The sequence below is a fragment of the Microcaecilia unicolor genome, chromosome 3 (assembly GCF_901765095.1).
Source record: "Microcaecilia unicolor chromosome 3, aMicUni1.1, whole genome shotgun sequence".
NCBI lineage: Eukaryota > Metazoa > Chordata > Amphibia > Gymnophiona > Siphonopidae > Microcaecilia > Microcaecilia unicolor.
Window position 1 is genome coordinate 196,074,196 of NC_044033.1, and position 142,147 is coordinate 196,216,342.

Below are 142,147 nucleotides of genomic sequence, written 5' to 3' on the forward strand. Positions count from 1 at the left end.
TTGGTGAGCTCTGGAATGGGGTATGTGCTGTTGGCTTTAGTGCAGGTGGTCTGAGCATCACCCCTTAAGTTTTTTTTTTTTTTTTAACCTGAGGCAATGGAGTATGAAGTGACTTGACCAAGGTCAAAGGGAACTGTGTGGGGCTTCTCTGGTTCCCAGCCCAATACTTTAACCATTAGGCTACTGGTCCCTTCCTGAGTGGAAATGATACTGAAGAGTAAATCAAAACATGTCTGATGGTGTATTTCTGTAGGGTGCAGTGAATCCCAGTCCCAATTTACACCTGCCTTGCAGATTGACACTTTCACATTCTGGGTTCGGAGACCTGAAGGTTTCTATAGTGGGCTACCATGAGGAATGTCACTTTCTCAGCTTGTTAGAAGAATAAAATATAATTAACATCCTTTTACTATTCTGCAGAGCTGGCATGCTCATTTCCTGTTTGATTTATATATCTCTGTGGTATTCTTAATCTTTAGCCTTTTCCTCCCCATCCCTAGAGTCCTTCACACGTTCTCTGCATTATTTCACCATTTACAAACCCATCCTTGCTTGCCTCCCAAACTTATGGTAGCCCACTATAGAAACCTTCAGGTCTCCGAACCCAGGATGTGAAAGTGTCAATCTGCAAGGCAGGTGTAAATTGGGGCTGGGATTCACTGCACCCTACAGAAATACACCATCACATCATCTTAGCTGCAGACTGAAGATAGCATCGGCAGGGTACCAGGGAGCAGCTGATAGACAAACTCCCCCCCCCCCCCACTAAGGTTTAGGGGAGGGAGTGGTTGATACAAAACTCCCTGCAATCTCCCTGCATGGCCATCCCCAAGGACAGGAGTCTCCCTGCCCCACCTTCCCTCTCAGGGAGGTGGAAAGGAAGCAGGAACCAGTTCGGACCCCCTCTCAGCAGGAAAGCATTATACCTCCAAAGCTTTAGGGGAGGGGAAAGGATCTTCACGCTGTGCAGGGGGCCAATCCATTAACTGGGGAACACAAGTGGCGTCCCCCCCCCCCCCCCCATTCAAACACGTGGTACAGAAGCACAAGCCCATCGCACTAGCCTAATCTTTTGCAAAAATCCTATCATCTACTCCCCCGAGATACTGAGAAAGCCTGTGAGTGAGGTCAGTTAACGGGGTTCAGCGAGCCTACGAGCCCCCACTTTCCTCCCTACAACGCAAAACTCACCGTTGCTTCGGCAAAGGCAACACCTATCTCTGTCCGTCTATCCGTCCGACCAGGATCAGAACCAGGGACTGAGGTGAGTGAGAACAGCTGCGCCCCAGACCGCCCTTTAAATAGATGCGCGTCTCCGCTTGGCAGGAGCACGTGCCCGAGGCACGGACCGCCCCCTCTCGAAGTCCTGCTCCGGGGAAAGGGAGGGGGTAAGCGTGTCCCGAGGGAGCAGAAGAGCTCGGGCTCGGAAAATATACACCCCCCACACCAAGTACATGAACCCAACTACATGAATCCAAACACCAAACTATATGAACCCAATGCCCCTCCCCAATTACAGGAACCCAAACCCCAAACGAAAAGAACCCAATCCTCCAACTACATGAATCCAAACCCCAAACTATATGAACCCAGTGCTCCCCCCCCCCAAGTACATGCACACAATCCCACAACTACACGAACCCAAACTCCAAGCTCAATGAACCCAGTCTCCCAACTCCAAGAACCAAATCCCCCAACTATGGGTGCACAACTTCTCAACTAAAGCTAAGATTCTGAAACATTTCCCACGTGTATTATAAAAGCAGATTACACAAGGAAAATGTCCCATATACAGTCGGTTGCATGGAGTCTACAGATGTACAGAATGACCACCTGCTTCTATGTGAAGTACCTGTAGTGTGGACCAAGGATGGAGCTGAGATATGTGTGTGCTTTTAAATGCACATATTGGCATTTGCTCTACAGGAACTGGATTTGGGATCCTATTTCATAAAGGAATAGAAATGCTAATGTTGTGTTAATAAAAGAAGTGTGTTTTTTTGGACATTTCCATAGGAATCCTGTTATGAAATTAACATGTACTCAATGCCTTCATCTATAGGTACCCAATACTCCTAACTACATTTTAATAAAACAAAATAAGGAGGGAAGAGAATCAAGATGGCGTCAGTAGCGGTTGTGGTTCCCGGAGCTCCTGAGACTTAACGATGCCGCCGACAGAGAAATTCTATCCCCAACTTTTAGATGGGGAAAAGAAAGGGAAAGACGCAGGCACCTACCTCCAAGGTACCAGCGCCATCCCTAGCTTCTCGTCAGACGACGCTGGAAACCTTTGGAATCGGGACCCATGGCGAGCAGGACCTTACTTTGACGGGCTCGCCCCATTTGGGGGCAGAGCACAGTGTTGAGGGTGCGACGTTGAGCCCTCCTTCTCTCACCGCTCCTCCACAACCCGGAAGCGCAGTTGAACTGGTGCAGCCACAACAGCTAGAAACGCTGATTGTGGAAGGAGGACCATTGTGTACTTCTACTCCAGGGAAGGAGATAATATCTCAGGGAGAAACCCTGGTCGGGCTCCCTGCTTCTCATGGATTCGCTCCGGAGAAAGGTCGAGGAATGATAAGACCTACCCAGGTGACTATGAATACGTTATGGGAGGCAATCCAGCAGGTAAATAACACTTTGCTTCAAATAAATACTTCTATAAAAGGCAAAATTGTAGAACTGAAACAATTTACTCAGAACCTATCTACAAAAGCTCAGGAACAAAATGAAAAGATTCTGAAGATGGAAACTGAGATTAAACAATTACAGGATTTAACTATGATTTTAGTCAAAGATAAAGAGATTCAGGAAAGAAGGATGGAGTATTTGGAGAACTGTGGAAGAAGAAATAACCTGAGGTTGTTGAATTTTCTCAAATCCCCTTTAATTTCATCTATGGACATGCTTAGAAAATACTTTAGTGATATACTAGGGATCCCTGTAGAGGGTTATCCCCCTATAACAAGGGCCCATTATATCTCTGGAGTAGTGAGAACTTCAAAAGAACAGCCTCAGGTTACTCCAAATTTAAATTTGACTGAATTTCTTGAAAATTCTTTGGATGTGGTCACAGAGAGAACAACTTTAATAGTGACATTTGCTCTTGAACTTGATAGAAATAATATTCTCAGACTGTACTTTCGCCATTTAAATGACTGTTTCTTGGGACAAAAAATTCAGATTTTCCCCGATATGGCAAGGAGCACACAAAAAAGGAGAAAGGAATTTCTGTTGTATAAATCTAGGACAATTAATTTAGGAGCTACTTTTTTGTTGAAGTTCCCTTGTAAATGCCATGTAACTTTTGAAGCAGTTAATTACATATTTTTTACTCCCTCGAAACTATTGGAATTTCTTGTATTGAAGGAAGGTGTTAAACCTCCTGAAGATTTGCCTCCCTGATTGAGAACGCTGATACATACGTTGGCTGTAATATCCTGTTCTGACCAACCGCTTTGAATTTTGTTAACAACTATGTTTAGTTGTATTTTCATTCTCCTTTTCCTAGTATCTTGATTCACTAATTGTGGACAAATTTAAAATAGTTTTCCTTTTTATTTTCTTAGGAATGGCTGTAAGCAGTTATTTCTTTGTGTTGTATTTTCTGATATTGCCATTTATGTCTATGGATGTAAATGAAAAAAAAAATTAATAAAGAAAAGAAAATGAAAAAAAAAACCCAAAACAAAACAAAAGAAGGAAAATGAGATGATCCTTTTTATTGGATTAACTTTATACATTTTTTGACCAGCTATCAAAGGCCCAAATCTTCATCATACATACAGAGGTCTATATATGAACACAATGGTTCGAGTTTGCTTTTTGGGTTACAAATATGAAGATTATGCAATAAGTGACGTCAGATAAAGACCTGAATGGTCCAACCAGTCTGCCCAGTTCAAGATTTAACTCGACAATGAAAGTGATATTTTTTTCTTGATCTGGGATTATTTACTATCTGATGATTCTGGGCTACTTGTCTGTCTGTATTAGACAGGAACCTGTCCTTACTCATCTCTTCTCCCTTGCTTTTGGCGCCTAACCACCTTCCCCATTCCTGTTACCTACACTGACTACGTAGTCTGTTACCGTTAGATTGTAAGCTCTCTTGAGCAGGGACTGTCCCTCCCCGTGTTTAAACTTGTACAGCGCTGCGTAACCCTGGCAGCGCTATAGAAATGTTAAGAAGTAGTAGTAGTAGTAACCTTGAAGACGTGAGTGGGGGGGGGGGGGGGTCTCTACTATGTCTGTCTGTAAAGTGCTGCACATATCTGATAGTGCTATATGATTACTTATCTTTCATCATGATAGTGGGTTTATAAAATGACGCCTGTGAACTCTGCTTGAGAAGACCTGTGACTTTGCACGGTATTGCCCCTTAGCTCCTCCCCCAGCAGATCTCCTAGTCACTTACTACATCGCCCACCATCCTCTGCGCCCGCGCTCCGGTTTGCTACCTTCCTTTGGTTCCGGCGTGCGGTATGCCGTACAGACTCAGATCCTGCCCGCTCCGATTGGCTGGAAGTCGGGTCACGCAGTGTGACGTCCCTTGGATGCCGGGTTCGGATTGGCTGAATGGTAGATGATGGTGGTGGCACAAAGAATGACGCGTCTGGTTCTGGCCCCCGATTGGTTGTGGGGTCGCAGGAGCGGTAATCATGGAGCTGGAGAAGTTTGAACGGAATAACTGGGGCAGCTGCAGGCTCAGCTCCCTGGTGCCGCCTCTGTGCCGGAATCAGCACTGCTGCCTGGGCATCGACGAGGCGGGCAGGGGCCCCGTGCTGGGTGAGAGGGTGGGGAAATGGGAGGGGAGGGCAGGAGGAGCCGCTGGATGTAGAGGGAAAGGGATGGGGGGTGTTGATGGGGGGGGGGGACATGCATGGTGAGGAGGGGATAGATCGGGAGCTGCTGAATGAAGGTGGTGTTGAGAAAAGGATAGGGGGTAGGGATGGGGTGTCTTGAATGAAGGGAGTTGATGGGATGAGCAGGGGGAGGAGGTGGAATGGGGGTGTGTTAATGAATATAGTTGATGGGGGGATATGCAGGGTGAGGAGGCGAGAGGGGGTAGATCGGGGGCTGCTGGATGAGTGGGGTGTGTTGAATGAAGGGAGTTGAAGGGGGGACATGCAGGGTGAGGAGGGGTAGATTGGGGGCTGCTGGATGAATGGGGTGATGAGAAGGGGAGGAATGGGATGTGTTGAATGAAGGGAGGGGGGACATGCAGGTTGAGGAGCAGAGAAGAGAGGGGAGAGCTATGAAGAGAGAGAAGAGCAAAGGAGATATAAAGAAGGTGGCAGTGCTGGGTAAAGGGAGGGAGGAGAGGGCACATCATTGGGTGGGTCTCTGATAGGATGTTGAAAGGATGGTTGTGGGCCTGGTTGGTACGTTTGCATGAAGTCTCTTTGGGAAGCGACTGTTCTTAGACTTGCCCTACTATATCTGCTTGTTATACTACTATCATGCTTTATCATTATCATGTTGCCCAAGATCCTTCTGTAACACTAAATGTCTATTTCTAATGTATTTCCACTATTCATGATGTATTGTAAGCCACATTGAGCCTGCAAAGAGGTGGGAAAATGTGGGATACAAGTGCAATAAATAAATTAGCTGAGTAATGCTGTTTCTCCTGCTGCCTTTCATAGGTCCTATGGTTTATGGAATTTGTTTCTGTCCATTGTCCAATAAGCAGGACTTGGAAGAGCTGAAGGTGGCTGGTAAGTTGTTCCTTCCCCCTCTTTGCTTAGTGATTCCTACCTAATTACACAGAGCAATATAATCTGGAGACCCATCTTCCAATTTCACCCCAGCTACTTCCCTGTGAGTCATTTCATTTCCTTGGGTTATGATCTCTTTATAAAAGGGAAAGCCAGTCTGAGAGCAGTGCTGTGTCATACCAGTAACACTGTGCTCCTTATTGTTGTGGACCTGCTGAGCACCACATTCCTGCCAGCCCACTGTTCCCCAGTTGGGTGCTATCGGAGAGCTGTTTAGAACCACGGAGCACGTGCCAAACGCTCTCTGGGGTTTAATATTCCTCAGAAGGGTTCTCCTATTTCTAAGTACATTCGCCCAGATTGTTTTTTCTTCTTCTCCTATTTCTAAAGCATGCTTTATTTCTTGTCTCCTCCAAGACTCTAAGACACTGTCAGAAGCGGAGCGTGAACGACTGTTTGAAAAGCTGGACAGCTTGAAGGAGTACCTTGGCTGGGCACTGCAGATTCTCTCTCCTAATGTCATCTCCACAAGCATGCAGCAGAGGTGTGAGCCTGGCAATGGCGGTAACTGTAAGCAGAGACTATGGGTTCGGGATTAGCAGTATGTGGAAGGGCTCGACGCGTGCAAGAGCAGCCTAATGGTTAGAACACTGGGCTGAGAACCAGGGAAGCCTGGGTTCAGATCCCATTGTGGGTTCCTTGTGATCTTGGGCAAGTCGCTTAACTTTCTGTTTCCTGAGGTACAGGGGAATACCTCCTATATTTTAATGAAACTTGCCTTGATCCACTGACATTGAAAGGAGGGGAGGTTAGGGAGAGTGTCATGTTGTTGTATTTGGCTTCTTTCTGTTTTTTTTTTTCCAGAGTCAAGTATAACCTGAATGCCTTGTCCCATGATACCGCTATTGCACTAATTCAGTATGCACTGGATTCTGGCGTACAGCTCAGAGAAGTAAGAAAATGGCAGAGGGAGGGGCTGTTCTTCCCAGACATATTTAAGCATTTGGCACTTTCTCCTACTTTTCTTCTCATATCCAGGTTTTTGTGGATACAGTGGGACCTGCAGAGAAATACCAGGAGAAGCTGAAGCAGCGGTTTCCCGAGCTGGAGATCACAGTGAAACCCAAAGCAGATTCTCTCTTCCCGATTGTCAGTGCTGCCAGTATTTGTGCCAAGGCGAGTACCTTCCCGGTGGCAGTGCCTTAACTCTCTGCCCTGTAACCCAGTGTGTATATGGGGTATGTTATTGGGGGATGGGTGGGGGAGCTCCTCTCTCCTGGCTGGGTGACTCTACTGAACTCAAAGTTATGGCACTCTGTATGTGACCTGGTGACTTTTGTGGTTTAGATGCTTTGGGAGGGGGGTGGGTGGATGGCTGTAGGGCAGGCAGAAATTGTCCTCTATTACGGATTATGCTGGTCTAACAGGTGGCCCGGGACCGTGCTGTGAAGAGTTGGAAGTTCTTGGAAGATTTGGGCGATGTGAACTTGGACTATGGCTCTGGATACCCGAATGGTAAGTTATAGAATTGACATTTTTCTTCTGATCCTCGGTCAGAACCAGAGCCGGGATTCGATTCTATGAGCCTTTCTTTACAGCCATGTGGGGATTGGTTCTCTCTGTTTCATATCTCATCCAAAATTTAATGTAGTTCAGTCATCACAGGGTTTAGAGCCCTGCTGCTTCCTGAAAATACCCAGGGAGTGGAAGACCGAAGCTGGGAATTGAGTTTGCACCAACCCAAAATAATCATTCTGTGCTCAGCATCTGTATTTACTCCCCGCTGTAACATTTAAATGAACATGTAAGAAGGCTTAGAATTGAGATTTCATCCTACAGCTCTCGGGTTAAGCAGATGAAAAAGGCTTCTCTATTACTTTAGCAGTGAATTTTCTCCTTGTGCCTCTGGGTTTTTCACTCTGGTTGGAGGGATGAATGTTGTGTAATTCTGAGCTGTTCATACTGTTGTAGACCCTAAGACGAAGGAGTGGCTGGCCAGGAATTTGGATCCTGTTTTTGGCTATCCTCAGTTTGTGCGTTTCAGCTGGAGCACAGCCCAGACTATTGTAGACAGCAGAGCTGTTCCAGTGCGTTGGTAAGTCCCGGAGCCCTGCTAGTGTTCCCTTCTCCTCTGCGGGGGTGTCCACTGCTTATGCAGAAATACTTTTCCTGGGGAGCTAGAACCTGGTCTGGTATTGTTGCCTGTGGTATGGACTTGGACCTGTCATAGCAGAACCGGGATAGACCATGAGATTCACCGAAAGGGCCTGTCTGTGTCTTAATGCTGAAAATTAAAAAAAAAAAAAAATGACCCTTAAGCACTGTCTTACAAAAAGTGTGTTGGGGAGGAAGCAACTGCAAGACACTAGAAAACACTGGTAATCAATGTATAGCATTTTACTGCTGCTCTGCAGCGCCCACTGCTGTTCTTGCCAGTAATTACCGAAGTTGTAATGGTTTCATTCCATAGCATTCCCCCCACCCCCATTGTGGCACAACTGGGATGTGAACTCTGACCAGCAGGTGGGGACTGAGAACCACAGGCTTCTTAGAATACCTGTAACTATTCTGTGTAGTTCCCCCCCCCCCCCCCCCCAAGAGTCAGTAGTTCTCAGTCTCTAGCAGATGGTGGATGTTCCGTTCTGAGGTTGGTGTGTGAGCCTCTTCGGGCTGCTGGGTCTTTCCCTCCCCATCCCCGTTGGGGATGGTTTCTGAGTTTGCCTCAGCCGTACTCCTCTGCTTCGGTTCAGACACACACACTCACAATCAGGATGTGATGCAGCAGTGCCTTTGCTGGTTGGTGAATGGGACCTAGTGGGGTTTGTTTCCCCGAGTTTGTGGCGTGTGCTCAGTTGCAATGAATTTGGACCGGCTGTGCTGTTGGGGGGGGGGGGGGGGGGGGTTCTTGCTCAGTGTGTTAATTTTTTTGTGGGTTTTTAAGTCTGTTCCCATACGATTTATGATGAAGACCACTGACCATTTTAGTAGTCAGTTTCCACCAACAAACACTAGTCCTCCCAGGATAATCCTGAACCATGCATAATGGAATAATATTTACACGTGCACATATAATTCAATTGTGCACGTCACAGGATCATTCTGGGAGGCCGGTATTGGGGTGATTGTGATTGTTGAAGTGCTGAGAAGCTGTGAGGTGACACTGAGAACAGAAAAAGTTAGTGCTGTTTAATTTGTGGCTGCTGGATTTCCGGTGAAACTGGCAGAGAGCTTTCATTCCACATCTCTGCTTTTTTTGTTTCTACCCCCTCCCAGGGATGACTGTGATGGGGACGAGAAGTCATCTTCCAAAGGCTCCCAGTCCATGCTGTCTTTCTTCGCCCGGAAAAAGGATGACACGAAGCACCAGCCCCATCGTTTCTTCCAGGAGAGGAAGCTGGAGACTGTAAAGGACCTGTAGCACAGTCTGCCGGACCCAGCCTCCGGGGGGGGGGGGGGGGGGCAGTGGAAAGACGTGTGAGTGGGGCCAGGCACACGCAGCAGGGCACTAGCATTGCTGTGTTATAGGTGCTTGCTTCTCTTGTCTCTAACCCACAGGCACTGTCCTCATTAGCAGGCACCCTGTTGACTCTGCCCAGCATGAGATGTCTTGCACTGTGGAGAGATCGCCACCTGCACCGTCTGGACACGATGTGGTTTGGAAGCATCACCTGTAGGTGTTCAATGAGCTTCGCATTCCCGACAACCTGGCTGAGAACTCGGACATAGTCTGATAGTAAAAGTATTATCTGATGTCTGGTTGATAAGCTTTTGTTGTTTTTATTTACTGAAATAAACTTGAGGTTGACAATCCTAATGGCTGTAATGGTTCTTTGGGAGGTAAAATGCTGCTGAACAGCTGCACATGGAGGGGGTGGAGCTTGCCTTGAAAGATTCTGGGCTATATGTACAAAAATGCAGGAGGGAGAGGTGCATTGGCAGAGCTGAGTGTGTGTGTGTGAGGGATTCATACTGGAATAGCAGGGGTGCTGCAGGGAAGGAATGAGGTGCATTGGCAGACCTGTGTGTGAGGGTCTCGGTACTGGAATAGCAAGGGGCTCTGCAGGGCAGGAGTGAGGTGCACTGGCAGAGCTATGTGTGAGAGTTTCATACTGGAATAGCAGGGGTGCTGCAGGGAAGGAATGAGGTGCATTGGCAGACCTCTGTGTGAGGGTCTCAGTACTGGAACAGGGGGTCCTGCAGAGAAGGAGTGAAGTACATTGGCAGAGCTGTGTATATGTGAGGGATTCATACTGGAGTAGCAGGGGTGCTGCAGCAGAGTGAGGTGCATTGACAGCTGTGTGTGAGGATCTCAGTACTGGAACGGGGTGCTGCAGGGAAGGAGTGAGAGGCATCGGTAGAGCTATATGTGAGGGTCTCGGTACTGGAATAGCAAGGGGGTCTGCAGGGCAGGAGTGAGGTGCATTGGCAGAGCTGTGTGTGAGTCTCATACTGGAATAGCAGGGGTGCTGCAGGGAAGGATTGCATCTGTTAGCATCCATGTCTTATATTTAGTGTTTCCTTCACTGTGCATCGCACACATGCTGTATAACAAACATGTTGAAGGCCTGGAAGGAAGCAGGCGTGTGTGTCAGTGATGAGCATACACTGGGGGTTTTAGCACTCTTCCTGTGAGGTCAGCACTAATGCAGAGGAAGAGAAAAGTGAAATTGGTGGTATGAAAGATGGGAGGCAGAGTCTCGGCTCCTTTTACAGCCAGGTACTTTCTAAGTCACAGGGCAAACCTTGTAATGCAGCATCTGTTCATGTACTAAATCCATTTCTGTGTGAGCACGGGGGCTGTAGGGATACCAGAGTCCCTCCAGGTCTGCAGAGTTACTTACAAACTCCTGTCTCAGGAAAATTGCCAGCCCTTGTGCATTGTACTGTAATTTCTTGAGGTGCTTCCTCAGTTCTGCAGATGCAGGCTGCTCTCGGCTTCATCCTGTCTATCACGTACAATAATGTCATGATACTAGATAAGAGCGTTTTTCGGTTTTATTCTTGTGCTTTCTTCCAGTGCATAGATCACAAACATTGGGTTTTCAGCAAGAAGAATGCAAGTTTTCTTTTTATTTGGGGCTCGGAAGGGGAAGAGAAGGAGGTATAGGGAGGATTGAAGTTAGAACCCACTTCCGCTGCCCTCTACGTCCTCCATAAACACTGAACGCTTGTGGATGAAGGCCTTGAGCTTCTGAAAGAGCGAGTAGCGCTTCACTGGGCAGGGTCTCCCTGGTTTAGCCACTAGCTTAGTGCTGGCTGCTGTTTCTGAACTGTCTCCCTCCTCAGAGTGAGGACCTGGCAGCTCCAGGTCAGAGGCCGTGAGGGTCAGGCACTGGCAGGGATCTGGCATGGCTACGAAGGAATCTCCCCAGATGTTCTCGCACAGTTCCTGCCCATCTTTGTACATCTGGAAAAGAGAAACAAAAGCTATTTTTGTGAATTACTACTACTTATCATTTCTATAGCACTACTAGCCGTACACAGCGCTGTACATTGGACATGAAGAGACAGTCCCTGCTTGACAGAGCTTACAGTCTAATTAGGACAGACAAACAGAACAAATAAGAGATAAGGTGGGAATGATAAAACGGGTACTGAACAAGTGAATAAGGGTTAGGAGTTAAAAGCAACATCAAAATGGTGGGCTTTTAACCTAGATTTGAAGATGGGGAGAGATGGAGATTGACATACTGACTCAGGAAGTTTATTCCAGGCATATGATGCAGCAAGATAAAAAGAACGGAATCTGGAATTGGCAGTGGAGGAGAAGGGTAGAGATAAGACACATTTATCCAGTGAACGGAGCTCCGGGGGGGGGGGGGGGGACTGTGACTGTGTAATAAGGGGCGAGAGATGAGCAACTAGATTAGACAGGTATCTCCTAATGGTTCCGCTGGGAGAATGACTCCTTTAGCTCAGAGGGAGGGACTTTGACTCAGCTGTGATCAAACAGTAAAAAATACCTGGTGGCACAGCAGCGCTGTCCAACCTCCTCTATTTTCTCTCTTTGATTGGATTTTTAAATTCTTTGTATTTTGATTTCCCACCTCTCCCCCGAACCCCTGTGTTCTCAGGTTAGATCTGAATGATAACTGCAAGTGGCAAGAAGCCGGAGTCGATTTTGGTGGTTTGTGCTTCATGGCTTGTATACGTAGGAATAGGAGGTGGTGGGGTTCACCAGTTAAATATTAGGTGTGGATACCATGAGGGTTGGCTGGGCAGCTGTAGGTCCTTTCTGGTCCCTGTGTTACTGTGTTGAATGTGGAGGTCGTGAGGGGCTCCGGTGGGTACGTACTGGGCAGCCGTAGGTTCTGTCTGAATTGAAAATGCATCGCTGTTCTGGCTGCACTGTCCATTTGTTCCTCAGCCCAGGATTTCAGAGGTAGAATGGGTTCAGCTCTTGCTGAGTGCTTTAAGTCGTTATGACTGGGTATACGTTTGCATTTTAGGTGAGGGCAGAGAGTCTGTCCTTTGGTTCCTGCTTCCATGAGCTGTGAGCATCTTTACCTGGCCATATGTAATGCAGTCTCTGGTACAGTTGTTGCCATCCGGGCCCCACTGCCAGTCTGTCAGCCAGTTCCGGGCACACGTCAAGTCGTCTTTGCATACATCGTACCTGCAAATGGAAGAGAGAGACCGTCCAGTTTTACACATGGATTTCAAAGGCTGCAGACACAGCTGAGGGCTAGGCAACCAGCTTCACCGATTGAGGAACGGACTCCCGTTCCAAAAAATCTCACTTTCATTTCAGTTTCCTTTTTCAGGATAGTATTTATTGTATTTATTTATTTACTTTGACATTTTCCCAATATGTTTGGTTTCAATGTGGCTTCCAATAAAATCAGAGGAGAAATTACAATTAAATTAGAAAGTTTAGAGCGTAAGAACTACTATTGATGGAGGCAAGCGAGAGAGAGCAGAGCTTTGCATTGTCCATCTCGTACCTGTGTCCCAGCCCTGCGTCACTAGCATCCATGTCCAGTCTGATTCCAGCGGTGCCTGGGTACGATGGCGGAAGCCCAGAGACTTACCATTGGTGACAGAATCGTAGACACAGAGGGACACCCTGGATAGCAGTGGGGTGCTCAGGGTGGGACCAGAGGGCGGCAGTTGGGGAGCAGCGATAGAAGCATTCGATGCGTTTCAGGTATTCTTCACACCTGAGGGCCCAGAGAGAGAGAGAGAGATTCCATCAGACTTTTACTGTGATGTAGAAGCTGAAGTAGGCTGGACTCGGGTCTAGGATAACGAAAGCCAGCTGAACCATAAGGACAGACTTCATCTCCCTCCCCTCTCTAGATTCCAAGCATTGCACTGGTTAATGTTGTCACTTACTTGGGGCTGAAACTTCCACAGCGATTCCAGAGAATGTCATTGACCCTGGACATGGGGGATGAGGAGAGGTCTTCGGCCACATCTTCTGAGCAGCAAGCGTCTGGGGGAAATTCACAGGTAAGAAGAATGGGAGAGAAGTAATTATCCCCGCTGAAGGCCACCATCTAACAGGCCTTGCTGTGTTTTTGGACAGATGGTCTCTGCCACTGCTCAGCTAAGCAGGATTTAAACCTTAATCCCTGAGCTAAATCAGGCTGGACCTTCTGGGTCATTGTCAGTGTCACTTAGGTGTGATACTTAGAGGGGCCGCATTAAATTAATCCCCTTGGCACACACACTCGCTGCTTGTCCCCACTCACTGCACATGAAGGGTAAAGGCTCAAGGGTTTAAGAAGTGCCAGGCTGTGTGCGACCAATGGTTCATTGATGCCAAATTGTACTGAACGCTGTCTGGCTAAATAGCAGTTAATCAGCTTGGCCTTCAGAAACATACCCAACCCTTTTCGTGCTCAATCTCTGGCACCAGATTCTGTTCTTTAATTGTGTCTTGACTGAAAAATTCCTTTCTAGTCTTTGTTTTAAATCTGTGGCCAATTATAGCCAGTGCTTTTGAACCTCAGGCCCTGCTCACAAAATCTACCTGTCTCCCCCCCCCCCCCACCTCTCAGTTTTCAACTCACTGTCCGCATAGAGCTGGCACTCCCAGAGCTGAATCTCGGGGCTGGGGGAAGTCTTGTGCTTGCCACCTGAGAGGCATCTTCCAGCCAGGTCACCATTGATTCTGTAGAGCGAAACCAAAATGCAAGCTGATGCCAGTGCCAGGGATAGGGTGTTCATGGCAGCCTGGGATGGAGAGAGACAGACGGGAGGTTTACATTACAGGTGGGGATGGGGACAGCTGGAAATCCACAATATTGGTGATGAAAGATCCTTTTATACCCGGGATGGAGTGGGGATGGATCCAAACTGATGGTGGTGGGGGGGGGGGGGGGGGGGGAGAGGGGCAAGATTACACCCCTGTGCACATCTCTAGGCTGCCTGTATTTACTTTGGCTCCTGCAAAATTCAAAATCTTCCTTGAGAAAAAAGAATGTCATGAAACCATGACAGCTATGTATGCCTGGAATAGACCTCTTCAAGCCCCTTTGTGGATCTGTTTAAATCCAGCCCCCAAATCCACCTTGTTGAGCAGGGCTGTTGTGTCAGAGTTGGTAAAGATGTACTGACTCCAGCTTCAAAATAAAAACTTACATTATAACATATGGTAAATTTATCATTTTATATATATCTATCTATATTTTTGCCTTGAATTTAAAGTACTGGTAAATATAACAAAAAAAAAAATTAAAGCGTAATATCAGAATGAGTCAGACAGAGTCGAAGGCTTGGTGTACTGACTCCACAGCCCTGTTGAGGCCATCTTCAAATGGTTAATCCTATTTCTCCATTCACACCAGTTTTTCCATAGTACATTTGCCAAACTTTTTTTTTTTTTTGCAAGTAAAGCTCAGGATAGCTTATAGCATTTTAGATGGTTAGCTCCACGGGGCAGGGACCCTGGCATGTCTGTGTAGGTTGAGTGGTGGCCCCATTCTCTAGATGTCACTGCTGTTTTAGTGGGACAAATGATTTCTGTCCATGTTTTTGAAAAGGGTGTTGCCCTCATTCCCTCGCCAACCTGCCTGGCCTTATGAATACATGTATGAGCATTTTCTCTTGAATTCCCCTCCCTCCTGATCCCTGCCCCCACCCCACCCCACCCCCTCTCATTTTTAAATTCCAGAGCAACGTGCGTTTGAAAATCCCATTCGCCAGTTCTTTCATTCCTAGCTATGGGGCGCCAGATGTATAGGGAACACACTGCAGCCTGTGGCCCCTTCTGCCTTCACCTGGGATGCTTCCTTAATTCTAGGAGGGTAGGAACCTTCACTCCAGGGCAGTGGTCCTATGTGAGACAGCAGCTGACTCCTGCAGGTGCCAGATTAGGGACCTTGTCTTCTTACCTGCAGTCCACCTCTGGAAAATGGGGGTAATTGAGCCTCCTGCTGCTGGTTTTCTGGGATGGTCCGATGGTGCTACCAGTAGCTTCTGCTCCTCTCTCACACGCTTTGCCTTTGCTAGTCTGAATGCTGGGGATGCTGGGAGGGAGACTCAGCACTCCTCTCCTCCCACCCCTCCCTCCCCACTGCATCAGTCCACATCCACCCCTCCATGACACATCCATGAGCTGCTCTGCAGAAGCCATACAGCAGTGAGCAGCTTGTGTCTCCTTCAGATCTCTCTGAAAAAGGAAAAGTCAGGCTGGAGTGGTGATGCTTAATTCTCATCTGGTTGAGAAAAGCAAACTTCTGCTCCCAGTATTGTGACATGATTTGTAATCATTTATCAGCTCAGTCATAGGGACACACCCAGCCAGTCAGGTTTTCAGGATAACCACAGTGAAGATGCATGAGATATTCCCAGTAGGCAGTGCATGTATCTTCATTGTGGATATCCTGAAAACCTGACTGGCTGGGTGGGTTCCGAGGGCTGAGTTGAGGAGCAGAGATTTATAGAATAACATAAGAACATAAGCATTGCCATACTGGGACAGACTAAAGGTCCATCAAGCCCGGTATCCTGTTTCCAAGAGTGGCCAGGTTTTCCAGGTCACAAGTACCTGGCAAGATCCCAGAACAGTAAAACAGATTTTATGCTATTTTAGGCTGTTTATCCTAGAAATAAGCAGTGGATTTTCCCAAGTCCATTTTAATACCTGCTAAGCTAACTGCTTTTACCACATTCTGTGGCAATGAATTCCAAAGTTTAATTACACACGGGAAGAAATATTTTTTCCAGTTTGTTTTAAATTTACTACTTAGTAGCTTCATTGCATACCCCCTAGTCCTAGTATTTTTGAAAAGAGTAAACAAGCGATTCATATCTACCCATTCCACTCCACTCATTATTTTATAAACCTCTATCACATCACCCTTCAGCCATCTTTTCTCCAAGCTGAAGAGCCCTAACCGCTTCAGCCTTTTCTCATAGGAAAGTTGTCCCATCCCCTTTATCATTTTCATTACCGTTCTCTGTACCTTTTCTAATTCCAATATATATTTTTCCAGATGCTGTGACCAGAATTGCACTCACTATTCATGGAGCGATACAAAGGCATCATTTTGTTTTCCATTCCTGTCTAACAATTTATTTGCTTTCTTAGATGTGCTGCAAACTGAGCTGAGGGTTTCAATGTATCATCAACAACGACACTGAGATCCCTTTCTTGGTCAGTGACTCCTAACTTGGAACCTTGCATTACGTAGCTATAGTTTGGGTTCCTCTTTCCCACATGCATCACTTTGCACTTGCTCACATTAAACGTCATCTGCCATTTAGACACCCAGTCTTGTAAGGTCCTCTTGTAATTTTTCACAATCCTCCTGCGATTTAACAACTTTGAATAACTTTGTGTCGTCAGCAAATTTAATTACCTTGCTAGTTATCCCATCTCTAGATTTATACATATGTTAAAAAACAGTGGTCCCAGCACAGACCTCTGGGGAACCCCACTAACTACCCTTCTCCATTGAGAATATTGACAATTTAACCCTACTCTCTGTTTTCTATCTTTTAACCTATTACTGCGATATAATTTGTACCGTGGTATGACAGTGTCCCACTGGTTATCCTGCTTCCACCAGGTCTCAGAGAGGTGCCTATTATATCTATCTTATCATAAATTCTAACTCTCCCTTCTTATTTCTTAGGCTTCTGGCATTTGCATACAGACATTTCAAACAATGTTTGTTGTTCCTGTGTACAACTTGCTCAGCAGTTCACAGTGATAATTTGCCATCTTTAAAATTTAAAGACACCTGGAGGTGTATTTTCAAAGTACTTAGACGTCATATCAAAAATGCCCCTCCACATAACTTTGTAAGTCTAAGTTGGACTTTGGATGTTTTGCGCTAATGTAACCATGTTTGAAAAAAGAAAAACATCTATTTTTTTTATAAAAAATACCATTTCAAACAAAGTTTCATGCTTTGTGCATTTATCTTTTTAGGCCATTTTTGAAAACAATGCACAAAATCAAGCCACTGGGATGTAGGAGGGGCAGCATTTTTAGTAGACTGGTCCCCCAAACTTCCCAGGAGAGCAATGGGGCACCCTAGGGGCCACTGCTGTGGACTTCATATTAAAATGCTCACCGTTGTTCCTTTATCTTGTGCGCTGAGCCCTCCAAAACCCAGAATGCTCAGCTGTACATCACTACAATAACCCTTATGGGTGAAGGGGACACCTAAATGTGGGTATAGTGGGTTTCTGGTGGGCTCAAAGTTTCCACCACAAGTGTAACAGGTAGGGGGAGGTATGGGCCTGGGTCCACATGTCTACAGTGCACTGCACCTGCCACTAGACTACTCCAGAGACCTGCATGCTACTCTAATGGACCTGGGTGGCTATAACATCCGAGGCTGTGACAGAGGCTGGTGAGTACTATTTTTATTTACATTTTTGTGCGGTGGGGTGGGGGTTAGCAACCACTGGGGGAGTAAGGGAGGGGGGTCATCCCTGAATCCCTCCAGTGGTAATTTAGGGCACCTTTATGTGTCTTATTTGTTAGAAAAATAGGTCTAGACCAAAACATTGAAGTTTTCACCCTACACGTTTTGGCTTTGTTCCATTATGGCTGTAAATGTCCACGTGTTAGGCACACCCTAATCCCACCTTTGAAACATCCCCAAAATGCCCCCTTGTGATTTGGATGCACTGCAGACGAATTGCATAGATAAATGTCTGCAAAATAGGTTTTGAAAATACCAATTTGGATGTTTTGAGAAGAAACTCATCCAAAAAGTGTCATAAAGCACCAGTTGGATGTTTTTCTCTTAGCTGTGTTATTCTGGGGTAACAAAATTGACGAAGTGGCCTCAATAAATCGTTTAGTTAATAAGGTGCTACCTGCTTCTGTCAGTTTGAGGTACAATAGGTATTTCCCCAAATTCTACCTGAGGAAGCAGAAAAAGGGGCTTTCCTGAGATCCTAAAGAGGGTCAGTGGGAGCAGTGGGGTCTGTCTGATCCCTGGTTTTCTGCTTCTCTAACCACTAAGCTACCCTTCCATGCCTAGTCTTAGGAAGTCAAGAAGAATCACAGCCCCTCCTAATGAGGAAGAAGGAGGACACGGCACTGGCATGCAATGATTTTTGTAATTAGGGTAAGGGCTATTTGTTATCCCAACTGCTATCTCCAAAGCTGAGGTGCCTATTTCAGGAATATCTAGGTTTTATGGCCCCTGGAATCTTAGGTCCCATTTGTAAAATAGGTAAAAGTGAATCGATTTTTCACTCTTTCAAAAAGTAGAAAGACCGGGGGACGCTAAATGAAATTACATGGAAATATTTTTTTATTCAAAAAATAGTTAAGCTCTGGATCTTGTTGCCAGATGATATGGTAACAGCGGTTAGTGTATCTGGGTTTAAAAACAGTTTGTTCAAGTTCCTGGAGGAAAATACCATAGTCTGTTATTGAGATGGACATGGGAGAAGCCAATGCTTGCACAGGATTGGTAGCATGGATTGGTGCTACTAATTGGGTTTCTGCCAGGTACTTGTGACCTGGATTGACCACCGTTGGAAATAGGATATTGGGCTAGACGGACCATTGGTCTGACCCAGTATGGCTATTCTTATGTTCTAATGAGGGCTACAGTGAGTTAAGGATGCCATACTGTTGTGCACTATCCCTTTTTAAATGACTGAAAAAAATGTGGTACAAGTAAAGCATTTTTCTCCTATACATCTGGTTGTGGTTAATATTTAATTGGTTTGAATGACATTTCAGTACTGCTTTAAATCAGCCTGCTCTAGACTGGTGAACAGTATGCAGACACAGGTTTCTCAGTAATGATATCTCTTTAGTGTGTTATTCAGGAGTCACATGTATGGGTTTTAAGGTGAGTTTTAAAAAAATATATCCTTGTAGAATCAAAATTAGTATTTAAGACGTGTAAGCCTAAATCTTTTGGTGGCATCTGGAGCTTTCTCAAGTTCACTTTGTAGCCCTTTACATGAAAAAGGTTGGAGACCCCTGATCTAAACTATTGTAGTCAGCACCAGGAAGCAGAAAAAGTTGCGAGTTTGTATTGGGACAGTCAGATTCAGTACCACCAAAAGCTCACCCCAGGCATAGTCAGCTGTAGATAGTGTTCAGTACCTTGGAAAGCTCCTTTGACACTGCCTGATTAGGGTTAGTTTTGTCCACCATTATAAAGCTTTTCTTTCTTTAGCCCATTTCTGAACAGAAAGTTTGATATGACAGACACATGGAACTTAATGGCAGATAAAGATCATGTTGCCTATCCACACCACCTGCTGAGTTCTACTGTCCCTTTCTACTCAGAGATCCTTTTGTGCTTGGTTCATGCTGCCTTGATTTCAGTGCTGTCTCAGCCTGCACTGCCTTCTCTAGAAGGCTGTTCCAGCAGTCACTCCCTTTCCGTAAAAGAATATTTCTTATATTGTATCTGTCTATCCTCTTCCCTGTGTTTTTCAACTCCTATTTCTTCCAGAATCAGGCTGTGCTGTGGTTCTATGATACTTCATTTGCATTATGTGGAGATCTGCCCCTATATTTTGTATCCCCCCCTCTCTCTCTCATACACACACACACTCATAATCTCTCTCTGTAATTCGGCCACTGTAGCAATAATCGTGGGCTGTAGGACATGTAACCCAACAACCCTAATAATAACTGCTGCCTCCAGCCCCAACTGAAGATGTTGCAGGTCTGCTGTCCATAGATTCTGTTTGCTATGTAGTTTCTGAGTAGATTTTGCAGGGTTTTGTGTTGCTTCACAGTGTCTGGCAGTGGAGGGATTTTGTGTTACTGTTACTGAGGTGACACCAGAATTTGAATATATATTTGCTTTGTTGCAGAACAAGTGAAAAATATGGAATTGATGTGTTGCATACAGCGTTTTGATATGGTATATGCAAATTCATACTAATCTTATGTTATGGTATCAGTTTAATTGTCAGGATTATTGAAATATATGTAGCATAATTATTGATTATGCTAAATCAGATATACCAATATAAAAATACAACTTTAAAAACGTATTGAAACTGCAGCAATGAAACTGGCTTTCATGTCAAGCCCCTCTTTCCCCTCCCTTTTCCTGGGAACTTCTGATAGCAGGGCTAGTCAATTACAAACACTTAACAGAGACAAAAGGCACTGCTCCAAAGAGATATAAAACTTCCTTCTCCTCCCACCTGAAGGACTGGTAACAAAAACTGACTAGGTGGATACTTGAAGGCTCATCAAGACTTCTGCAGAAATTAAACACAACTGCAGACAGAGGGTCTGGAAAAATGTAAATCCAGGTACTGAAGACAGAGGAAAACCATAAACAAAACATTTGCCTGTCATCAGATGTATACCTGCCCCCTCCCATCAGCTATCAGACAAGAAGACGCCAGGACATCTGCAGAAAGGAAAGACTTATAATGTGATCATATGAATAGACTACATTAACCATAATGCCTTGCAAATTGTCCAGTGCAAACCAGGAAGCAAGTGCTGAGGTTCATGTGATCACATCCTCCTGCAACTTGCAATGTATAAAAGACAGAAACTGTTCCAGACACAGGGCTCTTCTTCTTGGGATCTGCTGCTCTGGGGACCTACAGCTCAACCCTTCTCTCCTGTGACCATGTGCCATGTGCTCATCACTCAGCTTTGTAACAAAGACTTTTCTGTAAGTTAATAATTCATATTTAAACCGGCTACCTTACTTTAAGCACAGATTCTCTGTAAGACTCTCACCTCTCACTGCAATTGTATTAAATAAACTCCTTTTGAAGCTAAATATATGGTCTGTTTTTTACATATGTTCTTAAACCTGGTAATGCAGGTTAATGTAATCCAATAAATATACTTAATTTCTTTTATTCATTGCAATTGTGGATCGTGTTGCCTTAAAGGGCAACTGGTGGAGAATTATTCAATATATATCTTAAAACTTATAAATATCAGCTAGTGCTCAGGGAGCAATTCCCCCAAGATAAATTAATTCTTGTTACATTTTAAATTAATTCTTGTAACACTTATAGTTAAACAATAAAATATATAGGCATGATTTATTCAGCTGTGAATTGTAGTGTTTGATGTGTCACATACATGAGCGTTGTCTGTCAGGTGTGTCACAAGAGAAGAAAAGTTGAGAACCAATGTTCCAGAGTAAGGTTCTCAACACAATCCTTGGGACACACCCAGACAGGTTTTTAGGATATCCAAAATGAATATGCATGAGAGAGATTAATTGGCCACCTTAAGATCAAATACGATTGCCCCCAGGTCCCAGTCTATGTGTACAGAAATTCTTCACCCCCCGTACTGAAGTACTTCCTTGGGTTTTGTAGTTCAAATGTGTGATTCTGCCTTTTTTAGCATTAAAATTTAGCTTCTGAATTCTGGACCATTTGTTAAATCCTTGCTATTGTTATTCACATCTTCAAAGCCTCTACTTTATGCCATATTTTGTCTACAAGGAAGCAAACCTTGCTCAACAGCTCTTCTGCAATATCACTCAGAAAAATGTGAAAAAGAAATGCACCAAGGACTGATACCTGTGGCACACCACCAGTAGCGTCCCTATCCTGAGAGTAAACTCCATTTACCACTATCCTTTGTCATTTCCTATTCAACCACTTTCTAACCTAGTCAGTCATGTTAGGCCCATATCTAGGGCACTCCGTTCCACAAAAGTAACTTCTAAATAAACTGTGTCAGAAGCTATGCCATCCCTTGGCAAAAGCAAGCTACCTTGCATCCTGCAGTCCATTGAATTCCAGAAACTTACTCTTCTCTTTTTTTTTTTTTTTTAAGCCATGACAAGTCTGCCTGGTTTGGGTCAGTTTCTAGCCCAGTGAGGCTCAGCCTTGGCTAGATGAATTCCAGTGGTGGCTATTCTGCACTGAGTCAGTTTTTAGCACTGTGGAGAGTTCTTGTAACACTTTCCCTAGTTCCCTTAATTTTAATCTCCATGGAGAGTACCTGTGAAATTTAGCCTAGGTTGCTCAGTTTCCAGAGCAATGGAAATTTCTTGCATAGCACAGTCCAGCAGGAATTAGTTTTCAGAAGGATGAAAGGCTTCTATGATGTCCAGCCTGGGGTCCCACAGTTTTTTCTTTCATTTTGGAAAATTCTTCTGAAGGTCAGGCATTACTGGTTTAGTTTTCAGCACTGTGGACAGCTCCCTGAAGGTAGGCCTAGTGCAGCTAGGTTCGAAGCTCAACATCCTCAGCCTTATGCAGATCTTGTTTGAAACTATGCTCGTGCTGTACATTTAGGCAGCTTCCATGGCCTGGCCAGGACACTTTCAGCTCTGTGGAGAGAGGTCCTGCTAAGTGCTGCGGTTTCCCAGGCATCATCCATGTGGTTTTCTGCAGAAATGGACACAAAGTAAACCTATCATTCATGAACAGGGAACACAAGGTTCTTGCTGACTCTTTTTTATGGCTGTAAGGTCTGAAAAAGCAAGTGTGGGGTGAGGGAAAGTTTTGCTTCATTCCTTCAAGTACAGCAGGGATCACCTCTGTGTATTAATTCCTTGTTGGTTTCTTTACAAACCTAATCTCACTGTACTTGTGGAAGTGAGTCCTTCAATGAACTTCCTTGCAATAATATAAGGATTACTTCTACTTTGTCTCTGATTCATGGATAGTTGGGGAAAAGTAAAGCAGAGGGGGAGGGGACCAGGGGAGAGGGATTAGTCTGGAAGTTAGTGGTCTGGGCTCTGCGTTGCCTACAGAGAACATGTGCTGGAAAAGCCTTTCACATGTTGCCTCCCAGGGTTTGCTACAGTCTCTTTTTATTGATTGATGTACATTACAAACGTCCCACCTTCCTCTACATCTTCCAGTTCCTTTGTTAGTGGGGAGCCACTGAGGGCCAGATGCACAAAATGGTCTGTGCTACCAACATGCAATTTTGACCGGTTCTGGCCAATTTGGTGAGCACGGCATTCAGTGAGAAATGCACAAAGGGGTTCTGAATGCTTTTCACCATTCACGGTAGCAGACAACGGAAATCATATGCAAATATATTACAATTAGCTAATTACTATTCAAATGCACATTCCGAGCGATGAACAGCCATTTCTGAGTTATACACGGAATGCAACCACTACTTTTTATGAGGAAAATTTAACGAGAGGTCAGGATCTGTCATAGCATGACAGTGGCTTCTCATTGGAGCAGTCTGCTGTGAGTATTTCCATTAGTATTTTAAAAGGCAGAGAACTGTGACCTAACACAAGTGAATTCTTTTGAAATGAAGAGAGTGATGTAGACAACCCATTTTTGAAAATGAAAAAGTGCAAATAACTGGTAGAGCAAAACCAAAGCCAGGCAACCACGATCAATATTCTCTCTCAAAAAAAAAAAAGCACATAGTTTTGAAAAAGAAAAAAAAGCTACACACGGCTTTCATACATTCACATTATTGCTTGTTTGCGTATATGAAAGCGGTTTGTAGCAGTGAAATGCTGTGGAGGCACGTCCATAGCACAGGTTCCCGTTCTATGATTGACCATTCTACGCAAGTACTGCTTAGCAGGTGACTGTTCTACGCATGTGCTGGTGCTTTATCTACCGAGCTGCTTGTTGAAATTGCGTGCAGCTCATTTGCATGTGATTTCCTTCTAGCATCGCTTGTTTTTTTGAACCTGGATCGAAAACCCATGGTTTCTTGCAGGGGCTTTGGCCCTGAGTGTTCATTAATGGTTATCCACCTGTTGTACACTGCCTTGGGTGAATCTTTTCATAAAGGTGGTTAATATGCTGATCTTGAGAATGAGAAAGAGAGAGAATATGAAAGCTCCCATGTTTTTGAAGCAGAGCTAACAAGTTGTAACATGCACAAAGCATCCTGTAGCTCCCGCTCACATCCCAGCATGCTGGGGATCTAGGGAAACTAAGGGACAACTCAGAGGAGGGTAGGACAGGAGGAATAATGGAGAAGGGATGTGGCGTTACCGCCTCTCACTGCCCACACATCCGATACCTAAGGCAGAGAGTCTGTCTCAGCACAGGAACCGATTACAGCTGGACAGACAGATGCTGCATTTGTGGGAAATGTAAAAACAATCTGTTGCCCTCTCACTGCCTGCGCTGAGCTAGAGGATCTCTAGACTGGAAAAAGCTTCCCAGGGCATTTGAGGTATGAATCGTTTGTGTGTGTGTGTATTTTCATGTGCCTTCTTCTGAGCTGGCATCTGCTGCCCTCTTCCCTGGGCATTGCCAGAGCTCAGATAAGGAGTTGAGAGATCTTATCCTGTTGCTACAGCAACACCTGTGATGTGAAAACAAGCAAAGCTCCTGAGACCCTCAGGCTGAAGCAGCACCTTCCTCCTTCCACTGCCTGCTGCTTTACTCCTATTCTAATTTTTCTGGGATTACTGTTGCTGGTGTCTCTTTCCTTATCCCTTCTGCTGTGAATCTCCAGCAATCCTGGCTTTGCTGGAGTGAAGATGGAGCCCATGCTTTCCTTTCACAGCCGTAGACCTTCTTGCTGTCTGTCAGTCTCCAGGCTGAAAGGATAAACTTAAAGCTTCCCCCTCCAAGCCAAGGAAGGATGTTTCTTTTGCCATGTAATGCAGGTTTCTGGGACACAGCATTCATCTATTTTGGCCTGGTTTCATTTCAGTTTGTAATCACGCTGTTACACTGCAGGCTGTGGGCTTCTGAGTGCACTGAATGCTGACTTCAGGGAAAACCCTCCTTAGTGGGTTCTTGATGTCAGCAGTCAGAAGCAGGCACTCATTTGAACTGAACTGAAGAACTGCAACCAGATTAAAGCTGTGCCCAAGATCTTATTTCGGGGTTAAGCATGAGGCTTTTTTTCTGAGCCCCATCACTGAGAATTAAATACAATTTAAACACCTCCCATACACCCAGACTCCAGTCAGCCTAAGGTGATCAGAGAGTCCACTAGGCTAAAAGGGATGGGCTGATCTTGTTGTGGATTTAACCCCACTCATTGTTGCATCCATGGACTTGTAGTTCCAGTTTCCCAAGGGAAAATATCAGGAGCTATGAAGTCCCAGCATCATGCAGACTGGCTCAGCTTGTCCTGCTGCCATACAGCTGTGTGACCAGTGCACTGTGCAATGATCTGGCACAGGTGACAACAGCTTTAATGCTTCACAGGATCTTCCAGCAGAATTTGTGTTTACTGCTCATATGGAGCAAAGAGAGACTTGGTCTGAGATCATCACATCCTGATGTCCCTAAACTTCTCTCTGATCACGTATTGGACACATAGCACGGGGTTACGCTTCCCATAGGTCCAGGGTGTAGGAGGTGGGGGAGGGGAAAAGGTCATTACTTTCCTTGAAGAAGGGATAGGGTCAGTCCTTTCCCTGGGAATGGGGTGGCTCGGAGGGTTATTGCTTCTCTTCTCAGTACTCCACTCCTGTGGATGTCTCTTGGGTTCTTGTTACTGGTCTCTCTCTCTCTCTTTTTCCCAGCAGTCTGGCCTTTACTGGAGAGAAGATGGAGCTGAGTGCTCAGATGAAATATGGGGCAGACAAGGTGAGAAAGAGACTGTTCCCTGGTACTAGGCGACTTCCTACTTTCTATCTGCCCATCCATCTTGTGTCATAAGAATCGAAAGACCCCCCCCCCCCCCCATTAACCTAGGCCTGATGTTTCTTGTGCTATGAAAGTAGGCAGCTGGTTTCTTTTCAAAGCAGGGGTTATTACTTGATGGTGGGATCAGGGCATCCCTTTCCCCTGGGTGCAAGAAGGGTGGGGGTTGCAGCACTGCTGGTGCAGGCTCAGCAGACTGGCTTAATTCTCCTATCTGTGCGGTCTGGCTGATGCCAACTTCCATGTAGCTGCATAGAAGGAGGCTTGCATCTTCCCTCCTCCCTCCTCCTCCTCCCTCTCATTCACCAGGGGCCGGAGGAGCTGCCGGTCCCTGCTACAAGCGATGGATGATTCAGGGATCATCAGACGCAGACGAATGCAGGTACCAGAACAACACTGTCTGTCCCTGTCTCTCTGTCTGTCTGCTCCCGTTCTCTTTGTGTCTCTGTGTGTGTCTTGTTTGTCTCCTGTGGTGTCTGTTTCATTCTCTCTCTGTATTTCCTTTCCCTCTAGTCATGCAGTCTAGCCCCTGAAGCGTTAACATGATTGTATTCATGTACCAAGGGTGGATACTGATGGATTTGTCTATTACCAGCAGCACTTAGCAAGCTTGCCTGGGTGTGTGTATATCAGCAGACCATATCTAGCCACATTCCCTGCTCTATATGCTGCAGCACTGTAAAATGCGCAGGAGCAGTGCTGTATACATTGCAGCCCTGATAAAGACAGGCAAGTCCTGCCACACTAACTCCAACACACCCGAGCACTGATAAACACTTGCACGGAAATTCCTGCTGTAAACCCTGTATATGCTCTTGCATTGATTTTCCTGCTCTAGAACTTATCTATAGAAACAGAGCAAAATGAAGGCAGATAAAGACCATATGGCCTATCCATTCTGCCCATTCACGCCAGCTACTCTCCCTTCCTCTCTGTCCAAACTTTTCCTGAATTCAGATACTGTTTTAATCTCTAGCAGTTCCACTGGGAGGCCGTTCCATGAATTCACCACCCTTTCTGTGAAGAAGTATTTTCTCAGGTTACTTCTGAGTCTATCCCCTTTCACCTTCATCTTATGCCCCCTCGTTCTAGAGCTTCCTTTCAGTTGAAAGAGACTGCCTCCTGTGCATTTATGCCACATAGGTATTTAAATGTCTCTTTTTATATCTCCCCTCTCCCGCCTTTCTTCCAAAGTATACATATGGGGATCTTTAAATCTGTCCCCATATGATTTATGACAGAGGCCACTGCCCATTTTAGTATCTGCCCTCTGGACCGACTCTATCCTGTTTATATCATTTTGAAGCTGCATCTCAATTATACACAATATTCTAAATGAGATCTCGTCAGAGTCACCCAAGCATCCTTCTAGCTTTCACCATCACCTTTTTTCCCTGTTTTGGCCACCTTAAGATGATCAGTTCTTCACCCCCTAAACTGTACCCTTCCCTCGGGTTTTTGCAGCCCAAATGCATGACCCTGCATTTTTTAGCATTAAATCTAAGCTGCCAAATTCCAGATCATTCCTCTAGCTAAGTCCTTCCTCATGTTATCCACACCATCAGGGGTATCTACCCTATTACAGATTTTGGTATCATCTGCAAAGAGACAAATCTTACCAGACAGCCCTTCAGCAATATCGCTTACAAAAATGTTAAAAAGAACTGACCCTTGCGGCACACCACTAGTAACGTCCTTTTCCTTAGAATAAGCACTCTTTCGCCTTCCACTCAACAATTCCTATCCCAGTCAGTCAATTTAGTGCTCATACCGAAGATACACAATTTATTTATTAGTCGTCTATGTGGAACTGTGTCAAAGGCTTTGCTAAAATCTAAATACACTACATCTAGTGCTATCCCTTGATCCAACTCTCTGGTCACCAGGTCAAAGAAATGAATCAGATTTGTCTGACAAGACCTGCCTCTAGTGAAGTCATGTTGCCTCATGTCCCCATAATCCATTAGATTCCAAAAACTTTGCTATTCTCTGTTTTAAAAGCATTTCCATTAATTTGCTTACCACAGAAGTCAGACTTACTGGCCTGTAGTTCCCAACCTCTTCCTTACATCTGCTTTTGTGGAGAGGGACCACATCTGCTCTTCTCCAGTCCTCCGGGACCACTCCTCACTCTAGAGAAGCATTGACAAGCTCAGCCAGCGGAGCCACTAGAAATTCCCTGAGTTCCTGCAGTACCCTCGGATGAATGCCATCCGGTCCCATCACTTTGTCCACCTTTAGTTTAGCCAAATCCTCATGAACACAGTCCTCTGAAGGTTGTTCAGGGACCACCGCCCCTCCATTCCTATTTGTCTTTGTCTTCTGCGGTCCTGCTCCAGCCCTTCAGCTGTGAACATAGAACATAAATATTTGTTAAGCAATTCTGCCTTATCTTTATCAGCTTCTACATATTCCTCCCCTTCACTTTTGAGTCTCACAATGACACTTTTGCACTTCCTCCTATCACTAGCAGATCTAAAAAAAAAATGACTTGTTCCCCCACTTTACAGTATTGATTGTTTTTTTCTTCCATTTGCATCTTTGCTTTCCTGACACAAGTACCTGAGAGAATCCCCAAATAGTAGCAACATTCCGTGCTACCAAACCCAGGGCAAGCAGTGGTTTTCCCATGTTTGTCTGAATAGTAGACTATGGACTTTTCCTCCAGGATTTTGTCCAAACTTCTTTTAAACCCAGATAAGCTAACTGCTGTTACTACATTCTCTGGCAATGAATTCCAGAGATTAACTATTCATTGAGTGAAAAAAATATTTCCTCCTATTTGTTATAAAAGTATTTCCATTTCTGCTGTAGAATCCATACATACTCTGTAACATTGATATACATGGGCATTAACATTTCTGCTCTAGAGCCTGTATATATACTGGACCACTGGTATATACTGGTATTGTTATTCCTGTTCTTGAACCTGTCTAAAGATGGTTTTACTTGTGTACAGTTGCCTGGACCTACATGAGCATAGAAATAGTGTTGATGCGAGACTGAGTACCTGTACCTTCCTGGAGGTACAGTTTGGGTGCAGCAGGAGTGGATTTTTGGCGTCTGATTATTTTACAAAATTGCAAGTACTCATGGACAGTACTGCATGCATTTACATCTGCCTTAAAGTGTGCAGTGTCATTTTGCTTGCTCCAGGGGCTGAATCTGGGAGTCTCACCTTTGTTGTTCTAAGGTAGGCGTGGACTCTTTACACTGGCGTTTTGTAATACAATCAGGCCCTTATCTGCTGGTTGTGTTTTGAGCTGAGGAAGAAGGAGCTGGTTCTGGAAAGCCACTCCAGAAATGGATTAAATCCAAGGAAAAGGTCTCACTATACGTATTCTTGCATTTTATTTAGTAACTTGACTTTGTGGTATATCCACTATAAACACTGTTGGGCTATTAAAAACAGTGCAATGTTAATGTATGTTATAGTGCTCAAATATATATGTAAGATAGTTAAATATGACAGATGTGAATATATTGATATGTATTTACTATAGAGCACAGATATGATCACTGGTTTACACACTGTAGCACTGATATATCCACTCTATCACTGCTTTGTACACTGTAGCACTGACGCTATCACTAGTATACACACTGTGACACTGATAACACTAGTAAACACACTGGAGCACTGATATTATCACTAGTACACACAATGGAGCACTCTGTGTAAAACTGCCATGTTTCAGTCTTCTGATCAGTTGGAATTTTGACCACCTTTCTCAGAACCTCCCCCCACCCTCTTTTGCTCTATCCCTTGTACCACCAACATAAGAAGTGGGTTATTTTCTACAGCATGAAGCATGTGTCTGTGTGAGGAGGAATCCATGAGGTGTACCTGCACTGCGCGTTTCTATTTCGATATCTGTCTGTCTCCGTAGGAAGTCACACAGGAAGCTGGATATTTGTATTTCAGGAAGGATTCTGTTATCAGGTGTGAGGACAATAATAGGTCAATATTTATGTAGATGCTGATAACTCCTGTGTGAGATGGATTCCAAAGCCAGGTTTCCTCTGGGCTTCTCTTATCCTGTGGGATTTAGGAAATCTGTGTGCAGAATGGATGACTCCTATAGTCCTCAGGCTATGATTGCATTTGAAATTCTTTTAATCCCCTTCTCCCATCCTGGAGAAAGAGCTTTGCTAGTGAGCAAGGTACAAATAATCTGTTACAGACTGGAGACCAGTGGCTCATGCTGGCATCTCACACAAACTGCATGAACCCATCCATCGCCATTGTGTGTGAGATCCCAGGGGCTGAGAGCATGAGCTCTGCAAAGATGAAAGGTCAGCTGTGTCTCTTGTTCTATCAGGACAGAGCTGGTTTTCCATTAAAAGAGGATGTCAGGCTATGATTCCATCCTGTGTCACTGTAGCACCAGGGCAGAAAAAGGCCAGTTCTACCTGTGCACACTGTGAGGACATATCTGCACTGGCACCTGCAGGATGTCTCTGCTTCCCTATTTAAACTCCATCATCTTGAGCAGAAGCGCTTGTAAGATCCGCCAGCTCCCCTCCCTTAACCTGTTTAGTTACCAGTGTTGTATCGGTGGTGCCGGTGCTCCCCCCCGGTTCCAAAGAGCGATATGTGTGAGGGCTTCGACTCTTAAATCTGGTTCTGATTTTGATCTGGCCTTCAGATCTAGGAATCATTCATTTCTACATGAAACACATCCCGCTTAACCTCTCTGCCAGAATTGGGTTGCTACTGTGCATGTGGAGTGGGTGATGACAGAAAAGGGAAATGTTTGGAGCTCTAGCTGCAGTTTGCACTACGTCTCTCTTTGGTCATGTGCCCCAAAAGGTTGGTATTAGGGACCCCCCCCCCCCCCCCGTTCATTCTTTTCCAGTTGTGTGACAGGTGCTCAGGCTCTTTTTTCTGTCCTGCCACCTTTCAAATGTGAGTTTTGCTGTGGGGAGCTCACATCTCCTGCAGTCTCAGGCTCTCCCAGGTGGAGGTGCTGTAGTCAATGGTAGAAGAGCACTGGCTGTGTGGAGCTCGCCTCTCTTGCAGTCCCAGTCTTTCCCAGGAGGAGGCGCTGTAGGGAATAGTGCAGAAGCTCTGTGAGTGCGCCTGGGTGTGGGGGAATGCTCACATCTCCTGCAGTCCTAGTCTCTCCTGGGAGGAGGTGCTGTAGTTAATGCTGGAAGAGCACTGGCTGTGAGGAACTCGCATCTCCTACAGTCCCAGCCTTTCCCAGGAGGGGGTGCTATAGGGACTAGTGCAACAGCACTTTGAGTATGAGGGAGGGGGAATGCTCAGAGCTCCTGCAGTTGCAACCTCTCCCAGCAGGAGCATTGGATGTACGGGTAGTTCACATTGTTGCTAACATTTGAGAAAAGAAGATAACATCACTGTAAGAATGGCAGTTAATGGAGAGTCTAAAAACTGCTGGTTTGGAAGCTGTGCCTCAATCCACCATGAGCATGGTAGGGAGATTGGCCTACCTGAGCTCAGCTGGACCTGGCATTACCTTCATAAGGGACTTCAAATGCTAATGGGACTTCCTGCCAGAAATTCCTAAGGAGGCAAACTAGGGTCATAATTCCTGGAAATATGGAAAGCAATACTAGGCTGCATCATTAGCTACCTACACCCCCCCCCCCCCTTTAAAAGCTTCAGGAACAGCAGTGACTTCACGGGTTCTAGGGAGACGCTTTTCCTTCTTTTTGTTGCTAGATTCATCAGCGCCTGTGAGATAAACTCAGATAATGTCATGGATGCCTTTTATCCCCCGCTCTTTCATCTGACAGGTGATTTCAAAAGCTTTTCACAAAGGATTCTAAACTGTTTCCTCTGTCAATGCACCTCACACCTGCACCCTAACCCCCTTCTCCTATCCCAGTACTGAGACCCCCCCTACTCACACACACAGAGCACTGCCAATGCACCTCACCCCTGCCAGATAGTGTGAATCCAGAGACCAAAATGGTGCCTGTGACCTTAACAGTAGTCTTACAATACTACCATCGGAGGTCAGCCTTTCAAATAAGGGCTAATGGTACTTATTTAACCATAGGTACCCCAGTCATATTGAAGTGCTGTATCACTGATGTTTAGCGTTGTATCCACAACTTTCTGCAGCTTAGCCCAGTGCTGTTAGAGTTGTATAACCATGGTCACCCCCTCAGGTTACCCCAGTCATGCTTCTTCATCATTTGGGAGGTACACTTTTGGTCTTAGGGATGTGCATTTGTTCATTAATACACATTCAAGAGCCCTTTTAAAAAGATGCCCATATATTCCTATGGCCGTCTCTAGAATTTAGCACACGCTAATCATTAGCTCACACTAAAAAAGACCCCCCTTGCTTTGTTGGTGCACCTAAAAACTTACTGATTGCTAAATTGATCTAATGAACATTAACCTATGAATTAGTTCATGTTAACATGCATTAAAATTCTGTTTATTAAAACAATTGTATGAAATTATCTGAAATAATGGTAAAAAAAACATTTTTTGGTAAAAAGTCTGAGAATCAACAGAAAACAACAAATGTTTTTTCGTGCACAGCCCTAGTTGGCAGAAGCTTTTCCTTGTAACGTCATGGCATGCTAGTAAGAATGTGAAGGTGTGATAGTAATGTTTTTCCTTGTAGTACTCTTTAGTAATTGTCTTGTCCACAAGGAAGGTGAGCCCTTAGGTCCCATAAGGCCCCGAAGGCCCTCAAAGGACAGCCATGCAACCCCAAGTCTTCACCCGCGGCGACCGCCGTTCACCAAGGGTTGAGCCCCCAGCTGCAGGCGGTCAATGGGACTTCAGGAACCGCGGGGTTGACGAACTGACCCGGACTGGGACCAGGAGAGAAGAGGGCAGATGGAAAATGGAGACGTCCAATAACAGGCAACAGTTCAGGGCAGGCGGCTAACAGCGTAGTCAGAATCAGGCAAGAGGTCAAGGCAGGCGGCTAGCAGAGTAAACCAGGAACAGTCCAAAAGTCAAAACCAGAAGCACTAGGAAACCAACGGAGCACAGGAACAAATGGAGACTGGCCTCGGGAAACAGAACCTGAAGCAATGTCCTATCTCAGGCCCGCTCCTTAAATACTGTTCAGCATTCAACCGCCCAGCCCCCATAGGCATAGCCGGTCAATCAGAACCTGGTTATCGACAGAACCCTTCTGATTGGCTCTGTCCGACCTCCCAGGCGGGACTACCGTACTGGCCTCCCAATCTAACTCCTCTGAGGCTGAGCTTCGGGTTCCCGCGCCCGAGAGTGAAGGAGACGCCGGCCATAGCGCCTCGGCGCCATTTCCCCTACTGGCGCAAACACAGCCCCCATAGCCGGTGATCGAGAGACCGGCAGCTGCGATCGCTGGCCTCCGGCCTCAGCCCCGGACTGGGCGGCCATCACCATGGCGAGCCCCAGCTCCTCGCCGTGGCCTCAAGAAAGCCGGCCTTCGTTGTGGCGGACGCCGGCTCCTGCTTCCCGCGGAGGAGCAGCCGGAGGGAGCGACGGATGTGACAGTAACGTCATGATGCACCAGTAACAATGTGAATATGCTCAGATAGTAATGCAGAGGTACTGTAGTAATAATGCAATACCACCGTTATAGCAGTGTGATGATTCTCTGCTTGTAATGTATTGTGATGGCACTCTAGTTGTAATGTGATACTGCTCTTATAACAATGTGGTAGTATTCCAGTAGTAATGTGGGGGGTGCTCTGATACTAATTATTGCTACTCTAGTAGTAATGTATGGTGCTCTAATAATAATGTGTTGGTACTCCAAATATAATATCATGATGCTTTCAATGAGTGGTACTCCAGTAGCAGTATGCTAATGCTCTGATAGTAACTAGTGGTACTCCAATAGTAATGTGATGCTGCTCTAATTGTAGTATGGTAGTACACCGGTAGTAATATATGGTGGTCTGATAATATTGTGATGGTATTCCAGCTGTAATGTGATTATGCTCTGAATGAGTGACATTCACGTTGAAATGTGATGGTGCTCTGGTAGTAATGTACAGGTACTACCACAGAAAGGTGGAATATCAAAAGCATGACACTTACCCTTACTCCAGTAGAAACATACTGGTACTCCAGTAATAATGTGATGGTACTGTGCTGGTGTTGTGTTAGTAATGTGTTGGTACTCTGGTAGTAATATGTTGTGCTACTCCAATAGTAATGTGGTATGATGTGATGGTACTCTGATAGTAATGTGATGATGCTTTGATAGTAATGTACTGGTACTCCAGTAGTATTGTAGTTGTACTCTGGCAGTAATATGTGGTGGTACTCTAATCATAATGTGGTATACTGTGATGGTACTCTGGTAGTACTGTCATGGTGTTCTGGTAGTAATATGTGATGGTCCATCAGTATTAGTAAGAGAATAAGAATAGTCATACTGGGTCAGACCAATGGAACATCCATCCCAGTATCTTGCTTCCAACAATGGCCAATCCAGGTCACAAGTACCTGGCAGAAACCCAAATAGTAGCAACATTCAATGCTACCAATTTCAGGGTAAGCAGTGGCTTCCCCCATGTCCATCTCAATAATAGACTATGGACGTTTCCTCCAGGAACTTGTCCAAACCTTTTCTAAACCTAGAAATGCTAACTGCTGTTACCACATCTTCCAGCAATGAATTCCAGAGCTTAACTATTCTTTGAGTGAAAAAATATTTCCTCCTATTAGTTTTTTTAAAGTATTTCCATGTAACTTCTTTGAATGTCCCCTAGTCTTAGTACTTTTTGAAAGAGTGAAAAATTGATTCACTTCTACTGCTTCTACACCACTCAGGATTTTGTAGACCTTAATCATATCTCCCCTCATCTGTCTCTTTTCCAAGCTGAAGAGTCCTAACATATTTAGCCTTTCCTCATACAGGAGGAGTTCCATCCCCTTTATCATTTTGGTTGCCCTTCTTTGAACCTTTTCTAATTCCACTATATCTTTTTTTGAGATACAGTGATCAGAATTGAATGCAATACTCAAGGTGAGATTACGCCATGAAGAGATAGAGAGGCATTATAATATTCTCGGTCTTATTTTTCCATCCCTTTCCTAATAATTCCTAGTAAACTGTTTGCTTTTTTGGCCACTGCTGCAGAGTGGGCTGAAGATTTCAGCGTATCATCTACAATGACACCTAGATCTTTTTCTTGTGTGCTGACTCCTAAGATGGACCCTAGCATCAAGTAACTATGATTCAGATTATTCTTCCCAATGTGCATCACTTTGCATTTGTCCACATTAAATTTCATCTGCTATTTGATGCCCAGTCTTCCAGTTTCCTAAGGTCTTCCTGCAATTATTCACAGTCTGCGTGTGTTTTGACAACTTTGAATAGTTTTTATCTGCAAATTTAATCATTCCAATTTCCAGAAAATTGATAAATATGTTAAATAGCACTGGTCTGAGAACAGATCCCTGTGGTGCTCCACTATTCACCCTCCTCCATTGAGAAAAATGGCCATTTAACCCTACTCTCTGTTTTCTGTCTTATGATAGTACTCTGGTAGTAATGTGATTATGCTCTGATAGTAATGCACTGGTACTACAGTAGTAATGTGATGGTACCCTGGCAGTAATTTGTGGTGGTACTCCAGTAGTAATGTATGATGTGATGGAACTCTGGTAATAATAATAAATAATTTAAAAAATATTTTATAACCTGCAGTGTTGTTGTGGTACTTTTGCAGCAATATGTGGTGGCACTCCAATAGTAATATGATGGTGTACTGTGATGGTATTTTGATAATAATATGATTGTACTCTGGCAGTAATATGTGATGGCACTCTAGTCATGATGGTACTTTGGTAGTAATATGTGCTGGTACTCCAGAAGTAACGTGGCATACTGTGATGATATTTTGTTAGTAATGCAGTAGTAATGTGATGGTACTCTGGCAGTGGCAATGTGGTAGTAGTCCAGTAGTAATGCAGTATAATGTGATGGTACTTCAGTAGTATTCTGATGGTACACTGGCAGTGGTATGCAGTGGTACTGCAGTAGTAATGTGCTAATGCTGAGGTGGTGTTCCTGTAGTAACCTAGTGATAGTATGTAGTAACGTGCTGAAATTCTTTCTCATTCAGACTGTACTGCATTGTACACTAAGCTTTTCCTTCTCTTGGGTTTCAGAAAGATCTACCCTTGCCGAGGAAAAGCAGTGGGTAAGTACTCTGCACTTTCTTTTCCAGCTTTTTGAGACCCCAAGCCCCGAGGAAGGGTACAATACTGAGTGTGTGAGATGCTTATTTGAACTGGGTAAGCAGTATATAAGAATTTTGTAAAGAAATACATCCATTTTAAAAACTCAAATGGAAATAACTTTATTGTCATGTCCATGTTTATGTCAGCTTTTTTGCTGGCAGCTTGCTCTGTAAATCAGTTTTCCCGAGAGCAGGCTAAATTGTCAGGTTCTGGTGCTAGTACTATTGTCTCTGCCTTCCAGGGCTGGTCCATTCCCAGGGCTAAGGCGGGCATGCTGCTCCTTCTCTCCCTCCCTCCCTCCCTCCCCTCCTCCCTTCCCTCTCTGCCATTGGCAGTGAGCAGTGCAGGAATCCTGCCTGTCTCCGATCTCCATGCCTCTGCCCCTGCCCATAGGCACAGCTTGAGCCCCTCTGGGTGGCTTCTTCCCTTGCTTTTCCAGCAGCATGTTTCGACGCACCAAAAGGTAAAAAAGGGGCGACTGCAGCTCCTCTGCAGCTGGTGGAGGGGAGGGAGTGGACATGGGAGGGGGGGGGGTGGCAGTGCTGCTGCAGTGTGTGAGAGGAGCACAGGCCGGGCTTTGTAGCATGCTTGCAGCGACCCTGCAGCAGACTGTCTGTCTGTCGGTCCATTCATATGTACCTGCAGTGAGGCGTGTGCTGTATGTATGTTCACATCTCTTCTGGCAAAAGACAAAGTGCTGCTCTGCTTTCACTGGATCTGTACAAAGAAGCTGCATTTGAAGGGCACAAGCAGTGCCAGATGTTCCCCCCACCCACACACACCATTGGGTGTCTCTCTCGCTCTCTCTCTCTTTTTGTTTCTGTTTTTCTGTCTCCTTCTCTTTGTTTCATGTCCATCTCTGTCTCTTTTTCTAGGTGTATCTCTTTCTACCTCTTTGTTTCTGTCTCTATCAGTTCTTGTATGCTCTGTTTCTTGCTTTTTTTTTCTCTGTTCCTCTTTCTCTGTATTTCTCACTGTCTTTTCTGTTTCTCTTCCTGTGTCTCTCTTTCTCTTTTGTCTCTCTGTTTTATTTCTGTTTCTCGTCTCCCTCCCTCTGTCTTTCTTCCCCCTCATCCCATCTGTCTGTTTCTTTCTCTTCTTGTCTACCTGTGTTTCTGGATGAACTGCTACTTTTACTGGCATAGTGTCTAGATCGTCTCCCATCTGCAGGAAGGAGAAGAAATGTTTAGGATAAGAGTGAGACCATCCAAAGGGATTTAAAAGAATCTCTGCTCCCTCTGTCAGACTGAGAAAACTTTACTGGCATTACAACCTGTATATATGTTTCCTAAGTAATACATGAAGAGGGTCATTTTCAAAGCTGTTTACCCATCGGAAAACCTCTCTGAAAATGGCTTTCCCTCACCAGGAGACTGGTGTGGGGTAAGGTTGAGTTGGAAGATGGACAGGACGCATGGGGCTTTTAACGCCGATGCATGTATTTATTGGAATACTGGATTCCCTGTCCACAGCCAGCAGAATTTTCAAAGGTAAATTCCAAACGGGTTTCTATTTGAAAATGAACTTTCCTTGCACCATGTTTGCAAGTCCCAAGCGGGGAGAAAATATTATCACTATTGTCTATGTATATTATACCGTCACTACTAGAGATGTAGTGATAGTATGATGTACCTAGACAATATAAAATAGCAGCAGATAAAGACTGGCCCATCCATTCTCCCTATCACTCCAATAGAGATCCTTTGGACTTGTCCCAAGCTCTCCTGAATTCAGATAGTCTTTGTCTCCACTACCTCCACCGGGAGACTGTTCCATGCATCCAATACTCCTTCCATGAAGACCTATTTCCATAGGTTACTCCTGAGCCTGTCCCCTTTCACCTTCATCCTATGATCTCTCGTTCCAGAGCTTCCTTTCAATTGAAGGAGATTCGCCTCCTGTACATTTAAATGTCTGTATCATATCTCCCCTCTCCTGCCTTTCTTTAAAAGTATACATATTGAGATCTTTAACTCTGTCGCCATACGCTTTATGACGAAGACCACTGACCGTTTTAGTAGCCGCCCTCTGGACCGACTCCATCCTGTTTATATCTTTTTGAAGGTCTCAAGAATTGTACACAATATTCTAAATGAGGTCTCATCAGAGTCTTACACAGGGGCATCATCACCTCCTTTTTCTTATGGGCCATTCCTCTCCTTGTGCTCCCAAACATCCTTCTAGCTTCCTCTGTTGCCTTTTCTACCTGTTTGGCCACCTTAAGACCATCACATACGATCACACCCAAATCCCACTCTTTCATGCACGGAAATTCTTCACCCCCTAAACTGTACCATTCCCATGGGCTTTTGCAGCCCAAATCCATGACCCTGTATTTTTTAGCATTAAATCTAAGCTGCCAAATTCCAGACCATTCCTCTAGCTAAGTCCTTCCTCATGTTATCCACACCATCAGGGGTATCTACCCTATTACAGATTTTGGTATCATCTGCAAAGAGACAAACCTTACCAGACAGCCCTTCAGCAATATTGCTTACAAAAATGTTAAAAAGAACCAAACCTTGTGGCACACCATGGTAACATCCGTTTCCTCAGAACGAGCTCCATTTGCAACTGCCCTCTGTCACCTTCCGCTCAACCAATTCCTAACCCATCTGCTAGCCCAAAAGCTACAAAAACAATGCACTTTCAGGTAGTTTTCTGTCCCTGGAGGGCTCACAATCTGTACCAGAGGCAAGTGACATGTCCAAGATCAGAAGGGATTTGAACTGGGCTTCCCTGATTCTCTAACCATTAGACTGTTCTGCCCAAGCTGTACCCTCGGGAATGGCTCCTTTTTAGTTTTATCAACACATATAGCTGGACAATCTCACTGAGTGAAAACTCTGTGTGCACAAGAGATTGTCCAGCTGTGTGTTGATAAAACTACTACTAATTAATTATGGACAACGGAAACATTATACACTACAGTTACATCTTATAAGAGACTCCTGAGGCAGGCCTTTTGGCCGAAACACAGGCCTGTGTTGAGTCTGTGGATGTGAATAAAAGACTCTTACTTTCAGTATCATCCGTGTGATCTTTTTCTCCTTCGCTGTGGTTGTGTTGCTGTTGCTGTTTGCGAGGGATTTTTCTCTGTTTTGGTCAGTTTGCATGTAAGACAGGCATATCGTGTACAGGCAAGGTAAATTGTATATGGGGCAAGTGTATTCCATGTGGGGTTAGAATACTATATGCAGGGCAAATATATTGTAAGCAGGGCTGTGTGTTATGTGCAGGGCTTGTGTATTGCATGTAGGAATAGCATGTCGCATGCGGGACAGGCATATTCTAAGGCAGATATTATCATTGCAGATATGCAGTGTACAGGTCTGGTGTGCCGTGTGTTATGTGCAGGGCTTGTGCATTGCAACATGTTGCATGCAAGACAGGTGTAGTGCTTACAGGGATGGGAGGTCTGTGAGCAATGCAGGTGAACTTTGTGCTGATCTACAAGTGAACATCTGGCCACAACTGACCTGTAACCCCCACTCTGTCTCCTGCAGCTGCCGAACCAGTAACCGCAAAAGCCTGATTCTGACAAGCACATCACCGACCCTTCCCCGGCCACACTCCCCACTCCCGGGACACCTTGGTAAGTAGCAGGAGCAGCTGTGCGAGCCTGGTGGGCTCTGCCTGTGATCTTCAGCTGATGTGATGGTTTGGTGTTCTGATTTCTTCTGAAGGTAGCAGCCCCTTGGACAGTCCCCGCAATTTCTCGCCAAGCACCCCGGCGCACTTTTCCTTTGCCTCTTCTCGCAGGTAAGACTTAAAATTTCTCTCCTGACCTACTTGTCACATCTGCGTCCTGTCATGCAAAGGTGCAGGGCGGTGACGTATGTTGGAACTAGAACCCACAGTTGTGGTGCCTCAGCCAGGACTGGAACCCATAACAGAGCATAAGAATGAATGCATCAGCTAGGACTGGAACCTACAGTAGAACTTAAGGAAAAGGGCCTCAGCTGGGTCTGGAACCCCTGACAGAGCATAAGAGTAAGTGAATCAGACAGGACTGGACCCTATTTTATAACTTAAGGATAAGGACCCCAGCCAGGATTGGAACCCATGATAGGGCATAAGAATGAATGCATCAGCTAGGACTGGAACCTACAGTAGAATATAAGGATAAGGGCTTCATCTGGATCTGGAACCTCTGGATCTTTCTACCTGTGCAGATATTGACTCCACCCCTTTCTTTTCACCTGTACCTATGGCAGGATATAAGGATAAGTACCTCAGAGGGGACTGGAACCTGTAGATCTTCTTCCCTGGGTACCTGTGAAGATGTTGCTTCCTCTCTTTTTGCTGTTACTTGTGTATTGCTGACCCCTCCCCTTTTACAGCTACTTGTGTATTGCTGACTCCTCCCATTTTGCTCTTACCTGTGCACTGCTGACTCCTCCCCTTTTGCTGTTATTTGTGCAGTTACTGACTCCTCTCCTTTCGCTGTTATCTCTGTGTATTGCTGACTCCTCCCCTTTTGCAGGTACTTGTGTATTGCTTCCTGTTACCTGTGTCCTGCTGACTCCTCCCCTTTTACTGTTATTTGAGTATTGCTGACTGCTCCCCTTTTGCATTACTTGTGTATTGCTGACCCCCTTTTGCTGTTACCTGTGCACTGCTGACTCCTCCCCTTTTGCTGTTATTTGTGCAGTTACTGACTCCTTCCCTTTTCCTGTTATCTCTGTGTATTGCTGACTCCTCCCCTTTTGCAGGTACTTGTGTATTGCTGACTCCTCCCCTTTTGCTGTTATTTGTGCAGTTACTGACTCCTCTCCTTTCGCTCTTATCTGTGTATTGCTGTCTCCTCCCCTTTATGTAACTATTGCTACTACTATTTATCATTTCTGTAGGGCTACTAGATGTACACAGCACTGTACCCAAACGGAGCTTACTTGGGATGATGGAGGGGATACACTCACCCTTTCTGGGTCTAGCTGCCCCAGCTGGAAGGCCACCCTGCCCTCTTCTTATCCCAGTAACAGTGCTATTTCTTTCTTCCACCAGGTTGTAGTTCTAAGCGCCTCCATTAATTCACATGGGTTCCTCTCCAGGTCGGTTTGGACTGACTTGGCTGTACATTATGTACATGTGAACTTCTAAGACAGGCTTGTGTCCTCTTGTTTTAGGGCCGATGGACGCAGGTGGTCTCTGGCCTCCCTCCCTTCATCTGGGTATGGAACAAATACACCCAGCTCCACTGTTTCTGTGAGTACTGTGGGGAGTCCGCTGCAGAAGAGCAGCGGCTTAGGGGGAGACGGGGCGGAGAGCTGACTGTGAGTTTGTGTGGGGTGCCTGTGTGATTCAGGGGAGCAGGCTCACCCCAGCCCCCCCTCCTGTGATTGGGCCACTGCCTGACTGGTCTCCTCTCTAATTCTGCAGTCCTCCTGTTCGTCGCAGGAGCGGCTGCACCAGCTCCCGTTCCAGCCCACCATGGACGAGCTTCACTTTCTGTCCAAACACTTTGGGAGTAGCGAGAGCATCACAGATGATGACGGAGGTCGTCGGTCTCCTGCGGTGCGACCCCGCTCTCGCAGCCTCAGGTAAGGAAGAGATAAGCCCTCTAATTAATCTGAGCTGGTGTCTCGGGAAGATTTGGGTCCCCTTTTCAGCCTGGCCTAGTGTCATGGGGGGATACTGGGCCTCTTTTCTGGTGCTTTCTGCTGATATGAGCCCTTTCCTGAGCTGGGCTGATATAGAATTTCTCTCTGGCTTGGACTGGAATGGGAAATTAAAGTGCCTCTTCTTAGCCGAAGCTGGTTTCACAGGTTAATTAAGGACTTTGGCCTGGACTGGTGTCATGAGGTGATTTTTTTTTTGTTGTTGTTACATTTGTACCCCGCGCTTTCCCACTCATGGCAGGCTCAATGCAGTGGGCAATGGAGGGATAAGTGACTTGCCCAGAGTCACAAGGAGCTGCCTGTGCCGGGAATCGAACTCAGTTCCTCAGTTCCCCAGGACCAAAGTCCACCACCCTAACCACTAGGCCACTCCTCCACATCTGTCCAGGCTGAGGTCTTACATCAGCCTGGACAGATGTGGTTCAGGGGAGATGGAAGCTTCTCCTTGGCTTGTCCTGGTATCAGGTGGTGTGATTCGGATAGGGGTAGATGGCAGCTTCTCCATGGACTGTGCTGATGTCAGTCCTTACCTTGACAGGGGGAGATGGCAGCTTCTCCTTGGTCTGTCCTGGGGGAGATGGGAGCTTCTCCATCTGTGCTGGTGTCAAGTGGTGGCATTCAGGTCTCCTCAACATGGGGAGATGGGAGCTGCTTCTTGGCCTCAGCTGATGTTAGGTGATTCAGACCTCTCCTTGACCAGGGGAGGTGGTCTGGGCTGATATCAGGTGATATGATTCAGATCTCACTTTGATAGGGGTAGATAAGAGTTTCTTCTTGGTCTGGGCTGGTGTCAGCTGGTGTGATTTGGGCTTCTTAACAGGAGGAGATGGGAGCTTCTCCTGGGTCTGTGCTGGCATTAGGTGGTGTGGTTCAGGTCTCTCTTGGCCACAGAATCTACATGAGGAGGATACAACTGACTCAGCAATCTTCCTGTCTCTCCACAGCCCTGGACGATCCCCTTCGTCATACGATAATGAGATTGTGATGATGAATCATGTGTACAAAGAACGTTTCCCAAAGGTAAGGAAACCCTTGGGGAGGTTCAGGTCTAGAGCCCAGGGTCTAGTATATGCCGTAGCACTTGTTTCCTATACACCTACCTCCCTCACCAGTGTCCCCTATACCCAGTGCTCCGAGTTCCTTCCCCCATCCTGTGTCTCATATACCCAGTCCTTGGAGATGCTTCCTCACCATTGAATTATGTGTTGTTCCTGGCAGGCCACAGCACAGATGGAGGAGAAGCTGAGGGACTTTGTGGCAACCTTTGCACCTGAAAGTGTGCTGCCTCTGGCAGATGGTGTACTGAGCTTCATTCATCATCAAGTGATTGAGCTGGCCCGGGACTGCCTGGCCAAATCCCGCGAGGGGCTGATAACCTCAGTCTACTTCCTGGAGCTGCAGGAGAACCTTGAGAAATTATTGCAAGATGTGAGTTCCATGAGAAAGAATGGGATGATAGGAGTGAGTGCCCCAGTGGAAAAAGAGGAGCACAGGGTTTTTTTTTTTTGGGGGGGGGGGGTGAGTTCCCTGGGGGAGAAAATCAGGGTGATGGGAGTGAGTACTCCAGAGGAGAGCAGCATAGGGGGATGAGGGGGCACACTCATCGGGAGAGAGAGAAACACAGGGAGAATAAGAGATGAGTGTGCTCCCTTGAGAAGAAAGGTATAGAAAAAGGAGTTGGGGAGTGTGGCAAAATGCAGGGTTATGGGGTGAGAGAGTGTGTGTACACTTGCCAGTCATCTATCCTCATCTGATCTGTATTGCAGGCTTTTGAGCGCTCTGAGAGTTTAGAAGTTGCTTTCGTGACTCAGCTGATGAAGAAACTCCTTATCATCATCTCGCGGCCAGCAAGACTCCTCGAATGTCTGGTGAGTGTTGGGGAAAGGCCCTCAGAGAGGGCAAGGATAGAGTCCCAAGGGGTCTTCTGAGTATTCAGTGAGTGTTAGAAGAGGTCCTTCTGTGTTGGGTGGATGGGGGCAATGTCACCAACCTCAGTCCTAATCCAAGGCATGAGGCGTCTAATCCTAGTCTCAGATTTACTGGGAAAGCTCGTTGTAGTACCATTCATAAATGTATAGGTAATCTATCCAGGTGAGCTTGAAAATACCTTTCAATCAAGCCTGTAGCACTCGAATAATGGGAAATCTTTCTACCACATTTTCTTGGTCTTGGACTGCATTTCTCGGTACTATCTCCTCTCTCTACATGATTCAGAGAGTACTACGATTGATGCCATTTTGGAGATTTCTTTTATTGGTCAGAATGGGGATGTCCCAGGTGATCACAACTTCTTCGTTCTCCATAATTGTCTCCGAGTCGTGATTCCAGCGCTTTTCTGGTACAGCCCTGGTGTAAGTTTCCAATGGATGAGACCTGCCACCTTACTGTGCCTTTCTGTAGAGAGATTTTCTGCCATTAGAACTTCGGTCAGTTACGAGATGAGCCACTGTTTCCAGTTCTATCTTACAGAGTTTTTTTTTATACTTGCTGTGAACCCTTGCTGTATGGTCATCTGCAATTCACTGTGCTGGGCTGCAACTATCAATCGCTCATCCTTAGGTTTCAATTCACCTCTTCTTAACCATTTATGTGTCAGATTTTGATAATTGAGTGGTTCCTGGAGAAACACTTTCCGACTGATATTTAAAACCATTTAACCAGCCAGGAATGACTCTCAGCCAGTTAAATGGTACTTACCAGTGATATTCAATGGGAGATATAACTGGCTATCTACCAATATTCAGCTGGTCACCAGAAATGGCCTGGCATTGAATATTCGGGCTTGGTGCCGGTGCTCCATCCTGTGGTCTGAATATCGACCCCTTTGTATTTCCTGCTATATTTATGCATTTCCTACCTGTTTTTCCTAATTTTATTTATTTATTTATTTATTGCATTTGTATCCCACATTTTCCCACCTATTTGCAGGTTCAGTGTGGCTTACAATACATTGTATTGATGGAAGTACAATTTGTTACAACTCGATTATGGTTACATTGTGAGGAGTAAAGTAAAAACAAAATCTACGTATCGCAAGAGGGATAAAACAATGGAACAGAACAATGGAATAGTGAAGAAACAATGGATACTGATAGGATTACAGGACAATAGCTAAAGAACGTTTGGTTATAACATTTTACTTGTAGGTTAAGGTTTGAGTGTGTTAGAATTTCGGGGGATGGGAGTATAAATGAGTATGTATTGATGCAGTACTAACAGTGTGCATGGACTTCATGTGTTTTAATCCTTTCAATAGATTTTTTCGAAGAGATAAGTCTTCAATGACTTGCGGAAGTCGGTCAGCTTGTAAGTCGTCTTCAGGTTACATGGTAGTTTATTCCAGAATTGCGTGCTCATATAAGAGAAGGTTGATGCATGTAGCACTTTGTATTTTATGCCTTTGCAATTTGGGAAGTGGAGGTTAAGGAAAGTTCGGGATGATCTTTTAGCGTTTCTGGGTGGTAAGTCTATTAAGTCAGACATGTAGGTTGGGGCTTCACCGTGAATAATTTTGTGAACTAGTGTGCACAATTTAAAAGTGATTCGTTCCTTGAGTGGGAGCCAGTGTAGCTTCTCTCGTAAGGGTTTCGCACTTTCGTATTTTGGTTTCCCGAAGATGAGTCTGGCAGCAGTGTTCTGGGCTGTTTGAAGTTTCCTCAGTATTTGCTCTTTACAACTTGTGTACAGTGAGTTGCAGTAATCCAGATGACTGAGTACGAGTGATTGCACTAGGCTGCGGAAGACGGATCTTGGGAAGAATGGTCTTATTCTTTTCAATTTCCACATGCTGTAGAACATCTTTTTGGTTGTGTTGTTTGCGTGAGTTTCGAGTGTTAGGTGGCGGTCAACAGTGACTCCAAGGATTTTTAAAGTATCTGAAATAGGAAGATTTAGTTTTGGTGTGTTTATAGCGGTGAATTCATTCTTGTTGTTTTGGGAGGTGAGTATCAGACATTGAGTTTTTTCTGCATTGAGTTTCAATCAAAATGCATCTGCCCAGGTGTTCATGATGTGTAAGCTTTGGTTGATTTCGTTGAAGATTTCTTTAATGTCTTGTTTAAACGGGATATATATTGTTACATCGTCGGCGTATATATAAGGGTTGAAGTTATGGCTTGATAAAAGTTTTGCCAAAGGAATCATCATTAGGTTGAAAATGGTTGGTGATAGGGGTGATCCTTGCAGTACTCCACATTCTGGTGTCCATGCTGTAGACATAGTTGAATTTGATGTAACCTGGTAGGAGCGCAGGGTTAGGAACCCCTTGAACCAGTTTAGGACATTGCCTCCGATGCCAAAGTATTCAAGTATGTGTAGTAGGATTCTGTGGTCAACCATGTCAAAGGCACTTGACATGTCAAATTGTAGGAGGAGTATATTGTTGCCGGTTGCAATCATTTGTTTAAATTTGGTCATTAAAGTGATTAGTACTGTTTCGGTGCTGTGATTCGATCGGAATCCTGATTGGGCATCATGCAGTATTGAGAACTTGTCTAGGTAGTTTGTAAGTTGTTTTGTTACCATCCCTTCAGTTATTTTGGTTATTAGTGGTATGTGTGCTACTGGTCTGTAATTAGTTATTTCACTTGCATTTTTCTTTGCGTCTTTGGGTATTGGGGTGAGTAAAATTTTCCTTTTTCTTTTGGGAAAAGTCCATTTTGTAGCATGGAGTTTACATGGTTCGTTAGGTCTGTTATGAATTGTTGAGGGGCTGATTTCATAAGGTTGTTTGAGCATATGTCTAGTTTGCAGTAGGATTTGGCGAATCTTTTGAGGTTTCAGAGATGTGGTCTTCTGATAGTAGTTCGAATTCGGTCCAGGTTCTGTCTGCTGGGTATATTCCGTCTGCCGGGTCTAGACAGTCGAGGAGTGTGGCGTATTCAGTAGGGCTGGTGGGTATTTTAAGTCGTAGTTGTATAATTTTCTCTTTGAAGTATTTTGCGAGGTCGTTGACACTTGGTATGTCTTTGCTGTTGTTTGTAACTGGTGTGGTGTCTAGCAATTTGTTCACAAGGTAGAAAAGTTTGTGTGTGTCTTTGTAGTTTGGTCCAATTATTGTTTTGTAGTGTAATCTTTTAGTCTGTTTTATAGTGTATTTGTATTTCCTCCGAAGTAATTTCCAAGCATTTAGTGTTTGTTCATCCTTCTTTTTGTTCCATGCGCGTTCTAGTTTCCTGACTTGTGTTTTGAGTTCTTTCAGTTCTTCGGTAAACCATGGATTCGATTTTTTCCTGATCTAATTCCTTGAAGAATGTATTTCCCTTCCCTGGCACATTCTGTACCTTCCTTCCCTTTCGGTACTGGTGGATTCTCTTTCAATTCTTCTACTCATCAGAGCACTTGTCCAAGTTTAATGAGGGAGATGGATTTTGGATGTTTTACTTTCATATTTCAACACCTTTCATGCATTTGAATCTGATGATGGTGTTATGTAAGCCTTTAGATCTTTGACAGTACTGTAATTTACTTCCATTTCTCCTTCAGACTGGGGAATGTACTGTACAGTCTTGGCATACTCTGATCTTTATACATGACCTCTCATTGGCACATCCAGTTTTTCAAGGTTTTTAAGAGACCAGTCTACAATTCCAAAGTTATATGACAGTGAGGGGATTGCCAGCTGATTAATGGCCTGTACCTTATTCTGCGATGTTAATGCACTCTTCAGTATGAATTTTAGTCTCCTATAATATTCTTTACCGATCTTTTCTCTCAGTGATTTATGCTTGATTGTAGCTCCTTCCTCCACGCCTAGATATTTATAGATACCTTCATGTTCCTTTATCTCATCAGTGAGAGGGATGTTTTCAGTTTTGCTCAACTTTCCTGTAAGAAAAGTTGCCTTAGCACATTTGTTCAGACCAAAAGTTGTCACTGCCTTCAAGAAATCACTCAAAACTTACCTATTTTTTTAAAAAATCATTTTCCTCCTCTACGCCAATAACCTCTTTGCTTTACTCTTTTCCCATCAATTTGATTTTATGTAACTCTGCTTGTTTCTTTAACTACAGATCATTTTATTTCGTAATGCGCTTAGATGCCTAAGTTTAGGCCCAGGCGGTATATCAAATGTAATATAATAAAAAGAAAAAAAATATATATTGATGTAGCTTGAGAAGCTTTTTCACTACTTGGAGTTGGTTCATTAATTGTTGGCCACTAGAATTGTAGAGGTTCGAATCATCTAGAAAAAGTATGTGTGATGTAACCTCTGGATCATTACCATCTTTAGGAAGAAGGCTAAATCCGTAGCCCAAAGTGTTAATGACAGCACTCAGGCCCAGATGCACAAAACTTTAACGACCCTTTAACGAAGAAATTTTCAACTGTAGCATGCATTAAAAGCCATTTTCCGACGACGCTAGCAGCTAACGAAAACGGAATGCAAACGAGTCACTTCCAATTGAAATGTGAACAATTTGCAATGCACTAACCATACCGACGATTGCAACGAATCATTTACCGTGATATATTTAACGTGAGGTCAGAGCTGTCGTTAAGGCCTGAGCTGTCATACAGACACTGCTCCCCGCTTCTCCCTGCAGCATAAAAATCCAAGCTGGCATGTTTGAAAATAAAAAAAACCCACACAAACACGTGACTCCCCGCTTCCCCCTGCATAAAATTGAAAAAACCCCCCAAAAAGCAAAAAAGGATCGGGAGGGGGCAAAGGCGCTCGTCAGGAGCGTCCTGTATGGACGTCCTTGCCCCCCCCCGCCTGAGGTTGACGCTGCTCCCCGCTTCCCCCTGTATTAAATAAAAATCAAAACAAAACTCAAAACTGTAGCACCCATGGCCCCCCCTCCCTTCCTCTCTCTCTATTTCTCCTTCTACTACACAGCTCCGCCTCCTGCCATCCTCTGCCCCCGTGCCCCACCCCCCTGAGGTCGTCACCGCCGCTCCCCCCCTCCACCGGACCCCCCCCTCCGCCTTACTGGGCTCGCGCAGCGCCTCTCACCTCTGTGTGAAGGCGCTGCACGGGCAAGAACAGCTGATCGGCGATCAGTGATGCCTCCTCCGACGTCCCTCCATTCTTCCTGGGCCCGCCCTCCTCTGACGTTACATACAGGATGGTCCTGACGAGCGCCTTTGCCCCCTCCCGATCCTCAGCTTCTTTGACGTTTTTTGGCATGCGCAGAGCAGCCAGCATAACGCTTGGCTGCTCTGCGCATGCTTTACGGGCACATTAACGACGGGGATTACACTTCTTTAATGCATTCGACTTTCGTTTACCAAACCGAACATGTGGGACTTGTTTTTTTACTGCATTCTTCGTTTTTTCAACTTCGGTAAGGACTTTTACGCTTTTGATTTTTTTACGTATGGTTGATGCATCTGGGCCTCAGAGGAGTAAGTGCCAAACAAAATAGAAGTGGTGACAGGGAGTCTCCCTGAAATGTGCCTTCCTGGATCTTGATGTTGGGAATGACAAACTATCTATCTGCATATTGCAGGTGGAGTGTGGTTTGCTGTATTTTTATGCTGAACTTAATGTACTTGATCAATCCAGAGTTTATTTTGTACATTTCAAGGCAATTTATTATTCAGTAATGTGGAATGCTGTCAAAGGCTTTCTTATAATCAATACACAGTACACTGAGATTTCTGCTTTTCTTAACACTGGTTATGTTGGCTTTATTCAGCATTAACTGGTCCTTGGTTCCATATTCTCCCTTCTTATTGCTCCTTTGTTCTACTGCCATGATGTTATTAGAGTGATATGATCACATCTTCTGTCGGCATCTGTTGTAGTGAACAGCTTATAGACTCTAGACAGACAAGTCTTGGGTCTGTATTAATTTTGGGGAATGTTATTCGGATCTCCCTTTGGAAGAAGTGTTCTATTCATTCTTAGCCACAGTTGGGTTTTCTAGCTGCCTGTCCAAATAATTTTTGCAGTCTCCCAGGTCTTGGTGTAAGGATGTTAACTGAGCCAAAAATTGGTGACTCCATCTTGGGCCAGTGCTCTTCCAGTTTGATGCTCTTCTTAACCTGTTTTCCAGCTCATTTGTTGTTACATCAGGCCATTCCATAACCTTAATGTTTGCTTTTTCCAGATTCTCCTGTTTGCTGGCTAAACACTCTGCTTCTTGGTTGTGCTCTACAGGATCCTTGTAAACTTCTCTAGAACATTTCTTTTTCATCTTTAGTCAGTTGTAATTATGTTGTACTTATGCTCTTTCCCAGTTCCAGATAAAATTGTTTTGGGTTCTCTCTATACAGTTTATTTTGATATCTCCTTTCCTGTTCTCTTCATATCTCTGCAGGTTTGCTCTTCAGCTGTGAATTTTAATTTATTCTTGGAGCATATACATTTAAAGTCTTCCTCTGTTAATGCAACATGCCTCAGTTTGATGTTTTGGATTTTTCTCATTATCTTTATTGATCTTGATCCTATCAGGGACACCTCTGCTTGCAATGGTTTAATTCTTCCTTCAATATGTTTTTTCCAAGAGTTATTTATTTATTTATTTGTTGCATTTGTATCCCACATTTTCTCACCTCTTTGCAGGCTCTATGTGGCTTACAATACATCATGAGTAGTGGAAGAGTGCTAGAAAATAAACATTTAGTTCTCTTGCTCTGCTTCCTCTGCTCCTGTGTCCTTGTTGGTAAAATTGTCCCAGTAATAATTTTTGCTCCAAAGTATTGTATTCTGTTAATTTCTGTGATATCAATAGATTGCCTCTTTATAGAAGTTATGGTCTTATTCATTTTATTTATCACACTGTTCACTCTAGGTGTTAAAATTCAACTTGTGTAATCTTGGCATATTTATCTATTTCCAAATAGACCAAGAGCTCAGTTTTTAATTCCTCCACCTCTGTCTTTCTCCTTCCTCTTCAGTTGACATCTTAACTTGTCTTTCATTTATGTCAGTCTCTTGCAGTTCTTCAATCTCCTCTCTACTTCATCCTTCCTGGTCTCCATTACGAGCCTCCTCCTTACATAAGTACCCTGTTTCCCCGAAAATAAGACAGTGTCTTATATTAATTTTTGCTCCCAAAGATGTGCTAGGTCTTATTTTCAGGGGATGTCTTATTTTGGGGGAAACACGGTAACATGATTGGATTATTGCAGTTCTTTACTCCAAGGCTTACCTCAATATCAGCTGCAGAGGCTACAAGCTGTTCAAAATACCGTACTACAGTAAAATTGCAGCTTCTTAGAGAAAATGGCCACTGCAACTTTTAGCAGTAGCTTCCTAGAATTTCAGCAGCCTTTTTAATTTCACAGCAGCAGGACAAGAAGTCAGCATTAAGAAAATTAAGGGGAAGCCTTGATTACAGCTTGGTGAAACTTGAGGCGGCAGAACAATCCCCCTACAACGAAAAAGAAGGAGACTGAGCAATACAGTGCACAGAATCTCCATTTACCTACCGTAAGATAAGTACAGCATTCTAAGTAAGCTTAGTCCTTAGGGTTCCTAATACCCCCTTCTCCCCCTTCCCCCCCCGTACCTTCTGTTGGGACACTCACCCAGTTTTAAAGATGTCAGGAGGCCGCCGAACGTCTGTGGGGAAGGGCAGTGGCGGCTCGACTTCAGCCTTTCCCTTCAATGTCCCGCCCTCGTGGAAACAGGAAATACCTCATCAGAGGAAGGCGGGACACTGACGGGAGAGACTGGACTCAAGCTGCTGCAGCGACTTAAAATAACAGCTGAGCTTTAAACGCAGGGCGGCGTGTCTGGAACGGAATGGAAGGTAATATGTCGAGGAGTTGAGGGCGGGCTCAACCAGGGGGCGGGAGGCGGAAGATACAACTTGGAGCTAGGTCTTACTTTCGGGGGAGGCCTTATATTTAGCAATTCAGCAAAACCTCTACTAGGTCTTATTTTCAGGGGATGTCTTATTTTCGGGGAAACAGGGTACATAAGTATTGCCATACTGGGAAAGACCAAAGGTCCATCGAACCCAGCATCCTGTTTCCAACAGTGGCCAATCCAGGTCACAAATACCCGGCAAGATCCCAAAAATGTACAAAACATTTTATACTGCTTATCCCAGAAGTAGTGGATTTTCCCCAAGTCCATTTAATAACGGTCTATGGACTTTTCCTTTAAGAGGCCGTCCAAACCTTTTTTAAACTCTGCTAAGCTAACTGCCTTTACCACATTCTCTGGCAACGAATTCCAGAGTTTAATTACACGTTGAGTGAAGAAATATTTCTCCAATTCATTTTAAATTTACTACAGTGTAGCTTCATCGCATGCCCCCTAGTCCTAGTATTTTTGGAAAGCGTGAACAGACACTTCACATCTACCCATTCAACTCCACTCATTATTTTATAGACCTCTATCATATCTCCCCTCAGCCGCCTTTTCTCCAAGCTGAACAGCCCTAGCTGCTTTAGCCTTTCCTCATAGGGGAGTCGTCCAATCCCCTTTATCATTTTCGTCGCCCTTCTCTACACCTTTTCCAATTCCACTATATCTTTTTTGAGATGAGGTGACCAGAATTGAATACAATATTCGAGGTGCGGTCGCACCATGGACTGATACAAAGGCATTATAACATCCTCATTTTTGTTTTCCATTCCTTAATAATACCTAACATTCTATTTGCTTTCTTAGCCGCAGCAGCACACTGAGCAGAAGGTTTCAATATATCATCAACGACAACACCTAGATCCCTTTCTTGGTCCGTGACTCCTAACGTGGAATCTTCTCTTTTAACAATATCAGATTTCTTAACCATTTTCTTTTGCTGCATATACCTTTCCTCTGATGCTCTTGCCAAGCTCTCCTCTTTCTCTCTCTGTTTCTTTTTCTACAGAAGCCCTCAACTGTCACTTTCACATTCTTCTTTTCATTGATCTGTGAAATGTGCATGGGTTGCTTTTTGCAGCTTTTCCTGAGATAATGCTCCTCCTTCCTACAGTTTTTGATGCATAAAGGTAATGCGACATTTCCTTCCAACCATACTTCAGCTGTAGTGCTGTAGGGGGGGCCCATCATGGTTCTTGTATGGTCACTGGCAGCCTCTTTCCCAGAGATGGGGCACTGTGGATATATGATCTCACCCCTGTCCATTCTTTATCCCTTTTTCTCAGGAGTTTAACCCAGAAGAGTTCTACCACCTGCTCGAAGCTGCTGAGGACCATGCGAAAGAAGGCCACCTGCTGAAGTCTGACATCCCCCGCTACATCCTGAGGCAACTGGGATTGACCAGAGACCCTTTCCCAGGTAACCCCCTCCCCCAGCAGACAGCTCCTCAAATGTAACCACAGCACCTCCTCATCTAGACAACACAGCTCTGCCAATGCACCTCACTCCCGTGCTGCAGCAGCCCCTGCTGTTCTAATACTGAGACCCTCACACACACACAGAAGTCTGCCAATGCACCCCACTCCATTCTGGGAGCAGTAGATGCCCTCCCTGACCATGACTGTCTCTCTCTGCCTCTCTTCTTGATGCTTCCCAGATGTGTTGCACTTAGAGGAGCAGGACAGTGGAGGGTCCAACACACCTGAGACCGAAGACTACACTCAGGTAAGGTTGTATGTCATGTCCTCAGGAATTAAGCCAGGGGTGATGCCCATCCTGATGATGTCAGATTTCCATTCAGCCCCTCTTGCTCAGCGTATACAGACATGTGCCATCTTGCTGGTGTCCCTGCATGGAACTTTTTTTCTATTAAAGGAACCTACAACATGACCCTGGACTGAAGGTGGTATCCTCACCATGTCCTTTCCTTCCTCTAGGATCGTGCAGTGAAAAAACCCCCAGGAGAAGGTGACTTTGACACTATCAAACTGATAAGCAATGGGGCATACGGGTGAGTGACTCTTCTCAGAATGTGACCCTGTGCTTTTGAAGAATGCTTTGCTTGGGAAAAATGGACAGGTTCAGGATCCTTCTACTCCCTCAATCCCATTCTCTTAATTTTATTTTGCCCCTTGTTGCCTGGGATGGTAATACCCCCTTCCATCTCCCCATCCACCCCCCACTCTGATCCCTGCTGCCTGGGATAGTAATGCCCCACCCATCTCCCTATCCCTGCTTCCTGCGGTGGTAACACCTTCCTATCTTCCTCTCCCTTTGGTCTTATCCTGCTGACAGGGGTAGTAATGCCTCTTCCTCCCCCATCTCTCACTCGGCACAGGGCTGTGTATCTGGTGAGGCACAAGGAGACCCGGCAGCGCTTCGCCATGAAGAAGGTTAATAAGCAGAACCTTATCCTGAGGAACCAGATTCAGCAGGCCTTCGTGGAGAGGGACATCCTCACCTTTGCTGAAAATCCTTTTGTGGTCAGCATGTTCTGCTCCTTCGAGACCAAGAGACACCTGTGCATGGTGATGGAGTATGTGGAAGGTAAGCAGAGACCACAGCAAAGAGCTTGTAACTAGGGTATATCACGTATAACTGTTGTATCACTGGTAACCTGTGCCTGTCGGCTGGTGTAAATGCCCGTCATGCCCCCCTATCTCTGTGCTCTATTCTCTTCCTTCCTTTGGTAGGTGGCGACTGTGCCACACTTTTGAAGAACATTGGCGCCCTGCCTGTAGAGCTGGCACAGATGTATTTTGCGGAGACGGTTCTGGCCCTGGAATACCTGCATAATTATGGCATTGTCCACAGAGACCTGAAACCAGACAAGTATGGGCCAACTCTTGTCACTCTCTTCCTAGGTTCAGAAAGTACCTCTTGCCCCCAACTTCCCTCGGCAGTGTTATTGGGAGGCATGGGTTTCTGTGGCTGAGCTGGGAAGCTGCTCCCTTTCCTTGGGAGACTATATGTTCAAATACTTAAGGATTGTATGGGGTGTGTGTGTGTGTGTGTGGGGGGGGGGGGGGGTGATGAACATCCTGTTGTGTACAAGCTACAGGGCCTAGCTGTCTGGTCGGCGACCATTCACATTTTCTTTCTTCATCCTTCAGTTTTTTATCCTCTGGTAATATACGAGCAGGGAATATGGATAGAGCAGGATATTCGACTGATGCTGAGAGGATTATAAAGGGCCTTCTAATTCCATGATCGAGAGGTCTAGATAGTTGCTCTCTCTAGGAGTGTGTTTCTGCAGAAAGGTCTCACTAAATCCCTCCTGACCCTCTTCCAGCCTCCTTATCACCTCTATGGGTCACATCAAGTTGACAGACTTTGGTCTGTCGAAGATGGGGCTCATGAGTTTGACCACCAACCTGTATGAAGGACACATTGAGAAGGACGCCCGTGAGTTCCTGGACAAGCAGGTGGGTCTCTTTTGAAAGGGGTTGAGTAAATCCTGAAATCCACAGGAAAGGATGGGAAGCAGAGATGAGAGGGGTCTCAGATTGTTTGGCTTAGTTATAAACTCATATGAGTGGGGTCAAAGGTGCAGCCAGCTGTGGATGGGGTGGAAGTCAAATGGGGTTGCTGCGGATGGATAGGATATGGTGGAGATGGGATGGATGGTTATGGATAGAAGGGAGGTGCAGTGGTGGGTTGAAGACTGGGTGGGGAAAGATGTCTTTTAGAAAGCAGTGGAAGACTTGGGGTTTTCTCTGTGGCATCTGGTTGATAGGTCTGAATAAGTTCCCTGTTCTTTCAGTTAAACTGTGAAGCTGTAGGGTTTGGAGCAGGTGAGGGTAATTTTAGGAAGGTATTCTTTCATGTAAAGGGGTTTTTATAAAATTACCCTGGGGTTACCAGCATAGAAGTACACATAGTGACAAGAAGGCATTTACGTGACACGCGTGTAGGCGTGCTCTGGAGCCGCGTTTGTGTGCAGTGTGGGTGAACTTACGATTTCTGCACGTTGCTTATGAAACATGCACAAACACTTATACCAATCCCAAGCACAAGTCAATGTACATGGGGACAGTCTAGCCATGATTCGTGCTGCGTGGCCCCTTGTAGATTGTCTGGACCCGATATTTAAACTGCGGGAAGCAGTCCTCATAAGTCCCACCGAGTCCAGATAATCAATGCCAGCATTGACCAGCATTGAATATCTGTGTTTTTTTTGGCCTTTATAAACTTAGTATTCAGTGCTGTTTGGTTAAGTTTATAGTGGCCAAAGCTAGGACTTCTATTTGCGCTTTCCGATATGACTGCATAACTTAGTTAGCAAAGCATTGAATATTTGTGGATAGCCGGTTATGTCGGGAACTGTTCCTGACCAGTTAAATAGTGCTGAAAGTTGGCCGGTGTCTTTATAAACTAGGCTGGAAGTGGGTGCCCCATTATAAAATTATCCCCTTAGGTCACGTAAGCTTTGCTTCACTTTAATCAGGATTTCTCTTTTTTCGTTTATTTTAGTTTATGCCTGAATTTTATTTTAACGTGGGATATTGAAGCTGTATTTTAATTAGCATTTTCTGTCTGGTCGTTTGTTTTAGATTGCTTAATGTATTGGTTGTATGTTGTATCGAGTTGTTTTAATGTGTGAAATTATACATAGAAAACAAGAAACTGAATAAAGTTGCTGGCAGGAGCGATGGAGATGAGCTTAGATTGGGGTGGGATTGAGTGTTGATGTCTTAAGGTGGGGTTGGATGGTATGGGGAGGGTGTGCGGTGAGATTGTAATGGGGTGGGTTAGAGTTGGAAGAGGGGTCATGGAATGGAATGGAAAGTGGTAGGGTTGGGTGATATGGAAAGAGCATAGGGTAAAGTTGGTGTGGCACAGGATTGGATGAAATTTGGATAGTGTTGGGATGGAAAGTGCAGACAGGGAGAGGGTTAGGAGTGGGCTAAGTGATTGGAAGATGCTTTCCATGCAGGTGTGTGGGACCCCGGAGTATATCGCCCCTGAGGTCATCCTTCGACAAGGCTACGGGAAACCAGTGGACTGGTGGGCTATGGGCATCATCCTCTATGAATTCCTGGTGGGCTGTGTGCCCTTCTTTGGAGACACACCTGAGGAACTCTTTGGACAGGTCATCAGTGGTGTGTAACTTCCTCCTAACACCTTGAATCATGAGCTCATGGGGTCCTGCTACAGTGCACAGGGGTGGGGGGAAGCAGTAGCAATAAACTCTTGTTAAGAACGGGTTTTACAGATGAAGAAAGCTGAGGTCCTTCACCAAGTGCCTTCTGCAACATGTAACTGGCATAACTGTGGCATGTATCATGATCAGTTAATGTATGTACCGAACACTTTTCATTGTCTGCTTGTTCCAGATGAGATCTTGTGGCCGGAAGGGGAGGAGGCCCTGCCCGCCGATGCACAGCATTTAATCTCGAGCCTTCTGCAGACCAACCCACTTCTCAGACTGGGTACAGGTAGGGAAGCATCTGGCACTGGTGCCACATGCCCCTGCTGTCTCTCTCTGACACTCTCTTTACCTCTTCTGTGTCAGGTGGAGCCTACGAGGTGAAAGCTCACAGCTTCTTTAAGGATTTGAACTGGAACAGTGTCCTGAGGCAGAAGGCAGAATTTATTCCTCACCTGGAATCGGAGGAGGACACCAGCTACTTTGACAGCAAGTGACACTTAGTGACTTTCACTTCCCTGTAACTTCCTCAGTGATATCACGATTGCATCACCCTACTCCTTCAGTAATATATCGTAATACAGTAATATTACACAGCCGTATCACCCTGCTCCCTCATTTGGCACAAGATTATATCACCCTGCTCCTTCATTAATATGATATAATACAACATTATCACACATGGCCAGATCACCCCGATGACTGAAGAATTCATGTTTTAAGCAGCCACAGAGCACATCCTCTCAGAGGAGAGGGCTGGTATGAGCTACTTTCAGCTCTACAGAGGCTCAGTGGAGGGAAGGTCAGTCTCACAAAGGTCAGGAACTTGACCTTATGCTCAGTGTTACATTCCAGGAACAAGCAAGGGAGTAGGGTGGAAAAGTGTCTATAATATATAGAAAAAAGGAATCTTTTGGCCAACAAGATAATTCAGTACTTGTTTGTGATGGAGGTGAGGAGCCAGATAACTTATTCTCAGCTTCTTTCCTCAGCTCGCTCGGACAGATACCATCACATTAATTCATATGATGAGGATGATACGAATGAAGATGAACCTGTGGAGATCCGACATTTCTCCTCTTGCTCCCCAAGATTCAGCAAGGTGACGTCATTCATCACAGATCACTTACTACGGACATGGGTGGAATAGCAGTGGGGTGGGGTGGATTGCAGGGCAGGTGTGAGATGTATTGGTAGAGGTATGTGTGGAGAGGGGCGCATCTCAGGACTGGAATAACAGGGGATTGCAGAAGAGCAAGAATGAGGTGCAGTGGCAGAGCTGTACATACGAAAGGTGGCACTGATCCACCCCTCTCTGCACCTTTTCTCCAATTTGGCTTCTAGGTCTACAGCAGCATGGAACACCTCTCCCAGCACGAGCCCAGGGCAGCCACAGTGACCAAACGTGAGCATAGCAACAGGAACCGGGAAGAGAAGGCGAGGAAACGGGAGAGCCTGGGTAGCTTCAGCATGCGAGAGGAAAAGCTGGAGGAGTAGCTCCCCGAGCTGTGAGTACTTTGCACCGAGAGTCTGTGGGCGACTGTGTGTGTGAGGAGAAACTGTGGCCTGGGCCTGGGGAAGAGCTTTGAAGTCATGAGAACACTGGGTTCTGTGTCGAAGGCTGAGTGGGTCCTTGGGCACTGTTCTTCCTCTCCTTTGTTTCTGAAGATCCTGGGCTCCTCCTGGGAGATTTTAAAAGCCTTCTCTTACAGGGTAGTGTACTCATGTCTCGGCAGGAAGCGTTTCTCGGCCTCCGAGTCCTCCTACACGGAAAGTGACTCCAGCCCCCCACTTGCTGCCCGCCGCCGATTCTCTGCTCTCATGGATGCCAACCGTTTTGCCATACCACTGGAGGATGCTGTAGAGAACAGGAGCGGAGTGAAGAATGTTCCAGACAGTGGGGTCTCCACTGGGCCTCATCTACCAGAGTCCAAAATTTCAAAGGATCAGGAGGCCCTGGAGATCGCTGAGGGGAGTACAGAGACTGGTGCGTCGGAGCACTGGGCATGGATTTAATGTTGGGGTAGTTCAGGATGCCAGTCACAGGAGCTGGAAGACAGATCTCTTCCCCTCAGACACCTGCTGCCCTCACCCCTCCACCCCCAAAACTGGAAGGGGGAGGAATGATAATGAGGTGGTGTTTTTCTTTCCTTAATGAGAGGAGGGCACTGATCTGTGTACGCTAAGAATCTGCACCACATTTCATTAGATTCTGTAAAATGATTTTTTTAATGGGGGGGAGGTGGAGAAGAGCAGTACAGAAGTCCACATGAAATGGAATAAGAGGGGAGAGGACCACGGGAGAAGGCGAGAGGGTGGAAAGGGGATGGGAGGCTGGGGTGGGGAGAGAGAGAGACCAGGCAGTGGCGTTCCTAGGGGGGGGGCGGTGGGTGCGGTCCGCCCCAGGTGAACGCCGCTGGGGGGGGGGGGTGCCACGCGCCTGTCGGTGCCGCTCGTTCCGTGCTCCCTCTGCCCCAAAACAGGTTACTTCCTATTCCGGGGCAGAGGGAGCATGGAACGAGCGACGCCGACAGGCGCGCGGCAGCCCCCCAGCAGGTAAAAATGCACCCGGGGGGGGGGGGGCGCTTCGCCGGGGGGGGGAGGGGAGAAGGTATTGTTTCGCCGGGGGGGGAGGGGCGCTGCACCCAGGGGGGGGGGGGTGCATCGCCGATCCACCCCGGGTGTCAGCTGCCCTAGGAACGCCACTGAGACCAGGAAGGGGAACTAGGAAAGGAAAGAGCAAGTGAGAGACAGACCAGAGGGGGGATGAGGGGGGGACACAGAGGGAGTCTCTGACTGTTGTTTACATTGCATCTGCTGCAGAGAGAGGGGGAACTGTGGAGACCCAGCCCACGCGGGAGTCAGATGCCACAGCACCCAGAGCCACCAATGACCTGGTACTGAGACGAGTCCGCCACCAGCAGCAGCTCAGCGGGGACACGGCAGAGAAACGGGCCCCCAGAGCGGGAGGAAAGGTCATCAAATCTGCATCCACCACTGCGCTGTCTGTCATCATCCCCGCAGGTAACACCCCAACCCTGTCTGTCATCATCCCTGCTCCACCCTCTCCCCTCCATCCTGTCTGTCATCAACCCGCAGGTAATGCTCACATCCCTGTTCCCCTTATTTTCTCCATTACACCCTGTCCTCCGCTGCTTTCATTTATCCTCCGGGGTTTCTTATATATTTCATATTTTCTACATGTTGCTCCCTGAGGAGCCTGTGCTATCCATCTTGAACGTTTGAGAGTTTGCCTGACTACAGATGAACACAAGTGAGAGATGTGACCAGTCTGGGGGCAGGTAACGAGATGGTAAAATTATGTATCATACCTGATAATTTTCTTTCCATTAATCATAGCTGATCAATCCATAGACTGGTGGGTTGTGTCCATCTACCAGCAGGTGGAGATAGAGAGCAAACTTTTGCCTCCCTATATGTGGTCATGTGCTGCCGGAAACTCCTCAGTATGTCAATATCAAAGCTCCATCCGCAGGACTCAGCACTTAGAGAATTACACCCACAAAGGGACACTCTGCCCAGCTCACCACCGCCGAAACGGGGGAGGGGAATTAACCCAGCTCATCCCCACACAAGTGGGGGAGGGGAATCCGTCCAGCTCATCCCCGCGGAGCGGGGGAGGGACACCACCCCGCCGATGCGGGGGGATCTGGCTTATCCTGCAACCGCAACCGCGGGAGGAGCTGACTGACCCTAACACCGCCGAAGCGGGAGGGGTACAAAGCTGCCCTACAGCCGCACGAAGCGGGAGGGAGTGCCGGCAGAATTTAAGTCTCAATTCAGCCCCGTAAAACGGAGGGGAGAGGAATGCAGCAGCTCACTGTAACACAAACTCGTCTCAACTCTTGAAGGATCCAAGTGAAAAACTTGAACACGAAGTCCTCCTGAAGTAACTGAAGACTAAACTTGAACCTAAAATTCAACCAGAATATAAACAGTACAGATATCTGGGAGGGGCTATGGATTGATCAGCTATGATTAATGGAAAGAAAATTATCAGGTATGATACATAATTTTACCTTCCATATCATCATGCTGATCAATCCATAGACTGGTGGGATGTACCGAAGCAGTACTCACCCAGGGCGGGACATTGAAATCCCTGACCTCAACACTGAGGCTCCAAACCGGGCCTCCGCCCGAGCAGCCACAGTCAAGCGGTAATGCTTGGAGAATGTATGGGCCGAAGCCCAAGTTGCCGCCTTGCATATCTCTGCCAAGGAGATGGACCCGGCCTCTGCCATCGAGGCCGCCTGAGCTCTAGTGGAGTGAACCTTCAGCTGGATAGGCGGCACCTTCCCCGCGGCCACATAAGCCGCTGCAATGGCTTCCTTGACCCATCTTGCCACTGTAGGCTTAGCAGCCTGCAGACCCTTACGAGGACCTGCAAACAGGACAAACAGATGATCCGATTTCCGGAAATCATTGGTCACTTCCAAGTATCTGATGATAACTCGTCTCACATCCAGATATTTGAGAGCAGAGAATTCCTCTGGGTAGTCCTCCCTACGAAAGGAAGGGAGACAGAGCTGCTGATTCACATGGAAGCGAGAAACAATCTTGGGCAGGAAGGAAGGCACTGTGCGAATAGTCACTCCTGCCTCAGTGAACTGCAGAAAAGGCTCTCGACATGAGAGTGCCTGGAGCTCGGAAACTCTTCTGGCTGAAGTGATAGCCACCAAAAAGACTGCTTTCAACGTCAGGTCTTTCAGAGATGCCCTCGACAAGGGTTCAAAAGGCGGCTTTCTGCAATGCTCTTAGCACCAGGTTGAGATTCCACGCAGGCACCACTGAGTGCAGAGGAGGGCGCAGGTGATTAACTCCCTTGAGAAAGCGCACCACATCTGGCTGCGAAGCCAGGGAACACCCTTCAGAGCGGCCCCTGAAGCAAGCCAGGGCCGCTACCCTGGACTTTAAGGGAACTGAGCGACAGGCCTTTCTCCAGACCTTCTTGCAGGAACGCCAACACTGAAGAAATTGGAGCAGTGAAGGGAGAAAGTGAGCCTGCTTCACACCACGCTGCAAAGATACGCCAAACCCTGGCGTAAGCAGTAGAAGTAGAGCGCTTCCTCGCTCTCAGCATAGTGGCGATGACCTTGTCTGAGAAGCCCTTCTTTCTCAGACGCTGCCGCTCAATAGCCAGGCCGTAAGACCAAAGGGGGAGGGATCCTCCATCACCACGGACCCTGATGTAACAGGCCCTGCTCCACTGGCAGCCGCAGAGGATCGTCGACTGAGAGCCTGATCAAGTCCGCATACCAGGGACGTCTGGGCCAATCCGGACCCACCAGGATTATCCGGCCCGGATGCTTTGCCACCCGGTCTAGCACCCTGCCCAACATGGGCCAGGGCGGGAACACTTAGAGAAGCTCTTGTGTCGGCCACTGTTGGAGAACAGCATCTACTCCCAGGGATCGAGGGTCCCGTCCTCTGCTGAAAAAGCGCGGCACTTGGCAATTGGCCGATGACGCCATCAGATCTAGGCTCGGCTGGCCCCAGCGCTTCGTGATGTCCAAGAACGCCTGAGCAGATAGCTGCCACTCTCCGGGCTCCAAGGTATGGCGACTGAGAAAGTCCCGCCTTGACATTCATGACTCCGGCAATGGGGCCGCTGACAGCTGTTCCAGGTTCGCTTCCCGCCCACTGGCATAGATTCATGGCCTCCTTGGCTAGAGGGGCGCTCTTGGTACCTCCCTGGCGGTTGACATAGGCCACAGCCATGGCATTGTCCGACAGGACCCGTACTGGCTTCAACGCCAGTACCGGGATGAACTCCAAAAGCGCCAACCGAATGGCTCTGAGTTCCAGGAGGTTGATAGACCACTTTGCCTCTGCAGGAGACCAGAGCCCCTGCACTGTCCTTCCCAAGCAGTGGGCTCCCCAGCCCGACAAGAGGCGTCCGTCGTGACGACAATCCACTCCGGGGTCACCAGAGGCATTCCCGCAGACAACTTGTCTGTCTGCATCCACCAGCTCAGCGCCTTGCACACTGCTGGGTCCAAGGGAAGGCGCACAGCATAATCCTCCGACATCGGAGTCCAGCGCTGCAGCAGAGAGTGTTGTAGTGGTCTCATATGAGCCCTGGCCCAGGGCACTACTTCCATCTTGGCCGTCATAGAGCCCAACAGCTGCACATAGTCCCAAGCCCGAAGAGGAGAGGCTACTAGGAACTGGTCCACCTGAGCCTGAAGTTTGACAATCCGATTGTCTGGCAGGAACACTCTGCCACCTTGGGTGTCGAATCGAACTCCCATATACTCCAGGGACTGAGTCGGGGCGCAGCTGGCTCTTCTCCCAGTTGAAGATCCATCCCAGGGAGCTCAAAAGAGCAACTACCCGGTCCACAGCTTTGCCGCACTCTGCATAAGAGGGGGCTCGGATCAACCAGTCGTCCAGATAAGGATGGACTTGTACTCCTTCCTTTCGCAGGAAGGCCGCTATGACCACCATTACTTTGGAAAAGGTCCGCGGAGCAGTAGCCAACCCGAAAGGGAGGGCTCTGAACTGGAAGTGTCGTCCCAGGACTGCAAAACGCAGAAAGCGTTGATGAGGAGGCCAGATGGGAATATGCAGGTACGCTTCCTTGATGTCCAAGGAAGCCAAGAACTCTCCTGCCTTCACTGCCGCTATAACAGAGCGGAGAGTCTCCATGCGAAAGTGCCGCACTTTCAAGGCCCGATTGACCCCTTTGAGGTCGAGGATAGGCCGGACAGAACCTCCTTTCTTTGGTACCACAAAGTAAATGGAGTAACGTCCCTTGCCAATCTGATTTTCTGGCACCGGAACGACCGCACCCAGGCGGATCAGGTTGTCCAAGGTCTGCTGCACTGCCACAGCTTTGACCGGAGACTTGCAGGGAGAGAGTACAAACCCGTCTCTTAAGGGTCGGCAGAACTCTAGCTTGTAGCCGTCTCTGATGACTTCCAGCACCCAAGCGTCTGAAGTTATTGTGGTCCACTCGCCCAGAAACGAGGACAGCCGTCCTCCAATCTGCACTGGGGCGTGGACCAAGGCCCCGTCATTGGGTACGAGACCCTGGGGGAGGACCGGAGGGAGCACCTCCGGGACGGCGGTCTCTGCGAAAGGAATGCTGCTTGGGGGAGAAATTCCTCTTGAAGGAAGAGGGGGCAGAGGAGCCCGACCTGCCCGGGCGGTACCGACGGGCTTCCTGAAACCGTCCTCTGGAGGTACCGGGGCGAGTACTAGCCCGAGCCCTGACCTCTGGTAACTTCTTGCCCTTAGACGTGCCGAGATCGGTCACGATTTTGTCCAGCTCGACCCCAAAGAGCAGCTTGCCTTTAAAAGGCAATCTAGCCAGGCGGGATTTAGAGGCGTGGACCAATGCTTCAGCCAAAGCCACCGCCGCGCAGAGATTGTCTGAGCCATGCCTTTAGCTGAGGCCCTCAAGACATCATACAGCAAGTCTGCCAAATAGGCTAAGCCCGATTCCAGGGCCGGCCAATCAGCCCTGAAGGAATGATCCGAGGGGGAAGCCCGCTGCACCATAGTCAGGCACGCCCTGGCCACATAGGAGCCGCAAACTGAGGCCTGCAAACTTAAAGCAGCCGCCTCAAAGGACGACCTTAAGGCCGCCTCCAATCTTCTGTCTTGGGCGTCCTTTAGGGCCGTTCCACCTTCCACCGGCAACGCCGTTTTCTTAGTCACCGCAGTGATTAAAGAATCCACGGTAGGCCACAGATAGGCCTCACGTTCACTTTCAGGCAAAGGATAGAGGCGGGACATAGCCCTAGCCACTTTAAGGCTCGCTTCCGGGACATCCCATTGAGCCGAAATTAAGGTGTGCATGGCATCATGCACGTGGAAGGTTCTAGGCGGGCGCTTCGTCCCCAGCATAATGGCAGAGCCAATAGGGGCTGAGGGAGAGACGTCCTCCGGAGAGGAAATCTTCAAAATGCCCATGGCCTGCACTAACAGGTTGGGCAAATCCTCTGAGCTAAAAAGCCGCGCTGCAGAGGGGTCATCCGCTCCAACCGAGCGGGGATCCGTCTCCTCCAAGGAATCCGCAAAGGACCGTTGGGAGAACTCAGATACGCTGCCCTCATCTACATCAGAGGAGACAAAGTCCTCCAAGGCCTGGGAATCAACCCGAGGGCGTTTACCTCCGGGGACCTCAACCTCTTTACCAGACGAGGGAGCAGGGGCAGCGTTCTGCATAAGGAAGGCCTGATGCAGCAGCAAAACAAACTCGGGGGAGAAACCCCCCAGACTGTGCACTTCCGCAGCCTGGGCTACAGCCCTAGACGCACCCTCAACCGGCGCTCGCAAGAGCGGGGGAGAGACATGCTGCGCATCCAAGATGGTGTCCGGCGCGACACTCCGCGAAGGAGCCGCGCGGGAAGAACGGCGCTTAACTTTAGCCGCTTTTGTGCCGTCGCCCAAATTAAGGGCGTTCATGGCATTAATGTCTCCTACCTCAAGGGCGGCCCAAGAAGAAGCCGTCCGAGCCGCGTGGCCGGCCAAGATGGCGGAGGCGAGCAGCGGGGGATGGGCGTTTATGGCGGGAAAAACCGCCACGCCGGAGGAAGGACCGGGACACTCATCGGTCACGAAACTGTCACCCAACAAGGGCGAATCAGACTTTAAAACCCCCGCATCCCCTCTAGAAGCGCCCAAGCGATCCGGGGAGCGACTCTTTGCGCCCTCGCCCTCCGACGCCATATGCCACGTGGAGATCAATCGGGGAACCCCCTGCCCCCTATAAAAAGGTAAAAATTACCTGCTTTCCGCTCCGAGCTGTAACGACCTGGTGTCCCAGTGAGTAGCTGCAATACACGTTTAAATAAACGTCGAAATAAACGCCTTTAAGGACGTTCAAAATTTTTTTTTTTTTAACGGAGCCAGCGGGAGGGGGGAGAAAAGGAGGGACCTGGCGCCACCAGGTTTGCACTTGCTCAAGAAGAGCCCTCAACCCCAGGCACTCAACAAAACCTAAAAATTAGGCTTGGAGGCCTAGCCAGAGCTGCTGCTGTGTGTGACCACCACCTGCTGAGATAGAGAACATACTGAGGAGTTTCCGGCAGCACATGACCACATATAGGGAGGCAAAGTTTGCTCTCTATCTCCACCTGCTGGTAGATGGACACAACCCACCAGTCTATGGATTGATCAGCATGATGATATGGAAGCTGTGTTTGCCCTGCTCTCTCTGCATCATACTGTCTGTCTCATAGTCTTGCTTGATGTCTGTCTTCGCATCAGCCTGTTTACTGACTGACCCAGATTAGGTTATCTTAATCATTCTCTCTTTCCTCCTTCTCACCCTTCTCCTTCCCTTCTTCTTTTTCTCCTCTCCTTTCCATTCTCTTTCTTTGTCTCCTCTGTCCTTTCTTTTTCTCCTCTCTTTCTGTCTCTTTTTTTCTCTCTCCTTGTTCTTCCTTTTTTTCTTCTTCTTCCTACAGTGGAGCAGCACAGTGGTTCACCTCTGGCCAGTCCCATGTCGCCAAGATCTCTCTCCTCCAACCCTTCATCACGAGACTCCTCTCCTAGCCGGGATTACTCCCCTGCTGTCACCAGCTTGCGCTCTCCCATCACCATTCAACGCTCAGGGAAAAAGTACGGCTTTACACTGCGTGCCATCCGTGTGTACATGGGGGACAGCGACATATACAGTGTTCATCACATCATTTGGGTAAGGAGAATATATAGCAATGTGCATAATAACAGAGCAAATGATGGTAGAAGACCAATAGATTCCATCCAGTCTGCCCAGGAAGCTTGTTGGGGTTGTACCTGTCACACGGTGCAGGTTACTTTCCTCATGCTGGTGTTGTTGTTTGGTAGTTCCAGAGCTTCTCCTCATTTGGAAAATGTTTCCTTGTTCTGTACTTCCTTTCAAGTATTCCTCTGTCCCTTTATTCTAGGGTCTCCAGTCTCTTCTCATATGTCTTCTCATGGAGACCTCTTACCATTTTAGTTGTTTTCCTTATTGCTTACTTCAGTCTCTTGATGTCCTTAGTGAGACATAGCCTCTGAGACTGAACACAGTGCTCCAAGTGAGGCCTCACCAGCGTCCTGTACAGGGGGACATCATGACCTTCTTTCTGCTTATTATGCCTCTCACTATGTGATCCAGCATCCTTCTGACTTTCAATCATCCCCTTGTGACACTGTTTCTCTGCCTTGAGATCCTCAGACACTGTCACCCAAGGTTTCTCTCCTGGTTCATGTCATTAGCGTCTCCCCTTCTATCACTTACAGTACCTTTGAGTTTTTGCATCCCAAACGCATCACTCTGCACTTCTTTGCATTAAAGGTTAACTGCCAAGCATCCAACCAGACTCTTCGTTTTTGTAGATCACATCTCATTTTGACCACTCCCTTCAGGGTGTCCAGCTCTGTTGCAGATCTCTGTGTCATCCGCAAAAAGGCAATTTATTTCCTTCTGACTCTTCAGAGATATCGCTCATGAAGATGTTGAACAGAGATGACTCCAGGATCGACCCTTGAGGCGCTCCATTACTTGCCTTTATTTCTAACAAATGAATACCACAACCCTCTATCATCTGTCAGTCGGCTAGTTTTTTATTTATTTGACCACCTCGGGACCCATTCCCAGGCTGCTCAGTTTGTTTATAAGCTTTCTATGGGGAACCATTTCAAAGGCTTTGCTAAAAGTGAAGTAGGCCAGATCCAGTGTGTGCCCTTTATCTATTTCTCTGGTGTTGCTTGGATCTTGAAACCTACTGGACTGTAAAAATCTGCATCACCAGCCGCTCCATTACTTTTCCCACCACCGAGGTGAGGCTTACCGGCCTGTAGATTCCCACTTCTTTTTTTGTTACAGCATCTGCCTTTCTCCACACACATAGAACCTTTGCCGTTTCCAGGGATCTGTCAGAACGTCTCTGTACTCTCTCAGTATCCTAGGATGGATTTTATCTGGTTCTACTACTACTACTACTACTATGACTTTGTCCCACTTTCAGCCCTGCCCTTCTGCAAAAGCGGCCGAATCTACTTCATTTTGACATGTACTTCTGCTAATTATCTGTGGCCCCTCTCTAGGGCTGTCCTCTGTGAATACTAGACAGAAGTATTTGTTTAGCAATTTCTGCTTTTTTCTTGTCATTCTCCACATATTGTTCTTTCAGTTGTAGAATTGCACTTACAGCCTTCCTCCTTGTTTTACTTCTCTGGTCATCCTTTCTTCGTGCTCCTGATTTCTCTGTTTTTCTCAGCTTTGCCTGATATTCCTTTCTCTGTTCTTCCTCTTGTGGTCCTTTGTGCTTTGTGAACACTAAGCTCTTAGCTCTTATTTAGTCAGCTGCCTCCCTCGGAGAACCAGCTTTTATTTATTTACTTTCTTACCATAAAGATCCCTTGCTCTTTTTATAGCTGCTGTCAATTTGGTCCACTGTCTTTCCACTTGTCCCAGCTCCTCCTTCAGGAATTGACCATTTTACTAAAGTTGGAATCTTTGAAGTTCAGCACTTTGAGCTTGGTATGTCTAGGTACTGGTTTAGCATTACCACAGAAAGACAAGGTCCTTGAAAGATGTAATTCTTTATTAAGACCCGATGTGGCCACGTTTCACCCACTGGCTGTGTCAAACACAACAGACTAAAACTGCTCTCATAGTGTCTCTCACACAGCATTACAGCATGAGTCCATGTGGTCTGATACTGCTGTTTTAGTCTGTTACTGAAATAATCTGTGGCCCAATATGCAGTGACCAGTGGTTTGTTTACCGCTGCCGGCACTAAACCTGGAAATTCAAAGGCACCAGCGTTGAATTTCCGGGTTTTCGGAGCATAGTTGGTTAAGAGAGAGATTCAGCACTTAACTGGCTATGGGTTACCCCGTAAAGATAGGAATGGCTTCTATGTGCTACTATTTATGCAGTTAACCTCGCCGGTTAAGTTCTGAACATCAGCACTTACATAAGTACATACGTATTGTCATATTGAGACAGATCGAAGGTCCGTCAAGCTCAGCATCCTGTTTCCAACAGTGGCCAATCCAGATCACAAGTACCTGGCAAGATCCCAAAACAGTACAATATATTTTATGCTGCTTATCCTAGAAATAAGCAGTGGATGTTCCCCAAGTCCATTTTAATAATGGCTTATGGACTTTTCTTTTAGGAAGCTATCCAGACCTTGTTTTAAACCCTGCTAAGCTAACCGCTTTTACCACTTTCTCTGGCAGTGAATTCCAGAGTTTAGTTACACGTTGAGTGAAGAAATATTTAAGTATTTATATATTGCTTAGACCTAAGCAGTTTACAGTTTCATTTTACAGGTACTGGGTCTGCCCCTAGTGGGCTCACAGTCTAAGTAGTTCATTGTACTACTGTTGTACCTGGAGCAATGGAGGGTTAAATGTCTTGCTCAGGATCACACGGAGCTGCAGAGAGAATTGAACCTGGTTCCTCAGGAGCAGTGGGAATCAAACCCAGTTCCCCAGGTTTGCAACCTGCTACACAAACCATTAGGCCTCAGAAGCTTAGCGGAGATTGGGTCGCAGAGCTGGTGGGGGAGGTGGGGCTAGTGGTTGGGAGGCGGGGCTAGTGCTGGGCAGACTTCTACACTCTGTGCCCTGAAAATGGCAGATACAAATCAAAGTCAGGTATACACATAAAGTAGCACATATGAGTTTATGTTGTTGGGCAGACTGGATGGTCCGTACAGGTCTTTCTCTGCCGTCATCTCCTATGTTACTATGTTCTTCACTTGACTCTGCCTCTGGACCCCCCCCCAAATAGCTGGTTTAGAATTTGGAGCTAACTGGTTAAGTTGCCAGTGAAAATGACTGGTTAGCACTGAGCAGGCGATTTAACTAGCCAGGAGCCATTTCTGTCTAGTTAAATTGCATTGAATATCGATCCTTTTGTGTTTAACACAGGGATTTACTGTATCTTTGTACCCCTGATGCAGCCTGAAGGTGAAACGTTGCCACATTGGGTTTGAATAAAGAATTACATCTTTGTGGTAATACTGCGTTTTGTCTTCTGGAATTCCTTATTGCCAAGTCTCTATGGTTTTCTTCAGAGAGATACATACCCATGCCAGAATATTCTTTGATGGTCATGATTCAGAAGATAGGAAGGTACATCATGGTAAACTGGAAAGATGTTATACAAAAAACCGACAGTATCTGGCCTAGTTTATCACATCTTACAATTAAGGGGTCGAGTGGCATTGTGAAGCACTCGGCCCTGATTTTCTGGCTCTCATCTCAAAGCAGCCCGGTGTTTGCTGGGAGATGGGTGACATATCTTGGGCTGGATTAGCAGCTCACGATGGCTTGGGATTGGGATGAAAGGTGAGTTTTTTTCCACTGACTTGGTTTCTTTGCCTTATGCAGCATGTTGAAGAAGGAGGACCAGCTCATGAGTCCGGCCTCTGTGCAGGGGACCTCATTACACACGTCAATGGAGAGCCAGTTCATGGCCTTGTGCACACGGAGGTGGTTGAGCTGATCTTGAAGGTGAGGGACAAGGTTCTATCTATTCCTGCAATAAAAATGGACTGTATGTTTGAGATGATGAGTCATTAATCCCTGAGGTTGGGAAGGTGTCTAAGACACTAAGATGGATCATTAATTCTTCAAGTTGGGATGATATTTGAGACTTTGTTTGAAAACAGAAGCCATAGATCTGTGGATTAAGAGCTTTGGGTACATAATGAGCATCATTTCCATTGGTAAAATGCTATTCAGTCCACCAAAACTGGGGCTTTGTTTAATGCCCAGTCTGTCCAAAGGTATAAATACCTCAGACTGAAGAAGCCTTTCTAAGGCAGAAGGAGGGTAGTTTATAGTTTTATTACATTTACTATACCGCTCTAACTGGCAAGTGGAGCAGAGCGGTGTACAAATCAATTAAAAACATATATAAAATTAGAACGAGAAAAGGAACCACAATTTTGATAGGATAGTAAAATCAATCAGACAACAATAAAGGGAAGACTAAGGGGCAGAGAAACATAAACATAAAAAATAAAAGAAAGTCTAACTCACTGGGGATCCCTAATTTAAGATGAGGTGGGGGGGGAGTTGTATTTGTGGAGAACTATGCAGGGTGTCTGTTTAGGAAAGTTGCCCATATTGAAAGCAGGTCATGTTTTATTTGGCAGTCATAAAAGCCTTCATTGTTGATGCAAATCCTGCAGGTTAAAATTACCCTCAGAGATTAATGAACAGCAGACAGAATGATCTGTTCTCCCTTTCTGATCTGCTCTCTTCTGCAGAGTGGAAACAAGGTTATGGTGACCACCACTCCATTTGAAAACACCTCCATTAAAATTGGACCAGCTCGTAAATCCAGCTACAAATCCAAAATGGCAAGAAGAAGCAAAAGGAGTGTGTCGAAGGAAGGACAAGAAAGGTGAGAATGAATGACCAGAAGACCAAAGGAATGCTTCTGAGAGTAAGGAGGACAGAAAAAGAGGCACAGAAAATAATGGTAAAATGTTGAATGGATGGATGGATGGATAGATAGAGCTTGACAGAGCATGCCGATGGGTGGGGCAATGATAGAACAGATGAATGAATGGGAAGGATGATGAAAGAATGGAGCGATGGGAAGAAAATGGAAGGCTAGATGGAGGGATGATAGGAAAGTTAATGGATAAGCAGAGGGATGGGGAAAATTAATAGGAATGACTGTTAAAAAGTTGATGGATGAATGAGGTGTGGAGAAGGTTGATGGAAGGATGGATGAGGGATGGTAAGATTAATGGATGAATGAGGGATGGGGAAGGTTGATGGAAGAATGGATGGATAGGAAGAAAGTTGATGAATAAGTGGAGGACTGGGGAAAGGCTGATGGAAGGACAGACTGAGGGAAGTGAGGACAGTTGTTGGATGACTGAAGGGATAAGTAGAATGTTGGTGGAAGGGTGGTATCTGTAACTATATCATGCCTTCTGAGCCAGGAGTGTGTCCTCTCTGTGCCCTTGCCTGTCTGTCTCAGCAGTAAGAAACGAAGCTCTCTCTTTCGTAAGATCACCAAACAATCCAACCTCTTGCACACCAGTCGCAGCCTCTCTTGTCTGAACCGCTCCCTTTCCTCCAGCGATAGCCTGCCTGGCTCTCCGACACACAGCCTGAATGCTCGTTCACCTACAAAGAGCTACCGCTCCACCCCGGATTCTGCCTATCTAGGTAAAGAGGAGCACTTGGGTGGGAGTTCATATCAATAGAGAAGTCCAGTTCCTGTTCTCCTTCCAGAGTCCGTTCCATGTGCCAGAGCTATCCATACACAAGCATATTGAATCCATTCAATGGCTGAAGTCTACAATGAAATATTTTAAGGATGAACAGAGAACAAAGGGACTGTGTAAGAAGGTAAACATAGAAACGTAGAAAAATGAAGGCAGATAAAAGCCTTATGGTCTATCCAGTTTGCCCATTCATGCCATCTAAGAGCATTTGAATTGCCATACTGGGTCAGACCAAGGGGCCATCTAGCCCAGTATTCTGTTTCCAACATTGACTAGTCCCGGTCACAAGAACCTGTCTTGGTGGAGTCCCAACAGTAGTAAGATTCCATGGGATAAGCAGCTACACTAAGGGAACAATTCTGTAAATGGGCAGGCCAGGTTCTCATAGAGAATATAGCGTAATCTAGAATCGGCATGATAAGTGGGAACCCCACCCGTGTCACAGCCACGCTCCTTTGTGTCCACCTGCTTTGCAATTACATCACTAGCTCTTGCATGTGCCCTCAGAGAATAGCAGTGAAGGCTCCTACGTGTGGAAGTGCTAATGCTTGATACATTTAGGAGTGTGTTTTTACTGCCCCCTTCAGCAATGAGTTACAGAGCATAACTATGTGCCAAGTGGACATATATGTTCTTCTATTTGTCTGAAATATACTGTGGCTGATTGCAGTGGATGCCTGTCTATAAGAGTAGTACATCTGGGATTCAACCAGCACAGAGCAGAGAAAGTTAACTGGATGGCTTTCTCTGGATAGTCAAACTGCATCTGACAGCTAGAAATGTATCTGAATATTATGAATACATTTGAGCGTATAGCTTTAACCCTCTTATTTGTGGAAACTAACTTGTCTACCCACATTTACCTGGATCACTCTCAATATGATGCTACACAGCTACATTTTTCACCGCCCCCTTAGAATGTCTCCAGCCTCGCCCCCTTTTTGTCTAAGTAATTTTGACCACACGGCGAATTTTGTGTGGACAAAATTACCTAGACAAAGGGATTTGGATTCAATTCACACTTTTTCAGTAGTTGTTTGAGGCGAGTTGCATTTTAATTTTTAGACAGGAAGATTTATGTGGGTAAGAGGTAATCTACTTTTCAACCTAGGTTTGTTTCTTTACTATGCAGGTGCCTCCTCTCAGAGCAGCTCTCCGGCTTCCAGCACCCCAAACTCACCTGCTACCCCATCCCACCACATCCGGCCTAGCACTCTGCATGGGCTTTCTCCAAAGCTTCATCGCCAGTACCGCTCAGCCCGCTGCAAGTCTGCAGGGAACATTCCACTTTCTCCACTGGCCCATACCCCGTCACCCACACAGTTGTCACCCCCACCCTTGCCGGGGCACACGGTGGGAAGTTCCAACACCACCCAAAGTTTTCCAGTCAAGTTGCACTCTTCGCCTCCAGTGGTACGGCCCCGGCCAAAGAGCGCTGAACCCCCCAGGTCCCCATTACTGAAGAGAGTGCAGTCCGCAGAGAAACTGAGCTCCCCTCTGACCTCAGAGAAGAAGGTGGCAATGCGCAAGCACAGTTTGGAGGTTACCCACTCTGACTACCGCAAAGACTTTCACGGGGAGCTTGGTCTGCAGAGCCTGGTGGAGTCGGATGGTGAGAGCCTGGCACCCAGTGATGCTGGGGCAGTTAAGCAGGTTGCCATGAGGAGGATGGGCCGCCAAGAATCCGCTTTAAACCTAGGCAATGAGGCCTTACTCACCTGCCAGGGAGATGAGAAGGTGGAGAGGTCACAGATCACTCCTGATAAAAAGAAAGTGACTGAGGGAAGTAGTTCAGAAGACAAGTCAACAGATACCTCAAAGACTTCTAAGATGACAAGCCAGGTCTACTCATCACCCAAGGCGGAGGACCCAAAAATGTCTGAATTTATAACACCACCTCAAGATCCTCATGAGAAGGGCAATGGAGGGCAACCAAATGTCTGCCAGGAGAGTACAGCGATCACACACATCCAACCCACAAAAACAAGCTCAGAAGGTGCAAGCAGCAGGATAAGCGAATCTGTTATGCCTTCACGCCCATCACTTGCAGGTACTTCCAAATCAGAGAGAGTCAGCGTAGGCTGCAGTCCCAAGACCCCTGAGAGGGTACAGAGTGAGGACCTTGGCAAAAGCCATCTGGAGGTCCAGGTGGAGGAGGCATTTATGGGACCTCGATGCCAACCCAAAGTTCTAAGCCCTGTACAGGAACTTGACATAACCCGGAGAGGTGAAGGAACCCAAGAAGCCACAAGCATCTCTCCCTCTCCCAGCATTCATCTTCCAGCAGGTGAAAGATCTCTGGTCCTTCAAGAAGTGGAGCTTCTGAAACCAAAAGATGTCCTTAGGAGAACCACCAGGGAGGTTCGTACAGACCAAATGTGTTCCTCAGCAAAGGACCAAGATCTGATGCCTGGTCAGGCCTCTCCAAAGCCAGCTCAGGCTGTCCATGACTCTACCCAACCCAAAAGACCCAACACCCTCTCCCCAGATTACATTAAAAAGCAGCAGCAGGGAGGACAGAAAGAGAGATGGCTCCTAGAGGTGGTGGAAGAACACACCACGGTAACATCCTCTGTCGTCAAAGATAAACCCATTTCCCTAAAGCTGTCCCCAGTGTCCCACAAAGAACCTGCCACTTGCACAAGTCCAAAAGAATCCCTCCTTAAGAGTGGGCTGGACCCCCTGAATAAGAATGCAGCAGAGATTGAGAAAAGAGGCGTGGCAACAGCAGGACAGAAACCTAAAGACAGCCTTAAGTCCCTGGCGGTGACTGTGAGAGGGCCACTGGCCTCTGCATCTGTAGCTGGTCTCATAACCGCATCTGCAGCAGCCAGGGGGCCAGTCACCAAGGATGTTGCCAGAGCTCAAAATGAGAGGAAAGGAACCACACATTGAATGAGGCAGGGTGTGAGGGTGGGGAGGGGTCTCCTCCTGTCAAAGAACCATACAGAAGAGGATGGTGCTTTAGTGAAAGCACCTTATGGCACATTTGTAAAGAAGGAAGGATAGAGATGGCAGCAGGTTACAGCTCTCTCACAGTGCAGGGCTACGGTTCACTTATCTATATAAGCAGAAGGTTTTTCTGTTCTACATAAGAATGTAAGAGTAGCCCTACTGGGTCAGACCAATGGTCCATCTAGCCCAGTATCCTGTTTTCCAAACAGTGGCCAAGCCAGGTCACAAGTACCTGGCAGAAACCCAAATCGTGGCAACATTCCCTGTAGAACCCCAAAGAATAGCAAGATTCTGGAATCCTAAAGAGTGACAACATTCCATGCAAAATCTCAAAGAGTAGCAACAGTTCATGTAGAACCCCAAAGAATAGCATGATTCTGGAACCCTAAAGAGTGACAAGATTCCATGTAGAACCCCAAAGTTTAGCAAGATTCTGGAATCCTAAAGAGTGACAAGATTCCATGCAGAATCTCAAAGAGTAGCAACATTCCATGTAGAACCCTAATGAATAGCAAGATTCTGGAATCCTAAAGAGTGACAAGATTCCAGAGTAGCAACATTCCATACTACAAATCCCAGGGTAAGCAGTTGCTTCCCATGTCTGCCTCAAAAGCAGACTATGGACATTTCCTCCAGGAACTTGTCCAAACCATTTTTAAACCCAGATACACTAACTGCTGTTACCACATCCTCTGGCAAAGAGTTCCAGAGCTTAACTAATCGTTGAGTGAAAAAAATATTTCCTCCTATTTGTTTTGAAAGTATTTCCATGCAACTTCCTCGAGTGTCCCCTAGTCTTTCTACTTTTGGGACGAGTAAAATATTGATTTACTTCTACTCATTCTACACCACTCAGGATTTTATAGACCTCAATCATATCTCCCCTCAGCCATGAACTGGGATCCAAGTTGTTATAGCACCATCATTCTGTCCTCTCTGCCTAAGAGGGGCTATTCTGGTCACTTTTCACTTCTCCCTTTCATTTTTCACAAAGCTCACGATGCACTTGAAGAGGTGTAGGCTGTTGAAACATGACAATGTCATTGCCTTGTGACATTTCATCATAGTGTGATGATCTCATCTCTTGACTCTTTCATGTTCAGATTCTAACAGAAAGGATAGATATGTGCTGCCATCTCTGTTTTGCCTGCTGGGTCCTGGGCCAGGTGTTCCCTCCTCCCTCCCTGTGGTGCCTACCTGAAGGATTGCGCAGGGCTCCAACTTCGCCCTGCATCAGAGCACAATCACACAGTTCAGCCTGATTTAGGCAGCTCAGAGGTGGGGAACCAGGCGACCTTCCACAAAATCAAATTCTACAAAAACTGGAGCGGGGAGGGGGAGCCCTGGACAGCACGCAGAGATTTTCATTTTTCAATATGCACTGCTGACATGTATACCGTCTTAACTTATGCCTAATCTCCTCATCTGTGTGTACATATTTATATATAAATTTATCTGTATAATATATATAGCAAATGCTCTATACAGTATATACATATCGAGAGTCAAACCTGCATAGTGCAGCAGTCTCTATGCAATGTCTGACGGTCAGATTCGACTGGCCATTTGTGAATTTGTGAACCAAGTCTGGAAGGTGATTCCTGAGGGATGGGGGGAGGTGAGAACATGGTGCACTGTCAGCTCTTCATATGCTCAGGTAAACCTGGGTAAAAGTGGCAGAGGTGATCCTTGAAGTGGGGGGGGGGGGGGGGGATGTAGGGAGAAAGGAAGCGATCATGGGATCACGAACAAATAAAAAATGTCTCTAGTGTAATTAATAACAGACATCAGAGCATGTGCCCACAACTCACCAGGAAGAACAAGCACTCAGGAAGGCGTATGGGAAACATGCCATCCCGTAATCATGGCAAGAGAAGCTCTCGCATACCTCAGCTGTGGCATCCCCCAGTAAATACTGCTGGATAGCAAGGACATCTCACACCTCTCCTGTTGACCCTTCAGGTCTGCTTACTTCCCCAAAGACTAGGCACTAACCCGACCTCCCCCCCCCCCCCCATTGGCACAAAAGGTTTCCTGAAGAGCTGAGAAACGTACTCCATGCGAGTCCTAGGGGAGCAGTCTGGAGATGTGGTCTTCAAGCTCCAGGCATAAGCAGGATGGGGGAAGGGGTTCTGGCACATGAGAGAAATGGAGGAACATAGAGGAGGGGCAATGGGAAATATGAATAAAGGAGGGGAGGTAGCAGTGAGGTGGTAGGAATGCTCGGAGAGGGAATGTGGGGTAATGAGAAACTGTCAATCTTGTGTGTCTCGGTCTGGAGGAAAATGTCAGCTTCATGTATTCATGGAAATATTATCAATAAAGTGGTGAAGAGAACATGAATGGCTCTTTGTGCTTAACATGTGTCCTTCAAGCTTCTGGGGGGGGGGGGGGGGGGGGGTGACAGCACTGCAGCATCAGAGGGGAAGAGACATTTGGAGATAACATTAACAGCACACTGCAAGTGTCACAAGGAGAGGGACTGTTAGGGTAGCATACAGTGCATCAGGCTTTTGGTTGCGATATGTTGTTTCTGGTTATCTTCATATGGGTTCTGTCCTGGCATAGGATAGGGGAGCAAAGGATCAGACAGGTTTGGAGAAGAGGAGTACTGAATAGTGAGAAAGAGGGAGGGGAGTTAAGTATTGAATTGTGAGGATCATAGGGTAGTGAGAAGACAAAGAGAAGTGGTGAATACAGGGGATTGGGTTAGGGGTCAGAGTAGAGATTAACATAGAGTTATATAGTTTAGTTTATTGAATTTTGGTTTAACGGCCCTTTGTGCAATCAAGTTAACTAAAAACACAACAATATCAGAATGAGAACAGGAAAGTTCTAGTGATTCTCTGCACCCCTTGTTGGGGAAGGTGGCAGGGATGAGTGACCAACGGACTGTGGATTGTCTCCCAGGCATTTCAATGTCTGAAATCTGGCAAATCCTGGAACAAGATGCGAGGTGTCCGCTTTTCCTCCTTTGCAGTTCATCACGAATGCAGCAGAGGGCGCTGGGGACTCTCGGTTCCAGAGGTGCAGCTGGGCCCCGCACATGACTGATAGAGGCTCATGATCCATGCTTACTGCCATATGATGGGGAATCAGAGGTCATAATCTGGGTATTAAGACCTCGTCATCCATGGCTGCTCACACATGTGCAAAGTCAGTGCAATGAAAAGGTCTCGCTCGTTGGCGTTTACTTCTGCATATCTGGCTGGGTTGAGCTGGTAAGTGCTTGGTTTCATTCAAAGGCCACACAGAAATAAAGGTTAACAAATAAAGTCAAAGAAAAATACGAGGGGATACCGGGGGTTGGTGGGGGATTTGATCAGAAGGCAACAGGTACAGTTTTATGGCTCATAATGTGTTAGAAATCCCAGACCTTTTCTGACCATGTAAACTTCAAAAATCTCATCTTCCCAGATTGGTTTTTAAAATGTCCTTTGAGTCTCCTGATTCTAAGGAGTCTGGAGTGGAGGAGTAGCCTAGAGAACCAGGTTCGATTCTCACTGCAACTCCCTGTGACTCTGGGCAAGCCACTTAACCCTCCATTGCTCCAGGTACAAAATAAGTACCTGCATGTAAGGTGTAGACCACTTTGTACCACAGAAAGATGGTATATCAAACCCTATCCCCATTCCCTGTATATAATATGTAAACCGCTTTGATTATAACCACAGAAAGGCGATATATCAAATCCCATCCCCTTTCCCTCTCTGAAAAAAGCCCCCTATGGAGATGTCGCATTCATTTGCTCTGTGATATGTAATTTCATGTAGAAAATAATATTTAACACTAGGAAAAAAGGCCCGTTTCTGACACAAATGAAACGGGCGCTAGCAAGGTTTTCTTTGGAGTGTGTATGTTTGAGAGAGTGTGTGTGAGAGTGACTGTGTGAGAGAGAGAGAGTGAATGTGCAAGTGTGTGTGTGTGACAGAGAGAGAGTGAGTGTGGGTGCGAGTGTGTCTTTGAGAGAGAGAGAGTGTGTGTGAGACAGATAGAGTGTGAGAGTATGTGTGCAATACACAGACTGTCTGTGAGTCTGAGAGAATGTATGAGATCGAGAGAGTGTTTGAGAGTGACTGTGACACATACAGAGTGAATGTGATATAGTGTGAGACACTGAGTGTGTGAGATACAGTGTTTGATAGTGAGAGAGAGGAAGACACTGACTGTGAGAGAGAGAGAGAGAGAGAGAGAGAGAGAGAGAGTGTGTGTGTGAGAGAGTGTGTGTGTGACAGAGATACCTCCCCCCCTCACTGTTCTCAGGACCCCTCCCCCCTTCCCTCTGTAGTCTCAGAACCCCCTCCCCTCTCCCCTCTCCCCCTCTCAGGTCTGTGGACCCCCCTGTACTGTGGTCTCACAACCCCCCCTCCCCTCTGGTGTGAGGACCCCCTCCACCCCCCTCTCTGGTCTCAGGACACCACCCCCTCTCAGGACCCCCTCCCCCTGTCTGGTCTCAGCACCCCCTCCCAATGTGTCCCCTCTTTCTTAATGCAGCCTCTCACCGCAGGCAGCCATCAAGCATTGGCTGTCGGCTGTGCAGCCGGTCCTCTCGCCTCTCACGTCGCTGCAGTCCTCCGGGGTCTGCTCCAGGGGCAGTGACGTGAGAGGCGAGAGGAGCGGCTGCAGAGCCGACAGCCAATGCCTGATGGTGAGCGGCGGCAACCTGGGGGGGGTGGCGTTGCGGCAAGGGCGGCTTCACTTTGTCGACTTCAGAACGTTGGAGGTGTGGTGACCTAGGGGGGGGTGGAGGGGGGAATGGTGGGGAGCCTGGGGGGGTGGAGGGGGGGAGTGGTGGCGACCTTTGGGGGGTGGAGGGGTGAGCAGTGGCGGTGGCGACCTGGGGGGGCGTGGCGTTGCGGCGAGGGCGGCTTAACTTTCTGGGCTTCAGAACTTTGGAGGTGCGGGGACTTCAGGGGGGGGGAATGATGGCAACCCTGGGGGGGTGGAGGGGTGAGCGGTGGCGACCTTGGGGGGGGGTGGAGGGTGAGTGGTGGCGGTGGTGACCGGGGGGGCGTGGCAGGTTATTTGTTGCTGACTTTCATTCAGTGCTGGTGGGTTGTCTGGAGTGAGAGGGGTGCTGTGAGTGGCTGTGTGGCGTGAAGCAGGGCTGTGCAGCGAGTGACATACTGTGTGGGGGGGCGGGGCTGAGGGTGGCTCTAAGACTGGTGCTGAGAGGCTACGAACACGTCAGGGCTTCACTGGGACAGAGGCAGCTTCAGAACATTGGAGGTGCGAATTATGTGTGTGGGGGGGGGGGGGGCTGAGGGCGGCTCTATGACTGCTGCTGAGAGCCTATGAACACTACAGGGCTTCAGGGCTTCACACAGAGTCAGCTTCAGAACGTTGGAGGTGCAATTTATTTATATAGATTTGGCCATCTTACCAGTGTAACATCCTTCTGCATTGAATACCATGTGTATCTTAATAATATAATTACAACCCCCCCTCCCCTTCCCTTCCCTTCACACTGTCACTGAAATGCTTTCAGTAGTCTACGTTTTCTGGTCATGTCATCTTTTCCTCATTCTGGTCTGAGCAAAGAAGACAGTGGAACCCCCCAAATCATAGGAGCTAGAAAGTGCATGAGGGGCGGGGACACCAGGAAACCCGTGGAAATCCACGGAAATAGTGGAGGAGTGGCCTAGTGGTTAGGGTGGTGGACTTTGGTCCTGGGGAACTGAGGAACTGAGTTCGATTCCCACTTCAGGCACAGGCAGCTCCTTGTGACTCTGGGCAAGTCACTTAACCCTCCATTGCCCCATGTAAGCCGCATTGAGCCTGCCATGAGTGGGAAAGCGCGGGGTACAAATGTAACAAAAAAAACAAAAAAGCCATTACTACTGCAGGGAAGAGAAGGAACAGATCAAAAGTGAATGGGGGTGGGAGCAGTGGCATTCCTAGGGGGGCTGACACCCGGGGCAGATTGCTGATGTGCTCCGCCCCCTGGGTGCAGTGCCCCCCCCCGGATGCAGCGCGACCCCCCGATGAAAGGACCCCCCCCACGAAGGAACCCCCCCGGGTGCAACGCCGCTGGGGGGGGGGGGGGGGGTGCCGCGCGCGCCTGTCCTTGTTCGTTCCATGCTCCCTCTGCCCCGGAACAGGAAGTAACCTGGGACAGGCGCGTGCGGCACCCCCCCCAGCGGTGTGCACCCGGGGCGGACCACACCCACCGCCCCCCCTAGGAACGCCACTGGGTGGGAGGGGATGGATTGGAAACAGATGGGGACAGATTATGTCCCTGTGCACACCTTGACTCAGAAATCTTGACACCAACACCTCATCTTAAAAAAAAAAACCATGGAAAGAGGAGCTCACCTTGATGAAAACTGATGCATGTGTTCAGTAATTTTGGCAACGAGAGAGACCAGTAATAAACTGGTGAATATTCATTGGTTTGTTTCAAGCATTTTGGCAGAGAACAATTTCCACCGAGCTAGTCTCAACTATGTGACTTATAATGCAGCTAATATGAAAGCAGTTTATCGAGATATGGTCTGGATAGGTTGCGCAGGTTATAATCTCAGTCTCGTACTCTCATGGACTCCAGCCATCAAAAACTGAAGTTGATTCTTAGCAATATCGCTTACAAAATTGTTAAAAAGAGGGGTGGAACAGTGCCATAAACAGACTGTGAACACTAAGAACGTAAGAATAACCATATTGGGTCAGACCAATGGTCCATTTAGCCCAGTATCCTGTTTCCAACAGTGGCCAAGCCAGGTCACAAGTACCTGACAGAAACCCAAATAGTGGCAACACTCCATGCTACAAATCCCAGGGCAAGCAGTGACTTCCCCATGTCTGTCTCACTAGCAGACTATGGACTTTTCCTCCAGGAACTTGTCCAAAACTTTTTAAAACCCAGATACACTAACCGCTGTTATTACATCCTTGAGCAACGAGTTCCAGAGCTGAACTATTCGTTGAGTGAAAAAGTATTTCCTCCTATTTATTTTAAAAGTATTTTCATGTAACTTCCTTGAGTGTCCTCTTGGTCTTTGTACTTTTTAAAAGAGTGAACATTTGATTTCACTTCTACTCGCTCTACACCACTTAGGATTTTGTAGACCTCAATCATATCTCCCTTCCTCTGTCTCTTTTCCAAGCTGAACAGCCCTAACCTCTTTAGCCTTTCCTTGTACGAGACGAGTTCCATCCCTTTTATCATTTTGGTCGCTCTTCTTTGAACCTTTTCTAATTCCACCATATCTTTTTTGAGATACGGTGACCAGAACTGAACGTAATACTCAAGGTGACAGCAGATCAAGGTATAGTTGAGATGCAGCCAATTGCTGAACCAACAAAATGTCCAAAACAAGAAGCCTCAGAGGCAGATTTATTTTTTTGAGACTTATTCAAGAGCCAGGAAAAAGCTTCTGTGGTCAACGTGGGTACATATATATCAAGCTCGGCCCGAGGGTTGCCCCAACCGCGCAGCTTGGCGTAGAAGGCGAAGCCGGTGATGTTCGAGGCGATCGCTGTGCTGGAGGAACCCGCTTCGAATGCCTCCGTGATGTACCGGGCCATGAGTTGATCTGGGACTGGTCCTCCTGTCCATCCCTGGCCCTGCAGGTGCTCACAGACTTGGTGAAAAGCTCGCCGGTATGCGTACAGAGTAGTCCTGGCTAACGAGCTGGTGATGAGTAGGTGCATGGAGTTGTTGCTAGCTGCCATAGGTGCTCTGGTACTGGAGTGGGCTGCTTGCTTGCTGATGGTGCCAACTGCTGGAAGAGAGAAAAGTGAAAGCGTGAAAGAGCATCAGCTATGCTGTTATCAACACCGGGTATGTGCTTTGCTCGCACCGTCAGGTTAAGCTGCAAGCAACATAGCACGAAGTGGCGGAGGAGAGCTGCAGTGTGGGGACAACGTGCCGTTTGCTTGTTTATGATTTCCACTACAGCTGCATTGTCTGACCAAAGGATAACACATTTATTAGCCAGGGCAGGGCCCCAGACGTTGACCGCTGCAACAATGGGGAATAGCTCAAGGAAGGTGATGTTCTTGGTGAGGCCACTGTGTATCCACTGCAACGGCCAAGGGGCAGCGAACCAGTCTCCGTTGAAGTAAGCTCCGCACCCCACAGTCCCGGCGGCATCTGTATAGAGGTTAAGGTCTATGCTGGAAGTTGGGGCTGATTGGATTAGGGCTCTCCCGTTGAAGTCTTGTAGAAAGCGCATCCAGACGATGAGGTCCTGCTTCATGGGAAGGGTTATGCGCAGATGATGGTGCTTGCGTGAAATGCCTGCAGTGGCTGCCGCAAGTCTGCCGCCCGCTTCAAAAAGACCGCTCAGACCCGCTAGGCAGCCTTTTCTCCTGTGTCTGCAGCCCACCCGCTGTGACCCCGCCCCCTTCCGGCCTCTCCACCAATGACGCAGCGGGTCACCCGCTACGTCACCTGGGATGGCGGGGAAGCCGGAAGCAGGGGGCAATTCGGACCAGGGGGCAAGCATGCGGCAGCCGCCATGTTATGTCCGGCTGCTCTGCATTCGCTTTGCTTGCCTCCTTCTATATCACAGCTTGACCCAAAAGGACATATGTCGTCTTCAACTCATACAAAATACTACCATTAAACTAATTACCAACTGAAAAAAATTTGATCATGTTACACCACTTGTCAAGACAGCACACTGGTTACCTTTTCCTAATGTACGTTTCCTTAATTGTTCTGTCTGTCTGCCTGTCTTACTCTAGATTGTAAGCTCTTGAGCAGGGACTGTCTTTTTGTGTATGGTGTACAGCGCTGCGTATGCCTTGTAGCGCTATAGAAATGATAAGTAGAAGTAGTAGTAGTAGCAGCTGTTAAGGGCAAATATTTTAGGGGAGTTAGTCAATGAGGTGAATTTAGACAACATCAGAAGTAAAAGTTCACCTTCCGAACTGACTTCTTTTCCTCAGTGAGTTCACTTTAACTGTCTCTCTCCAGGTTTAGGAACCTTTCTCTGAACTGCCTAAGTGCGAACTTGGTGGGTGACCTTGCAGTTAGTTTTCCATAGGGAGGATTCATGCACTTTGGGGCAAACTGTTCCACAGACCTCTGGGAGTGCACCTCACATGTTCCTCAGGGGCCTCCTAATCCCTCTTCCCCACCCCATTAGCACAACAAAGCAGCACTTTGCACTAGGATCCACAATCTCAGAGCAGTGCCAGCCTGCCGAAGTCTGAATAATGCTGGGAGGGAGAGGGCTGGCGAGGTAAGAGGGAAATTACAAGGAACAGGTCCTCTACTGCACTGATGTCACAGTGTTTTTGTTTCCCAACCCCCCCCCCCCCTTTTCCCTGGTGTGTTCTTCTCACCTCTTTCCCCAGAGAAGTACACCTCTCTACCCAGAGAAGTATAATTAGAAGGTTATTTTCTGCATAAAATGACACAGGACCTATATTGAGCACCTCCTCTGCCCTGTAATCTCTCTCTATAATTACCAGCCCCTGCCTGCTCTGTATCGGTGGGTCCCCACGTGAGGCTCCTGCACGTGTGGAACTGTTGCAGAGTGTTACAGTAACACCGTGACTCAGTCACTCTTCCACCATTATGTAAATAACACAGGCATTAGGCCTCTTCAGTTCTAGCTGCAGGCTACCAGGGAGGAAGTAGGCCAGGGCTGTAGGCCTGGAAGGAGCAGTCCTGCCTGCCTGTAAAGAAACTGGGCCAGGATTGCTCAGAGCAAGAGAAAGAGAGGGACTGAAAGAAACACACACGAGACTGGCTGCTCACGTGCACTCAGGTGCTAGCTGGGAAGGTGCAGCCACCCTGAGGATATAGGGCAGTGGAGGCAGCCATTATCCTTTTCCAATTTTATCATAACCTTGAATATGGAAGTGTAATTAAACCCGGCTTGCAGTGCATAGCCTAATGAGAGGTTCAAGGCTGTGGAGCAGCGTTCCTACAAAATGTTGTGGCATATAAGGCTCTGAGTGGCAAAGTAAGTGGGCCAAGGCCTCGAGATGCATCTGCTGGAACTGTTCCAGGAGAGCCGTCATTCTGCTACCTGCCTTGACCTTGGCTAAGGAAATCTGGGGGATTTGAAGATATAATTGAAAGAGTTGTGGCTTGTGGTGAGGTTAGAAGGTGCAGTAGGATGGAGCCACAGTTGGGGAGAAGATGACTTATACATCCAGATATTGAGGTGCCAGGCCTCCCCTAGGATTGGTATCTTGGAATATTATCATATTTGGGTTTCTGCCAGGAACTTGTGACCTGGCTTGGCCTCTTTTGGAAATGGGATACCAGGCTAGATGGACCATTGGTCTGACCCAGTGTGGCTGTTCTTATGTTCTTCTTATGACCAACTTTGCCCGTGATACGTCCGCTTAACTTTAACTGGATATTTGAACATCTGGTGAAGTCAATACCACATATTATACTGATGCAAAATTAGTTGGTTACGTATGGGAGGAGTCAGAAACACACTGGGGCACAGATAAACGTTTACTGCATAATGCCAACATTCAGTGCCATCCAGTTAAAGTCTATTTAATGGCACCAGATAGCACTTAACATAATGAGTGCTATCATCTTATTTTATTGTGTGGTGCATCTATGTATGTATGTATTTGGATTATTTTATGATGTATGTATTTGGATTTTATTTATATATTTATTTGGATTTGGCTTGTGCATTTTTCAGTAGTAGCTCAAGGTACATTCAGGTACACTAGGTATTCCCCTGTCCTTGATGGGCTTACAATCACGGTTTGCACCTGAGGTTAAGCGACTTGCCCAAGGTCACAAGGAGCCACAGTGGGAATTTGCCCCTGACTTCCCTGGCTCTCAGTCCACATCTTATTAAAGTTTGACAGTGCCCTGGCATACATCTGTATTTAAATGGTTAACTTTTGGAACGACATCATGTTATCAGATGCGAGTACAGAAATTCAAAATTAGGGACCAAGGGGTGGAGGATATGAATTGAGGTTGCAGGATTCTAGACTTCAAAGTTCACAGAGAGGGTAGTGAATACTTGGATCGGCCACTCTTGGAAACAAAATACTGGGCTTGACAGACGACTGATTTTCTCTCCTCCCAGGCCGTCCTCGATCCGCTTCAATCCGGCTTTCGCTCACTTCACTTGACAGAAACTGCACTCTCTAAAGTCTGCAATGACCTGTTCCTTGCCAAATCCAAAGGTCACTATTCCATCCTCATCCTCCTCGACCTATCTGCTGCCTTTGACACCGTCAATCATAATTTACTTCTTGACACACTGTCCTCATTGGGGTTCCAGGGCTCCGTCCTCTCCTGGTCTCTTCGTTTCTTTCCCAACGCACCTTCAGAGTATTTTCTAATGCTCTTCTTCCACCCCCATCCCACTCTCTGTTGGGGTTCCTCAAGGATCTGTCCATGGACCGCTTCTTTTCTCGATCTACACCTCTTCCCTGGGCTCGCTGATCTCATCACATGGTTTCCAGTACCATCTCTATGCTGATGACACTCAGCTTTATCTCTCCACTCCTGACTCACGGTCGAAACCCAGGCCAAAGTTTCGGCCTGCCTTTCAGACATCGCTGCCTGGATGTCCAACCGGCATCTGAAACTGAACATGGCAAAGACTGAGCTCCTTGTCTTTCCACCCAAACCCTCTTCTCCTCTTCCCCCACTTTCGTCTCTGTTGACAACGCCCTCATCCTCCCCGTCTCTTCGGCCTGCAATCTCGGAGTCATCTTCGACTCCTCCCTCTCCTTCTCTGCCCATATTCAGCAGACAGCTAAGACCTGTCGCTTCTTCCTCTATAATATTAGCAAAATCCGCCATTCCTCTCTGATCAGACCCACCGAACCCTCGTGCACTCGCTCGTCACCTCTCAACTATGCAAACCTTCTTCTCGCTGGCCTCCCGCTTAGCCTTCTATCCCCCCTTCAATCTGTCCAAAATTCCGCCGCACGTCTCATCTACTGCGTGACCGTTACTCTCACATCACCCCCCTCCTCAAGTCGCTTCACTGGCTCCCAGTCCGCTACCGTATACAGTTCAAGCTCCTCCTATTGACCTTCAAGTGCACTCAATCTGCAGCCCCCCATTACCTCTCTACCCTCCTCTCCCCGTATGTTCCCACCCGTAACCTCCGCTCTCAGGACAAATCACTCCTATCTGTACCCTTCTCCACCACCGCTAACTCCAGACTCCCGCCCCTTCTGCCTCGCATCACCTTATGCCTGGAACAGACTTCCCGAGTCCATACGCCATGCGCCCTCCCTACCCATTTTCAAGTCCTTACTCAAAGCCCATCTCCCTTGCTTTTGGCACCTAACCACCTTCCCAGTCATGATACCTACACTGACTACATAGTTTGTAACCTTTAGATTGTAAGCTCTTTCGAGCAGGGACTGCTGTCCTTCCCCATGTTAAACTTGTACAGCGCTGCGTAACCCTGGCAGCGCTATAGAAATGCTAAGTAGTAGTAGTAGTAATGTGGAATAAGGTGGGATAGGGGAGATATGATACAGACATTTAAATACATCCATGGTATAAATGGGAAAGGGGAGATATGATAAACACACAATGCAGTTGTTTCAGTTGAAAGGAAGCTCTGAATGAGGGGGCATAGGATGAAGGTGAAAGGGGATAGAATCAGGAGGAATCTAAAGAAATAGTTCTTTACAGAACAGGTGGTGCAGGTGGAGGAGATGATGATTGTATCTGACTTTAAAAAGCATGGGATAAGCACAGAGGATCTCTGAGGAAGAGGAAGGATTGTAGAGATTTGTGTTGGTGTGGATGGACAGACTGGATAGGCCGTATGGTCTTTATCTGTGTCATTTTCTATGTTTTTATGTATAGAAGATCTCTGAGGGAGAGAAAAGGATTGTAGATGGACAGACTGGATAGGTCGTATGGTCTTTATCGGCATCATTTCTGTTTCTATGTACAGAGGATCTCTGAGGGAGAGGAAGGGATTGTAGAGATTAGTAGTTGGTGTAGATGGACAGACTGGATAGGCTGTATGGTCTTTGTGTTATTTTCTGTTTCCATACACTGGGATTTCTGAGAGAGAGGAAGGGATTGTAGAGATTAGTAGTTGATGTGGATAGGCCGTATGGTCTTTATTTGCCATAATTTTCTCTGTAACTATATTTATCTTCCCTTTCAGTTCTGGTGCAATGAACAGCCCCAGGACTCTTGGTGTCTCTCCTGTTTTCATCTCTACCACCTCCATGCAGAATGATTATTAAATGAAGGGAGGAGCCTTGGTTGTCCTGAATCTCACAGAGCACAATATAGTTCTCAGCTATCTCACTGGCTGTAACCTGGAGTGTGTGACCCTGTGCTGAAAATACTAGACTGATTTGCAGATGTTAGCAACAGAAAATACAAATCTAATACAGGAACCTCTGGTCAGGGTAGGAATTTGGAAGCGTGTCCTGTGCTTGGGGGAGGGAATCCACTCTGCAGGCATTAGATGGATGAAAGAGATTTTTAGAAAGACCAGGACTCCAGTGAGCTCAGTGATGTGCTGCCGCCTCTGGGCTGTTCTCATTCTGACTTGCAGATTTCAAAGAGGATAAATATTATTCTGCTAAACTCCGTGGATGACCTTACACATAGGGAAATGAAAGGACTCCCCCCCCCCCCCCCGAGTCACATGTGGGGCCGATGCAGTCAGCTGCGTTATCTGTTCGCACAGCAGTTTCCGCTCGATTTTGCTATGCTAATGTACTCCCGATGCGGAAAGAAAAATGATGTGCGGGTAAGTCAGCCCAAAACCACTATGCTAAATAAAGGCAGGGGGCATGTAAAATGCATGCAAATGCTGAAACATAGAAACAAGATGGCAGATAAAGGCCCAATGGCCCATCCAGTCTGCCCATCCTCTGTAACCCCTAGCTCTTCCTTTTCCTAAGCGATCCCACATGCTTATCCCATGCTTTTTTCAATTCTGACATAGTCCTGATTCCACAATATTACATATCTTCCGATAAACTAAGTTGCACTAAATTCTAGTGCAGTGTTTTACTCATTTTATGACACTGAATTATTGCACCAGCTCAAGGCTGGTGTAAAGATGCAATGCAGCAATGGAAGATTCCACATCCTCCACTCCCCTGACACCAAAATCATCCGTCCTGGCTCAAGTGGTTCTCCAGACCCCTGACCCCAAAATGTCCCTTTAACTCCCACCCCAACCCCACAAATGAACCTGATGAATTCTTTGGACCCCTCATCTGTGCATCTTTAAGTGGAAGGCAGGATCAACACCCATTCACTCCGTTCCATGCTGCCATCTTGAAAAATGGCAGGGCCTGACCCTGCACAATTGCATCCTACGATGCACAACGTGGAGTCAGTCTGCCAAATAAGGCAAATACATCTGTGACCAAGCTGGGGATTAGAACTGATACAGGAGAGATAAAGTGACTCACTCAGTGGACACACACACCTAAACCAATGAAAGATCCGGGATTAGAGATGAAGCACGGTGGATGCATAGAGATGTCAAATTACTAGTTCCAGGTGGGAGATATTATGCCATTCCTGGATTTCTGACAGCACATCCTCCTTCATTATAGGACTGGACCGCCGCCAGTAGCCGGACTTCTCGGCTCTGGATGAAACGGCTTACCCGAGCTCACATACAGACTTATCCACTTTGCAGTGGCACGAATGAACTTTGGTGAACTGCTTTTTCAAAGGCGAGATCCGCTTTCATAATCTCATTCTGTACCAAACAGAGGCGTGCCAGGATGGAGGAAACTGGTGGTGCAGAGGAAGTGCTGGAAAATCAAATGCCAAACCTCAAACTATGGAAACTCTCTGCTCTGTATCGGTGGGTCTCCACGTGAGAGCCTTGCACGTGGGGAAGAGTGGCACTTGTGATACAGTAACACCTCCATTTAGTCACTGCCCTGCCATTATGTAAATTCACAGTCCCTAGGCCTCTTCAGTTCTAGCTGTGGGGAGGAAGCAGACTGGGCTGTAGGCATGGGAGGCGCAGCTTGCCTGGCTGTGATGAAACCGGCCAGGTTCCCTCACAGAAAGTCAGAGAGGGATTTGAAGAGATGCACGAGAGCAGCTGCTCACATGCACTTGGGTCACCAGCTGGAGTATGAAAAATGAGATTGTTTCAGATGAAACCCAATTCTTTCTTAGTCACCATGAATGCAGGGAACTCTCAACCTCTCTGGGATACACTTTGGCCCCAGTGTAGAAAATGAGGTTTCAGGAACATTGTGCAGGACGCCCATAAATAGTGAAGTTTCTGAAACCTGTTATTCATTCAGAGAAGGTGGGTAACAGTGACGTTATGTGGGGGGGTGGGAAGTGACTCCCTGAAGTCTATGGAAGTGAATGATGTACATGAAGGGATACAATACAAATATACCCCCAATATTCAGCGTTATTTAACTGGTCAGAGTGGCTGCTAACCAGTTAAATAGCGCTTAACCGGCTACCCATGGTTAACGACTAGCCGGCTATATTGCCTGGTATAACCAGCTATCTGCTGATTTTTAAACCAGGTTTGGTGGCCAAATTTGGCCGCATGAAAAACTGGCATATCTTTACCAGTTTAAAGATAGTTGGCTAAATCTGAATATCAACCTAGCTGGTTATCTTAAATGGCCCAAAAATCTGGATAGCGAATTCGGTCACCGGAAAGGGCCCAGCATTGAATTACCTCTCCTCAGGTCACTTCACTGGCCTCCAATCAGATACCGCATTCAATTCAAGTTCTCCTTCTTACCTACAAATGCATTCAGTCTGCTTGCCCTCACTACCTCTCCTCCCTCATTCTCCCCTATGTTCCGCACGTAACCTCCGTTCACAGGACAAATCCCCTCCTCTCTATACCCTTCTCCAACACCGCCAACTCCAGGCTCCACTCATTCTGGCCTCGCCTCACCCTATGCTTGGAACAACCTTCCTGAGCCCTTACGCCAAGCCCCCTCCCTGCCCATCTTCAAGTCTTTGCCTTAAAACCCACCTCTTCAATGCTGCATCAGCACCTAACTCTTACCATTCCCTAAATCCAGACTGCCCCAATTTGACCGCCCCTATCGGACTGTCCGTTCACTTGTCTCTTAGATTGTAAGCTCATTGAGCAGGGACTGTCCCTCTATGTTAAATTGTACAGCGCTGCGTAACCCTAGTAGCGCTTTAGAAATGTTAAGTAGTAGTAGTAGTACCCGGGCTTAGTACCAAACGCAAGCACAATTCTGGTCACCGCATCTCAAAAAAGATATAATGGAATTAGAAAAGGTACAGAGAAGGGCGACGGAAATGATAAAGGGGATGGGACGACTTTCCTATGACAGAGAAGAGAAGAGACAGCTGAGGGGAGATATGATAGAGGTATATAAAATACTGAGTGGAGTTGAACGGGTAGACGTGAATCGCTTGTTTACTCTTTCCAAAAATACTAGTACTAGTGGGCATTCAATGAAGCTACAAAGTAGTAAATTTAAAATGAATCAGAGAAAATATTTCTTCGCTCAATGTGTAATTAAACTCTGTAATTCGTTGCCAGAGAATGTGGTAAAAGTCTATAAGCCCATTACTAAGATGGACTTGAGAAAATCTGCTGCTTATTTCTAGGATAAGCAGCATAAAGTCTGATTTGGGATCTTGCCAGGTACTTGTGACTTGGATTGGCTACTGTTGGAAACAGGATATTGGGCTTGATGGACCTTCAGTCTCTCCTACTATAGCCATGCTTATGATTTTGATAATTCTCTTGCCAGAATACATGATCAAAAGACTTCAATCCATTCAAAACTTAGAGTTAGCACAGGTGCTAAGCACCTTGATAGGATTTCTCCACTTTTGTAAGAAGCCCATCGGCCGCCACGTAGGTTTAGAATGCAATTTAAGCTGTGTGGTGTTGACTCACAATGTTTTTTTTATTCTGGAGAGCCTCGGTATTTGGCAAATTTACTTATCCCATATTGTCCCTCACGGCTGCACTAACTTTTTAAACTCGCGGTAAAAATCAGCTGGCAGTGAACGCTGAGATGCCCGTTACATTCCTATGGGCATCTCAGCGTTTACCGCCAGCTGATTTTTTCTGCAAGCTAAAAGCACTAGCACAGCTTTGTTAAAGGCTCCCTAAGATCCCAAAATCAAAACCCGCTTAGTTACTCCTCCATTATCTAGAGTGAGATTAGATTCTATACGCGAGTCTGCATTTTTGTTAACTCCCAGCTGATTTTTGGTTTAAGACAAATCTTCAAAAATTCAAGAAGAACTTAAAAAAACATTATTGTACAGTAGCTTTTTAGGTTTTCAGGTAATGGACATGGAGAGGCAATTTTCAATATGACGTCGAATCGGACGTTGGACATTTTGTGCTAAACATCTCACATCTGAGTAGGAAATATGGCCATTTTCAAACACCGCATAACATCTGTCTTTTGTTTTTTCAAGAATACCTTTTGTAACAAGGTTTTGTGCTCTGTGCATTTAATTTTCCAGGCCATTTTTGGAAAAAAAAACCCCCATACAAGTGAAAAACATAGAAAATCAAGCCATTGGGATGTAGGAGAGGCACTGGTCCCCCAGACATCCCAGGAGAACAATGGGGAACCCTGTGGGGCCACTGCTGTGGACTTCATATAATATTCCCATGTACACATCTCATCATTGCTCTCTTATTATGTGCTGAGCCCTCTAAAACCCACCACCCTGAACTGTACACCACTACAATAGCCCTAACAGGTGAAGGGGACACCTATATGTGGGTACAGTGGGTTTCTTGTGAGTTTTGGAAGTGTCACAGTTTCCACCACAAGTGTAATAGGTAGGGGGAGGCTTGGGCCTGGGTCCACTTGTCTACAGTGCACTTCACCCACCACTGGACTATTCCAGGGACCTGCATACTGCTCTGATGCACCTGAGTATAACATCTGAGGCTGTCAGTAGAGGCAGGTAAGTATTGTTTATAATCACATTTTTGGGGGTGGGTGGGAGGGAGTTAGTGACCACTGGAGTTGTAAGGGGGTCATTCCTGGATCCCTCCAGTGGTCATCTGGTGATTTAGGGCACCTTTTTGTGTCTTATTCATTATAAAAACAGGTCTAGACCAAAACATTGAAGTTTTCGCCCTAGACATTTTCATTTTGTACCATTATAAAATGTCCGTGTTAGGCACATCCTAAGCCCACCCTAATCCCACCTTTGAAATGCCCCCGACATGCTCCCTTATCATTTGGATACATTGCAGATGAAATGCATAGATAAATGTGTCTGCAAGATAGGTTTTGAAAATACCAATTTGGACTTTTGAGAAAAAATTTGTACAAATGGTGGTTTATGACACTTTTTGGATGTTTTTCTCTTTCGAAAATGAGCCCCTTAGCCTCCTTACCCTCTACTCGGCTGGACCTGGAATTGTAAACCGTTTTGATGCTCGTGTTCCAAGACATGGTATATCAAATGTAATAAATAAATAAATCTTCTGATGTATGGCTTTGTTCCTTGTGGTCACATTCCTGTGACCGATGTTTCATTGTCTCTTCTGATTTTTCTGGAGTTTGTATTTCAGTGTTTATCTTTAATCTTAATAATAAATATTTACCAGCTCCAGTAAAGTAAAGACAGGTACAGTTTCTATAGAAAAGGAACTTCAGAGACAGGAGGCCAAGATTATGAAGTTTGAGGAAAATAGAATGGCATAATATGTCTTTCCCAAGGGGGAGATGGATGCCTGGAATTGGAACCATATATACAGAAGAGAGAGAGAGATGAAGAGTAGCCTCAGCAGGAATTGAGTCATTTTGGCGATTTTCCGAAGTACAAGTGGTGCTCAGAGAACTCTCTGTATGCAGCCGTCAGAATACTAAGTGATTTCCGTAAAGGTTTGATCCATGTCCTCGAAGCTTTCTTAATTTGTTTCGGCAGGTATTACATGTGCTGAAACACATCGGACGTGTGAACAATTTGATCTTCATCACTGTTTAAAGGATGCTCTCTGAAGACTGGTTCCTTTCATCTGTGGCCAACTGGTTGGCACTGTGCTGCTCTTGTATACTGGGAATGTCAATGGACCAGAGTGGTCACAATCAAAGGCAAGCATGCTGAGGACCGGTACAGAGGACGGAGGGGGAGAGGCTGCTTCTCATAGACCGAGGTAAGGGGAGAAGTGGAAGAAACAGTAGATGAAGGAAGCGCAATTAAGCATGGCTGATGCAAATGCTGTGCAACATAGAAGGTCTTTCACTGAGGTGTGTTAAGCACTTAACACGCAAATTAGTGTATGTTAACCGCTACTGCACAAGCACACAGCATGGTGGTTTAGCAGTCAGCAAGCACTAATTCGCAGGTAAACCCAAGATTCTATATGGTGGTTCTACAGTTGTTGTTCGACCATGAATGTAGGATCAATGGCGTCTGTATTCTTGTTTGTGTTGTGCATTGTGAGTGTTCATACATCAATAAAAACCATTGAACTATAACCCCAGATTCTATAAAGGGTGCAGATCCCATATCAAAATAATTAGTTAATGGGCTCCACTGATTTACTTATTGGCACTAACAAGCCCTTAATTGTCATGAATTATTTTATTTATTTATTTATTGCATTTGTATCCCACATTATCCCACCTATTTGCAGGCTCAATGTGGCTTACATAGTTTTGTTAACATTGTCATTGCAAGGTGACATATACATTTAATGTTGTGCAGAGGTTAAATGAGGGTAAAAGAAGAAGGAGAGGAGTGATTTAGGTAGCTATAGTAGATGAGTTATCTTAATTGAGTGGATTGTTGGGTGGATTATTGTGGCTACTAGTTCTCATTGTATGCCTTGCTGAAGAGGTATGTCTTAAGAGATTTGCGAAAGATAGTTGTTTCGCCGATTGTTCTCAGGTCTGTAGGCAGTGCATTCCACACTTGCGTGCCCAAGTACGAGAATGTGGTCGCATGCATCTGCTTTTACTTTAGTCCTTTACAACTGGGAAGTGCAGGTCGAGAAATTTGCGGGATGATCTTGTGGCGTTTCGGGGAGGCAAGTCTACAAGGTTTAGCATGTAGATTGGGGCATCTGTGTGAATGATTTTGTGTATAATCGTGCAGATCTTGAACGTAATGCGTTCTTTAAGTGGGAGCCAGTGAAGCTACTCTCTCAAGGGTTTTGCACTTTCATGTTTGGTTTTTCCAAATATGAGTCTGGCGGCTGTATTCTGGGCAGTTTGTAGTTTTTTGATAGTCTGATCTTTGCAGCACGCGTATAGTGCGTTGCAGTAGTCCAGATGACTTATTACCATTGACTGTACCAGGGTCCAGAAGATGTATCTCGGGAAGAAAGGTTTTACTCTTTTAAGTTTCCACATGGAGTAGAACATCTTTTTCGTTGTGTTTTTCATGTAGTCATCGAGAGTGAGGTTTCGATCAATGGTGACTCCAAGAATTTTCAGGTTTTTTGAGACCGGGAGAGAACAGTATGGTGTTCTTATGGTAGAGAAGTGCTTTGTGTTATGTTGTGATGTGAGTACAAGGCATTGTGTTTTTTCTGCATTTAGTTTTAGTTGGAATGCATCTGCCCAGGTGTGCATTATTTGGAGGCTTTGGTTGATCTCGTTGGTGATTTCACTTAGATCATGTTTGAACGGGATGTAGATTGTGACGTCATCTGCATATATGTGGGGGTGTAGGTTTTGATTGGCTAGAAGTTTGGCTAAAGGTATCATCATCAGAGGAATAAGGTTGGCGAGAGGGGGGATCCTTGGGGAACTCCACATTCAGGTGTCCATGGGGGTGATCTATCCGCATTCGTTGTTACTTGGTATGATCTTGTGGTCAGTAATCCTTTGACCCATCTGAGAACTGTGCCTCCTATTCCGAAGTATTCTATGATTTGGGATGCTGATCTGGCTACATACTGTTCTTTAATAATGGAGGCCAGGGGCCAGGGGCGTTCACGAAAGATGTACGCAGTGCAGTGGTGTTCCTAGACTCGATGACACCCGGGGCGGATCGCCAATGCGCCCCCCCCTGCGAAATGACACCTCTCCCCCGGCAAAATGACACCCCCCCGGGTGGAAGCCGCTGGGGGGGGGTGCTGCGGCGCGCGCCTGTGGGCTCCAAGTTCGCTAAGCTAACTTCGCTGGTTAGCGTAGCGAACTCGGAGCCCACAGGCGCGTGCCGCGGCACCCCCCAGCGGCGTGCACCTGGGGCGGACCGCCCCCACCGCCCCCCCTTGGTACGCCACTGACGCAGTGTTACAGAATAGTGGGGTTCTACGCCCAATTTATGTGCCAGGATTTACACCAGGTTTCAGCTGGCACCCGATTCAGTACTCATCCCGAAGCGTCCTTTATAGAGCAGCGTTCTGAGCTGAATTTTATTGGCACCATCTATAGAATTGGGCCCGATGCACTTCTTGTGTTAGGGGTGGGAAGTAGACGGGGGCTGGATAGCATATGGCAGTTGATATGGAAAACATACAACACACTGTTGATTATGCTGTTAGCACGGGGTCACTTAGCCTCTCCTCGCTAGATGAATATCTGCGCTAACTGCAAGCAGTGTAAAGATGTGGTGATGAACATTTCAACATGGTAATTGCAGAGGACGTGTTAAGATGGCCTTTGCACTTAGGTACTTTGATTTTTGGTGCTAAGACGCAATAAGCGCAAAATCTTACTGCGCTGTACAAACAGGGACCCATAGAGGGAGACGAGGAGCAGGAACCTGGGTGGCCATAGCTCCTTGTTGACGGCACTGAAGGAAATTAACACTAATCTCAGCTATGCACTTTACAGAGGACACTGGACAAGGGAGCCTGTTTAATATCGACAACACCATAGATGGGGGAGAGAGAGAGGAAAAGGAAGCGGGGCGGCACTGGTGTGGCGGGGAGAAAAGCACAGATGTACCAGAGGGTACAATTTCCTCACAATGGACCAGATTCCCAATATCTGCATTATATACACACTTCACTGGCTCCCTATCCGTTTCCACATCCAATTCAAACTTCTCTTACTGACCTATAAGTGCATTCACTCTACTGCTCCCCAGTACCTCTCCACTCTTGTCTCTCCCTAGGCCCCCCCTCGGTTACTCCGTTCTGTGGATAAATTTCTTTTGTCTGTCCCCTTCTCCTCCACTGCTAATTCCAGACTCCGTTCCTTTTATCTTGCTGCGCCTCACGCCTGGAATAGACTTCCCGAACCTGTCCGTCTATCCCTGTCTTTGGCCGTTTTCAAGTCCAGATTGAAAGCCCACCTCTTTAACGCTGTTTTTGACTCCTAACCACTACTCACTTGTCCTATACCCTTTTACCCTTCTAGTTGTTCTGTCTGTTTGCCTGTCCTATTTAGATTGTAAGCTCTTTGAGCAGGGACTGCCTTTCCATGTATGGTGTACAGCGTTGCGTATGCCTTGTAGTGCTATAGAAGTGATAAGTAGTAGTAGTAGTAGTAGTAGAGGATAAGAGGCATTGTTTTATTGTGAATTAGGAATTGGTGGCACAAGAAGAAGAGAAGAAAAAAGGCAGTGCAAGGACCAGATATCTGTTGAAGACCTTGTATCCATCAAGGAGGAGAATGAAACTCCCTCCTCTTCCAGTGGACGACATCGCAAAATGGCGGTGCCCAGCCCCGCCCATTGCATCCTGGGATGCAAACTCCAGTGCTAGTATGGCATTAACAGCCTCTAGCCACAGGAGCCAACTTTTCAAAATTATTGAGGGTGCTAAGCCCAATGGAAATAACCCCTCCCTGGACACATACAAGGAATTTTCTATATATTGGGGGTGCTCAAGCACCCACAGCACCCACAGAGTTGGCTCCTATGTCTAGCGCTGGAGTTTGCTTTTGACCATGAGGGCCATATTTATTAATTTATTAATGATCTGATAATATCTGATAATGGAAACGAGGAGTGAGGTGATTAAACTTGCAGATGACACAAAAGTATTCAAAGTTGTTAAAATGCATGCAGATTGTGAAAAATTGCAGGAAGACCTTAGGAAATTGGAAGACTGGGCATCCAAATGGCAGATGAGATTTAATATGGATAAGTGCAAAGTGATGCACATAGGGAAGAATAATCCGAATTGTATTTATTTGATGCTAGGTTCCACCCTAGGAGTCAGCACCCAAGAAAAAAATCTAGGTGTCATTGTAGATAATACGCTGAAATCTTCTGCCCAGTGTGTGGCAGTGGCCAAAAAAGCAAACAGAATGCTAGGAATTATTAGGACCGGGATAGAATATTATAATGCCTCTGTATCGCTCCATGGTGTGACCACATGTTGAGTATTGTGTGCAACTCTGGTCACTGTATCTTAAAAAAGATACAGCAAAATTGGAAAAAGTTCAAAGAAGGGTGATCAAAATGATTAAGGGGATGGAATTCCTTTCATATGAGGAAAAGCTTAAGAGGGTAAGACTCTTCAGCTTGGAAAAGACACCGCTAAGAGGGGATATGATAGAGGTCTACAAAATACTGAGGCCCTCATGATCAAAAGCCCCGCGCTGTTCCAAACAGCGCCCTAAAAATAGCGTCCGGACAGCGCAGGGCTTTTCTGCATCGATGATCAAAGATAATGCATGCAAATCTAAGCAGCACTATTATCTATGATTATCATGTTTGAGTGCGGGAGAATTGCGCCTGAGCATGCGCTCAGCACAATCCTCCCGCACTTGTTTGACAGGTCTGGGCTGTCAAAAGCCCAAACCTGTCAAACAGCCTGCCGAGGCCCGAACAACGAGGGCTGGAGCTCCGGTGTGTCTCCAGCCCCCCCCCCCCAAACCCCCAGAAAATGTCGTGGCCAAACCCTCTCCCACCCTCCCACCCAGCGATGGGGAGGGGCTGGAGGTCCAGTGGACCTCCGTTCCCCCCAACGATCCCACCCCCTCCATGTTCAGGGAAGGCTGGAGATCCGGTGGGTCTCCAGCCCCCCCAAACCCCCAGAAATCGAGGTGGCCGCCTCCGGCCAAAGGCTCTCCCACCCAGCGACGGGGGGGGGGGGGGACTGGAGATCTGGTGGGTCTACAGCCCCCCAAGCCCCCAGAAACCATTGAGTGGCCACCTCCGGCCAAAGGTTCTCCCACTCTCCCATCCATCGACTGGGGGGTGGGGGCTGGAGGTCCGGTGGACCTCCAGCCCACTCCAACTCCTCCCCACCAGCGTTCTACTTCGAATACCTGGTGGTCCGACAACCCCCCCTCCCGGCCCCCCTACCTTTCGTTGGAGGAGGGACGCAGCATGCCTGCCTCCCTCCTCTTCTAGTCGACGCCGATGCAAAATGGCGGCGCCCAGCACCGCCCATTGCATCCTGGGATGTGCTGGGCGGGGCTACAGACCATGTAAGGGAACGAACATGGAGGGGGTGGGATTGTCGGGGGGGGGGGCGGAGGTCCACCGGACCTCCAGCCCCCTGATCGCATTTGCTTGGGAGGGGAATGGGGGCCTGCCAGCATGCAACTGCATGCTGGACAGGGCTCAGCATTCCTCCCCAATGATCCGCAAAATCTAACGCCAGCTCGGAGTTGGTGTTGATTTTGCCGCATCCAGCGACCCTATCTTTGGCGCGCTGGATGCTGATCATTGGGGATGAATGCGTTAAGCGCTGATTAGCATGCATTTGCAAGCTAATTGCGCTAGAAGCCCTGTTTAGCATGCATTTGCATGCTACTTGTGCTAAGAGCCCTCGAGTGCGTTGTTTCAGGCGCTCAAGGGCTCTGATCATGGGTCGGCAGCAAACTTCGGCGCTAGTATGGAGTTTGCTTTTGATCATGAGGGCCTGAGTGGTGTAGAATGGGTAAATGTGTATCAATTTTTTACTCTTTCAAAAGTACAAAGACTAGGGGACACTCAAGGAAATTACATGGTACTACTCTTAAACAAACAGGAGGGAATATTTTTTTCACTCAACAAATAGTTAAACTCTGGAACTCGTTGCCAGAGGATGTGGTATCAGCGACCACATCTTGGTTTTAAAAAGGTTTGGACAAGTTCCTGGAGGAAAATCCATAGTCTGCTATTGGGACCTGTTTCTCTGCGGCCCACTTCGCAGGCTTTTCCTACGGTGAGCTTTCTTTATCTGCTGTCTTCTGGCATCGGTGGAATGGTTTCCGCACCAGTGCTTCAGTTTGGCCTCAAGTAGAGAGCTCCGGAGGTAGATTTGATGATGTCCCGGCTGGACGCTGAGATGCCTCCTTCTGTCATTGGAGAGGGGGGTGATTTGGTAAAGCTGGTTGTTCAGCTGCTTCTTTCGCCAGAGGATGTTGTTCGATAATGTTTCCTCTGTGGCCTTTCTGTGGCTGAGTTCTTTTCAGATCGCTCGCCACCGGGGTTAAATTATTCTGGTAGCTCCAGATTGGCCACAGCACAGTATGATGTGGCTCCTGGTGGCGCCTCCATTTCGAATTCTGCTCGATTGTGGGCTCTTCCTTCAGGGTCCATTACAGAGCAGAGGATCCCTCTTGCTTTGGTCTTACGGCCTGTTTTTTTTTTGAGAGGTTGACTGTGAGGAACAGAGATCTTCGGAGACGGTGATTACTGCTCTATTGCAAGCTTGTATGCGGTCCACTTTGACCACGTATTCTCGGGTGTAGAGGATTTTTTGAGGCATGGTTGCAGCCCATGCTTGCGGGCGTCTGTTCCTCAGCGATTTCTTTCTACAGGACGGGTTGCAGAAGGGCCTGGTCTCTAATTCAGTTTGGGTGCAGGTGACGGTAGCCTTCTTCTGGGAGAGTGTGTTGGGCTGTTCTCTGGCTTCGCACCCGGATGTAGTGCATTTCTTGCAGAGTGCTTTGCTCCTCTGCTGCCTTAACCTTGTTCACCCTGAAACCTCTTTCTTGTTCTCAGAGCCTAGCTTAGGGCTCCTTATCTACTGAGCATTGCTTCGGACTCCTTTTGATCCTTTACAGAAGGCTTTGCTTAGGAACGTATTAGCAAGTGATGTTCTTGTTTGCCAATTCTTTGGCACGCAGTGTGTCTGAATTTTTAGCGCTGCCATGCCGAACTGCTTTTCTGCAGTTTGCTGACTCTGGAATGAACTTGCATACGGTTCCTCCTTTTCTTTCACATACTGAAGTGAAAGAGGAGCTGACCCTCTGGCGTCGTTGCCTTCGGCTGTGTGGTCTCTGTTTCCGCCTGCTGGTGGATGGGCACGGCCCACCAGTTCCTGGATTCATCTGCTTCTACTAAAGGAAAGAAAATTATCAGCAGGTAAGACATAATTTTATCTTTTTATACCCCTCATAGCTAGAAGAACTCAAACTCAGCCAGGACTGTGGAACTATGATTCTTATTGCCCTTGTATTGGCTGTGGCAAGAGTGGTTCCCTGTTCTGGAATTATCCATAAAACCGCCTATGAAACTGGGGAAGTCCATCATACAATTTCAAGGGACTCTCTTGCATACCAGAAGCTTAGCAGGTGGTGGGAGGCAGGGCTGGTGGTTGGGAGGTGGGGATAGTGCTGGGCAGACTTACACAGTCTGTGCCAGAGCCGGTGGTGGGAGGTGGGGCTGGTGGTTGGGAGGCGGGGATAGTGCTGGGCAGACTTACACGGTCTGTGCCCTGAAAAAGACAGGTACAAATCAAAGTAAGGTATACACAAAAAATGGCACATGTGAGTTTATCTTAATGGGCAGACTGAGTGGACCGTGCAGGTCTTTTTCTGCCGTCATCTACTATGTTATATGTTACTTAGGGAAAGCCATTGCTTGTCCTTTGGATCAGTAGCATGAAATGAATATTGCTACTATTTGAGAATCTGTCAGGTACTTGTGACCTGAATAGCCACTGTTGGAAGCAAGATTCTGAGCTAAATGGACCATTGGTCTGACCCAATTTGGCTATTCTTATGTTCTTCTGTGGCTTCCCACAGGAGCTCCATGATACAACTATTAGAGAGACTGCAGAACAGTGTCTGTTCTGCTGCGAGATCCCACTGAAACCCCCAGAAATCTGCATTAGAGAGAGAGAGGGCAGGTCAGTGTCTGCTGCACTGTGAAATCCTGCAGGAATCCTAGATATCTGCATTAGGAGAGTGCAAGACGGTTATTCCTGCGCAGTGAAATCCTGCAGGAACTCCCAGATTTCTGCATTCGAGAGAGTTCTGGACAGTGTCTACTGCACTGGACAGTGTCTACTGTGCTGTGAGATCCTGCAGGACCCCCCCCCCCCCCCCCCAGATATCTGCATTAGAGAAAGTGCTGGACGGTGTCTGCAGTGCTGTCAGATCTTTCAGGAACCCTCAGATATTTCCATTAGTGCTGGGCAGTGTGTGCTGTGTTGTGAGATGCTCCAAGAACCCCTGGATTATCTGCATTACAGAGAGTACAGGACAATGTCTGCTTTGCTGTGGGATATTGCAGGACCCCTGCCCCCCCCTAGATATCTGCATTAGAGAGGGTACAGGAGTTTGTCTCCTGGGAAGTGAGATCCCGCAGGAATCCCCCAGATATCTGCATTGGAATGCATCTAATATGGTCGCTGGATCACACAATGTTTCAAGTTATTTGTGGCATTTTTTTTAGTGATTAAAAAAAAGTATTTTTCCAAAAATAGCGATTTAAGGTCGGTAGGGCATGCTGCCTCTGTTCCCACCCTTGTTTTTATATTTTGCCTTTTTGCAAAAGATTTTCTTTCTTAAAGATACCTTTTTTTCTTTTTTGCCCAGTTTGGAAATAATCACCTTTCATTTTAAGTTTTAAGGCAGAAATATTAGTTTGACAAGGCCTTTTTGTCAGAAAATAATAGGGGAGAGTTTGCTAGTATTCCCTAGGAAGTACATGTCCTTTTTGGTACCTTCATTTCTGGTCCATAAGGACTTTAAATAAGTTATTCTGTCGGCATCAACACAATCCTGTTTACCTTTTTTATGACTGATGTACTTCTCTCACTTTGTATATTTGATCTGATTGGAGCTCACTATACACTTATGTGTGTAGACAATCAGTGCTTGTTGTTTGCTTGTTTGTATCTTGTATGATTACACACTTTCATACCCGGAAACTGTTTTCTAGTTTTATGTTTGCCACATAATCTACTCTGACTGCGTGTTTGTATGTCACAATTTGTATTGTGTTTTAGGTTTCCGATTGTTGTACTATGTTTTTATTAGGAATTTGATTCATATTTATTGGTCTTTATATTTTTAGTTGGTTTAAATGTTTGCATTGAAGCTTTACCCCTGATGCAGCCTTTGGACGAAATGTAGCCACGTTGGGTATATGTTTCAATAAACCACATTTCTCTTTGCTATTGCTGGTTATGCTTCAGTGTGTTGCTGCTTTTCCTGTTTGCATGTCACAGTCTCCCACTGCCAGTTTAGAGAGAGTGCAGGACAGTTCTCCTGTGCTTTGAGATCTTGCAGGAACCCCCCCAGATATCTGCATTAGAGAGAGGGCAGGACAATGTGTGCTGCACTGTGAAATCCTGAGGAATCCCCAGATATCTGCATAGAGAGACTGCAGGTCAGTGTGTGCTCTGCTTTGAGATCCTGCAGGAATCTCCAGATATCTGCATTAGAGAGACTGCAGGTCAGTGTATCCTGTGCTTTGAGATCCTGCAGGAACCTCCAGATATCTGCAACAGAGATTGTGTAGGACAGTACATCCTGTGCTGTGAGATGTTTCAGGAATGGGTGTTTCCTAAGCCATGTTATTCTGGGGCAGAAAGAATGGCAGAGGGAGGTGGCATCTTACAGAGTAATGAATTCACCGAGGCCTGAGCTGTCAAGTATGAGTCCACTTCATTCCATCTTTTGCAGAACCTGGAGGCCAGGGAACTGGGAGATTCAAGTTCAGGAGGAGGAGGGGGGGGGGGGGGGGGAATCACTGTACCAGGAGTCCTGTCCCTTCTGCCCCACCTCCCTGACCTACATTCCTGACCTACTTTCCCAGAAGAGAGATTGTACAGTCAGCTAATTAGCATAAATAGTTCTTGAGGCTTCTGAGTCTGGCTATGTACCAGCTTCACCTGTTCCCACCCCCACATGGCACACATGAAAGAAAACAGTGTCTGGGAGTTCATTCGGTACATCCGCCCTTTCCTCTTTGCCTGTCCGCCTCTCTGCTGTTAAATTAGGAATGTTAATGGCTCCTGGAAATGGGAGTATTACAAAGGGTCTGTGGATGGAACAAAGACTTACAATATGTACAAACGTGGACAGCAAGGATCACTGCATACATGTTATATGCAACATGCACACACTCAAATCCGGATACACACCAAGGCAGTGACAGAGAAATGGGATATTGAGGGGTTTACCGCTGTTCCAAGTGCAGCACAGACAAGCCTGTAGAATAAAGCAGTTCAAAAACAAGATTCTTAAGGCCACTTGTGCCTCTGCTTCTGAGTAGAAATTCCATTAAGCCATCACACATCACAGCTACTGCAGGGCTAACTTGTCTGCAGAAGGTAAAGCTGCATCCTTTCCCCACCCACCCCATTTCCAACCATCTTTTTTTTGCCCCGCCCTCTCCCCTTTGGTAGCCCTTCTTTCTGCATATTTCTTCTCTCCCTCAGCAGAGTATCAAGCTCCGAGCATGCTTAACCCAGCCTGCCAGCTTCCTGCACTCCACAGCAAACCTTCTCTCTGGCCCAGAGCCCTAATGAAACAGAGCAAGCCCACTTAGTTTATTCACACTTTTATTACATTTATGTACAGATGATTCAAGTTCAGTGTTCATTTGTTCTACATCAGAGTCAAGAGCAGAGAAAGAAAGACAGCAGGACCCAACAGACTAAAAAATATGAGTCCCTCTGACTTGCCTCTTTCTTGAAGTGTCCAAAGCAATGCTAAGAAACAGAGATGCACAAACGTTTCTGTCTTAGCACCTCTCCCCGACAGCTCTCCCTAGGCCAGCACAGTCTTGTTCCCGGAATCCATACACCAGGCGAAGTTGGGCAGCTGCCTCCGAGGGTGCTGGGCAGCCCAAGCCTGTCGCTTCTGACCAGCCACTGGTGATTGATGCCTGGTACAACTGTTCCCTTCCACGGCACAGCTGCTCGCTCACCAACAGACGCCGCTGCAGCAACTGGCTCTCTTCATCAGAGCTGTCCCTTGCCTGCTGCATGGAGTGGTGGACTTGGTCCACAATCACCACACTGGGCTGGGAAACACCAAAGGCTCCATGTTCTTGGCAGCCGCTGCTGTGTTCCCGGCATTTCAGACGCAGCTTGTGAGGTAGGGCAGACACTCTGACGTCCTGCTGTGAATCTGAGGGCATGGGGAGAGTGCGGACTGGTGATGCCAGAGCCCCCTCCTGTTCACAGTCACTGTCCTTGCTCTGATACACATCATAAGGGGACCCAGATCTGGGGGTTGCTCCTGCCCCCTTGCAAAGGGAGTCTGGAGGCACAGCTGGTTGGTGCAAGTCCTCTTGGTGAGGCTTGAGGTTGCCTGCCAAGGTGCTCTCGTGGGGTCCTGTTGCTGTTGAGTTCCCATAGGCATCTGGAAGGGTCATTGTCTCTGTCCCAGACTGCTGGCAAACTGAGGACTCGCTGGTTTTGTCGGCGCTGAAGATCTTGTGCAAGTTCTCAGCAGGTGCAACGGTACTTTCAGAACTGTAGAGGTTCAGCTTCCCAGTACTAATGTCCATGGGGCTGTCTTTGTCCACCTGTCCGTGCAAGGGATTCCTCCCCCACATCTCTTGGCTCTGCTGAGGATCCAGCGTGTAGCCGTTGGCATGGAAGAGAATGACCGCTCCTCTTGGGCTCAGCACTGGTGTCACTTGCTTGTGGGACTCTTCGGATTGGGGGGTCGTTGGGGCTTTGAGACGCTCACTGTTTATCCTGCAGTGGTCTGTGTCTATGCTGTAAGCAGAGTGTAGTTCTTGATCTAACCTCTGACCCTCGGAGAACATAGACGGGACGGGGCTATCTCTGGAGGAGCCATCAGACATGTCAGAGAGGGATCCGCGGGGGGAGTACTTTGTCAAAGAAAGGCTGGCAGTGTCTCGGCTGGACTGCTCCGTCTCCGAGCAGTCAGAGTTGAGGGTGGCAGGTGACCCATTGGAGTAGCCGCCGTAGAAGTGGCCAGTGCGGTTTCCGCTGCCCAGCTGTTGACTCTCCTCCATGAAGCAGGAGGCGCTAATTAGTCCAAAGCGCAGTTTCAGCTGCAGCAGCTCTGTCTTGAGCCGCACATTCTCCTCGTTCAGCGCCATGACCCGGCCCTCCAGCACTAGGTCATTCAGGCGGCGCTTCTCTCGTGAGCGTTTGGCCGCTTCGTTGTTCTTTCGCCTTTTTTCCCAGTAGCAGGCGTCCTTCTTTTCCTCCGAGATGAACTCCCGCTTCCGCCGGCAGCTGAGACTGGGCTTGGTTTTTGGGGCTCGCACCCTCAGCACTGCTCTGTCCTGGTGAATGGGGAAACAGGGAGAGAAGGGGGTGAGCTCCTCCATGGTTGCAAGAGCTGATAGACAGGATGCTTTGCTTCTCAGCTGGTGAGAACGAATAGTGAACGGTCCCAGATCTGGGGCTGGTTCAGTCTTTAATAGAAATCCTTTGTAGCCCCAGATGGGGTCAGCATGGAACAGATAGGTAGGGTTGCTGCAGACTGGTTAGGTTCTCCTTCCTGAAGGAGGATGAACGCCAATCTCCCGGTTTCACTGGGTCGTCTTCAAGACCTGCAAGCATTGCACTGGACCCGTGGTGGATGTTGAAGGCTGTGCTGCAGAACAAGCCTGCCGCCCCGGGAACGTGTCCTGGAAACTTGGTTTGGCAATACCTGTTGGTGACAGTGGGGAAGGAGGGAGATGCCTCTGCTCTCTCCGGTCCACTCGCTCTCCTGACTCCAACTGACAGGTCTCAGCTTGGGCTGCTGCTACTTCCACTCTGTTCTACGTCAGATCTTGCTGTGTTGACACACCTACACAGGAAAAACACAAGCAAGGGAAATAACTGGAAGCGTTGCTCAAGTAATGCTCACACCTACTACACCTGCTTACATAACTCCAGAGGCCAGAGTGTGCTAGTATGAAATGCAAAGCTCCTAGCCTAGTTCATACTGTACCCTGAAAATTCCTCACTCCAGGGGATATTAGGGACTTGGGCACAAACCCATACCTTGGCTCTCACTGTGCCCCGAAAAGTCTTCATTCCAGGGGGAGCCAGGGACCCAGCCTTGAATCCCTTTCCTGGCTCTCACGGACCCCTGATAATTCCTCATTCCAGGGGTGTCAGGGACCCGGGCACAACCCACCCTGCCTCTCTCTGGAAGATGCTCGCTGTCCTGGGATGAAACAGCTAACCTGACTATCTCCATACTTTGGAAAATCCCCGTTCCAGAAGCCTCTTCCATTGCTCTTTTTGAGCTTTAGCTCAGCTCATTGCAGGGGGAACTTCCAGCTGTCCGGACAAGCTCGGACTTTAAAGGGTCCTGGGAACTGACACTCAAACACTAGGCTGATCCCCACATCAGAGAGACTCCGAAGCCTCAATCAGGAGCCCCCTGAGGAGGACTCGTGTCCTAGATCCCTGACCTGCCTACTGATACCTGTGTCCACCACAGGGGAGACAATGGACGGGAGAAAGTTTTGTGCCAAGTCTCCCTTGCACCCTGTGTGTCCGCACCACTCGTGCAGCACTCGGGAGGGTCCTGGAAGTGATCATTCAGGTGCCCGGCTCTCTCCCATTTCTCCCTGTCCCTTTAGGACCATGTTACCTCTCCCCCCCCCCCCCCCATCCTCTTTCTACTCCTTTTCTCTAATTCAGTGGGGAGTAACTTTGAGTTCTAATCCCTGTTATCACTATTCCACATGTGGTGTTTCTCTCCATTCTTCTTCCTGTTTCATGCAACTTTCTATCTCCCTCCCCACAAAAAAAGGCAGAGTTTGTTACTCTCCATCCCTCTTCCCCTTCCCCCTCCCCCTAAGAAATAATGCCTTAATCTTTCTCTGTCCTTGCTGGATGGAAAGTGAGAAACATGCTAAGGAGGCAGGGCTGTGGATTAGCAGGTGTGTATTTTAAGGGTCTCGGTACTGGAAGAGCAGGGGGTGCTGCGGGGCAGGAGTGAGGTGCATTGGCAGAGCTGTCTGTGTGTGTATGAAGGTCTCGCTACTGGAATAGCAGGAGGTGTTGCAGGGCAGGAGTAAGAGGCATTGGCACAGCTCTGTGTGTGTGTGTGTGTGAGGGTCTCAGTGCTGGACTAGCAAGGTGTGCTGCAGGCAGGAATGAGGTGCATTGGAAGAGCTCTGTGTGTGTGGGGAGAGTCATGGGTTCCTGAATCGAGATCCCCTAAAGGAAGGGAAGCAGTTTAGGTACAAGACCTGAGGGCCTGTACTAACGAGGATCCTACCTTTTCCTCGTATTCCTAAGAGTTGCCATTGTGGTGCACCTGTCCTTTGAGGGCCATGTGCCACGAAGGTCACATTCTCTATAGGCAGCACGTGAATCCCTGCCAGACGTGAGGAGCCTGAAATGTAGGTCAGAAGAAGGCTTTGGCTTTGTTTACCTGAGCTGCTGCCAACCAGGGTGGCTTGGGCACAGTGCCAAGATACTACTGGCCTACAATAACTGGAAAATAGTAACTTCATATGAGTCACTGGGCTAGGACAGACAGAGAGCGACACAGTCAGTGTGGGGGTCAGGCTGAAGAGGTGGGATGCAGGGTACCCACAGTACCCCCATTAGCTCAGCGAAGCTCACCCTCTCCTCTTCTTCCTGAGGACCCAGGCTTCCAGGTCTACCCCCAGCCCTTTACACCATCTTAGCCTTTCTCCTTCTGCCTGCAAAGCAGAACTTGCTTCATCCAGAGGTCTTCTTGCCAACAAGTGGAGTAAAAAAGAAATAAACCCCTGATATAGGCCCAAGGTACAGACTGTAAGTTCCTTGAGGAAGGGACTCTGTGTCGCAGCTGCCTGCTCTCATAGCTTTCTTTACCACTGCCAGCAGTGGTGGCATTAACTGCACAACGGAAAGGCCTGTTCAGCAGGCAGCGCTGTAGTCCTGTATTCGCTCCCACAAATGACAAGACGGATTTGGATAGGCTGGAGTGGGCTTTGACGGCAACTCCAGTAGTTGGAACATAAGGACAGAACTGGGCGGACTTCTGCGGTCTACGTCCCAGAAACACCAAAGAAAGACCATGATCGAGCATATAATATTACGTTCATTCTTGATTTAATCTAGAATTGATAATGAATGTGACTGTTGGGCAGACTGAATGGACCGTTCAGGTCTTTATCTGCCATCACTTACTATGTTACTATATATCCCTGAGAGACGGCATCTGATTGGGTTACATAATGTGTACATGGGAGCTTCAGTTCAGGGATTCTTGGTATTGGTTCTGGACAGGCTGTCTGGTACCAGAAGTGTCTGTTCTCAGTGATCTGTTCCACAGGACCTTGCTTCTCAGAGGTGGCTGCACGCAAAGGTTTCCCTCTCACAGGGTGTCAGGAATGTGCCTGAAGGTGTCTGTACCCCAGAGGTGGCTGCACGCAGAGGTTTCCCTCACACAGGGTGTCAGGAATGTGCTGCAGGTCTCTGTACCCCAGAGGTGGCTGCACGCAGAGGTTTCCCTCACACAGGGTGTCAGGAATGTGCTGCAAGTCTCTGTACCCCAGAGGTGACTGCATGCGGGTTCTACAGTGCAGTCCAGTCCTCTGTGGTTATTCCTGTTACAGTTCGTAAGAGTTAGAGGCCAATGTGAAGGGATAATTGTCATAGAAAATAATGATGTCGTGCTATTCCTAACACCAGGCCTCCTGGGCACTCTGCCAGCACTACTGACCTAATTCTCCTCTAGTCCAGGCTGGTTTATTCCTCTGCTCCCGGCCTCTCCCTCATCTTGTGCTAATCCCTGACCAACAAGCTCTTGCTTATCCCTATGCCACAGGCTCAGGAAAGAGCCAAAAGCAGAGAAAACTGACACTCCTTCAGTGCAGAACTGCATTAAGGTGTATTGGCATAACGCCACTGTTGCCTGTGCTGTGGAGGGGCAGAATGTGTGAGTCCTTTCTTACTAAGTCAGACCAATATCTAGACTGTTCAATTTGCCAAGGGCATATGTTCGTGACATTCCCTATCCTATGTCTGAGCTGCCCGGTTGCCCAGTTCCAGGAGGGAGGCTTTAGGCCAGTCTGGGATTTCTGACAGCCCCGTGATGGTACATTATGGGACCTGCAGCACTTATTGGAATCGGGGACTACAAATCCCACAATGCAATGAGAAGTTCAAAACCAGGACTGGCCAAAAATCCTGGAAGTGGGCCGCTCTGCCATCCCTCCCCAACATGTGGAAGCATCCAGCAGTTTTACCTGCTCTAAGTTGAAGGAAGCATCCCATTTTTTTTTGAGATTTCCCAGATTATGTCTCAGGTCCTATGAGCAGGAGCATTGTAGTGAGGACACCTTAGCAAACAGAGTCTCCGAGCTCACTAATGTCCACCCAATTTCAAGCTGTGTGTGAGGGTCTCAGTACTGGAATAGCAGGGGGCGCTGCAGAGCAGGATTGAGGGACATTGACAGAGCTGTGTGGGGGTCTCAGTACTGTAATAGCAGGGGGCACTGCAGGGCAGGAGTGAGGTGCATTGGCAGAGCTCTGTGTATGAGGGTCTCAGTACTGGAATAGAAGGGGGCACTGCAGAGCAGGAGTGAGGTGCATTAGCAGAGCTGTGTGTGTGTTTCTAGCTCTAGAAGGTGCACCACATGTACAATGATGCAGTGAATGTATGAAAGTAGTGTGTTTGGTGTATGTGTGGTATATGTTTGATGTATCTGCAGTTCTCATGCAGTTCAGAGCCAGGCACTGCTGTTCCACTGCCTAATTCCCCACCATAGTTGACAACTCCCCCCACCCATTTCAGTGGTGATCCTATACCCTCCAAACAACAAACAAGATCCCCCACCTCAGGACTCACTCAATTGCCCTGAGTTAGGACTTGCCTGGCACCCATCCCCCTGGTGCAGAAACCATTTCTCTATGTAAAGCACTAATTTAGTAGTGCAAACAGGCAAACTGAATCTGAAAGCTTTATCCGAACTGCAGGTGGGGTTGAGAGAGGGTTTGTGTTTATGTACAGTGGAACCCTGATATAATGCACCCCGCAAAAGCATGAATGCATATATAACACAATCATGTTTAGCTCCTTTTGCAACAGATCAATTTTTTGGTTGTGTCCATGTTCTATTGACCCCATTATAACGCATGATGATATTTTATGGATCCCAATCATAGTGGCTGTGCTGTATATAAATTGGAAAATATGTGTGTTAATTAACCAGAGCATAATCTCCCTGGGGTAATTTTCAAAACATTAGTATGCTCATATAATTATTTTGAAAATTTGCTGCTAGCTGCACAGGGAGAAGTAAGCTTGTACTAAAATTACCCCCTCGGTGAGCAAGAGGTGCTGCAGAAACTCAAATATACATCCACTTCACCCCCGAAAATACCGACTACATCTGTCCCATCGATGTGATAATACAGGGCACTCATCTAAGAACTTGTTCTGGCCATGCGATATACAAGATAGCTCTGTAAAACCTCCAGGTACATAAACCAGTAATCTTTCTGTAAATTAAATCATTTTGTTGATTAAAATGAAGCAAGCTGTCCTCCTGCCCCCCACTCTCCTATGGAACTCTAGCATCCCAGGCTCATCCCTCCTTCCCATTATCTCTGAGACCCAAACTCCGCCCAAGCATCTCCCCAGGGTTCCAGTATACCAGGTCCAGTGTTTCCCTCCTTCACCTCCTGTATCCTAGCCCCCTCGCCCTACGTTCCAGTTCCAACCCAGACATTTCAGTAACTGAGGCTCAGCCTTTCCCTGAGCTGGGATTTGGAAAAAGTGAGTAGTAAGTCTACAATCCAAATCCAAAACAGGGACTCCACCATCTCAGGTTCACCTGTCCCCATCTGCCGATCCCAGGTCTACCTTCACCCTCCCACCATCACAGCATCCCAGGCTCCTCCTCCTTCACCTGCCCTATGCTACCTCAATGTGCTTCCAGATCCAAGGCCCATGCTCAAATTCTCACCACATCTCAGCTTCCAAGGCCTTTCTCCCTCATCTGTTGCTTCTGATGATGCTCCAGGATTCCAGGTCCACTGCCAGCATCCTGTCAAGTCTCAGCCTCCCAGTCCATCCTGTCTCTTCCCCTCACCTCAAGGAGCTTCAGTATCCCAGACCCTCCCACTCTACTCTGCAAGTCCCAATCCCAGATACTAGGTCAGGCCGCACAGCTGCAGAGATGCTCAGTGTCCCTGTTCTGTCTAGTCCTTCCCTGACAGTCCAGCTCACAGAACCGCATTCTCCAGCAGATAGAGTACGGAAAGAAAAGGGAAGGTACAGGACCCCCTGTACACTGTATGGCCTTGGGTCCATCCCATGGCAATGCACTGGGTGTGGGGAAGGAGGGTTACAGAAGATCAGGAAAGCAAAGGTGGTACCTGGAAGAGAGCTGAGCAGTGAGTGGCTTGCTGTGCAGAGAAGGGGGCACGCATGCTGGCTTTGCTGGTGGACTCTGCTGTTTTGCAGCCTGTTCTGCATCATGCTCTCTCCCTGCTCCACTTTCCAGGCCATCTAGTGCCAAATGTGTGTTAGTGGGTCACAGGTTGTGTAACACTCTGTAAAGTGCCTTGTCAGGTTTGCTGGAGGAGAGGGAGGGAGGGAGGGAGGGAGGAGGCTGGGCTGAGAAAGAGAAGCACAGAATAACATGCAAGACAAAACAGTTCCATACACATATATATCCAGGTACAGATGTCATAGTCCAAACACACAAACACATGCTCTCCCTCTCTTACATTTCTCAGTTCCCCTCACCAGTGATAGACAGAGAAATGTTTCTTTGGCTAAGGCTTCTCCATGCCTGAGGCTTGAAGCCGAGAGTTGGCATGCCGGTCTCACACTGATGAAAGTGGCTTCTACCATCTCCTATTTAGTGGCCTGTTTACAGGATTTCACATCCATTGACAGGTACAGGAATACACGAATTACCAGTTTAATTTAGAAATCAATAATCTCCTATTACAATACATGCGTGCCTTCTGCCTCCATTGAATGTGGAGTGCTGTCTTTTGCCTATAAAGTTATTTTTTTAGCCACTTGTTTGAAGCTTATATGGTTCTCCAAACAAGTGGCTGAAAAAATAAGGGCAAAAGAGGCTGCGTTTCAGAAATACAGAGGATCACGGAAAAGATTAGTGGGTTAAACTCAAAGAAGCAAAGAGGGAAACATGGCTAATGAAAGCGTAGGCAGAAGAAAAGATGGCTAAAGATGCAAAGAGAAGTGACAAGAGGGGAAAGGAGAAAAGCTAGGAATGGCATTGTAAGACTAAAAGAGGTGCAAAATCCAAACATGATGTACCAGAAAGCAGGGGAGAGATTGGTAAGCGCGGCTCAGGAGAGGGACCTTGGGGCGATGGTGTCTGAGGATCTCAAGGTAGTGAAACAATGCGACAAGGCAGTGGCTGTGGCCAGAAGGATGCTAGGCTGCATAGAGAGGAGTATAACTAGCAGAAGAAAAGAGGTGTTGATGCCCCTGTACAAGTCGTTGTTAAGGCCCCACTTGGAGTATTGTGTTCAGTTTTGGAGGCCATATCTTGCTAAGGATGTAAAAAGACTTGAAGTGCTTCAGAGAAAAGCAACAAAAATGGTATGGGGTTTGCATGACAAATCATATGAGGAGAGACTTGAGGACCTGAACATGTATATACCCTGGAGGAAAGGAGAGACAGGGGTGATATGATATAGACAAATATTTGAAAGGTATTCATCTACAATCAAACCTTTTCCAGAGACAGGAAGATGGTAGAACTAGAGGACATGAATTGAGGTTGCAGGGGGTCGACTCAGGAATAACATCTGGAAGTACTTTTTCACGGAGAGGGTGGTAGATGCCTGGAATGCCCTCCCGCGGGAGGAGGCGGAGATGAAAACGGTAACAGAATTTAAAATATGTGGGATAAACACAAAGGAATCATGTTTGGGAGGCATGGAACCAAATAAGCTTAGCGGTGATTAGATGCAACACCAGTAATTGGGAAGCAAAGCCAGTGCCAGGCAGGCTTCTATGGTCTGAGCCCTGATCACGGATGTACAGATTCAGCTTCAGTAGTTGGAGAACAAGGTCAGTGCCAGGCAGACTTCTACAGTCTGTGCCCTGAAAATGGCAAGGACAAATCAAGATGAAGTATTATCACTTCATATCTTATGAGTTTATCCTGTTGGCAGACTGGATGGACAATACAGGTCTTTATCTGCCGTCATCTACTATGTTACTATGCTTCCCACTAGTCCCAGTTCTTTTTCTGTTTAGGTCCTGAATTTCAGGGATTTGGAATTGTTTGCTGATGCAGTTCTTGTGTTGAAACACGGCCATGTTGGATATATTTTACCACATGTCTTTCACAGTCTGTTCCAAAATGTAAATTTCGCAATAAATGTACATCATTTTACCTGTAACTTGTTTTCCTCTGAACTTATTATCTGTTCAAGATGAATTTATTACATTTTTCATATTTTCTTCTTATCCAGTCAGCGCAGTTGGCTCTCAGTTTAGCTGTGTGTGTATTGCTGGAAGATGTGCACTGTGTATTTTTATGTGTGTGTGTGATATGATGTATGTGTTCCCGGAAGGTGTGGAGTCTGCTGGTAGGGACCAGCTCCAATGACCACTGAGTGTGACTGATCTATGCAGAAATCTTCTACAAAGCAGGACATTAATTTATTCTTGGTTCTCTTCCCTCCCCCCCCCCCCCCCCCCTTTGTCTTCAGATCATGAATCTCTGCTCCCTTGTTCTGGTTTACTGCAATTAAGCATGGGGCAATGTTGCTGCAACTCGCTGTCTCCAGGTTATGGACATTTCATTTCTTTTCTGAACGTTCCCTTATTTTAGCTCATTACTTCACTCCATTCATTACTGTTGTTCTTGGCCCAAGAACTGTGCCTGTTGGATAACACCACCCGCCCCGCTGCTGCACAATCCTTGTTGACCTACATTTGAGAGGAATTCAGGTCAGGGAGTGGCCTCAACACAAACAAAGGATTGTGTGGATGTGAATTCATGTCTCTGCCCCTCTGGATGGGGTGTGTATAGGTTTTCATGTTTGTAGGTCTCTGGATGTGGTCTCTGTGTGCATAGGAGCCGACTCTGTGGGTGCTGTGGGTGCTTGAGCACCCCCAATATTGAGAAAATTCCTTGTATGTGTCCAGGGAGGGGTTATTTCCACTGGGCTTAGCACCCCCAATAATTTTGAAAAGTTGGCTCCTATGTCTGTGTGTGTGTTCATGTCTCTGCTCTTCTGGATGGGGTGTGTATGGTTTCTCATGCTTATGGGTCTCTGAATGCGGTCTGTGTGTGTGTGTGTATGTGTGTGTTCATGTCTCTGCCCCTCTAGGTGGGGTGTGTGTAGTTTTTCATGTTTGTGGGTCTCTGGATGTATTCTCTGTGTGTGTTCATGTCGCTGCTCTTCTGGATGGGGTGTGTATGATTTCTCATGTTTGTGGGTCTCTGGATGTGGTCTCTATGCGAGTGTACCCAGGGAAAGGACATGGAGACCGGCTGTGTGTGATGGCTCCCTGATAAGAGCTGGGTAGGAAGGAAAAAGACACTGTAAAGAACTCAGGCAGTTTGAATTTAGCTCATGCTCTTTTCACTTGCAGCTCAAGGCAGGTTCATTCAGCTATATTAAGCATTTCTGATTGGTCTCCAGGTTCTAAGTTAGGAGGAAACTCAGAAAAGCAAAGACCACAGGGAAGAGACTGCAGGGACTGAAAATACCAGAGGAGACTCAGCAATGTGCAGAAACTACAGGATGCTCAAAATACCAGAGGAAATTCCAGCAAGATGCAGAGAGTGTAGCGGCTGAAAATACCAAAAGAGATGCCAGCAAAAGGCAGAGAGCACAGAGGCTGAAAATAGCAGAGGAGACTTGCTCAGAACTCTACAAGTCTGGCCTCAGATAGTGCCCCCTTTCTCTCTATGCACTCTTCAAAACACAGATTTCATTACACACTGCTTGGAAATAAAAGTCTCTGATGACAGGTTAAGCTCTTGGTATTCTCTCTTCCAGTAATTTATTGCTTTACAGCTCGCCAATTGGGATTGACCCCTTGTGCTGCTGACCTTGGCCTCTGTCCTGGTAGATGGATTTCCTTCCACCAACCCATAAGGGACCTGGCAGAGAGGCAGTGTCCAGGGCTCAGGAAACAGTCTTCCCACCTAATGTCTCTCTAATGAACTCATGTTGCTAACTCTGGGCATCTTGCCCCTTGGGTTACTCATGGATCTTCTGGCATCAGCCTATCTGCCAGGCTGTGGGGTAAAGCCCAATACACACAGTGCCAGAGTGGGTTTTCCACCCACTGCATGCAGAAACTTGTTTGTGTCCCTGGAACCCAGGCCTGGCTCTGTTATGGAGCTGGATTGTAACTGGAGTCCCCAGATAGTCTGAAACTCCTGTAAAATGACACATGGTTCTGCACTGACTGGAAAACTCAAGTCATATTCTCTCCCTGATGCAGTTCACGGCTGGCTAAACCCTCATGACTGGGATTCTTAACATTATTTATTTATTTTAAAGCATTTATATCCCACATTTTCCCACCCATGGGCAGGCCCAATGTGGCTAACAGTAATCTACAGAAATCATACAACAGTTCTACAACAAACAATCAACAACATGGAAGTGAAAGAGACAAGGGAGTAATAGCAAAGGTGGGGAAATGTGGAAAGAGTAAGCTAATTCAATAGGTAGAGATGCGGGGCGGGTCTGGAGCATAAGCTTTTCCAAATAAGAAGGTCTTAAGATATTTTTTGAAGGTCGGATGATCAGGGGTAATTTTTACAAATTTTGGTTCTAACTGATCAGTGAAACCTTGGCACCTCCTTCCTAAACCATGCGTCCACTGGTGACTACTGACAGCTATGTATGTCGCTGATAGCTGCTAACGGCGCTAATATGGCTAAAATTTCATCAGTACACAGTTAAACTATCCCACTGACCTAATAAATGCCTGTCTAGGAAGATTCAGTAAATTACCTGATTAAGGACCCCTTCCTTAGCCAAACTAGCTGGTAGCATCTTCTTGAGGGAACAGCACAGAGAGTAGCAGCAGTCAAAGGTAAAATCCACCCAGACAGTTGCAGAAATTCAGAGACCCCTGCTTTCACCTGAACAATATTTAAAAGTAGTCAAAGCAATGTAACTGGCCAGAAACAGCTCCTGGCTAGTTAGATCACTGTTGGACAGTCCGGTTTTTATGGTGGTTCAGGATAAGAATTGTTTAGTCTGTTTTATGTACTGTTGTTTATTGTTTTCTGATATTACTTGTGTTTTTAGGGAAACCACCTAGGTTTTAGGTGGTATACAAACTTCTAAAATAAATAAATACACAGGACCATGTAAAAGTCAGTCCTGTCTTTATGTGGTACCCCATAACGGATTAAGTGCTGAACATCAAAATGGCTCCAGAAGCCCGGAAATTCAGTGCTCTGACTAGAATTTGCAAGATAGTGCAGATTATAAATATTGAAATAAATAAATGCTGAAGCCCGGACATTGCCCTGTTCAAGGTGAGTTAAATTTAGGTACACTAAGTATTTTCCCTGTCCCCAGAGGGCACAGGGAAACTCAGGAAGTTTGTTCCTGAGGCAATGGAAGGTCACAAGGCAGCACAGCGGGATTTGCACCCTGGCTTTCCTGGTTTCCAGCCTGCTGCTTTAACCATTAGGCATCCCTCCATTCTGGGAAGGATGATATTGGAGGAATCATGATTGTTGAGTTGGGGTTGGCCCAGCCTGACAGGTAATGGAGTGGAGTGGGGGAGGGCAGAAGGGTTAAAAAAGGTTCGTATAATTTCCTAGATGAAAAGTCCATAAGCCATTATTAAGATGGACTTCAGAAAATCCACTGCTTATTTCAAGGATAAGCAGTATAAAATGTACTGTTTTTGGATCTTGCCAGGTATTTGTGACCTGGATTGGCCACTGTTGGAAACAGGATTCTGAGCTTGATGGACCTTCCGTCTGTCCCAGTATGGCAACGCTTATCTTCTTATGTTCTAAGGTTCAAGTTCACCTAATTCAGGGATTGGGAACCACAGTCCTTGAGGGCCACAGCTCTGTCAGGTTTTGACAGAAGAAATGCACAATGAATATACATGAGATCTATTGCATACAATGGAAGATCAATCTCATGCATATTCGTTGTGGCAATCTTGAAAACTGGACTGGATCGTGACCCTTGAGGACCGTGGTTGCCCACCCCTGATGTAGGGTTTCTAATGTCCTTACACTGCTGCTGGGTGTATCACAGCCAATTCATGCAGAAATGGAAGCAAAATAGAGGCGACAGTCTCCGGTTACATAAATCCTGGTGACTCAGACGGTGTTTATACTGCACTGTTTGGGCTTCTGAGAAAAGTCACTCAATTCTGTCCCAGCTTCCTGAGCTCTGCAGGCAGTGCTGGGCCCTGGCCAGTGAAAGTCTCAGGACACCAAAGTGTTATCTACCTCGGATCAGCGAGACCCCTTTACCCCAGCCCTTAGTATCAAAGCCTTAGTCTTTCGCCTGAAACTAGGTTATTGAGGGCCCATGAATTATCCTCCCTGCCTGCATCTGGGCCAAGTCAGATTCTGTAATTAATATTCTTTGTACAACTGGGTCACTCAGGGCCCTAAGGTTAATACTCTTTGGCTCTTCCACCCCCATCCTTCACCGTGTCTGGGCCAAGGCGAGTTCTGGGAGCACAGTCACCTGATAACTTCCTTCCATAGTATGGCAAAGCTCTGTCACTGGGCCCAGATTCATCCAACAGGCTTCATCTAATCTTGGGTTTACCCCACTGCATGCAGGGACGTAGTTCTGATTCCCTCACTGCATTCCCTAAGAAATGCAAGACTATAGATCCCTGAACGCAATGGGAGAAACCCAGGGCTGAATCAAATCTGGATCCAGTTGGCCACCTTAGGTTGGCAGGAGAGGGGAGGATGTTTTTGTTATGCTGCATTTTTGGTATAGTTTGCTACACATGATTTCTTCTGTGTAAATATGTTTCTTCTTGGTCCCTGCGTGCTGATAATGTAACTTCATGTAGAGTTTTCAATGGTATTTCCTTGGCGTGAGCAGTCTTTTTTTGGATTGAACACACAGGGTATAAGTCACAATGAAGCAGAATAAAACACAAAGACTTAGTATTTACCCTTCTCTCTTCAGGTATCTCTTACTGCATAACATTGCACCCCCCATCCCCACACACACACACACCAGCCTCTCTCTCTCTGCCCTTCTCCTGCCAGACGAGTGAGATTTGCCAGAAAGCATCGCCCTCTGCTGGCGAAGCCTGATTATAGGTCTCACTCTAAATGTGTTTAGCTTATGAAGAGCCCTAGACTTCAAGATCATCTACCCAGGCATCATTTTATTGGGAAGCACAGAGCTACCAAGTTACCCAGATCCAGGCTGAAGATTTTACATCCCTTGATTTATCTTGTATGACCCAAGGAAGAAGAAAGAGCCTTATGGCTTTAAAACCAAGGGTTCTGGCTCTGCCAGGGATGTTGGTATTGAAATTTCCTCGCTGTTGTTTTTATTACTTGTGGTGGTAATTCCTTTCTTTTCCTCCAGCCAGATCAGCTCATGGACTTTTTGAATGCACGAGAGAATCCAACTGTTCCTGTATAACTCACTATATTGCTGTCTTAACCATTTGTTCTATGTCCACTGCATATCTCTTCTATTGACTTGATTAATTTCCTCATTTTGTCTCCCATTTGGTCTGCTAAAGTGTAAATTCCTATTGTGGAGAATTGTTTCCTTTATTTTTTTCCCCCATTCATTTGGTGACTGTAAATATTGAACAAGATAAATGGAGCTTGGGGCCTGACGTGAACAGATGCATGGAGTGAGAGCTCCTCAGCCTGATCATCAAGTTGGATTATTGTAGCTAAAATATGTCTCTTTATGCCTTGCCACTCTCACTCACTATTTTCTGGATATAGCAGAGAACAAAACTCCAAAATCCGATCAACAATTCTCGGTTTGAAAAGACTGAAAACTAATACTCTGACTCCAGACAATATGGTGAATAGAGACAAATGGAAACTGCTGGACCCTAGACTTGCAGAAATTCACACACTAAAAGACATGCTTACTGGAAGTGACCAAAAATCTTCAAAAAGAACTAGAGAATTTAAATTCTAAATGTAATCTATCTCAACAACAACAAAATCAATTGGAATAGAGAACATCGACTTTGGAACTAACAGCGCAGAAAACTAAGCACAATGAAACCAACATCCAGAAGCTTTAGCTCGACCTGGAGGGCTTATATAACCGCAATCGTAGAACCAACATCAGATTTTTGGGATTGACAGAAACTTCAGAGGGCTCTGATATGGTTTTTCCTCTTGGCTTTCGAAAATTGGAGATCCTTTGAGGCCTTCCTCTACTGCTAAACATCCAAGGCCTATCGTAGTGAAAACCCTTCATTACTAACATACTCTGAAAATTCTCATTACTGCAAAGTCTAAACAACATATCCTCTTTCAAGGTAGCCGTGTTAGTCCACTCTTAAAGTTATCAATAGAAATCAAACAAAATAAAACATGTAAAAGAAAATAAGATGATACCTTTTTTATTGGACATAACAATACATTTCTTGATTAGCTTTCGAAAGTTGCCCTTCTTCGTCAGATTTGCTTATTTCCGATCTGACGAAGAAGGGCAACTTTCGAAAGCTAATCAAGAAATGTATTAAGTTATGTCCAATAAAAAAGGTATCATCTTATTTTCTTTTCCATGTTTTATTTTGTTTGATTTCTATTGATAAAGGTAAGAAAATACTTTCTATTCCGGATCTAGAAAAAACAACTGTGCTTAAAAGAAAAACATTCCTGAATATGAGACAAGACCTTAAATATCTAGGAGCTAAATTTGGCCTGCTGTACCCCGCACGGATGATCATGACATATGCTAATAAAACAACTACCTCTATTGATCCTGCTTTTCTACAAGATTTTATTGATAGACATATAATGCAGTGAATATAATGTCATGTCTTTAAACTGAATTAATCTACCTTGGATTGCTGGTATTGAATCTTTTGATTTGCTGTGACAAATTTCACTGCGATTCACCTTAAGATGCCTGAAATACATATAAGATTATTCCAGTTTAATTTGATATATTGTTTTATACTTGATTGATTCTATTCCAGATCTACTGATTTATTTTCTTGAAGACATCAGGAAATACTACCTTAGGCTTGATTATCTGATCCATGAGTTACTTCATATCTATCCTGTTCTCAATGAATAATAAATATGTATTTATTTTATTTTGGCATAGGTTATAAATATTACAGGTGGCTTTTTAAATTTCACAGTTTAAAATGCATAATTTTTTTCTAATGTGGTAACCTGTTTTGATGATTTATCTTTAATTTGATGTATGAATCTACCTAATTGTCTTTAAATATTTTATTATGTCTCTTTAACTTTGCCAGATATATCCAGATTTGCTCTTTATTCTACAATTCATGTTTGATACATATTTTGATTTTGCTTGTTTTTAGCACTCGGGTCCATTTAATGGTTGAGGCTTCCCTCTGGGCCTCTTCATATTCTATCTGTCTCACCCATTGTGCGTTCCACATCTGACGGTGTAGGTTTACAATTTCTTTTATTGTTCCTACGATCTACCTTTCTCTTACCTTCCTGGAGACTTTTTCAAGATTATTTTATACCCTATGATGGAATTAATTTTTCATTTTTATTTTAGATTCCTTTGCATATGGCTAAAGGTCAATGGTTTAAACTACCCAGTGAAAAGGAAGAAAATCTTTACTTATATCAAAAAACAAAACCCTGATCTTGTAAAGTTACAAGAAACTCATTTACCTGCATCAGAATGTCTTAAAATACAATTGCCTTGGGTCTCTACTCATGCTTACTCTCCTGCACTTCATAAGGAAGCAGGTGTTTCTATTCTATTTAGCAAAACATGTCCTTTTTTACTTGAATCTCAAAAAGCACCAATAGATGGAGAGCTGTAATACCTATTTTTGAGTGTTTTTGCTCCTCATCTAGACAACCCTGATTTTTTTCTGTCCCAAATTTTGCTTGAAAATAATGACTGCTGTTTTATTGTAGCTGGTGAATTCAACCTCCCTTTAGATTTAAATTTTAGATAGGCAGGTTTCTTCAAAATGTGAAAAATCTTGTTCATGGAGAGAGCGACATCACCTCGTTTCTAAGCTAATGCCTATGTTTACTAAGGTGCGTATAGGCGCGTTAGCGTATTTAACATGTGTAAATGGTTTATGCGCGTTAAATGCTAATGCCCCCATAGAAATGTATAGGCGCATTAATGTTTAACGCACCTTAACTTTAAACGCACGTTAGAAATGCTAACGCACCATAGTAAACATATCGATAAATCTTGCTGACCCATGGAGGATACTTAATCCCACTGGTAGAGATTATATACATTTTACTGTGCTCTTCATGAAACATATACCAGAATAGATTTCTTTTTAATATCCCAAACTTTGATATTGGATGTTGGCTACCTGTACAATTTTCCCAATCCTAATCTCTGATCATGCTGCTATGTCTTTGCCATTACATCCAGGAAATCTCAATGAAGATTTAATAATGACCTATTTGACGCTGATTTTCTTCAACACTTTTAGAATCTTACTAAAGATTTCTTCCTGTACAATTCTCCTAGTGACTATGATGCTGTATTACTCTGGGAAACATTTAAAACCACTCTTAGAGGAGAAATAATCAGTTATACTTCTAAGAAAAGAAAACTTGATAATCTTGAATTTAAAATACTTGAAGATAAAATTAAACTTCTAGAAGCCAAACATCAACCATCCTCTTCATCAACAACCCTTAAAGAACTATTTACAATCAAATATCAATATTGTATAATAGCTGCTCGAGAACTTTTTATTCAAAAATCTGGTAAATACATTGGAGATAACTTTCCTGACTTTTATACCTACCACCGAGCCACAATGGCATGTTATGGCCTGTTTTGGTTATCTGATGCTAATGTAGAGTGTGATGCAATTTGGTTACAACTGGAATGAGACATACTGTTCCTTATCCCTATACAGCTTATTACTTCTTGTATTATTCCATCACATATTACTGCTTTTTATATTATATTGAGAAACTCATTCTACCTTGATGTCTATTGATGATTATATAGGTATAAATAGATGGCAGGTCATCTCATATGTCACTATGGTACAACCCCAAATTTCTCACTGACCATAATACTATTTATTGGTCTCTTTAGGACTCTTTTGGAATTTATTCATTAGCAAAGGCTGGGTGATTGGGACAGGCACTGGCAGTGGAGAGGGGACTAGGAAGGGGTAAGGGGAACTGAAAGGGGTTAGTGGTTGAGAGTGAGAATAATGCCATAAAGAGCTGGAAGTGTGAAAGCTATATCAGGTTTGTGAATAAAGAATTTAAAAAAAGGTTCAGCTGGGGTGTCTCATCCCTTTACACTGTCTCTGTTTCCTCTCCCATCTTTCCTGGAAGTCACAGGATGGTAATATAATCCATCTCTCTAGTACTCCCAGCGCCTGGCCTGCAGCTGAAATCTCCTATCTGCTCAGAGGGTCTGAATCTCCAGCACAGTCAGTGCTGCAACAATCTCATCACTGGATCAGTCCTGGAGAAAAAGAGAACCTCTCTAGGCTGTGATTCCTTTTGATGTACAAGGACCCCACACGCCCCTTTCTCTGAATTCATCAAACAGAAATCAGACACTGTCTCTGTACAGGGTGGACAGACACTGAGGAAGAGCAGGGGCTTGTGGTAAGGCTACACCTTAGTCAATATCACCTGTCAGGATTAAAATAGAGTTATGGACTACTGAAACCCTGGTCACAGAAAACGTTTTATTATTTATAAGGAAGTATTGGCTCTTGAATGTTAATAATTGTAATGTCTTTAAACTAGAGTAACAAGTGGGGATTTGAACCCCTAAGTATCTATACATTATTAGGAGGGTTTTACTTCTGAGCCACAAGCACCTCTTGGAAGTTACCCTCTATCCAGATAGTCTTCTCTATCCTGCAGAACTCTGAACCCAGACAAGGAGAAGTAGAAGTTCCGAAAAGTTACTAGTGTGAAAGCTTGGCTGACCTAAAGGTAAGCTGCTGGGTTAGTAACAGTCAGGTTGTGTGTTCAAGCCCCACAGTCTTGATGACAAGCAGGTAGTTTTACTTATAGTTTGGCCTATTTTCAAAGGAAAAATAAGCATAAATCTGGCTGCTGAAGGCCCATCTGCAGTTACTGAGTTTTCACCAAATATGCTCAGTACACAGGTCTATCTGTGCTGTTACCTCCTCCACCCACCTGCTCTGGCCCCACCTAGCTCTGACTAAGCTAGACTAGAACCCATGACCTCCTATATTTGATCAAAGGCTCTTTAGCTGCCAGGCCACCAGTCATGCAATGCTGAGTTTTTCAGCCCCTTATACCTGTCATTCCTGAACTCTGCTGTAAAAGCACTGGAAATGCAGGACTTGAACCCACAAACTCTATAATAGAAAACACTGCAGGGACCTGCTGAGCCACCAGATCTTGCTTGTATACCTTTTCCTTTGGGTTATATGATTTTCTCTTTTCCTGGGCCTGTTTAAAGAGACAAAAGCCATAACTAAAGTTTAATACGTGCAGAGGGTTGGCTACTCTCACACCACCCTTAAACAGCCCAACCTCAACGACCTAAACCTGGTGCATTAAATGTGTAAACGTTGGTTTGTAAGTGACTGAAACAGGACACATACTGAGAAAATAAAAGAACCTGCACCACAACCAAAGCATCAGACTGAGCCAGGAAAACACTTCAGGTCATAGTAAAGGGCGTGAAGGGACTGTCCTTAACCTCCTGAGGTTAGAGAGTAAAAGGGAGACTGTCTTGTGAGAGCAGTGGTTCTCAACCTTTTTTCCAATGTGATGCACCTGACAGACAATATTTATATCTGTGACACACTAAACACTACAGTTCATGGCTGAACAACAACAAAAACCCCTTCTATCATTCATTATTGCTGAAAATGATGCAAAGAAAAGTGATGACTGCTGGGTGGGTCATAGCAGATTTGCAACATGTCCAGTTGGGGCTGGTGGCAGTAGTGAGCATTGTGGCTAATGGTGAAGCATAAAGTCTTCATAGGCCAAGCAGAATGCATCAGCCACATATAGGTGACGTCCTCTGACACTCCCATTTTGTGGGTAATGGTGAAGCATAAAGGACTACTATCCTGATCTCTAGTCCATTCCTAAACCCACTCTTCAGAGCTGTCCAGTCAAACTCATTAGCTGGAGTCCCAGTCACTTACCAGATGGGAGATTTCAGCTGCAGGCAGATGGAGGAGCTGGAAGTTTAGTCTCAGGATAGGAGAGGAAATACATTTCCCACTTCCTGCCTTGAGGAGAGAGCTAAGTTACCCAGTTTCAGGAAGAAGACTTACTGGCAAGACGTGGTTTTGAACTTATGTTCCAAAGCAGTGTGGGATTGGTAGTTCCTGATGCTATCCATTGAAATCAGTGCTGCAGGTCCCATAATGCACCATGATAGGGTTAGAAATCCAGGACTGACCCATAATTTCCCTCAAGGAACTGGATATCTTGGAAGCTCTGTTATGAGGAGCTTGGTTCCAAGGGTGTCAAACTGCAATGCCAGAGGGCTGTAAACCAGTCAGGTTTTCAGGATACCATTAGTGAATATATTTGCATAAAAAATAGATCTCCTGCATAATCATTAGGGCTATCCTGAAAACCTGGCTAGTTTGCAGCCTTCCAAGACTGCAATTTGACACCCCTACAAATCTAACCTTGTATTCCATGGCCTGGTTAACTGTTAACACTGGGTAATCACTTAGGGCAGGACTTCTCAAACCTCCCCTGGGGCATGGAGGTTGGAGAAAGGAGATGGTATGACATCACAAAGTTGAAGCCAGTCCACCCAAGGAGGTTTTCATTCTCCCTAATACAGCAGCAGCATCTGCTGCCATTTTGGTACACCCAAACCAATGTACTTGCTAGGGCAACAAGCTTTGCCTACTGGCTTCAGCTCAGATAATGGGCGAAACACACTCCTGCAGTCTCCTGTTCTTTCTCCAATCTCCTTGCCCTCGAGGCACACTTATCAGGGCAGCTAAGCAAGGCAGGAAGGAAGTGTTTCTGTATCCCAGTTACTGCTCCCACCTCCCTCTGTAGGCTGTAGCCTATTGGCTAGAATATCTGACCAATGGGCTAAAGGAGGGAGAACTTAAGAATAACCATGCTGGATCAGACCAATGATGCATCCAGCCCAGTATCCTGCTTCCAATAGTGGCCAATCCAGGTCACAAGTACCTGACAGAAACCCAAATAGTGGCAACATTCCATGCCTTTGTGTGAAGTGATGTCCCTGCCTCCGTACCATTATTTTATTGTGCCTTTTTCTCCCCACAAAGTACCATCTTTGCTATACTCTATGTCCACAGCAATCACCTGTGTAAAACCTGAACAGACTAGTTTATAATGGTCTGCAAGCAACAGGTTTCAGAGAGAGCAGAGCTGTTCATTGTACTGCTCTGAGCCCAGCCCAGGTTCTTTCACATCACACAGAGTCACTGCTGATTCTCTGGTGCTGAAAGCCAACACAATACCAACCCAACTCAGCCCACAGCAAGTAGATAACTTTCTCATCATCTTCCACACATACAAAAAAAATGCATCAACTTTTACACCTTTGTCCTTCAAAAAATCCCACATTTTAATAGCTAAAGTTACGTTTATAGAAAAGGGCAAAGAACAAACGTTTTAAAGGATGCACATTCAATTCATGAGTGAGTTTCTGAAAATGTGGTATTTGCAAAGTTGGCTTAACACATGTACAATTGATTTGCCTGAATTAAAAAGTTCTAAGGTGTTAACCTTTTTGTTCATTAAAACAAATGTCTGAAACAAACTGAAAAAGTCTGAAAATTGGGATAAAAAGATCCATAAAATCTAAAAGTGAATAAACATAAGTTTTTCAAAACAAATCTATGCACATCCCTATTTTCATACATGCACAGAATATATGGGGCCTTTTTACTAACGTGTGGATTACATGTTGAAACAGACTTACACACCAGCACATTAAGGGGCTCTGCGGTAGTTTGCATGTTTCTATGTGTTAACCCATGCATTCCTGAATTTTTCCATTTATTAACTTTCTACAACACCTTTGCTGACTTGCAGACCAAAGCGGTTTCTGGCAGAGGACATGTCACTGGTGAGGGTGGGCGTGAAAGCATTAACCAACTAGCACGTTACACTTACTGTGTGCTAAGTGGCTAATGCAGAGTTAACGTGGAATCACTTAGGAGGTGCTAAATGTTTAACCAGGAGCAGGTACTATGCTTTAATCTGAACGTTAATGCATGACCTGCCCCTTCTTGATGCAGCGTTGGTTTTGAGCTCGCTGTGCATTAAAATTCAGTGTTACAGCATGTCAAGTCCAAGAACTGATGCATTTTAGTAGAAGGGCTCCATAGTTCACAGTAGCACCTCCATTTCTCAGTTTGTTTTCATCACAATTTGTTCAGAGAAGAGTCTCTTCAGCTGGGCTACTTCAGCAGAGAGAGTGGCTAGCTGATTTCTCAGCACCATGTTCTCCGACTGGTACACAGTGTCCTGGTGGGCTGGCACAGATGTGGTGTTGGGGGGGAACTGCGAGAGGCTTCTCTGGTCTTCGGCTGATCTCCAGGTTGGTGAGATCATCCTGTTGCTTGTGCCCTGCTCCACCTGCTGAGAGAGTGGGGCAGCAACACTGGCATAGGAACCCTTTGCGTGGCAGTTATCTACAGGCAGCACGCCTTCTCTTGGTGACTCGGCTCCTGCTTCTGTCGACAATTTGAAGCGTAGCTTGTAAGGCAGGCTTTTGACAGGATCTGGGGATTCATAACGCTGGCAACGGGCTCCTTCACCGAGCAGGGATCCCCCGGCGTCACGGTCTAGGTCCATACCCAAGCAGAGATGCCCATCGAAGCAGGGCTCTTCCTGAGGTGGGGAGAACTTCTCCTGGTCAGTGACCCGGTCCTCAAAGAAAACAGGGCTGCCCATGCTGGAGCTGCCGGGTGTTGAAAAGCCAGAGTCCTCAGAGAAGCCAGCTGGCTCCTGGGGCTGCAAAGGGCGGCCATAGGGCTGCTGGGGGACAGATGTATCCCTGTTCTCTCCTGGCGATACTGGAAAGGTGCCCTCGGTCCTTGCATGGAATCCGTTTTGAACTGGGCCCAGGAAACGGACGGCCTGTGGGGAAGTGGTGGCAGCTGCGGGGAGAAGAACTGGGGGCTCAGACGGGTCCTTAATGAGCCCAAACCGGAACTTGAGGGCCAGTAGTTCAGCCTTCAGGCGGGCGTTCTCCTCTAGGAGAGCAATGACCCTGTTCTCCAACACCAAGTCATTGACACGGCGCTTCTCCCGCGAGCGCTTGGCTGCCTCATTGTTTTTCCGTCTTTTATCCCAGTAACCGTCGTCCTTCTTCTCATCTGGCATGAACTCTCGCTTGCGACGCATGTTGCTTGCGTCTTTGTGCTTGGCGGTGCTGTGGCCCAGCAGGGAGCGAGCCAGCAGGCTGTTAGTGGTCAGCAGGGACACTGCCTCTTCCGTGAAGGAGCTTGCTGCTGGGGGGCAGAGATCATGGGGTGTCTGTGCTGGGGGAGGTATGTCCTGCTGCATCTCTTGGATGGGGTCTGGCACGGAGATACTCATACTGTCAGACAGGGTGCTCTGGTCAGAGTGAAGATGGCACTCAGCTTCTGTATCACAATTCCACCTGCCGAGGACAAAGAAGAGAGGGTAAATCAACTGATACAGCACAGTCTGATCCTGTGGTACCTGGGTTCCCTCTCTGACAAGGCTCCGTTCTTTACACATCCCAGGACATTACTCTTGGACAGACTGAGTGTGGGAAGAGTTAATGGAGCAGCACGCAGAAACGTTGATGGATACACACACACATAAGCTCTCAGCACAGGGTGAGGCAGCCCGCTCTCGGAGCAGATTCATTTCAATACAGAGAGGCATATTTCCCAAATTCCTGGACAGCAGAAGTTAGCTGGGGCACCATTTGGCACTTGCCTTATCCCCTTCCCATTTCCAGTATTGCTACTCCACATCTATAAATCTTCCACCTTCCTACAACCATGTCACTGCCCTCTTCCACTCTCTTTGCAGCTGTTTCCCTGCAGACACTGCTAGGGTCATTACCTTCCCCAGGTCAGCTATTCAGCTATTCAGTGCACACCGTAGGGAAAGCCAGGACTGGATCAGCCTCTCTTCGTCCTGGCTTTCCCTACGGTGTGCACTGAATAGTATGTCTGATTTACCAAAAAACAAACAGGAACTACAACTCCCAGCATGCAACAATGTACAGCAGGAATGAATCATACTGGGTGATGTAGGAGCCCCTGGTTGTTGAAAGCTCTCTCCCTTCCTGCACTATGATTTTGTTTATTGAGATTTCCTGAACCACCTTTTGAAATACAACAACAAAGCAGTTTACAGTAAAAATAGATAGATTAAAACAGAGAGAGAAAGAATTGTAATCATTAGGAAAGGAGAGGACAGAGGTAGTCAGAAAGAGAGAGGGGGACATGATGCGAGCTGTCCACGGAAGGCCAGGTTGAAGAAATATGTTCCAGGAGCAACACTGAACTTCTTGTAAGAGAATTGGACAGAGAGGGAGGTAGTGGCCAGGTAATAAAATGCAGAATGTTGTCTAGTGGAGTTTAGACCTGAGTAAGCCACCAAAGGGACTATTGGTTCCCTTATTAATGCCCCTCTGTCGAAACCTACCAAGTTACTCCAGTGGAGAGAAGTAATATTGGCCCTCTGCCATTCCGAGCATGAACTGGAGGAAGCAGGAGGACTCCCTTGGCCTGTCCCCAATTCATCAGAGCCACTCAGTGACTCTAGGAAGTCATTCTGAGCAGTCCCACTGCCGGGTGTGTGTGCTCCTGCAGGTGGCTGGCACCGAGTGCTGGTCCATGCTGACAGCTACAGCCAGAGCTGGCGCAGTGAAGTGTGTGACATCAGAGCTGGGATTTCCCACACACAGGACACCAAATCGTGACGTAGAGCAACATCAGCTTCTAGGAGGAGGCTGAATGGGAGCAGTACTACCGTTCTGGGCTCTTTTACAACTCTGGGTCATTTGAAGAATAGCAGCCAGTCTGCAGGCTCCTCACCAAACCTCACACACTCTGCTCTGCATGCTCAGGTCCTAGCTGCTGGGCGCGCTCTGATTCAGTCGGTCTAAAGCCTGGGCACAATCCCACTGCACCTCTTGCTATGCAGGTACTGAGACCCTCTCTCTCTCACATACACTGCTAATGCACCTCATTCCTGCTCTGCAGCACCCCCTGCTATTCCAGTACTGAGATCTCACACACAGCTCTGCCAATGCCCCTCACTCCTGCCCTGCAGCACCCCCTGTTCCAGTGCCGAGACCCTTACATACAGCTCTACCAATGCCTCTCACTCCTTCCCTGCAGGAACCTCTTCTATCCCAGTACTGAGACCCTCACACACAGCTCTGCCAATGCACCTCACTCCAGCCCAGCAGCACCTCTGCTACTCCAGTATGAATCCCTCACACATACACAGCTCTGCCAATGCACTTCACTCCTTCCCTGCAGGACCCCCTGCTATTCCAGTATGAATCCCTCACACACACTCAGCTCTGCAGCACCCCCTGTTCCAGTACCAAGACCCTCACACACAACTCTGCCAATGCACCTCACTCCTGCCCTGCAGCAACCCTGTGCATCTTCTGCTAGTCCAGACTGCCCCAATTTGACTGCCCCTATCGGACCGACCATTCACTTGTCTATTAGATTGTAAGCTCTTTGAGCAGGGACTGTCTCTCTTTGTTAAATTGTACAGCGCTGCGTAACCCTAGTAGCGCTCTAGAAATGTTAAGTAGTAGTAGTAGTATTCCAGTACCAAGACCCTCACACACAGCTCTGCCAATGCACCTCACTCCTTCCCTGCAGGACCCCCTGCTATTCCAGTATGAATCCCTCACACACACTCAGCTCTGCAGCACCCCCTGTTCCAGTACCAAGACCCTCACACACAACTCTGCCAATGCACCTCACTCCTGCCCTGCAGCAACCCTGTGCATCTTCTGCTAGTCCAGTAAGAAGACCTCACCAATACAACTCCCTCCTGACCCCCCATTTCTGTCCAAGTACACGGTTATGTGACTGTCAGCTGCTAGGAACAACAGTATGTAGGAAGGCAGCTTATTTTTCAAAGGCCTTCCGAGCTCTCTATACCAGTCTTTGGTCTGGGCAGGGGATTCAAACGAAAGTGGGTATCATGCCCTCCAGCTTCTCCCTCTATCCTCTGGCTTCTATTCGACTTAGGACGGAGACAAAACAAGCTAAAGATTCAAAGAAGAGAAATGCCACAAACACACCAGAGTGGGACAAAGAGCGAGGCAAGGCGTGTGCTTTCAGCTCCGGCATTTTGTTTCTCTCCACTGGCACAGGAGAAGGGGCTCCTGGCTCCCGGCTCCCTCCCCGCTCTTACCGCTATCCAGCTTGCTCTGTGCATCGCAAGCGCACAGCCTCACGCGTACATACAACATTGCACGTCTTTGGGGAGCCGTGTCCCTTGCAGCACAGACGACCCAAACCCAACGGGACGGAGCCAGCTGTTGCTTACCTTGGACTGGAAAGCTTTCCACGTTGCAGCTGCAGGGAAGCCTTTGCTCCGTGTGTGTGCAGGGCACGTCCTGTACTGTACTGTCTGTCAGCTCTGCTGTCCTCTCCTCCCTCCCACCCAGCAGTCTCTCCCAGCCCCAGACCCCGTCAGTCTGTCTCTGCCAGCAGCAGAGTTCAGCTCAGGCTCTGCCTTTACCTAAGGTAACCCCGAGCCAGCCGGTGTCTCACGCACGGAGCTGCTGCTGGGGGCCCGGGGAATGCGCCCTCTCCTGGCACAGAAGATGGCGTCAGGAGGGCAGCAGGAGCCCCAGTGCTGGCTGGGAATTGTAGTTCTCATTTCTCTAAGACAAGCAGGTCTGGGGAGGGGGTGGGGAAGGCACAAACTTCCCTGAATTCATTGCAGTCGGTATTAGTGACTGCAATTTGTTTTCCCAGGCAAGTGGGCTGCAGTAGAGGAAGAAACGCCAGGGAAGAGTATCAGGGAGGACCAATAAGGACAGTAAATGTCAGAAGATGAAGACCAAAATGGGCCATCTAGTCTAGGGTGTATGCCTCTACATATCCTCAGATGGGACCCTCATCTATGCAGGTTACCTCCCAATGCTTTCGCCTAGATCTGAGGATTTTAGGGTTATAACTAATGTCCCATGCAGGATACCCGGCACTCCCTGCTTTCATGTAGACCTAAAGATCCTAACTGTGGCAATTACCTCAGTGCTTTCACATAGATCTGATGGATTTAGGGTTGTAAATGCTGCACTGTGCAGGTTACCCCAATGATTTATGTAGATTTCTTGGATTTAGGGTTGTAATATTATAATGACTAAGTATCACTCCTTGATGCCACCGTACCTCAAATATTGTGTGCAATTCTGGTTGCTGCATCTAAAAAAAAGATATAGTGGAATTAGAAAAGGTGCAGAGAAGGGCGACAAAAATGATCAAGGAGATGGGACGACTTCCCTATGAGGAAAGGTTAAAGCGGCTAGGGCTATTCAGCTTGGAGAAAAGGCGGCTGAGGGGAGATATGATAGAGGTCTATAAAATAATGAGTGGAGTTGAACAGGTAGATGTGAAGTGTCTGTTTACGCTTTCCAAAAATACTAGGACTAGGGGGCATTCGACGAAGCTACAAAGTAGTAAATTTAAAACATATCAGAGAAAATCCATAGACCATTATTAAGATGGACTTGGGAAAATCCACTGTTTGTTTCTAGAATAAGCAGCATAAAATGTATTGTACTGTTTTGGGATCTTGCCAGGTATTTGTGACCTGGATTGACCACTGTTGGAAACAGGATGCTGGGCTTGATGGACCTTCAGCCTGTCCCAGTATGGCAACACTTATATATTTATGTATTGTACAGGTTATCTCAACACTTTATGTACATCCACTGGTTTTAGGGTTGTAACTGCTGCACTGTGCAGGATACCTCGGATCTTTATTTCTATCATATCTGCCAACGAAACTGCTTATATGATATCTTGGATTATTCAACAAGTTTTGTTTTCTTCGGGTGTTGTCCTACGAAATCACTCCTATGCCTCTTTCAGGAAATGAAAGTTTGTGGCCATCCTGCATGGCTGCTGGTACTACTGCCTGCTTTCTTGCTCCTTGGCAGCTCTGAAAATTAATTTAAGTATTATATTCCATTTTCTGCTAGGATAAGTAAGGATAACAATAAATTATCAGATAATATACAGTGCCCTAACCAATTTCCACCCTCATATGGATGGCCTGACTCCCATCAAAAACATCAAGGTTCCACAACTGTCCCCACCCTTCAATAAGGCGGTACGTTTATCCCTCCTCTTTCCCAAAGAAAAACTAAGTTCAGCATTACAAATGGTTTTCAGGCCACTGTAGGCTATTTCTCCAGAGTGAATAAAGGCATCCTGATTACTCTCCTGAAGTATTTTACTTGGTTTTCCTGCTATAACCAGGTTTTATGGGTTCTTTCTTTTTTTCTGGCCCTCTGATGGAAAACTCTTTTCTCATCTCTTTTGCTCACTTATTCCGAAGGACAGGTGCCTTCTCTCCTCTGCCCACAGTGTCCTCTCACATGCAGCCACCAGCCTATAATCTTGAAGTGTAAGGAGTTTCAGTAAATATTCTCCCCCTGATCTTAAAGTTCATCTAGGAGAAGAAATTTCATTCAGCCCTTGTAGCTATGATGGCACAATCCCATGCATTATTTTAAAACCTATTGTTAAAAGCTTTCGTACCCCACCTTGTACTGGCTGCCAGTGGAGAATGTCTCATATAGGACTTCCCGAGCTCGTCCTGGGGATCCCACAGCCAGTTGGGTTTTCGATATCCATGGTGAATATGCATGAGATCGGTTTGCATATATGGATTCTACAATGCATGCAGATTAATCTCAGACATATTCATTGTGGATATCCTGAAAGCCCGACTAGAATTGAGTACGACCATACTGAACTGCAGCTGTGCCCTGTGCGATTCACCCAATGGACCCACGTCACCACTGCCAATAAGAGGAGATAGTAGGCTGGGAGCCATTTTTGCAGTCCTCCATATTGGTACCCAGTGTGGCTGCATCACTCACACAGCTGTTGGAATAGTGCTGGTGTAGGGTCCCCAAGACAGGTTTGGGAAGCCTGTTCTTGTATCTCCTAGATAATATTCATGTTTGCAGCAGTATTTCACAGTGTTTGCATCCTTCCAAATAGGTAAAACCAAACAGAGTTGCAAAAGTAGTGGTTGTGGGGGGGGGGGGGGGGTAGGTCTGGGGGTGGAAAATGGGTGTGTTCTGTGCTAATCAGTTAGCGCAGCTCCAGTGCCACATACTAACCGATTTAAGTGACGGTAAGGGCTCATGCATTATTCTGTTTTAATGACTTTATTGAAGATACCGTGTATGAGACAAATGCCCGACACAGGCTGTGTTTCGCCCAACAATAGGGCTGCGTCAGGGGCTAGTCTGTATCTTTATCGACTATCTGGCGTCACGCAGGATATGCTATTTTGAGCTGCTCATGCTGATTTTTTATGAAGAGAATTTCTTATATTCATGTCCTGATAGATTATTTGATACTGCTCTTATTCAAGAAAGATACAGACTAGCCCCTGACACAGCCCTATTGTTGGGCGAAACACGGCCTGTGTCGGGCATTTGTCTCATACACGGTATCTTCAATAAAGTCTTTTGGATATTATACTGATCTGCTAGTTTGTTTTCCACGTTGGATTTTGCAGATCGGTTGCCTTGTTGTTTTTTGGGACCGTTATTCTATTTTAATGACCATCTGCTATTGGCAAAATTAGCACATGGCCATTAATACAAAAAGATAGGATATTCAGCCATTTTACCCCAGTGATAAAAATGGTCTCAGCACATGGGAAAGACCTGCATAACTTTTTTACCACTTAGTCTTTCTGCTATGGCTTCATCCTCCCTTAGTGCCTCGTTTGCCCCTTGGTCATCTAGTGGTCCAGCCAACTCCTTTACAAGCTTTGAATGCGTTTGAATTTTTAAAGTATTATTATGAGCTTTGTCTTCTGTGGCACATTTCATTTCAAATTCTCTTTCGGCCTTCCCAATTAAAGCATTACACCTAACTTGCCAGTGTTAATATTCTTTCCTTCATTTGAATCTGCTTTCCATTTTCTGAAAACATGAGCCTCTTTCCCCTTATTGTGTCATCAGACTTGTGTAATAGAAACCCCTGAGCTGGCCTGCACAGGCATGTGAGGGTAATCTGGTGCTGTTGCTACTCCCCTGACAGGGCAGACAAGGAGGGGGTCTTTGTCCCACCTTCTCCCCCATCTGGGCCTAGTGAGAGAAAAGATGGCAACCATTGGGATCAGACAGTTGGCTGGTGAAGGTCAGGGGCAGATCTTGGAGGTGAGGGTTAAAAGGGGGCAAGCTAGGTGGCTCACCCTGTTTCTGTTCCTGCTCCCACCCTCCAACCCTCAACTTGCAGGTGGTTGGGAAAGTTAGAGAATGGCTTGGAACCAGGGGGCTTCCTGAGCCAGTTAGAGCAAAGCCCAGGTGGGCAACCAAGAGTTTGCAGGTCAGGCTGCTTGAAAGGCTAGGCTGAAGCCCAAACCTTGGGGCTGTGGGCTAGTGGGAATGGTCACGCCAACTATGGCATCAGCCTGGCTGGCTAGGATGGCAGGCTGAGGGCTGGAAATGGGACAGAGGAAATGTTTGGTAGCTGGTTCAAGAATGCATTCACTGTGTACATGTAATAAAACTGCAACCTTGTATGCCTCAGTCTGTTGGTGTATTTATTGGGTGTGTTACAGGCAGGGAGGGAGCTAACAGCTAAGCAGGTTATAAGGTACAGTGCCTTGTGTCGGATATAAGGTAGAGCAGAGTGTACTAGGACTGGCACAGATAGAAGCACATTAGGTACAGTTCTCCCTGTTGGCTTTGCTTGTACAGAAGCTGTATTATTCTCTCTCTGGGTCGCTGCACGGGAGTAAACAGGACTGTGTAATCAAGGAATAGAACAGAATGTTCTCAGCTGGGTTATTTTTAGTCTTCTCTGTGACTGGCATATGCACGATTGCCTGATAGAGGTACAGACTCAGCCACTTTCCTAAGGAAGGCAGGAGAGTGGGGGCAGGCCACAGCAGGGCCTGTAACTCACAGATCACAGGCGTGCAAGCTCTCTCCTATTATTATTTAAAACACATTAGGGGACTCCGTTTTGGACTGAGTTGATCTTCGGTGACCCCCTGCATGATCCAGTCCACCTCCAGACATCTGTAGTGAAAGTGTCAGTGCTCTGCATTACACCAGGATACTGTCGCCTGGTCCTTCATTCTCTCCGGACCTTTGTCTTCTCACAGAAACCTCCACCTAGAAACATTTTGGGACAGGATCTTCCTAGTCCTAAAGAGACAGCTGAACTGGTGCACTCCTGCTCAGAGGGATGAAATGTCCCAGGTTCTGAGGTCCCCACTCCTCCTGCTGGACATGGTGTGCTAAGAACAAAGGACATTTCAGTAACTGAAAACACCTGGGTGGGGCCGTCATATTTAATACCAGACTTACAGTAAGAATTCAAAGGAGGAGCAAAGTCAATTAGAACAGGAAGAGGCACAGAGAGTCCAGACGAGAACTCGCGTACATTTCATAAACATAAACATTACATATGCTGCAGTGATTAGTAACACCAGATCTGACTTGGCTTTAATCCCACTAAACTGCTTTAGGCATTCACCCCGGATTCTATATATGGTGCCCACATTTGAGTGTGCTCCAATTACTGATGGTATTTGGCACCCATTAAAATTTGCACACACATCTGGCTGCATGCTAGTCTTTAAGGCTTGTGATAAAATCTGATTTTTCAATGCCGGTGCCAGGATACAGTCGGCTCATCGTAAAACATTAAAACCAGTTTTCTCCTAAGTAGGTCAGAGTTAACAGGAGAAAAAGAAAAAAAATCATAGGAAATCAGTAAATACTGGCAGCAGGCAAAACCCGAAACTAAATTTACGTTTTTCTGTTGTCAGGTTATTTTGAGACATTCATACCAGGCTCTGCCCCCTCCCTATTCCTTCCAGGATACAACTATTCTCCTTGTGCATTTAGCAACTCTGCCCTCCCCCCCGAATTTCCTGAAATCAGAAGGCTCTGCTGGACCAGGACACGAATGTGGGAGCTTTAAGGCTGTAAGTACTGGGGGAGGGGGGAGCTCAGTTCAGGAGTCAGAGGGGTGTTCAAGAAGGTCATGAGAGGACAAGGTAGAGATTTTATTTTTCTTTGCAGTGGTGTCCTTAAAGGCCCTCCCTTGGCTTCTTGCCTGGAATGATTTAATGTACAACTGAAATCCAGCACGTAGCAGCTGGCTGGGACAAAAACACGCACAAAAAAAAAAAAGATGAAACTATCAAGTCATTCTCAGACAACAGCAGAAAATGAGAAAAGAACGACTTCAGTCAGGCACTAGGCATAAATGAAAACGCAGCACCCTGGCCACATTTACAGAGAAAGTTCTACAAATACAAATGAGAAGAAAGAAGGTAGATGCTGAATGCCCAAGGGGTCCTCTCTGCCAATGCACCCAACTCCTCTCCTGAAGGATCCAGGGAGCCCCAATTACATAGCAGAGGGGCCAACGTTTCAAGCTTAATAAGACTTGATAGACCACCTATCAATTACTTTCCTGGGTGGTTCACAAAAGTATAAAGGAAACGCATCAATAGATAGGAACGTTGTAAAGAGAGAACTATCCTCTACAGGCAAGATATTATAGGTTACATGCATCCTGAAAAAGAAAGCTTTTAAGGCCAGATTTACATTTTTAAAAGGATGAGGGACAGCGTTCCAATGTTACAAGCACAGCCACATCATTAGAGAAGAATCCTCTGCTGGCACTACTACTACTACTACTACTTAACATTTCTAGAGTGCTACTAGGGTTACGCAGCGCTGTACAAAATAAACAAAGAAGGACGGTCCCTGTTCAAATGAGCTTACAATCTAAAGAACGAAATGTCAAGTTGGGCAGTCTAGATTTCCTGAGTAGAGGTGTTGTGATTAGGTGCCGAAGGCGACATTGAAGAGGTGGGCTTTAAGCAGAGATTTGAAGATGGGGAGGGAGGGGGCCTGACGTATGGGCTCGGGGAGTTTGTTCCACGCGTGGGGTGAGGCGAGGCAGAAAGGGCGGAGCCTGGAGTTGGCGGTGGTGGAGAAGGGTACTGAAAGGAGGGATTTGTCTTGAGAGCGGAGGTTACGGGTAGGAACGTAAGGGGAGATGAGGGTTGAGAGGTAAGGAGGGGCTGCAGATCGAGTACATTTGTAGGTTAGTAGCAGAAGCTTGAATTGAATGCGGTACCTGATCGGAAGCCAATGAAGTGACTTGAGGAGAAGGGTGATGTGAGTGTGTCGGTTCAGGCGGAAGATAAGACGTGCAACAGAGTTCTGAACGGACTGAAGGGGGATAGGTGGCTAAGTGGGAGACCAGTGAGGAGTAGGTTGCAGTAGTCAAGGCGAGAGGTAACGAGAGAGTGGATGAGAGTTTGGGTGGTGTGCTCAGAGAGGAAAGGGCAGATTTTGCTAATGTTATAGAGGAAGAAGCGACAGGTCTTGGCTATCTGCTGGATGTGCGCAGAGAAGGAGAGGGAGGAGTCGAAGATGACACCGAGGTTGCGGGCAGATGAGACGGGGATGATGAGGGTGTTATCAACTGAGATAGAGAGTGGAGGTAGAGGAGAAGTGGGTTTGGGTGGGAAGACAAGAAGTTCGGTCTTGGCCATGTTCAGTTTCAGGTGGCGGTTGGACATCCAGGCAGCAATGTCGGATAAGCAGGCCAATACTTTGGCCTGGGTTTCCGCAGTGATGTCAGGTGTGGAGAGATAAAGCTGGGTGTCGTCAGCATAAAAATGATACTGGAAGCCATGAGACGAGATCAGGGAGCCCAGGGAAGAGGTGTAGATAGAGAAAAGAAGAGGTCCAAGGACAGAACCCTGAGGGACTCCAACAGAGAGCGGGATAGGGGTGGAGGACGATCCATGAGAGTGTACTCTGAAGGTACGATGGGAGAGATAAGAGGAGAACCAGGAGAGGACAGAGCCCTGGAACCCAAAAGAGGACAGTGTGTCAAGAAGTAAGTTGTGATTGACAGTGTCAAAAGTGGCAGATAGGTCGAGGAGAATGAGGATGGAGTAATGACCTTTGGATTTGGCGAGGAACTGGTCATTACAGACTTTGGATAATGCCGTTTCTGTTGAGTGAAGTGGGCGAAAGCCAGATTGAAGCGGATCGAGGATGGAATGAGAGGCGAGAAAATCAATGCAACGGCTGTGAACGGCGCGTTCAAGTATTTTGAAGAGGAAGGGTAGGAGGGAGATGGGGCGGTAGTTGGAGGGACAGGTAGGGTCAAGAGATGGTTTTTTGAGGAGAGGTGTGACAACAGCATGCTTGAAGGTGTCAGAGACAGTCGCGGTGGAGAGAGAGAGGTTGAGGATATGACAGATGGGAGGGGTGATAGTAGGAGAGATGGTGATAAGTAAGTTGGTGGGGATGGGGTCTGAGGAACAGGTGGTGCATTTCGAGGAGGAGGGAAGATGGGCGGTTTCCTCCTTGGTGATATCAGGAAAAGAGGAGAAGGAGGCCTGGGTTGATTGGTTGAGGGAGTGAGTGATAGGATGAAGAAGAGGAGAAGGTTTAGTGGTGAATTCGAGGTTGATCTTCTGGACCTTGTCACGGAAGTAGTCAGCCAGTGAATGAGGAGAGAGTGAGGGGGGGGGGGGGTGGGAGCAGAGGGCACTTTGAGGAGGGAGTTGAGGGTGGCGAAGAGACGACGAGGGTTAGAGCTGAGGGAGTTAGTCAAGTGAGTGTAGTAGTCCTGTTTGGCGAGGAATAGGGAGGACTGGAAGGAGGATAGCATGAATTTGTAGTGAATGAAGTCAGTATGGATGCGAGATTTCCTCCATAGGCGTTCAGCCGATCGGGAGCAGGAGCGAAGGTAACGGGTGCAAGGGTTAAGCCAGGGCTGGGGATTAGTGCGCCTTGTGGGATGGGAAACAGACGGTGCAAGGATGTCTAGGGTGGAGGAGAGAGTGGCATTGTACTTGGAAACAGCCTTGTCGACGGACTCGGAGGACGTGATGGACGGGAGGAGATTGGAGATACTATCGGAAAAGGTGGGGGGGGGGGGTCAACAGCCTGGAGATTCCTGGAGGTAGTGGTTAGTGTTGGGCGGGACTGAGGGGAGGGTGATGAAGTGTGAATGTGATCAGGTGATGGTCAGAAATGGGAAGAGCAGAGATGCAGAGATTAGAGGGCGAGCAGGTAGAGGAGAGGACGAGATCAAGACAGTGACCAGATTTGTGAGTAGGGGTGGTGGAGCTCAGTTGGAGGTTGAAGGAGGAAGTTAGGGTGAGGAATTGAGAAGCGTATGAGTCGGATGGGTTATCAGTGTGTATGTTGAAGTCACCAAGAATGAGGGATGGGGATGAGGGCTCAAGAAGGGCACTGAAGGAAGGGGCACGGCCTGGTTAAATAGCTCGTGCAGGGCTACCTGTTGATGTTCAGTGGCAACTGGTTAGGGCCACAGAATATCAACATTAACAGCTGAAACTATAGCCAGCTACTCATGGATGGTCCAAGGGTGGTTGGCACTTGTATGGTTACATGCCGATGTGAACCAAAAATATCAGTCCTAGATTTATCCAGTTTCACTTATCACACAACCAGATAAGGGATAGCTGGATGCACAAACTTGAATGCCCAGACAAGGCTCGATATTGAATATCTGAGCAGTCAAAAAACTACTGACTGCTACTGGTTGAATATTTATTTTATGGTAAATCATTTTTATTGCAACAGAAAGATATCACATTGTTACAGAAACGCAATAATCATAACTTGTTTTATACAAACTTCCCCCCCCAACCAACCCCTTTCCTTCCCCCCTTTCCCCCCTGCTCACCCTCCCCCTTCCTAACTCCCTTATGCATAATCCACAGAGTACCATTAGTAGTTCAATAGTCTACTCCTAGCTGACGGAGACAATGTGTTGAAAAAGGGGCTCCATACAACTTGAAACTGTAATCCAGCTTTGGAGTTAAAGTCCACTATCCCCACTCTCTCCAACCTCAATAATGTTATCATGCGCGTCCTCCACTGATTTTGTGTGGGGCATCGCCGAGACAGCCATCCAGCCATGATCACTTGTTTGGCAACTATAATTGTTTTCTGGACAAAGATTGTAAATCCTGGTGGGATTGGATAGATGAATTTTGGGTGTCCCAGCAATAACCCAGAGTCATACTTCCACTTTGCTGACCAAAGACTAGAGGAATATTGGATCAAAAGTGTCCAGAATCTCACCACCCCCCTGCAACTCCAGAGCATATGTCCCAGCGTGGCTCCAACTTCTCCGCATTTGGGGCATTCTCCCCATGTGGAGAGCCCCATGTGGAAGGCTCTTCTCGGGGATATGTATAAGCGGAGTGCTATTTTATATTGCAGTTCCCAATGGATAGTCATGTTGGATTGTTTCCGCATTTTTAACAGATGTTCTTTAAGCTGAGACACCGTCAAATCTAACTTTATGTCATTTTTCCACATGTCCAGTAGTTTATTGTAATCTAGTTCTTCTGCTGTATCTCTAATATGTCTGTGATGGAATTTAAGTGGAACCCTTTGCTGTGCCGTGAGCGAAAAGGCCGAGGTTAGCTCCTCTTGAACGTCCTCTGCTAAGTCCTCCCACGGCAAAGACTGCACATAGTGCCTCAGCTGGAGGTAATGAAATTCATCCGAGGGACGTAAAGAGTATTCTTTCTGTAGTTCTGGAAAAGATTTGAGTTTTCCTTCAGGGGTAAGGACGTGTAATAAATATCGCATCCCACTGCGTCCCCATCTCTGAAATGCTGGATATAGTAGGCCAGCCTCAAAGGCCGGGTTTCCACATATGGGTAGGTAAGGAGTGGTCCTTGCTGAAAAGTTGTGAAGTTTACAAATCCATTTCCACACCAGTCTCACTGTCTTCATTATTCCAGAAACCCTCAAGATATAAGGTATCTGGGGCCCCCTTACATGTAAGTAGGTGCTAAAATGTATTTCAGGGTGCAGCTGTAGCTCAATTGCTGTATTTGTAAAATCCTGAGATCCTCTGAACCAGTCGTTCACATGGCGCATGCCACTAGCCACTGTCATAAATTTGATGTTCAAGAGTCCCAGGCCGCCATATTCTGTCGGGGTACACAGCACTGAGTACGGGAGACGTGGCTTTTTCCCTCTCCATAGGAAGGCTTGCACTGTTTTTATCAGTAGTTGCTCGTCAGTCCTCTTTAAGAAGAGTGGGAGGGTCTGAAATGTATACAGCCATCAAGGAACTATGACCATATTAACCAGAGCGATTCGTCCCATTAGAGAGAGTGGCAACGCCTTCCAGGCCAACAACTGTTTTTTAGTATCTCGCAAAAGCCGTAGTACATTGAGGTCATAAAGTTTGGACAAGTCCATGGGGATATAGACTCCCAGATAAGTCAGCGAAGTCTGCGCCCATTGTAGTGGAAAAG

The 142,147-nt window shown here is 46.6% G+C and overlaps 6 protein-coding genes and 1 long non-coding RNA gene across 9 annotated transcripts in view; 3 read left to right on the forward strand and 4 right to left on the reverse strand.

Moving 5' to 3' along the window:
* Window positions 1–1,282, reverse strand: part of PRDX2 (peroxiredoxin 2) — a 4,597-nt gene extending 3,315 nt beyond the window's left edge. Inside the window, exon 1 of the mRNA XM_030196951.1 lies at window positions 1,192–1,282. The gene's annotated coding sequence lies outside the window, so the exon portion shown is untranslated. The remainder of the gene's footprint in view (window positions 1–1,191) is intronic.
* A 3,355-nt stretch (window positions 1,283–4,637) lies between these two features.
* RNASEH2A (ribonuclease H2 subunit A) lies at window positions 4,638–9,521 on the forward strand. The gene is made up of 8 exons (XM_030196950.1): window positions 4,638–4,791; window positions 5,652–5,723; window positions 6,141–6,267; window positions 6,588–6,675; window positions 6,762–6,899; window positions 7,151–7,238; window positions 7,695–7,818; window positions 8,997–9,521. Exons 1-8 carry the CDS (start codon window positions 4,665–4,667, stop codon window positions 9,139–9,141), a joined length of 909 nt encoding a protein of 302 aa, XP_030052810.1. The 5' UTR covers window positions 4,638–4,664; the 3' UTR covers window positions 9,142–9,521.
* Window positions 9,522–10,842: 1,321 nt separating this feature from the next.
* On the reverse strand, window positions 10,843–33,063 carry RTBDN (retbindin). Its single transcript, XM_030194705.1, has 6 exons — window positions 32,968–33,063; window positions 13,739–13,901; window positions 13,059–13,158; window positions 12,755–12,883; window positions 12,231–12,339; window positions 10,843–11,130 (listed from the first exon to the last, which is right to left on the reverse strand). The coding sequence occupies exons 1-6, from the start codon at window positions 33,061–33,063 to the stop codon at window positions 10,843–10,845; spliced, it is 885 nt and encodes a 294-aa protein (XP_030050565.1).
* Window positions 33,064–36,320: 3,257 nt separating this feature from the next.
* MAST1 (microtubule associated serine/threonine kinase 1) lies at window positions 36,321–74,514 on the forward strand. The gene is given in 26 exon segments (XM_030194706.1): window positions 36,321–36,340; window positions 39,384–39,472; window positions 39,564–39,639; window positions 41,007–41,085; window positions 41,260–41,420; window positions 42,443–42,518; window positions 42,717–42,926; window positions 43,265–43,366; window positions 52,551–52,683; window positions 52,922–52,989; window positions 53,202–53,275; window positions 53,603–53,811; window positions 53,958–54,096; window positions 54,557–54,689; window positions 56,201–56,366; window positions 56,601–56,702; window positions 56,780–56,902; window positions 57,406–57,515; window positions 57,758–57,921; window positions 58,150–58,400; window positions 59,237–59,437; window positions 65,854–66,083; window positions 69,761–69,883; window positions 70,645–70,781; window positions 71,373–71,560; window positions 72,752–74,514. Coding segments are annotated over 26 exon segments (5,127 nt in total).
* Window positions 74,515–78,593: 4,079 nt separating this feature from the next.
* LOC115464898 lies at window positions 78,594–104,277 on the forward strand. Its single transcript, XR_003941286.1, has 3 exons — window positions 78,594–78,604; window positions 94,933–94,943; window positions 104,203–104,277. It is a non-coding gene; the product is annotated as an uncharacterized LOC115464898 (long non-coding RNA).
* Window positions 104,018–111,912, reverse strand: LOC115464897 (nuclear factor interleukin-3-regulated protein-like). 2 transcript variants are annotated; one of them, XM_030195274.1, is made up of 3 exons: window positions 111,357–111,360; window positions 108,754–108,760; window positions 104,018–105,936 (listed from the first exon to the last, which is right to left on the reverse strand). In XM_030195274.1, exon 3 carries the CDS (start codon window positions 105,857–105,859, stop codon window positions 104,291–104,293), a length of 1,569 nt encoding a protein of 522 aa, XP_030051134.1. In that variant the 5' UTR covers window positions 105,860–105,936; window positions 108,754–108,760; window positions 111,357–111,360; the 3' UTR covers window positions 104,018–104,290. The 2 variants fall into 2 exon arrangements, with proteins under 2 accessions (XP_030051134.1, XP_030051133.1); XM_030195273.1 differs by lacking the exons at window positions 108,754–108,760; window positions 111,357–111,360 and adding an exon at window positions 111,852–111,912 and having other exon boundaries at window positions 104,018–106,326.
* A 14,243-nt stretch (window positions 111,913–126,155) lies between these two features.
* Window positions 126,156–131,376, reverse strand: LOC115464899 (nuclear factor interleukin-3-regulated protein-like). 2 transcript variants are annotated; one of them, XM_030195275.1, is made up of 2 exons: window positions 131,141–131,376; window positions 126,156–128,243 (listed from the first exon to the last, which is right to left on the reverse strand). In XM_030195275.1, exon 2 carries the CDS (start codon window positions 128,177–128,179, stop codon window positions 126,986–126,988), a length of 1,194 nt encoding a protein of 397 aa, XP_030051135.1. In that variant the 5' UTR covers window positions 128,180–128,243; window positions 131,141–131,376; the 3' UTR covers window positions 126,156–126,985. The 2 variants fall into 2 exon arrangements, with proteins under 2 accessions (XP_030051135.1, XP_030051136.1); XM_030195276.1 differs by lacking the exon at window positions 131,141–131,376 and adding an exon at window positions 129,266–129,341.
* Between the last annotated feature and the right edge of the window lie 10,771 nt (window positions 131,377–142,147).

Excerpts from the sequence above, each read along its gene's own strand:
- LOC115464897 (XM_030195273.1), bottom strand. The coding sequence starts at position 105,859 with ATGGAGGAGCTCACCCCCTTCTCTCCCTGTTTCCCCATTCACCAGGAC.
- RTBDN (XM_030194705.1), bottom strand. The coding sequence starts at position 33,063 with ATGGTGATGGCCGCCCAGTCCGGGGCTGAGGCCGGAGGCCAGCGATCG. Across the intron at positions 13,902-32,967 it reads TGGGGGCTGTGTTTGCGCCA|GCTGCCATGAACACCCTATC; the intron begins GTAGGGGAAATG and ends TCTCCATCCCAG. Across the intron at positions 12,884-13,058 it reads TGTGGAAGTTTCAGCCCCAA|GTGTGAAGAATACCTGAAAC; the intron begins GTAAGTGACAAC and ends CTGGGCCCTCAG.
- RNASEH2A (XM_030196950.1), top strand. The coding sequence starts at position 4,665 with ATGGAGCTGGAGAAGTTTGAACGGAATAACTGGGGCAGCTGCAGGCTC. Across the intron at positions 5,724-6,140 it reads GGAAGAGCTGAAGGTGGCTG|ACTCTAAGACACTGTCAGAA; the intron begins GTAAGTTGTTCC and ends GTCTCCTCCAAG. Across the intron at positions 6,900-7,150 it reads CTGCCAGTATTTGTGCCAAG|GTGGCCCGGGACCGTGCTGT; the intron begins GCGAGTACCTTC and ends CTGGTCTAACAG.
- LOC115464899 (XM_030195275.1), bottom strand. The coding sequence starts at position 128,179 with ATGAGTATCTCCGTGCCAGACCCCATCCAAGAGATGCAGCAGGACATA.